A 144,179-nucleotide genomic window follows, 5' to 3' on the forward strand; every position below is an offset into this window, starting at 1 on the left:
CAAATCACCAAATTTCATGACTTGTTCATGACAAAAAAATTTGATTCTGAGAATAACAATACAATTCAAAGAAAAAAAGGACTTAGCAATTTATGCACCCTTTTTTAAGATGTTCCAAGTGCCTTACTGCCTGTTGCATACTATTAAACTTCAGTCAATAGCCTCTTTTAAACTGCAGCACCTGAGTAGCCCTCCTGGGACCTAGGTGTGATTACTGGGGCAAAAGTGCTGGAAGCACCTTCTAAATTGCAGGGGGATCTACCCATTAAATCAACAACATGGCAATTTAAGGGGACCCCACCCCCACAACGACACATCACGTACTCACCGAACATACTGGCTGCCTGGTGACGCACACACGCAAGCGCCGACATCACCGGAATAAGTGGGCCCGCCCTTTTCATTTTCAAACCACCTGTGGACGTGACCTCCTTAAGTTTAACTGGGTTCCCTGACTACCTTTGAGGTAGGTCAGGGGACCCGGTTGGATTCCAGTGGGGTTGACCAGGTCAGACCCTTTCCAACTGCCCCATAATTGGGACGCTAAGTGGGCAAATTTCCCGGTTAACCCATCTTACACAGCAGTTTTTCCCATACTGCAATAAGGGAACCACATGTCTGTTTTGTGTTCTGCAACCAGAAAGGTGAAGTGACCACTCCTCGTTGGGGCCTCGTTTCTGTGAGGGGTGCTGGACAAAGTGAGGACTCTGTGTCTTCCTCAAGGGGGACAAAGTATGTTACATTCTAAATGTAGTATGACGTGACAATACTGGAACCTTTACTTTTAATATATATTTGCAATGTTGATTAAGGGATAAAGAGTGAGAGTGACATCCAGATAGTTCCTATCTGAAATAAATGGGAGGAATCTTTAAGTTCCACCCAAGAGGGGCCCATCAAGGTTACTTTTCTCTCCGTGAATTGCGCTGCACAGGGGAAGACGAGGTTCAGGTTCTGCTGCCGCTGGATAATGAGGGGCTGCGCCCTGTGTAACAGCCTCTCATCATCATTGTTCAGAGGCCAGAGAAGGCTGACATTGGTGCTTTGTCAAGAGAATGGATTAAATGACACTATTCATGTGTTCACTTGATTCCACTCTAAATGTAAAGAAAGACTTGTACTGTTTCCATTCTATATACATTTTTATGAATGTTTTATTTATGTATTCTAATAAATCTGAACTTGGAACTTTTTCTAAATAAAATATCTTGCGTTCTCCGGTTGAATTTCTCACTCGAGTCTGTGAATCTGGAAGTTTTGCCAAGTTAATAAATTGAAACAACGAACTCTGCCTGATGAACAACTTGGAGATCCCGCCACGTTTGCCGTCCCCAAGATCCCGCTATTGGACCTCCAGGCTGGATACACTAATATTTACTTCGCCAACGCAATCGGTGGAAATGGTTTTAGCTTCGGCTGCCAACGAAAGTTCTCGAAAACCTTTCGTGACCCGCGGACTGACGAAATAGGGAGCCAGCTGGAGTGAAATGTCAGGGTGACTTGGCTCGGGCACAAGCTGCTGCGACGTGAAGCCACAGAAGCTCGCAGGTCCCATAAATACCTTGGCAGAGCGCAGCGCTGGGCTGAGCACATAGATCGCAGGCTCGGAAACACTGCTGGATTATTACTGGCGGCTGCACGCTGGGCACTTTCTCCCAAGATCCAGGGACACTCTCCTGCAAGGCAAGAAGCTTGTTACACTCGGGTCGGCACCATGTCTGACGGCAGAAACCTGGAATGTGAAGCGGGAGCAGGCACCGGCGGGGAGCTGGATGACGACGAGATCCTCGCCACGTTGTCTGCCGAAGAACTGAAGCAACTCCAAAGCGAGATGGAAGATTTGGACCCTGACCCGCATGTCCCCTTGGGGCACAGACAGAAAGATCACACGGAGAGAGCCCCCACCGGCTCCTTTGATCACAGATCCCTAATTGAATACTTGTACTGGGAGAAGGAATCGAGTCGCCTCCTGGAGGAAGAGAGGATCCCGGCCGCGCTGCTGGAGAGCGAGGTGAGTGTGTGTCTGAACCCGGCACGTCGCCCTGATGGATCTCCACTGTGAATACAGCCTGTGAAAGTCAGCGCAACTCTGTCGAAACGATATATCCATGGCAGTAACGATACATTCTATGCCATTGCAATTTGAGGTACCGTGGACCTTTCAAAAGATTAAATGGGCCTTTTCTCGCTTCTATAATGATAACGAATTTATTGTCAAAGATAATTGAACAAAGCACTGATATTACATGCTGCAGCCAAACAGGTACCTTCATAATATACATTAAAAGATAGACAATAAATAATCACAGTTGCCACTGTGCAAGAAAATAAAACAAGGGCAATCTTTTTGTGGTGTCTGGGGTCCTGTAACAAGGGGAGGTTCAAGCATCAGATAACATTTGGAAATAAACTGTTCTTGAACCTATTGGCCTTCTGCTCTTCCTGTCTGGGGTCCTGTAACAAAGGGAGGTTCAAGCATCAGATAACATTTGGAAATAAACTGTTCTTGAACCTATTGGCCTTCTGCTCTTCCTGTCTGGGGTCCTGTAACAAGGGGAGGTTCAAGCATCTGATAACATTTGGAAATAAACTGTTCTTGAACCTATTGGCCTTCTGCTCTTCCTGTCTGGGGTCCTGTAACAAGGGGAGGTTCAAGCATCTGATAACATTTGGAAATAAACTGTTCTTGAACCTATTGGCCTTCTGCTCTTTCTGTCTGGGGTCCTGTAACAAGGGGAGGTTCAAGCATCTGATAACATTTGGAAATAAACTGTTCTTGAACCTATTGGCCTTCTGCTCTTCCTGTCTGGGGTCCTGTAACAAGGGGAGGTTCAAGCATCTGATAACATTTGGAAATAAACTGTTCTTAAACCTATTGGCCTTCTGAACTTTCTACCTGAAGGTAGCAGTGAGAAGAGGGGATCAAGGTGCTTGGGGATTCTTTATGATGTTGGCTGCCTTCTTGAGGCAGTGCCTCACATCCATGTCTTCAATGGATGGGAGGTTGGAACCTGTGATGGACCCTGCTATATTTGCTATCCTCTACAACCTTCTGCATTGCCAGCCATACAAATGACCAAACCAGCTGTGATGCAACCAGTCAGTTTACTTTTCCACAGTACACCTGTAGAAGTTTGATAGAGTATTTGATGACATGCCAAATCTCCTCAGACCTCTTAGAAAGTCGTTGGTCCACGCTCTTCATAGTTAACTTGTTGATCTTACATTTTGGTATCTCTATTGCCATGTTCAGTTGAACCCTTCACTATTTAGATATATGGTGAGCTATATAAATAGAAACTCAGCAAGTTTGCAATAGGTACGAGCTTCACCCTAGGCATGTACAGTTATATAAATTAATTTCACTCCATCTCAAAGCAGCTGAGCTTGTGATGCTTTGAAATGGAAAAGTTTGGTATATTAATAAGGATTCAAAATTATTCCATTTGCGTCTTAATGCAAGGGTTGCATTCAGTTGGAACTGAGATGTTTGTTAGCTGTAGGAGCTGTGCTTTATTGGATTTAGAAAATCTACATGACTGAAAGCAACAAGATGTAAAAAACTTAAACCTCTCTTTCCAAACAGCAAAATGCAGTGAAAAGTGACAATGAAACACAAGTTGAAAAGGACTGCAAGGGAGGAAATAATAAAAGTGAGGCAAAAAACAGTGGCACAGGAGAACCGAATGCTGTACATCTGAATGAAAATAGCCAGCAGAATCAGGAATCGGAAGATAGTGAGACGGAGAGGAAAAAGTTCACGTACAAATCAGAGAAAGAGGAGCTAGTGGAGATGATGAAGGCACAGCAAATCAAAGAACCGCCACTGACTGAACCCAATCCAAAATGTGAAGGTAATAGGAATAACCCACTGAAGGTTTTAGAGGAGAACAGCCCCGACCAACCACATGATCAGCAGAAGATTGAAGACGGCACTCCCTTATGCAACAAGCCAGATCCAGGCTCCTCCATTGAAGATGAAGGTGACAGCAAAGGAGAGGCCAAAGATGCACCTTCCATGCCGCTCAAAGAAAATCAAGAAAATACTGAATCCACGAAGGGAAAATTAAAAGCAGGAAAGAAGCTAGAAATGGACAGTAGTTTCCTCAAACTTACTGCTAGGCCTTCAGGAAACCCAGCACATTTGGATGAAGTACTGGCAGATATTCGCAAAAACAAACCTGATGTTAAAGAGGTAAACTTGAACAATGTGGAAAACATCCCAAAAGATATGCTGCGAAGCTTCGTGGAAGCCATAAAGAAGAATAAACACGTGACCTCTTTCAGCGTCACAAACACAGGTGCTGATGATAACATTGCCTTTGCAATCGCCAATATGCTGAGAGAAAACAAGAAAATAATTACCCTTAATGTCGAGTCCAACTTCATCACAGGTAAAGGCATTGTGGCTATCATGAGGTGCTTGCAGTTCAATGAGGTCCTCACTGAGCTGAGGTTTCACAATCAGAGGCACATGTTGGGGCACCATGCTGAGATGGAAATCGCCAGACTGCTCAAAGCCAATACAACCCTGCTGAAGCTGGGTTATCATTTTGAGCTGCCAGGGCCCAGGATGGTGGTCACCAACTTACTGAGTCGCAATCTGGATCAACAAAGGCAGAAGAGACTAGAGCTGCAGAGAAACCAGTTTGCACAGGAACAAGAAATGGTGATGAAGGCCTGTCAAAAGATTTCTCCTGACACACTGGCAATGCTGGATGCATACATGCCAAGTTTCTCCAACCTCTGTGAAGATCATTCCCTCCCACCAGTAGTCTTTCACAATCACTCGCCCAGTACTGCTCCAAGAGTACAACTCAGAAAAAAAAGCAAAAAGCAGAGTAAAAAAAAAGTTAATCAAGATAGAACAGATGTGAACGAAATGCCAAATTTAAAGGCAATGATAAGGTCACTAAAGCCAGTTCCCAGGATTCGGCAGGCACCAACGGTTGAACGGACCCCTCGAGATCAGTTGCTAAATGATATTCGTCAGAGCAATGTGGCCTATTTAAAATCTGTGAGTAATTTTTCCGTAATAGTGCATGCGTTTATGAAATAAATTATGCTAGACTAATCAACTAGAGATCTTTGAAAATGAATGTAGTCGAGTAGGTGAGAGGGAACCTGTGTGTTTTATGTACAATAGAAGTCTATTGGTTCTGTCCAGATTTTCGCATTTTCCATATTCTCGGACAGTACTTCTAAAATTCAAATTTAAGGAAGAATAAAGAAGAGGTGAACAGGTAAATTCATCAGCTTATACTGCATGCTTCATTTATCAAAACAAGCAGCTTTAAAGAAAAAGAAAAATGCCGCTGAGCATCTGTTGTGCACGCACATACACAAAAGTCGCAAAGTTTTAAAAAGTTTGAGAGTTTTCAGAAAGTCTGGATTCCCAGGTGTTTTGGATTTCTGGCATCCAGATTTTTGCGTTTCTACTGTACTTGGATTTTCAGAAAGCTTTTGATCCGGTTATCCCGAGGAGGTTGGTTAACATGAATACAGAGAATTGTGGTAATAAATTAGTGCAGATTGTTGGAGAACTGAGTTGGAATTCATGGGTCCTTCTCAGGAAGGCAGGCTATGACTCCAGGTGTTTGTGCTTGGATCTTAACTAAACACATCAATCATTTGCCTAAGGAGATCAAATGTAAAGTTTGCAAGTTCATTGATGACAAGAAATGTGAGTACCTGTAGTAATAATGATGAAAAAGGTTTGCAAGGGGAAATAGACAAGCTGAGTGAGTGTGCAACAAAAAGGCACATGGAACAATGTGGTAAAATGTAAGGTTATCTACTTTGGTGGAACAGAACAGAAATGCTGAGTCTTTTTTTAAATGATGGAGATACGGAACTGTTACTTAAAGCAAACATGTAAATTTAGCAGGCAATAAGGAAGCCAAGTGGTGTGCTGGTCCTTACTGTGAGAAATTAGAATACAAGAGTAAAGATGTCCTGTTACAATTACACAAAGCCTTGATGAGATCAAGTCTGGATGACTGAGTACAGTTTTGGTCACCAAAATTTTTTTAAAAAAGATACACTTGCTGCATAAATTTTCCTGGGATAAGGAATTTTAGAGGAGACATTTAGTTGGGGAAGTCTCTGTTTTCTAGAGTTCAACAGAATAAAAAATTCTGACCACAGGTATTATATGTCCATGTCTTTGACACAGTGTTCCTTAGCTTTTAATTTGAATGAGTTTCTTTGAAGTGATGTAGAAAATGACTGATGAGAAAAGATCAGTGGATGTTGTCGACATGGACTTTAGTAAAGTATTTGACAAGGCTGATCAAGAAGACAAATATGGAATCATGGTGACTTTTGTGGATTGGATTCAAGACAGCCTTGGTTTAAGAATCAGAAGGTAATGTGGAGGTTACTTCTTTGGAGAGTGCTGGGACTTCGATTGTTTGAGATATTCATAAATTATTGTCTGGAAATGTAGAAGGGATGTTAAGTACATCTGCAGTTAAGAAAAAAATTGGTGTAGTTATCAAAGAATACAACAAATCAGTTAGAGATATGGACAGAGAAATTTCAGATGGAATTTAATTCAGACAAGTGTAAGATGTCCTTCAGGAAGTCAAATGAAAGAGGAAAATATACAATGAATTGCAGGACACTTTGGAGCATTGATATGAGGAGGAATTGAAGGGTGCAGGTCCAGGTAGGTACAGTGATGAATGCTCTTCTTTATTGGTGGGGCATTGAATATAAAAGTCAGAAAGTTATTGTAACTGTACCAAATTCTGTTTAGTTGGAGTCTTGTATTCAATTCTGGTTGTGTATTATTGAAGGATGTAAGGGGGGGAAAAAATAGTACATCTTTCCTCAAATAAAGAGTTCAAAGGAATAAACAGAGTATCTGAGGTAAATAGTTTAGATCCTTGAAAGTGGAAGTTAGAGAAATACATGAGGAGACGAGCGGGAACTACAAATAGATTTATATTTAGAAAGAGGAGGCTTGAACCGAGCAAAAATGGCTTCATGCACAAGTTGGTCCAAATGATTAATTTTGATGTAATTTTATCTGGTATTTTCCCTTCTCCATTTCTTCCCTGCAAGATAGTATTCATAGGTTTGAACTTAATTACCATGGATACTTGCAATCCTATAATATATATTCTTTACATCGTTAATATCTGGCTAAAACAAATGCCAGCAACTGAATTTCCTTTACTTCAACACAATTTGAATCTCCACGTAGGTAACCAAGTAATGATTGATGCAGGAACCAAAGGCAATATTTCCTTCCGTTGCCCAGAGGTACAATGGTTAACAGTTAAGCCCGAGAAAAACCAAATCAAAAGAACAAGCATCATACCTGGAACATTCATAGCCCAGCCACTCAGGATCACAGCAGGTTTTCAATAAGTGACCAGAGACTTGAATGAGTGACTTCCTAAAATCATTGCATACAACAGCAGGAAAATAATGGCTCATTGAATCTACATAATTTATTTACAAGAACAATCAAACCAATTGCTTTTTTCCTCTGTTTGTTTACAATATTTCTATTTCATGTATTTATTCAATTCTTTATGGAAAACTATATTTAATACATTTCCATAAGGCAACAAGTCCAAACCACTCTTTGGAAAGAAATGTTTCAGCTCATTTTTTTTTTCATTTATTACTTTGCTAATCTCCTTTAAATGTACATTTATAGCTTGGTAACAGGCCCTTCTGGACCTTGAGCCCGTGCCACCCAATTACACCCAATGACCAGTTAACCTACCAACCCCGTACATTTTTAAAACATGGGTAGAGACCAGTGCACCCCGAGGAAAACCACACAGATGGGTTTTTAATTTTAATTAATTTTTTTAAGTTTTAAGAAAATACAGAATATAGGACTCAATTAATAGAAATAATACATTGAATATAAAATCATAGAAAAACATTCATAAGGTCTGAAAAATAAATCAAAAGGAAAGGAGAGTCCTTCTTCTCCCAGTGCCCCCTCCCCAGATTTGAAAGGGGATAAACAGCAAGGAATAGAGGGAGATAAAAAGAAAGAAAATAGAAAAGAAAAAGCAACCAGAGCAAGGTTCAACATCTCAGAGTGACATCATTTTAAAAGTATTAAATTTCAAATAAGGATTCTACTAATTGACAAATATCAAAATAAATTATACAATCTGGGCATTAAAATAATCTAAATAAGGTTGCCAAATTTTGACAAACATACCATATCTATTCCTAAGACTATAAGTAATCATCTCAAGGGGAATACAACTTTGCACTTCCGTGTTCCAACAATCAATGTGAAGTAGGGAATCAGATTTCCTGTTACCGCTGTACAATTCCTGGCTATTGACAACACAATTTTAATAAATTTTGATTTACTTCTGGAGAAGTTAACTTTTATAACTGCTAAATACCCCAGAAGGAACAATTCTGGGTCTAGAGAGAAGTTCACTCCCACAAATTTTGTCAATACTTCCCCCAATTCTATCCAAAAGGGTCTTAATTTTGTGCATAGCCAGATGGAATCGAAAAAGGTACCAAAATCCATATCACACCTAAAACACCCATCAGAAAATTCTGCTTTATTTTTATGCAACTTTTGAGGTGTGAGATATAATTGGTGTAGAAAATGAAGGTGAATCAGTCTATATCTGGAATTAATTAAAGTAGTCATACTATCTACACATAGATCTGACCAGCACTGTGGATTGATTTCAATGCCCAAATCCAATTCCCATCGTTCCCTCAACCTATGTAGTCCAGATTTTGGGTTTTGATCTTGGATCAGAGTATAGATATTAGAAATAAATTTAGTTGCATTCTCCTTTCAAATTAGGATTTCCATGTCTGAGCACATTGGTAGGATCATTAATGATCCCCATTTTTCCTCCAAAAATGTTCCCAATTGGAGATAGCAGAAGAATGTGTTGTTAGGTAAATTATATTTATTAAAAGACATAGATTTCCCCTGTTGATCATAACAATCTTCAATGTTCCTGATACCATGTTGGTACCAGGTAGCCAAGATTCTATGACCCAAAGTCATGGGTATTAAACTGTTTTAAGATAGAGGCGTCTTTTAGAATAATCCCTCTTTTAATCCTACAAATTGTTTAATTTTATCCCAAATATAAATTGCATGTTTCAATAATGGATTATTTGTTTTCCTTTTAATTAATTTAAAAATCCATTTATAAATAAATTCCTTTTTGATTTTTAACTCTCCAGTTATTGGCAATATATTATTTTTATTTATTCTAAATTCTTTGTCTTTTTCTTAGCTTTTCCAGCATGAAGGAGAAGAATTCAAGCTTCTCTTGTCTATCCATATGAAAATAACTTTTCATCCAAAAAAACATTCCTCTAAACTGTCATCATTCTGTGTCATAAGCCCTTTTTGTTTTTCCTTCAGTTTAGAGCAAGTATTTTGCATCCCCTTTGCACAATTTCTTGAATTTGCATCGTAGAAACATAGACAATAGGAGCAGGAGTAGGTCATTCGACCCTTCGAGCCTGCTCCGCCATTCAACGAGATCATGGCTGATCTTAAAGTTCAGTACCCCGTCCCCGCCTTCTCTCCGTAACCTTTAATACCGTTATACTGAAGAAATATATCTAATTCCCTCTTAAATATATTTAATGAACCTGCCTCTACTGCCCTGTGTGGCAATGAATTCCACAGATTCACCACCCTCTGGGTAAAGAAATTCCTCCTCATCTCGGTCCTAAATGGTTTGCCTATTATCCTCAAACCATGGCCCCGGGTTCTGGATTTTCCCATCATTGGAAACATCCCATCTGCATCCATTCTGTCCAGTCCTGCCAGAATTTTATATGTCTCTATGAGATCCCCTCTCAATCTTCTAAACTCCAGCGAGTACAATCCCAATTTGTGCAATCTTTCCTCATAAGTCATTCCTGCCATTCCAGGTATCAGCCTGGTGAATCGCCTCTGCACTCCCTCCATTGCAAGAACATCCTTCCTTAGATAAGGTGACCTTTCGAAATGTCACGATTTCACATGCTTTATACAATTTCCTGCCAGACAAAGATTAATGAACTAATATCTCAAGTATCTCTTTTCTTTCACCCCCTTTAATAATGTTCAATTTACCATGTACTGCTTCTCCTCATTCTTTGCCCCAATATTGCGGTTGCAGCATTAATTTCACAACCGCTGTGCATTGCATCATTCCACTATCTTGCTTCTGCACTGCTGAATTCATTCATTGGCTTTAATATTTATTGCACTTCCAATTTCTCTACTATTTGCACAATTCAGTCTTAGACCCTTTACTCCCAAGACAAAGACATGGGTATCTATTTTGGGCCTCTGTTCTAGGAAGAGGCAAACACCCTCAGGCTTTACTGGTAGTATGTAAATTGAAATGTAAAGGGACTACATACTCTTGACAAAGAAGAACCAGTTGGGACCATGGACCATTTTCAACTGTTCCTGGTGTTAACATACTAATTGCAAATCCTGAAACTTCACAGTCATTTTCAGAGTTATTTTCAATTATTTTTATGGCAGCTGCATTAACCCATTTTTAAATTAACTGCCTCATCAGAACCAGAAATATGTTGTATTCCCCCAAAAAAATGTTTGTGTTCCACTGATACCAGTGACTGGTGGTTCAAAGCAAAAAAAAAATCATGATTGAAATGTCTGAGATTATATTAGAAGCTGCATCTGTTTCCAGAATCAAATTTACTTCTACCGTCAATGTACAAAATTAATGGTTAAGCACATTCCATTCCCAATACAGAAGAACATAAGGAACAGGAGCAGGAACTTGTCAGTCTCCTGAGCCTGTGTCACCTTTCAGTAAGATCATGGCTGATCCAAGTTAGACCAAAATACAACTTGCCCACTCTCACCCCCAACCCTCAACTCCCTTGTAGTTGAAATATTGTCAATCTTTGCCTTGAATATATTTAATAATCCCACTTCTACAGGTTCCTGGAATAGAGAAATTATCATCCTGAGAAAAGAAATTCTCATCTTCATCTGAAATGTGTGACTCCTTGTTCTGGAATTACGTCTCCTAGTTCTAACCCCCACCCCCAATACGGGGAAACGTCCTCTCAGAATCCCCCTGTCTATCCCCTTCAGAGTCTATAATGATAGACTAAAATCACTTCTCATTCCCCTATGCTCTAAATGAGAAAAGAGCCAGCCTGATCCACTATTTTTCATGGATCAACCCTTTCCTCCTGGGACAGCAGCCTAGTTAATCTTCTCTGCTCTGCTTCCAATACAAGCACTTTCATCCCTCAATATGGAGACCAAAAGTGCCTAAAGTACTTCAGGGTCAGGTTCACTACTATCTTTTAGTACTGCATCAAAACTTTATTTTTGTAATCAATAATCCTTGCAATAGAAGTCAACGTTCAAGTAACCTTACTAATTACTTGCTGCAACTGCATGTTAACTTTGTGCTTTTTGTACAGAAAGTACCATATTCTTTTGCATGTAACATAGTCTCACCTTCATTTACATAATTTGAATTTTCAATCCTCTTTTCAAAATGTAGATAAACTCAATTTTCTATATTTGCTATGCTAAATGACAATTTCTTGAGACTCACTCTTTTTTAAAAAAAACTAATACTAATCTAATCCCTCCCTCTAATCAAGATTACAAGAAAAATTCAAAGGTGGATCAAGTCGCAACCTCCAGAAGACAGATGGATCAGCACTGGAGCACCTATATCACTTAATACTCCCAATTATGATAATATTCTATAAATGGGCCCAATACCTTTTCAAACTGAAACTTTTCATCTTTAATACTATACCCAATTTTCTCTAAACTGAAATATGCCATTACATCATGTAGCCACTGTGCATGAGTTGGTAAGAGTTCATCATTAAGATTGCAACACTCACTCTATACAGTATCTTTGCTTGTTCAGTATCCTTCTCACAGTTTGCTAACCTCCCAATCATTATATCATCAACAAATGTGATTAAAATATCCTTCTTCCCTTCAACCAAGTCATGAAATAGTTAAAGCCTTACCACTGATTCATATGGCACCTCATTAATTACAGGTTTTTTTTAAGCACCATTTCTGCTAAATACCTTTAAATTACAGAACAAAAATTAATTATTGTATGCCTAATTCTCTTCACACAGGGATGATGCCATATCATGTTTGGGGACCACAAGTATGAGTTGTAAAACACAGGATTCTGTTGACACCATGGTTAAGTGAAAAAACCCACAAATGCTGGAGAAACTCAACAGGTCAAACAGTGCCTTTATGTAGCAAAGGTAAGATACATCATCAACGTTTCAGGCTTTACTTTTGCTACATAAAGGCTCTGTTTGACCTGCTGAGTTTCTCCAGCATTTGTGGGTTTTTTCACACAAGTTTGAGTTTGTTCTTTAAAATGTAAAATAACCTTTGGTTTCTGATATCCTTGCACTATTTGTTGCATTTCAACTGAATGATTAAATGCATTATTTTCATTTTATCTCATCAACAGGTTCCACTTCCAAAGCTGTTGAGTTAGTCACGTTAATGTGAAGAGCCAGTAAGCCAAATATTGGGCTAAAATTTCAAATTCGTGCAACAATGGAGAAGGAGTGTCACAATAAACCTTTGACAGATCCCTACTGTTTGCATATCTGTGTGGGAACAATTAACAAGAACAGGTTGGCGGTGTTTATCTTTTGCATAAACTGAAAGCATAAAAAGACTATTGTCTTACGAAGTTACTTATTCATTTTGATTTGTATCTTGGAATCTGGAATGTCCTATAAAATGAAATTATAAAACATTTGCTTCATGTTTATCATTTTAATGCACTTTAGCTTTTGTTTTACATTACTAAATTCATTGCAAAGGTCACCAGTCAACATGAAAGCTTTGATAAAAACCTCTGTTTGTTGCAATTGTCAATGACTCCTTTCATACCGCCAAACCTCCTAGGAAGTGAGTAAACTAAGCGGGTATGCTGCACTCGGGAACCATGATTTACCTGGATCAATGGGAACCTGGGATTTTAAGGGGGGTGATGTATTACGTTCAGCTCTCTGACAGCCCCACCGACTGCACAGTTATATTTCACAGTGCAGCCAGACACGCTGTGAAATATAACCGTGCTATCGACTGGGCTGTCAGAACGTGGCCACCAGGGCTGTCAGAGCGCAGCCAGCTGTATTGTGAAATATAACTGTGTTTTAAATTGCAAGACTAAGAATAAGTAATACGCCAATACTTGAACACTTCATCAGGACCAAGAAAGGATGAGAGCATGAGCTAGGGGTCTGCGAGAGGCAGTGCAGTGAAATGTCCAGGCCCTAGTACTGGCATGGACCAGTGAGGATGCATCTGCCTCCATGCTGTGCCAGCACCAGGCCTTGTGTCACCTAGCCGAGCATTAACTTCACCTTATTCCTTCCAATTGCTTTGGCAGATATCTGCCTGCTCTGCTGAGAGAATTAGTAGGGTGCAGAGAACCAGGCAGACTGAAAAGATACTAAATAATTAAATTTAATTGCTCTAATATCATTGTGCAGCAGCCTGACATTACATAGCACCATGAATAACCCCTTTATTAGTGGGATTGATGGACTCATTCATCCCAGACGAGAGATCATCTCAGATTGTAGGGTCTTGCGTCGGCTACGTCTGGCCGGATGTTCCCGTGATTTGAGCACAGACAGCAGGGAGAGTGCGGACAGCAGGTCACCATCCCGCTATTGCCTGGCCCAACCCCAAGAAGTTCCTGTGTCAGGGGAGCGCAAGCATCACAAGGCAAGAGGGAGGGTGATTCTGGTCATGGTGACAGGCAGAGCCTTCATTCACCATGGAAGAGATGAGAGACATTGTTCATCTCCTAAACCACGCCATTTAGGAAATGCTGGGAATGCTCAGTAGTTCAGGCTGTCTCTAGACGGAGAGGGTGGGGGAGGAGGGGAAAGAGCAAGAGAAGTGTGAGTGTTTCAGCTCAATGAACTGGGGTTCTATCTCCACATGTGCTGCCTGACCTGCTGAATGGTTCCATCACAATTCCACTCCATGCCTTTCCCTTCCTTTAGTGTCAGCAGGACTGAAGCTCAGGGGAAGATGGTCTAAATTGTGAGGTTTGGGTGTTGTGTGAGCAGGACAGGAGCAGGTCAAATATGGCTCCAGTGTGAGGTGTGACATGTCACATAGGGCAGAGCTCTCCCCTGGTGTCATGTCCATTCTGCTCTGACCACCCAATGGGGCTGGATGTGTGAAGGGGGGAGAGAGGGTGTTCCCCAAACCTATCTCCAGTCAAGACACGATCGGGTGTCTGTCGTCTTACACCACGGGCCTGTGGAGAACAACCCCCCCCCCGCCAAGAGTAATTGGAAGGAATCAGATGGATTTGATGTTAGGCAAGGTGTGGTGGCCTGGAGGCAGACACATCCTCACCAGTGCGTGCCAGTACTAGGGGCCCAGACACTTCACTGCTTCTCGCAGATCCCCAGCTCATGCTCTCATCCACTCTCAGTTCTGATGAAGGGTTCCAGTATTGGCGCATTACTTATTCTTTCAATTTAAAACACACATATTTCTTAGCGCGGCCAGTCACTCCGACAGCCCCGGCAGCCACACTCTGACAGCCCAGCCGACCCCGCAGTTATATTTCACAGTGCAGCAGGCCGCACTCTGACATTACTACCGGCTGCACTCTGACAGCCCCACCAACTGTACAGTTATGTTTCACAGCATGGCCCGGCTAGGTGTAGTTGGCGGGGCTGTTAGAGCACTGCCAACACTCTGTGAAATATAACTGCCAGACTGATGTAAGCATACAGACACTAATGTCACTAACGGTACCCGGTAAGTCCAGTAGACCATTCACACCACCAGAGGGATAAACGAGTTAACTTGGTCAGGCTCTGATACTTGCCCCACCAAGAGTCCGAGCCCATTTGATTTTTACTCGCCCCTCTCAGTTGGGACCTTTCACACTGCCAGATTACCCGCTGAGAACCCGCTAAATTGGCTAGTTCGACCCACATGTACTTGGCGGTGTGAAAGGGGATAGAACACTCACTCTGCTACAAATTACCAGCGAAACATCAAGAGGGAAGTTTTCCCACATTCTGATTCCAGGTGCTTATATTCTTGCCTATACTTTTTAGTTTTAACATGGATCATCTTTTGTGGAAAATTTACCACAAATATCTCAAGTTTATAGACAGACGATATTTTGTTTTGCAATTAAAGTGATAGTTGTATTGCTAATGGAAGCATTACAGAACATTCGTCTTGAGCCCTTCTTACACAGGGATCACACAATACTGCTGTAAAGAAGACCTGTAATTAAGCCGGCTTTTCTGGTTTACACTGAACTAAATAACACCGCCATGATGCTGTCCCGCTGTCTCATTTTACACAAGCCAGCATTCCAGGAGCAAAAGAGGCAGGACGTGTAACACAGCAGCATCAGCATCTAGTGTGATGTATAACATATCGTATTTGACAGTATATAAGATCCACTTTAAAATATCCCGAGTTGAAATTAGGGTGATAATGGCGAGTAACTCCAACAGTGATCATTATCACCGTGTGGCTCACCGGCATCACCACTATTATTGGAGGCTGGTAGCAGGCTGTCGGGAGGGACTGGGGTGGTGGGATCAGTGTGGCGACTGGTGTTGGTCCCTCCACTGGTCCCACGGCCCCACTCCCCCATCCCCCCCCCCCCCGGGAGAGAGAAGGGCAGCAAGACTAGCGCAGGGACTGACAGTGGGCTGCCTGGAGAGAGCCGCCGGAAGAGAGCAGGAAGTGGGACCAGCACGGGGACTGACAGCAGGCTGCCTGGAGAAAGCAGCGCAGCAGGCCGCTGGGAGAGAGTGGGGAACAGGACCCGCACAGTGACCAACAGCTGCAGTTTTTTATACAATGTTTTCTGCTACAGTGAAGCTGCTTTAGTTTTCTCTCGTAAGTTACAGCAGTATTATTATTATTAAAATGATTTTTCCTGTTGTCCTAGTTGCATGTTTTGTCCTTACATGTAAATAAAGTTTTAAAATGTCAATATTTGCTGCTGAAATTGGGGGTGGGGGGGGGGTCTTTTATGCCTGTTGGTCTTATATGTTTCAAATACATTAAACATACATACCCTCTCTCGTCCTGCAGGCTCGCCCTTTTTACACAGATGTTTATTCGATGCTATGACTACCTCCACTGCCATCTTAAAGGAGGAACTACAATGACCCCCCCCTTCCCCCCCATTCTGTGTTCATATCTTTTACACAGAAGGCGTTGCACAATAAAGACACAATATTCCTGCCTTGAAGTGGCTGTGTAAAAGAGGCTTTGATTTCTGCAAATTGCACTATCAAACCCAATACTCCACTCAATGTCAAAAGATCATTAACAATTACTTTTGTTATTTGGGGTGCAGGTGTGCTGGTAGTGTGCACAAGTAACTCTCTCCCAATAAAGGTTTATTATCTCAGTTTCAGTCCATTCTAGTCAAGTCAAACTTTTCTGGTTCAGGTTGGAGCTGTGGGGTGCATGAATATTGTAAGCCTAAAGGTCGAATCAAGCTTCTGCTATCTGAATCAAACTGCTAATACTTGCCATAAACATAGTAAGTGTTTCCAAATTGGGTCAGTTGACATTTTGCACAATCAGCTTTAAAATTAGCCTTAAAACAATTCTTAGTAAACTTCAAAAATTACAATAAGTTGCAAGCTGTATTTAAGGGAAAATTTCAACCAAATCTTTCTGAAGTCTGAATTTCAGTTCCTTTATTCATTGAAACAATAGAGAATAAACTTGCAAAATAATACTGTTTGCTGCAAAACTAGATTAATAAGGGGCAGTTAAATTGAAGAGCTTTTATAGCTCTGTTTGGAAACACAAACAAAATTCTAAAAGAATTGCTGTAGCACAAAATCAGCAACAAAATCTGTATTGATTACTACAAAATGTAGTAATTCATTGTGCCCAGGAGAATTTATTGTTCACCCCTATGGCCTTAATGGCATTGAATTAGCCAAAAAAGTTTTAAATTGGAGTTGTTGCCTAATTGGACTGGTTGCTTCTTTGAAGTCTTATAGTTTATGGTTAATCTTCAAATTGCAGTATTTAGTTTCAAGTAGCACCAATGCTCATTGGCAAATTAATAATTAGCAAAGAGCAAAAAACTGATAATAGTCACAACGTTTGTGTTTTTTTTTATAAAAACAAGATGACCCAAAATTTGGACCACTTAAAGGACTCCACTCCACTGCAATTGCAAGGTAATCAATGCAAAAGGAAAATTCACACAAACCTCTGGAGCTGGTCACATTGGCCTTTTGGCTAAGAACAAATGTTGTATCTGTTCTTATCAGAGCAGACAAACAGAGCAGAGAAGTGAGAGCTATACCAGCAGCGACGAAGACGACGGAGAAGGACGTCTGAGGGGATGAGATCATCTGGAGCGAACCGGCTTGCTGACGTGATGGTGAATCTATGCAGATTGGAAAGCCAATCTAACACTCTCCCCAGCTGTAAACCCACCTCCTCCAGTTCGATGAAGATGGCTGCGGCAGGAAACCCTTCCTCAGCAGCACTCAGGATCCGCAGCACTGTCAGGGTCACAGTAAAGGATCTTAGTGAAGAGTTGCCCTTCTCCCGGGTCCTTTTAACGTGCAAGGTCCTGATGGAGTGCCTCAAATTTGAGACAAAAGGTATCTTCTGCCTCAAGGATGTCGTGGACAACAGTCTCTTCAATGTGACTTTCAGGGCCTTGTCAGGATGACAGAAGCTGCTTCAGGAATTCCAGGAGAAGGGTAACATGGCTTCACTCTTGCTGTTCAGAGAGTAGCCACTCTTCACCCTTCCGACACAGAATGGTACACATGTTCAACCCGCATGCCAGCTGGGCATGTGCTCTCCTTCCTTGGGCCAGGGACCTGCATAGTCATCAAGGAAGCATTGGGATCTGGACCTGGACCAACAAGTACCAAATAAAGGTTAAACTGAGGAAGGACAGCCAAGGTGTCATCATCCACCCCCCCCCCCAACCCCAGTCTCCATGTTTGCCATTGGAGGAAACTGTAGGTACCTGATCTATGCTGAACAGCCCAGAGTTTGCAGAAAATGCAACAGAGAGGAGACGGCCCAATACAGTGTGGTTATCTGTAAAAACTGTAAGGAGGAGGTCCCCAGACCAAAAACTGTGGAGAAAGCAAGTGCTGCAACCTGTGTGGCAAGGCAGGCTACCTCCACTATGCCTGCCCAAAATGTATCACCACTTATGCATAGGCAGCAAGGGGGAAAGTGGCCAACACCACCCCCTCCCCAACAAAGCCATCACCCCGCAATCACAACAGTGAACAAGACTCAAGAGGTTATGGTGCCAGAGACTGAGAGCAGGGAGGAGATGAAACCCCAGGCGCACCAAACCACAGTTACAAGTTTGGAGGCCCCTACGGAGGGGACAGAAAAGATGGAGGAGGGAGCAGTGGAGGGGGAATAGCAGGTGGTGGGGAAAAGGAAAAAAGGGAAAGGGTGCAAGCAGAAGCCAGCAGCCTCTCTTCTTCATCGGAGGAGGAAGCCGACACAAGTACTGGATGCTGACAAAGGAAACGGAAGGAGAGAGAAGAAAAGGTGAATTATGACCAAGCATTGACCCCAGGCCCAGGAGACCATAAGCAAGGTGGAGGTTGATGCTCCTCTGCCCTGGGAGACTGGAAACAGCAGAGGTTGCAACCACCGCCCCCCCCCCAGCTCCAAGAGATTAGGAGCAGCACCAAGGCAGTGCCCCCCCCCCCCCAGCTCCAGGAGATCTGGAGCAGCGCAGATGCCATGGTCCCCCCCGCCCCAGCCAATGGAAAACATCGACAATCCAAGAAGCCGCGCAGATACCATGGCCTCCCCACCCCCAGCCAGATCTGTCCCGGTGGCAACACTAGCGGTGCCCAAGGAGACTCCACTCCCAGAAGAGGAGAATCAGAACTCGTTCCTGAGACCACAGTCAGTATGGAAGTTCACCCAAGCAGCGGGCATGTGGGCTCATGGACACTAACTGTACAAAAAAGATTAAGTACTGTCAACTCCAAAGAACTTAAAACGTACTTTAAATTTGGTACTCAATGTGTGTAGTGTTAAATGAACTATGCAATGTGTAAATGTTTTGCAGTTTTTGAGTAAAATGAAAGTTGATGTCATGTTCCTCTCTGCCACACCTCCAAAACTTTCAGAGGAGGTTGCAATGGTTTTCAGAGTGGTCAGGGGGAATGATTGCCGTGCTTCCGGGCTGGGCATTTTACTGCGGAGTGGCAACTTCACAATCACGGAGGTGGTTGGGGGCAGCGTCTCCTCGTGGTGGACCTTAGGTACGGCATCACTCCAATCCAACTGAGCGCTGTGTATGCCTCACCTGTACAGAATGAGAGACTGACAATTTTCCAGCAACTCCCACCTAGTCGCTGGTGACATCCAGACTGGTTGTCCTGGCCGGATACTTCAACTGCATCATAGATGCAGATGAATGATCTGGCGGTGCTGACAGCAGACCAGACAGCTCCTTCAGACTCCTGATGGAGATGGTAAAGGACACACAGCTGTGCAATGCCTTCAGCAACCCTGCAGGTGGAGCATAGCTGCAGCCCACCTAGTCAAGTTCAGGTGGCTCGAGCCGGTCCCAGATAGACTTCGTCTTTGTGTCGAAGGCCATCACAGTCAGAAACACTGACATCACACCAGTGTTCTTCTGACCACTGCCTCCTTCATGTCTCCTGTTATCTGCAGGAGGACCAGAAGATAGGCAGGGGGATGTGGAAGCGGAAGCTGAACATGAAGTTGCTGACCCCAGAGAATATAGAGGAGCTAAAGGAGGAATACACCGGTTGGAGATCCACGAAACCCTTCTTTGACTCCCCAGAGCCCTGGTGGGAAGCGACCAAGGGGAACATCAAAAGGTTCTTCATCTTCAAAGGTGTTCAGAGGGAGCTGAGTCAACTCCAGACTGAGTTTTAAAAAAAACTCCTTCTGTAGTCAAGAGGGGTAAATGTGAGGGAGGAACTCCAAAGAGTGAAGAGCCAGCAAGCCTTGCAATACACCTCAGAGTCCTCCAAGGTCATCTTCAGATCCAGGATGAAACGTGCTCCATTTCTTCTTCCAGAAGGTTTACAACCTTAAGGAAGGGGATGGCTCAGTCACATCCTTACACACAGGCATTCAGAAGATCTGTAGATGCTTTTATGCCAGCCAGTATGACGCTTAGACTACAAAAACAATGACCTCCCAAAACTTCCTGTCCTCTATCATGGAGGTCTTAGACAGCAACACAAGGGAATGTCTGGACTATGGGAGAGCTGACAGACTCCATCAGTCCTTGGAGATTGGTAAGATTCCCAGAAGTGATGGCCTTTTGGCTGAATTGTACATGGCTTTGTGGCCCAGACCTGCTGAAAGTATACAATGCTATGCTCTTGGCAGGAAGCATGTCAGACGCCAAGAAGGGCATCATCACCCTCCTCCACAAAAAGGGGAAGAAGGATGTCAGAAATTGGAGACCTATTTCGCTGCTAAATGTGGACTACCAAATCCTGTCCAAGGCCATCACCAATCAAGTCGTCTGCTCTGGGAAAGGTGATCCACCCTGACCAGACCTGGGCTGTTCAGAGCAGCAAGCTCTCAACCTCATGCTGCTCAGGGATAGCATCGCCTCTGTGGAGATCAGCCAAGACCAGGAGAAGGCTTTCAACTGGGTTTCACAAATGTACGTGATGGATGGGTTTTGGGGAGGGAATTTGGAATTGGATTAAACTGCTCTACGGAGATATTTGTAGTGCAGTCCAAGTCAACAGATGGGAGACAGATAACTTCTCCATTAAGTCTGGAGTTAGTCAAGGCTGCCTTCTGACTCCAGTTTTATTTGTGTGCTGTGTAGACCCTTTTGCCGAAGACATCAGGAAGGACAAGGGCAGCCCTAGCTGTAGCAAAAAAATGTATTATGTCAGCCTGGAAATTAGAAGATAACTTGAGAATACAACAATGGTATATAGAAATGAATAAATGTATTCCATTAGAAAAAATAACATTTAATTTAAGAAATAATATTACAATATTTGAACAAATATGGGAGCCATACATGAAACATAATAGAGAAAACCTACAGGGGACATCTACCACCTAAAATGACAGAAGGAGAAGAGAATGAAAAGAACTGTCTCAGTGGAATTTCTCGTTTGTTCTTATTGAGTGACAACATTGTTTGACGGGTTTAATGTATCCTATTTTCTGAACTTTAAATGAATGGGAGGGGAGGTAGGGAGGGAGGGAGGGGAGGAGGGGGGGGGAGAAAATGACACTGTATATGTTCAAGAGGGAAAATGTATGTATCTTGATCAATGTGGTTTATAGTGTGAAAAATAAAAAAAAATTTAAAAAAAAGGAAGGACAAGGGCATAAGAGGAGTGATGTTGCTAGGCAGTGGAGATGTCCAGGTCAAGGTCTCCCTGTACATGAATGATGTCAGTCTTCTGTTTGGATATACAATCGGTCTGGAGCTTGACCAGTGTATGCAGGTAATTTGAGTCCACATCAGGCACTAGGGTAAACCAGAAGAGTGAGGCAATGCTCGAAAACTGGCCCAACTGGTCCGCCATCCCCTTCACAGTCACAACCAACTACCTGAAGGTGCTGGGGATCTGGTTTGTAAGGGTTGAGGCGTGCACTAAGAATTGATTGGAGAAGATCGCTAAGGTCCGCCAAAGATTGGGACTGTGGGTGCAGTGCTCCCTCTCAATAACAGGGAAAAACTTGATCTGGTGTGAGGTGCACTCGGTGGTGTTGTATGTGGCACCTATGACGTCACCAGAGCAGTGTTCTGAATAATTTGGGGCTCCAAAATGGACAGGTGAGAGGGAATGCCATGTACAAGTCACCAGAAAATGGGGGCAAGGGTGTTCCCAACATGGTACTCACCTTAGTATGTGACTGCATTAAGCTGTGCATGGAACCAAGGTACAAGGGCACCAAATGTCACTACGTGCTGAGGTTCTACCTGTCCCAGGTGTTGCAAAGGATAGGCCTAGGCCCATTGCCGCATAATATCCCAGCTAGTTGGACTGTGTCACACTACCTATCCTCAGTGGAAAAGTTCTTTCAAGACAACACCTTTGATCACAAGGCTATTAGTCAGTGCCAGCATGGAACATCCTGCAGAAACAGAGAGGACTCAATGGATCCAGTGGGATGGTTCCCAGAGCAGGTCATCTAGTGGAATGCTTCATTGCCAGGGCTCACCAACAAGTACCAGTAACTGGTCTGGCTGGTGGTGAAAGGTACCCTCCCAGAGAGATCCTCCATGTAGTACCGGAACATCACGCTCAATGCAGTGTCCTCAGGACAGCTGTGGTGGAGACCATTGCCTATCCCTTTGCCAAATGCAGATTCACTAGGAGGGTGTGAAGAGGGAAGCAGGAGGCTCCATCACAGTTCATCCTCAGCGGCAATGCAACAGAGGACTCCCTTATTTACTGACTGTTGCTGAGGACACACACACAATCTGATATCCAGAACTGCAGGAAGACCATCAACTCGGTGAAGGTCTCCCTTTGGTCAGACAACACCTGTTGGTCTTTCAGCACATCGAGAGGTCAGCCCTGGAATGCTGGTGCTTTGCATATTCCAGGCTGCAGGACTACATGCTGAAGGACTCACTGAGGCTTGGTTTAGCCAAGGGGAGGGCACGGTAGGAAAGAGTAATGTTTAGAGTCCCTCCCACCCCAATTACAGGGCTGTGAGGGGCTGACACTGAGGGGAAGCTCCTTAAACCAACATAGGGGGTGGGGGGGTGGAAGTAACAAGGTGCCACAGGGGTGGTGACCGAGTATTAAAGCATCAATGTTAAACATGAAATGTACATGAGATAATTGACACAATGTAAAAAAGATTCTGAACAGTTTTTCCTGTACTGTAAATAACCTACTACAGGTACACAATCCTTTACCTGGACATCTAGAATCTGGAAAGCTCCAAAATCCGCCAAGTGGAGGGGAAGAGAATGGCAGCGCGAGTTGGGCAAGGGGGGGAAGAGACCGGCAGCGCGAGACGGGTGAGGGGGGAGGAGAGTGGATACCGCAGAACAATTCGGGTGGGCTTAAATCTGGCTTTCCGAAATCCAGAACACACTGTTCCCCAAGGGTACTGGATAAAGGATTGTGTACCTGTAGATACGAGATGACTGACAGTACATTAAAGTTTGAGCAGGTTTTGTAAATATTGCACTCAAAGGTATTGAAATTATGAATGTAAAGTCTGGATCAGTTTTTGGTCTTGTTTATAATTTATTGCAAATAAAGTTTATTTTTAGAAAAATGGAATCCCAATGGCAAAGTGCACAGATGCAGAGCCAAAATTATATTCACAGGGTCTCAAGCTGTGTGATGTTATTGTCTGGCAGAATTCATTTGCTTCGTAGCCTGTTGCAAATTTATTGCAAGAATACAAGAAAATATGATGAGCAAGATATTCAAGCAGAAGATCTTTTAAAAATAGATTTTGCAATGAAATCAAAAATCATTTAATATAGGTCACCAAATAATTTCCATTCATCAAGAAAATATTCCAAAACGTAGAGGGGTAAAGTGAGAATGAGATTAAATAAAAGCAGACCAATAAACTTCCAGGTATTGAAATGTCATTTTAATTTGTGAAATGTGGAGATTATTTGGGATTTATAAACTTCCATTCATTACTTAAATGAAAATCTCAATAAGGTGAATCAGAGAATGGGGATCAATATTATCAATATAATTAAAATTAATAAACCAGTAAATTGCATTTTAAGCAAGAATTTAACTGGGCAATATTTTTGCAGGACAAATTTGTGCCTCTTTTCATTAGCTCATGTTCTTATTAAACATTTGAACAATTAATGAAGTACTTTGAAGCAGAGTCATGGGTGCAAATGCAAGCAACGTGGTCATTAAATTGCATACAGAGAATATTTGATCAAGTCATGAAGCTGGAGAGGTACCAAGGAGACTAGCAGCTCTTCTAAATTATCTTTTCATTTTTAAGATTGCTTTGAGGAAGCAAACAAACCTCATGCTGCCTTAGTAGTGAGGATAAATGTATCTAAAGAGGGTTTTGTAAATTTAAATAAATTAATGTTAACAAAATATTTTGCATTTACTGTGGAGAGAATGGAACCAGAACCAGGAATAGGCAAGAAAAAACAAAGAATTGCTGGTTCCAAGGTGGAAACAAATGGCCAGGTCAGTTGAATTAAAGTACTGTAGCTAGTGGAATTCATACAGAAGGCAAATGAGTTAGCAGTTGTCTGAAAATAACACGATTCAGAGAATATCAACATCTGGGATAGTGGCCTGGGTACAGATCACAAAATCAGGGAGGTAATGCCAAAACCAAGGCCACAATTAGTGTGCTGTGTGGATGGAGTCCAGAGTTTAAAATGAAAACCCATTGTTAAGAGTGAAATTAGGAGATACTTTTCAAGTGGTACAAGTTGGAACCATTTTCTGCAAAACAAATGATACTAGGCTTGATTAAGTATTGGAGTTGGGTCGCTAAGTTTTCAGCCTATACTCTTATCATCACTGAGAAGCTGCTGTTGTTCCTCCAAGTGCTGCACTTTAGTGGAACTGGATTATGTGAAACCTTGATGCAATTTGAATTCATTTACCTCTAAATCAGAGGCAAGTTGCTACTGCCAAGGTAGAATTTGAACGATGAACCTTAATATCAGGAGAATCCACATGGTTATGGATAAACACAGCTGCAGTTCTGGAAAGCCATATAGTCTGTTAAGTCTCAGATTCAAGAACTGGAGAATGCAATAGAATGACAAAATCTATCACCAGTACATCAACAGGAGTTGAAAGAAACAGTCCAAAACAAACAAATAGATTGACTTCAGCATTTACTAAGAATACTTTGCCAACAATTACATAAAAATGTACAGCACAGTGACAGGCCATTTTGGCCCACAAGTCCATGCCACCCAATTCAACTACACCCCTGGTATGTTTAGAACAGTGGGAGGAAACCAGAGCCACCAGGGAAAACCCACCTAGACAGGATTCAAACCCCAGTCCTGATTGCTGGCACTATAAAGGCACTGCACTAATCACCAAACCAACTGTGCCAATCCTGTATTGTAACTATAATCCCCTTGTACCCAAATATGACTTTACAGGGGTTAGGCTTGCTCTCATGGTGCTATTGTAAATTGGCATAATCCAAACATGTCATGAAGCATCTACATGCAAATTGTTTCCAATCAGTAATTGTACCATACACTATTCCTTGCTTATAGCACCATTGCAACTGTTCTTGCATTTCTTCAGTAACTTCAATATCGGTTCATAAGACAAACTTGTCACTGAGGTCATTAAGACAGGTTGATCCATGCGCAGTTTGAGAGCAGAGCATCGGAAGGTATTTAATTTTTTTTTAATCTTTCAACTGTACAAGGGGTGATCAAAATCCAGAAGATAATTCCTGTTTTTGGCCCTCCCAAGCATCTTCCCTCCCATTTCAATGACTGCAGCCACCAATAACAAAATTCTCAGACCAAAAAAAAAACCACATTATTCTGAAACTGCATTTCGAGCAACATTTACAACACTAAGAAATGCATGGAGTAGATACATCACTTATTTTTAAAAAAAGCTTCTGACTTGATATGAAAAGATGCAAAAAGAGTCTTGAATTAATCGGAGTCATGCCACACAACTATGCCACATTTGCATCTCGTACAACAGTGCCAAAGCTGCCCGAATTCTTGTGCGGCAAAGTATTGACCCCTTTGGGTTAAAGTCGGAGGCATTTTATGAATGAGTAAAGATGCTGCCAGATGGTGCCAATTAGTTAACCCTTTAAAGTCTTCATGAAATTAGATTTAAGAATCATTCAAGTACAAGTAGTAATTTGAAGTAGCGTTTATTGCCCCTGCACAAGATACTGCACATCTTTTCGACCTGAAAAGAGTTACATTTTATATACAATTCCTTGTCACAGGTTCATACTCTAGATTTAACAGTAGTTTTAAACAATTGAAGCATAATTGCAGTTTTATCAAAAAGCCAAAATCTTCAAGGATGCTATTTTGTTTTTAATAGTCATAAAAATTAAAGCTTTTTAATTTTTGGATGTTAAGAGCGAACGATGGTGATACATCTACTTCATCTTCTGAGTGCACGACCTCAGTTGTGCTCATTGAATAAAGTGACATTTATTTAATAATGATAGCTTAGGTTTTCTTCATGCTTTACTTAATGCTAAACTCAACTTCAGTACTCATCTTGATCACTGGAATTCTCTCACCATATTAAGTGGAACTACAAAGATGAATTTATCATTGGTTTCCGATTAATACAAGAGGTGATGCATATACAGTTGTGAGCACGATCATAGAACTGAAAGGAAAAGCAACTTGATACACGAAACCAGGACTGACAACTTGTTTAAAATGGTGACGTCAAAATAGTGCTACTACAGGACTTGATACGTTGATTATTTTACCTATGAGAGTCAAACCACGAAGATAAATTTCCTTCAATCTTAAACAAGACTTTAAATCAACAGAAATAAGTACAAATACCCTAACAGAAAGTGCAAGTTTACGCACCCAGATAAATTGTGTTTGCTTCCAGATAAGAAACAATCCATCGGGTATACAAAGACAAACTGTCACTATCAAGCAGCTAATTTTTCCACAATACATTTAATTTTGCAAAAAATATTTCCAGTTGTACTTTGGAATAATTGAAGCATTAATGTTAGCTTGTTAAAGCCTGGAATACTTGAAAATGAACATCAATACCAGCTGAAGGTTCTTAGGATCGCAAAATATTATTCCAGGAATACTGCACAACATACTCTTAATTGAAAGGTGCTAAATTAATCAGAACCTTGTTAGTTTTTCCTTTGTGCTGCCAATAGATCAGCAATTTTAGAGATGGTTTCCTGCTCCTGACCAAGTGCATCCAGTAAGATACCCATGGGGGTCTTCTTGATTCCAATCTCTTCCATCTTGTTCTCAAACTTATTCTGAAGGTTACGTAGGCGCAAAGAAGCATGCACAAATATTACTGAAAAAGTGAAAATTTTTAAGATTAGACAGGAATTTTTATTATTATTTTTAAGACTGCTTTTGGCTAACTTAAGCAAGACATCCACAGCTCAGCACACAAAACCATGACAACTTGTGGGTTTGGAAATTGATTTCCTCTAATATACATTTCAAGTAACAAAATAACCACACAAATTCAGAATATTCATTTTTGTAGGATCCATTCATTGTGGCCTTGTCTCCACATAACAAAAGATCCAACTCATTTCAACATTCTGTGGATTATTCACATCAGCGTTGTCTCCGCTCCATCCTCAACATCCATTGGAGCGCTTACACCCCTAACGTCGAAGTACTCGAGATGGCAGAGGTCGACAGCATCGAGTCCACGCTGCTGAAGATCCAGCTGCGCTGGATGGGTCACGTCTCCAGAATGGAGGACCATCGCCTTCCCAAGATCGTGTTCTATGGCGAGCTCTCCACTGGCCACCGTGACAGAGGTGCACCAAAGAAAAGGTACAAGGACTGCCTAAAGAAATCTCTTGGTGCCTGCCACATTGACCACCGCCAGTGGGCTGATAACGCCTCAAACCGTGCATCTTGGCGCCTCACAGTTTGGCAGGCTGCAACCTCCTTTGAAGAAGACCGCAGAGCCCACCTCACTGACAAAAGGCAAAGGAGGAAAAACCCAACACCCAACCCCAACCAACCAATTTTCCCTTGCAACCGCTGCAACCGTGTCTGCCTGTCCCGCATCGGACTTGTCAGCCACAAACGAGCCTGCAGCTGACGTGGACTTTTTACCCCCTCCATAAATCTTCGTCCGCGAAGCCAAGCCAAAGAGAAGAGAAGAAGGTTCATGCAAGTTTCCAAATCCTAATTCACAGTGATTGCAAGCCACTGGGTTGCACAAGGACAAAGTTACAATATAAATAAATGGAAATTCTACTCCATCCAGCTAAGAAATACATAATCAATTTAGATTTCAAGCAACATTTGAGAGAGAAGAGAACAAATCCCACCTTTTCCACATTGATCAGTATATTTAGAACCCTAACTAATTTTGTGCAAGAGCTCAAGATGGAATTAACTCTTCATTTCACCATTTCAAATGGGGCACCATATCAATAATCATGCCCTGATTCATTGTATTCATGGAATTTATTTTCTAGAATTCATAAAAAAAAAAGTGACAGAAAATACTTACAAAATAATGGCAATGTGATTCCAAGCAAAAAAACCATCACACCTCCAATTATAGAAATCAAAAAGTAGCTCATCATTAAGATGGCCAAAACAAAGAAAGTTGGGTGCTGGCGCTTGAAGTGACCAATTGCTGCCTTGTTTTCTGAGGCCCACACAGAGCCAGTGAATATTACTGTTACCACCGCACCTCCAAGGAGGATTTCCAATGGACTCATCAACCTGTTAATGACAAAAAAGTTCATCAGTAACGTAAAACATCATTTGGCAGCATGTTTTGGATAGCACTAGACATCTTGTGTACTTGAAATAACAGTGAAAAAAGTAATTACCAGTCTGAATTCTTCTCCCAGAGGTCAACAAGCTTAAAGTTCATGAATGTAAGTGACATTTCATTCACTCCAGCCTGCTTTTGATTATTTCATCATCACAGAATTTAACTGTGAAACGTGAAGTGTTGCATTTTGACAAGTCAAATCAGTAAAGACCCGGGCCCTGGAGTGTGTTGTGGCATGTAATTTCATGTAAGTGATAATTCAGGATGGACAGGGTGAAGGAGGCATTTACCTCCGTTGGGTGGTATATTGAATTCAAAAACTAGAACCTTAATACAGCTGCTGCAAAGGTAGAATTGGAGCACTGTGTGCTATAGAAAGGACAGATATGCTGGAAGAGGCTGTAATGAAAACTCACCAAGACATTGCTGGGACTGGAAGGAATGAGTTTCAGCCAAAGGTTGTAGGCTGGGTTTTTATTCTGAAGAACAGAGTCTCTGCAGATGGTTTACAAAATCATGAATGGCATGGATAATATAAATACTTACTATTTTCCTCCCTCACCACACGCTCCTCTTCTTCCACTCCCTCCCCCTTTATAGATAGTATACTATTACAGGACTGGAGAACAAAGGTTTAAGCTGAGAGGGGGAAGAGAATCAAGAGGAGCCTGAGAGACAACTTTTCATTCTCAGGGTAGCTCATACAGAAGCAGGTATAATTATAATGTTCAGATGTAAAAGCTTCAATTGAGATCATCTAGTTAAAGTCTTTTGTTGAATTTCCCAACAATACACCTCCTCTGGATTACAACCAGCTTCAACTTCAGTGTCTGGAATGGGATTGGAACCCTCACTGCTCTCTTTCTCTAGAGAAAGTGCTGCTAATGCTCAGCTTCCCAGCAGATGCTGTGGTCTGCAGATTGATGCTAAGTACCTGGCTTGTCCAAGTTGTTCCCTCATTTTCTGGAAATTGTAAATTTTGCCCTTTATATTTTTAGATTAATCTGTATGCCGTTCTGAGTGCTCATCTTCCACACAGACTGGTACAACAATTGGGCAATACCATAATTTATCTGGCTGAATGCAATTATGAAATTTTCAAAGTTCCTCATAACTTCTAACTGAAATTGATACTTCTGCATTTTACACTAGTTATTGTTAATAGATCAATGAAGGTGTGATGTACACTTCCATAACAATAAATTCTGATTGGTTCAGATTTCTCTTTACATCACTTATGTCATTAATAGAATTCATTGTTAATGACATAAGTGATGTAAAGAGAAATCTGAACCAATCAGAATTTATTGTAATGAACATGTCACAAAACAAGGAGTTAAGGGTTATGGGGATAAGGCTGGAAAGGGGTACTGATAGTATTGATCAGCCATGATCTGTAAAATGGCGGTGCTGGCTCGAGAGGCCGAAGGGCCTACTCCAGCTCCTATTGTCTATTGTCTAATCATCATTAGTTTCACTGCACATTTTAAAGGCAAGCTGGGATTAGGTATTGAAGACAATGTTTCACAAAGTAGGTTTATGTTCATGGTTAACACTTAAAGACCATAAAACTATACAGTAAAGGACTATTCTGCACTGACCATAAAGCCAATTTAAACAAATCATAACTACCTGCATCCCTCCATTCTGGATGTTCATGTGTCTAAATTATATTATATTAGGGTTCCACCATCTCATTAGCAGCTCATTCGAGGCACCTTTATGGAGTTTGATATATATATATTTTTTTAATGTAACTTTTTCCCCTCTCTCTCCCCTAGCATTTGAGATTTGCACCCCAGGAAAGGGCCCACTTGTCTGCCCTCTCTATGTCCATCTTCAGTATTATAAACTTATTAGGTCTCCCCTCAGCAACAAATGTTTCAGTGAACACAACCCACATTGCCTCCTTCGTAGGCAAAATCCTTGTGAAGTGCTTCTGCACCCTCTCCAATATTCTGTCAATGAAGTGACTACAACAACATACAGTTGAAATTTGTATTTAAATGTTGATCAGAATCTCAAAGAACATTTGCAGCCAAACTATGCAGAATCAGTACAGTCCAGGTGCCAGCGTGTTTGCTGATCAACTGAGCATCAATGTTCATTTCTTTCCAACGTGGAGTAAGAAGAGTGTAGTGTTGAATCCCCAGATTCTACATTTCCCTCTCCACAATTTGTATGTTTTTTTTTTAAAAAGCAGGATCCTTAAACACTCTTTTGACTGAGCTTTTTTTCTTTGCCTCTACATCCAAAGTACCATAAAATCTTTGTAATACTTCCAAGGATCCAACCTACTCATTTATCTCCTTTCCCTTTCCCCACCTTCACCATCACAAACTCTATTTTATCCCAAAAGTACAACTTCTCAAAACAGAATTCCACAGCAATTAAAACTGTTGGGGCAATTTCACATTCCAACATGCAGCTGGAAATGCCACAGGAATACTCTTGATTCATATACCCCAAAGTGGAAATGATGGAAATTAGATATCTACTCCTAAACAAGTTTCCATCCTGCAATCCTCCATATTTGTAATGCAGCACTAAATTATATGGCTATATTATTACACTTCAATAAAAACATGTCTGCAAAACTGAATGACTAAAACTGCACCATTAGGGTCAATCAATGAGGTATACAAATCTGCAGATTTTCATGTTTGACTGATTTGTGCAGGAGAAACTCAGGTCACTCAGCATTCAAAGGAAAAGTAACCAATGTTTCATGCCTGGACCGTTCATCAAGGCCTAGGCCCAAAACATTGGTTACCTGCAACTCAAATCAGTCAATAAGTCAAGTAGCATCTGTACAAGTTAGATTTCAGGTTCAGATTTATTGTCAAGAGTACATCACATACAACACTGATTTTTTTTTTCCCTGAAGGCAAGGCAGAATTTCCACTTATTGGTAGTGCCAAAAATGTACACAACGTACATTTTGGAACCAAAACAAATTTAAACAAACTGACTGTTCAACACAAAAAAATTAATAAAGTGGGCAAGTACGAGTCCTTAAATGAATCCCTGATTGAGTTTATTGTTGAGGAGTTTTATGGTGGAGAGGTTACAGCTCTTCCTGAACCTGGTGGTCTGAGTCTTGTGGCACCTATACCTCTTTCCTGATGGCAGCAGTGGCAACAGAGAGTACGCTGGGTGGTGTGGATTCTTGATGATTGCTGCTACTCTCCAACAGCAGCGTTCCTTGTAAATGTTCTCGATAATGTGGAGAGTTTAGCCTGTGATGTCCTGGGCTGTGTCCACTACCTTTTGGAGGGCTTTACACTCGGGGGTTTTGGTCTCCCTAAACCAAACTGGGATGCAGCCAGTCTGCACACTTTCCACCACACATACACCAAAATTTGCCAGGGTTTCTGGTGTCATATCAAACCTCTGCAAAAGTGGAGGTGCTGGCATGTTTTCTTCACAATCATCCCCTTAGTTTTGGTGACATTGACTGCAAGGCTGTTGTCTGTGCATCATTCAGCCATGTTTTCAATTTCCCTCCTGTATGCTGACTCATCACCTTTCTTTTTCCAATCCAGTACCGTGATATCATAAACAAATTTGTATAGATGGTGTAATTGCAGTACTGAGCCACACAATCATGTGTAAAGTGAGTAGAGCAGGGGGCTAAGAACTCTGGTTGAGACCCTGCATCAGGACTGAGAGGCAGGGGCAAAAGATTGCTGGTGTCCACACTTACTGGAAGAGGGTGGTGAAAGGAAGCTGTTGGGTGATGGTGTTATAAAATGGGAAAGGATAGATGAAACCCAGAGGGGGTAGGAGATGGAAAAGGTTAACAAGCAAAGAACTGGTTGGACAGATTAAGTGTGTGTGAGAGCAAGGTAACCCACACAATTTTCTTCCTTTTTTAACTTTTACCATCCCTTCTCCCTCACTCCACTGGATTCTCTCTGCACATCATCTATCTAGTTCCACCTTCTACCAACAAGCCTCCATCCACTTACAAACTCCCCCCACCCCCCAAAAAAATACAACATACTGAAAAAAGTTTCCTCTTCCTCAGTCCTGATGCAGGGTCTCAGCACCAAGTGTCAACTTAAACCTTCTGCCTCCACAGATGCTGCTTGACCCACCAAATTCTTCCAGTACACTTTTTTTTAAAAATTCTACATCCCAGTATCTGCAGTCATTCCTCCTCAATGCCAGCAGAATAATATAAAACAGCAAAAGAAAGTGGTTTCCAAGTCAAACCCATTGCATACAAGCAACATTTTCTATTTTGTCATCTAAGGCACAAAATAAACCAGGCCCCCTCTACAGCTGGAAAATTAAACAGACTGGATGATCACTTTGGGGGCATACCTGCATTCAATCCATAGTTATGACCTCAAGCTTCCAGTTTCCTTCCACTTCAATTCATCATCCTACTCCTTCCCTCACCTCTGGCAAGTTTGTTGGGCCTTGTTGTAACATTAAGGATCATCCAATCTTTCAACATTTTTGCCTAAAAATCCCCCCTTTTCCTTCATTTGTATACAAAGTCTGTTGGGCATATAATAGTGAGCCAGACTGCATGTACTTCATTATATTACACGGACAAAAGGAGTTTCATGCCCCATTCAATGGCTACATTATTTCACAAATCACAGGGATTTCTTTTGTTCTACCAATTGCCCTCTTCATCTCTGACACCTGGACAAAATGTTTCCCAGTTTTGAGGAAGGATCAATTTAAATAGCTAGATTTCTCTTTCCACAGATGCTGCCCATCCTGGCAAGTGTTTGCAAAATTTTCTGGTTTTAATTTCAGACTGCCATTACCTGCATTCCCCTCCCTCCCCCTCTCTCACTCTCCCCCTCTCTCCCTCTCCAACCCTTTTTAATTTAAATTACTCAGGAGTAACCATATTGGGCAGCCGAAAGTGGCCAGGTATTTTCTTTACAAATGATAACCGGGGGCGAAGAGAAAGAGAGAAATACATCCAAGTATCAGTCTAGCTTTGTCAGGGTACATCCAAGCTCAAAATTAATAATCAGGACTTAGGAAAACACCAAACTCCTTCCAGGTCTTATTAATTCAAAACAGTGCAAACCATTACCCAGCCCAAGCATGCTCAAGGGACATTTAACCCAGATTTTTTATATATAAATTAAAACATTGATGCCATAAAAGGTTTAAAAGTAAAACATCAGATTAGCCGTCTTCTACTATCCCTCCTCCCACCACCCAAGTGTAAACTTGACAATTTTTGCAAGGGGCTGTGATGTAGGCAGGGCTTGGAGGACATATTGGACATCTTGTCCAAGTCAAAGTCAACATACCACAATCATTTGTGGGACATTTAGCTTGCATCATGATGACACATTTCAGTGCAAATGTAGAAAACATTCCAGCCACATTTCCACTTTTTCCTCAAGCCATTTGGCACATTCCAAAGATCAAAAAGAGTGAAGGAAAAAATGAGTACTGTAGCAGATTATAGATATGTTTTTGGGAGATAAATTGGGGCAGTTTTTTTTTAAGTGTAGGTCACATACAAACACTTTAAAACAGATCGTATTTAAAATACTGGAGTTCTGCTTATGCTAGACAGGCCGGCGCTACGAGCCTTTGTAAAAGTTTTGGAGAGTGCCCAAGAGACTTCATTAATGTTTACAAAAAGGCAACAGATGAAAGAAATGAAAGCTGCAGACTGTCTGGAGTGGAATTTGCCGTTCTAGGGTGATCATGTGGTTTTGCAAGCAGAGAGAGAGAGAGAATTCAGTTCTACAGCTTCACAGTCAGCAGCAGAGACTAGGTCAGGATAAGATGGAAAACTTGTGGAGAAAAAACCCATTTGGAAGTCTGGTTGTGAATGCTTAGTTCAGCCTGGTCAAAGCCCTTGTGGTTCATTAAAGAGAGGACTGGCTGGCTAATGTTTCACTTGAAATAAGGGAAACGAAAAGGAAGTCTGTAGTGACCTAAAAGAGGTTATTATCTGGAAAACCCTGAAGTGGCTGGTTGCAAGGAATCAGTTGTGGGTGTCCAGCGAACAACAAATCTCTCTGAAAACCATCAAGAAACTTCCTGAGTGGTAGCCATTTACCTTTCAAGCACCAAAGCCTGGTGAATTTCATAAATGTTAAATTCTGTGCACAGTATAAGAATTGCCTGCAACCAGTAAACTTGAAGAAATGAGAAGTGAGATTGAACTGTGAAATCAAAGAACTTTTCTGAACTTGCACACACATTACATACACGTGCGCTTAGAATTAGAAGGGGGTTAAATTAGGTTAAAGTCAATAGTGATAAGGTAACATGTGATTCTGTTTTCATGTTCAAAAATAATTAAAAGCAACTTTTCCTTGAATAACCATTTGTCTTGGTGAATATCTATTGCTGCTGGGTTTATGGGTCCTCTGGGCTCGTAACAGTAACTTTAACACAAGGTTAAAGTGAAAGAATTCCACTAAAAATGCCTGCTTTCTATTTGGAGCATTGTCAGTAATCATTTGCTTAAATACAGCCAGCATCTGTCATTCCACAGCTCTGAACTCATCATCCACTTTCTCCTGCCAAATTCATCGGAAACTATGAGTGCCTGTAGTGCCCAGTTTCCACTCAATCCTTCCATCAAATGTTAACAATATATATATTTTTTTTAAAAACACAAATCCCATTTTTCAGGCCAGAAACTACAGTGTAGTCACAATATCACATTTTCCATCTGTCTGGTGCCACACAATGCAATGAAACAGATTTTTTTTAGGCCGCCACACCACCACCCACATACCCAGTGTTATCCTTTGTGGCCAAATTGAACTGGGCCAGGTCTGAAGGCAATAGAATACATTTCATCTTGAGCTATATTGGACAGACCACTCATCATTTTTCACCTCATATACATACTCTGCTTCACTGACAAGTTCAATTTAAGATTTAAAGACAAGTAATATTTTTCATACTTCACTTAATCAGGTATTAAAACAGCATACAAAGGAAAATAGACTTATCATTCACAACAGCACCAGAACTTTAACGAATGAATCACAAATTCTAGAAGTTATTCTGCAGGCACTGTTTACCCCATACATTAGAGAAGGCATTAAGCAAATGCCGCTGATCTAGATATCCAAAAATCATTCATTCTACCTATATATCCAACTGAAAATAATTTATTATTTTGTATGGAAGATAACCTAAGCTTTCCTCACGACCAAGTGAGAGTTAGAATAACTCCACCTCCCTTTAAATCTTCACCCATTCTCAGAATATTCCCATCTTCTTCACTTCCTGACTTTCATCTCACAATATTAATTAGTTATTAAAATTTATCACAATCCAGCATCTTTTTTCAGTATCATCTCCTCATTTGCTTCCGACAAGAAAGCTATTTCATTCACTCAGGCTGCATCATATTTGTTCCAATGATATTTTCTATCATTTGATAGCTCTCAACCATATCTTTTTCATCTTATTCTCACAGTCTCAAACTCCTGCCTTTTTCCTCAAACGGAAAGAGAAGATAAACAAAATATAAAATGGCTACGCTGAACTATATGAAAGCTATGGAGAGGGTGCAGAGGAGATTTATCAGGATTGGGAAAAAATGTCTTATGAGGCAAGATTAGCAGAGCTGGGACTTTTCTCTTTGGAGCACAGAAGGATGAGAGGAGACTTGACACAGGTCTACAGAGCCATAGATATGGTGGACATCCAGCACCTGTTTCCCAGGACAGGATCAGCAAACAACAGAGGACAGGTGTATAAAGTTAAGGAAGTGAAGTTTAGGGGTGACATTATGGGTACATTTTATTTTATATTTACACAGTTGTGGGTGCCAGGAATGCCTTGCTGGGGATGATGGTGGAGGCTGAACATTGGGCGCATTTAAGAGACTCAGACACATGAATGAAAAAAATTAAAGGGTTTCAGGGTAGGGAGGGTCTACTTTTTTTGGGAAGGAATATGTGGGTCAGCACAACATCGAGGGCCAAAGGGCCTGTACTGTGTTGTATTCCATGTTCCTCCCACCCTGAGCAAGGCCAAGATCATCTTCCTCAGTCTCATTCAACAGATAATTTCTAGTGTTTTTAAATAAGATGCCACTATAGACATTCTTCAACATTCCCCTTTCAGATAAAGGACAACTCAGGAGGGGAAGGGGAGATTGGGGATAAAGAAGATAGAAATAGGAGAATAAGGAAAATGTTGGATGTTGTAGGAATGTTGTCTTATAAAGAGTTGAAAATAAGAAAACAGAAATGGAAAAGGAGGAAAGGTAATGATGGAAAAATGGAAAGAGAAGATAAACAAAATATAAAATGGCTACGCTGAACTATATGACTTTAAATATTAATGGAATACCTAACCAAATTAAAAGGAAGAAACTACTAAATTTAAATGAATAAATGTATTCCATTAGAAAAAATAACATATAGGTTAAGAAATAATATTGAAATATTCGAACAAGTATGGGAGCCTTACATTAAATACAATAGCGAAAACCTACCGGGGACAAACATTACCTAAGTTGATGGAAGGAGAAGGAAAGAAAAGAATGGACTCAGTAGAATTTCTGGTGTATTTTTGTTGAATGACAACATTGTCTGACTGGCTTAATGCAACCTAGATTGTATACCTAAAATGGATGAGAGGGGGGGGTGGGGGGGTGGCTTGGGAGGAGGGAGGGGGGGGAGAAAAAGTCACTGTATATGTGTGAAAAAGAAATAGTGTATATCATGGCTAATGTGATTTATGGTGTGGAAAAAAACACATTCCCCTTTCAGCATTCCACAAGTACATGCCTCTCTGCATCTCTAACAACATCTACCTCCCTTCTGACTAAAGAAGATGTTCTTTAATTTCTCAGCTTCCTACCACCCAGAGGCACCAACAGGCTTTCTGGGTGAAGCAACAATTCACATCCATTTCCTGCTGCACAACATTCAGTGATTACAATGAAGTCTCAACACTGGAGAAATCAAATGGAGACCAAGTAAAAAGTTTTATAGGTCCCTGCTTCAGTCTGGAAGGAAGAATCTTCCAGATGCTCAGTCCTAATTACACCCTAACTGCTTAGTCCTTAGCATGAGAAAGTCTAAGACAAGTTCAATAACACCTCAGTTTGTCAAGGCATATTATTGCCTTTAAGATTCCACGTTAAAATTCAACAGCTAGATAACTATCTTTTTGTATCAAAATTACTCGGTAGTGAGGACATAACTGAAATATTGCTTCTACAATGCCTAACCCTATGAGTACTTCCTTCATTTTAGGATTTCCAATATATGCAATTGTCTTTTTCACAGTCCTGGAGAGTTCAAGTTAATCTGTGTATATGGAATTTGCTGAGCTCTGATGGAGCAACACCAACAGTGGAACAAATGGTCTAATAGGCCTCAATTAGTGCTAATTAAAGCAACAAAAACAATCCTGATTGCTGTTTGCAAATCTCAAATCCATGTGATCAAGTGATAACAAGAAATCAAGTTACAGCTGCAAAATATTCCAGCATTTAAAATATGGTATCTCTCCCCTCCTGTCCAGCAATTTGCCAAACAACAATGGTTTTATTTGATACAAATGGGTAGGGTCTTTTTTTTAAAAAAAATCAATAATCATGCAATGTAGCCAAGAAATCTGATACAAGATAGGGGAGGAATTATCAATTCAGGCTGGGCCAGTTACTAAGCATGGGAGGGGGAGGAGAGAGAAGAGCCAAGAGGATACAGGACAAATGAAGGTGAGAAAAGCAAGAGTGGGGAGACAGGCTGGGAAATCGGGGTGGAAACAACTTGGAGGGAGAGGAGAAGAAGTGTGAAATTAGAGTACAGGAATGGGCTAGGAAGACAACAAATGGGACAAATCTTATCCACAAGATTTCCAGGCAATGATATAATCATTGATCTTGGGGGGAGGGGTTGTCCAATAATTTAAAAAAAAACTGGAACCCAGGGTTCAAAACCAACATGCTTCAGTTCCACTGATGGAACACGATGAGCTCCATCTTTCAAAGCTACAAATCAATTTCAGCGTTCCCTTAAATGGAACACACCAGCAGTCATCACCAGGAAGTGAACTGTAGCAATTCGTTTAAGATTTGCGTTTGAAACAAGCTGTCGGGAGACGTAGTCCCACCGTCCAAAGGGGTAATGAATGGATACTTCACGATTCCTCCCGTGCTGTTGGGTCTATTTTGTATCGAACTCGAATTTGTTCAGACAGTCATTATGCAGGATATTGCAACAATGGGGAGGTGGGGCAAGAAATAACAAAGGGACACTGAAGCAAGCGAATATATCATCTCTGCACAATGGTTCATGCAAAGCTGCAGGCCCACGCAGCAAATTCGTTTACCCGATCAGGAGGAAGAGACAGATTGCCACGACCAAGTAGTTACTCTGATAAAACAGCAAATTGCTGACCACTCGATTGTTCCATTTCGCCAAATCCCGAAAATCTGGCTGCGCGAAACGCGCAGCCCCCAAAATAAAATCGTCCCAAGGTCTTAAGGGAGCGAACTTCACTTCCATGTTAGACAGCGACCGCACTGGAGTGGAGCGCCCACCGCCCAGATCAGCTCTCGAGTGAGTCCCCGTCACTGCGACCGAACTCGCAAATCACGCGGAAGCTTCTATTTGTCCCTCTCGATCTGACGCGCAAAATTGCAGCCGTGGGAGGAAACGGGGCAGGGCCACCTTTTCCTCCACGGACGAGCCACGAAGATCAGCTGGAAATCAAGCAAGGCGCCCCTGTCCAGGAGAGAGGTCATTCATCAAGCCGTGGTTTACAAGATCCAATGCAAGTCCAGTGACATTCACCAGCAGTAGAAATACAATCATCTGCGGTGGAGATTGGAACATAAGCATCCATCAATGGAAACCAAAATGTTTATCCTGGATTCTCTTTCACCTTCCATCATTTTTAGGGAAACACATCAGACATTCAGGCTGAGTGGTCATTGACCATTGCAGCTTCGTGCGTCGTCAAAGACAGACATCCAGAAGTCGCTATCAGAAGTTGAAAACATGATGGAAACGTTCCATCTTTTGCACTAACCGCAGCCGTGAATATTTAGCTTGTGTATTGATTTACCTGATTTTTCTCTCATGGCATTTAATTGCTATTGCTCTTGGTGTACCTTCAGTACCTGTGTGGCTGCAGCATGTAAGAATTTCAGTGCATCTGTCCATTGTGTTGATGGATATGACAATAAACTTTCAGACACGGTGCCACACCACTGCTCTGACTGGGTGCGATGCTGTGGTCTTCAAAGGCACGATGAATGATTTGATGTGAACTTCAAGTTTTTATTCACAATTCTTGCTGCAACAGCATTGAAAAGTGGGAGGATGGCAGAAGAACATAAAAACTCGACCCCAGACAACATTGAGGGACTTTAAAGGGATTACATAAATTGGGAATATGTGAAAGTCCCTTTTGCCTCTGGATGGGAACCATTCAAGGCAAGGAGATTCTGTTTGATTTCAGATGCTGCTCGGCTGCTGAGCACTTATGACATTTTTTTTAAATTTTGACATCCAACATCTGCACAACTTTATGATTTTCATCAAAAAGTTCTCAAAGATATTCAAAAAGTAAAAGTATGTCAGAGGGAACTGCATCCACACCCAGGAAGCATGTCAAATCTGCCCTTGCTGCAGAATGGAGGTGAATCTGGTGGAGAAAATGTGAGAGGTGGAGCTAGTGAGTCTCACTCTTTGACTGAGAATCCACAAAGACTATTTTCTGATCCATAGTCCACTTCTTGGATAGGTTGAGGCCTCTTTATGCTTCTTCCAAGAAGTGTATCGAGGCAGCCTTAAGTAAAAGGATGGCGGGGGCGTGGCAAGATGGCATGGAGGGCACCTCTCCCCAGTTAGACTATTACATACCCATTTTTTAAAAGTTGTAAAAGTGGTTAAAAATAGTATTTACAGACTTTGGAATAGTGGAGGATTAATATGGCTACAAACGTGAAGAAATCAAAAACTCAATTACAAAAGAAATTGCCTCATAAAAGTGTTGAAGAATTGAGGCCTACCTACCAAGTTGAAGCCATAGAGTCGTTGACTGGAGTTCCCAAGACTCAAAGGACCCCTGCTTGGATGAGTATTGCGCCGGTCGCGCATCCGCAAGATGGCGCCGGTTCTGTGATGAGCTCGGCCAGCCCTGACTCATGCCCTCATGAATCCGGGCGCTCGAGTGGATAGGCCGAGTGGGGACAGACACCAAACGAGTGGTGCCTAGTGGTCTAGGGACGTGGGGTGTAGTGTCAGAGGACACACCTGTGCAGTCAGTGACTCTTCCAGGCATGCGTGGTGCATCACAAGCTCGGGAGCTACTAGAAAAGGTGTGGGCTGTGGGGGAGCCCGAACGGCGGAGGGCTGGCGAGCTCGGCACACTGTCGACAGGTGTCCAGACCTGCAGCTGCACTGGAAGAGGACTTACTCTTTCAGAATAGGAAGAGAGTTCAGCGTTACTGGAATTAACACAGGAAGAATCTAAGGGGGCTGGAACCAGAGAAGGTAGGCCTCAAGGGGAAGTGATGGAACCTGGACTGGACTCTGCATTTACAATCTTGGAAGGGATTACTCATCAGATGGAAAACATGTCAATGCAAATGTCTAATCAGATAAACTAAGTATTTATGGAAGTGAAAACTAAAATGAATAATATGTGTGAAGAGATGACCTTTATGAAACAAGATATTAGTCGTTAAAAGTGATGTTAGTAGGTATATAAAATCAGTGGACACTGTACAGGATAATTTTAAAAAGATTGAAGAAGCCTTTTAATGTAAAAATCAAGTGGAGCATAATAGAGGAAAAAATGGAAAAAGTGGAGGATTCTTTTGTGGATTGGGGGTTTCAGAAGAAGGAATTATTGAAGAAGATTGATTCATTAGAAAATCAAAATCGAAGAAATAATGTAAAAATAATAGGTTTTCCAGAAGATATGGAAGGTTCTGATCCAGTAAAGTTTTTTAAGAAATGGATTCCTAAGATATTGGGCAAGGAATTTTTTCCATATGGTCTGGAGTTAGATCGGGCACACAGAGCATTGAGGAAAAAAACGTTTCCAGGCCAACCACCATGAGCAGTCCTGATTCGTTGTTTGAAATATCAGGAGCGAGAAATTATATTGCGAATGGCGGTGCAGAAAGCACGGCAAAATTAGACTCCAGTGATGGTTCAGAATAATAGTGTTTTTCTGTGCTGATCTGAGTCAAGAAATTATTAGAAGGCGCCGAGAATTTAATTCAGCCAAAGAAGTATTGTGGCGAAAGGGATATAAATTTGCTTTTTGTTATCCAGCTGTATTGAAAGTTTTTTTTTAATGGGAACTTTCAATCTCAATTCTTTGAAAATGATCACGATGCATTAATTTTTGCTAATTCATTGCCAGATTTACGAGGAAATGGATGGTTGTCATCTTGTCACCTAAGAGGAGGGGAAATGGAAATTGGAAGAATGGGAAACATGGAAAGAATGGAAAGAAAGTTGAATTGACGCAAAGTCTTCTTGATATTAAGGATCCTGAACAATCACTGTGACTGGAATCATTGGGGTGAATATATTTGTTTAAGTACTTTGTGAAAGTCTGACTGGGGGAGTGGATGACACTGAGACCTTTAGTCACCTGCCACTAGTGGGTTTTACCACACCCAGATTTTTAGGCAGCTACTACTTTTTAGTAGTTTGTTTGGGGACTGTTTTTTTAATATATATTTTTTTTTTGGAATTTTTATATGGGGAAGGTTTAGAATATTAAGGGAACTAGAAACGGGAGCACTATTTTATAGTAGCATGATATATTATTAGATTAAGATATGTCTAATTTGAATTTTGCAACTTTTAATGTCCAGGGTTTGAATAAGAAATTAAATGCAAACGAGTTTTGGCTTATATAAGAAAAATAAAAGTTGATATTGCTTTTTTGCAAGAAACACACTTGACCGAAAAAGAGCATTTGAAATTGAAGAGAGAGTGGGTTGATCATGTGTTCTCTTCTTCTTTTAATTCTAAGGCGAGGGGTGTAGCAATTTTAATTCATAAGAAATTACCGTTTGAATTGGAATCGTTTGAGGGAAATGCTGGGAGGGTTTTGATGCTTAACTGTAAAATTTTTGCTGAATCATGGACTTTGTTAAATATTTATGCACCTAATGTAGATGATGAACGGTTCATGTCGGAGGCTTTTTTATTGTTAAATCAGGCCGATAATAATATCCTGGTTGGGGGAGAGCTTAACTGCGTTTTGGATCCTTTATTGGATAGATTTCCGAAAAGTATAAGGAAACCAAAGGTGGCAGTACAAATAGGAGCTTTGATGAAAGATTTAAATTTAGTTGATGTTTGGAGGAGAGTAAACCCTACAGAGACATGATTCATTTTCGTGAATAGATTTTTTCTTGGTTTTGGCGCATTTGCAAGGTAGAGTACTACAGGTTGAATATAAAAGTCGGGTTATATCAGTTATTTTTCTCCTGTGTAAGTCCAGAGGTGGTGCAATCATCTTATAAATGGAGGTTTAATACAATGCTACTGAAGAAACCAGAGTTTATTACTTTTGTTATTGCGCATGTGGTTCCGTTATTTAAAAAGGGTTCAAGGAGGAAGCCTGGCAACTATCGGCCTGTAAGTTTGACGTCTGTGGTAGGTAAATTAATGGAGAAAATTCTTAGAGATAGTACTTATAAACATCTGGATAGACAGGGTCTGATCAGGAGCACTCAACATGGATTTGTGGGAGGAAGGTCATGTTTGACCAATCTGATTGAATTTTTTGAAGAGGTGACTAGGAATGTGGATGAGGGTAGCGCAGTGGATGTTGTCTATATGGACTTCAGTAAGGCCTTCGATAAGGTACCACATGGAAGGTTAGTTAGGAAGGTGCAGTCTTTAGGTATAAATTTTAAGATAGTCAAATGGATTGAACATTGGCTGAAAGGGAGAGGCCAGAGAGTGGTAGTGGATAATTGTCTGTCAGGTTGGAGGCCGGTGACCAGTGGTGTGCCTCAAGGATCTGTATTGGGCCCATTGTTGTTCGTTATATACATTAATGATCTAGATGATGGGGTGGTGAATTGGATTAGTAAATATGCAGACGATACTAAGATAGGTGGAATAGTGGATAATGAAGAAGGTTTTCAAGGATTGCAGAGGGATTTGGGCTGCTTAGAAAAGTGGGCTGAAAAATGGCAGATGGAATTTAATGCTGATAAGTGTGAGGTGCTTCATTTTGGTAAGAAGAATCAGAATAGGACATATGTGGTAAATGGGAGAGCATTGAGGAATACAGAAGAGCAGAAAGATTTAGGAGTAACGGTACATCGTTCCCTGAAGGTAGAAACTCACGTGAATAGGGTGGTGAAGAAGGCTTTTAGTCTGCTGGCCTTTATCAATCATTGCATGGAATATAGGAGTTGGGAGGTAATGTTGAGATTGTATAAGACGTTGGTGCGGCCTAATTTGGAGTTCTGTGTGCAGTTCTGGTCGCCTAATTATAGGAAGGATATAAACAGAGTGGAGAGAGTGCAGAGAAGGTTTACCAGAATGTTGCCTGGGTTTAAGCATCTGGAGTATGGGGAGAGATTGGACAGATTGGGTCTTTATTCTTTGGAGCGTAGAAGGTTGAGAGGGGATTTGATAGAAGTATTTAAGATTATGAAAGGGATAGACAGAATGGATGTGGATAGACTATTTCCGTTAAGAGGAGGAAAGATTAAAACAAGAGGACATGAGTTAAGAATTAAGGGGCAGAGGTTTAGAGGTAACATGAGGGGGAACTTCTTTACTCAGAGAGTGGTAGCTGTGTGGAATCATCTTCCGGGAGAAATAGTGGCGGCGGAGTCAATTGTATTATTTAAGAAAAGGTTGGACAGGTATATGGATGAGAAGAAGATGGAGGGTTATGGGCATTGTGCAGGGAGGTGGGACTAGAAAGGGGTGTTTGGTTCGGTGCGGACTAGAAGGGCCTAATGGCCTGTTTCCGTGCTGTAATTGTTATGTTATGTTAGATTACTTTGTTTTTGGCTGAGAATGCCAATTCAGTATGTAGCAATTTTGTACTGTGGGATGCTTTGAAAGCATATTTATGAGGGCAAATTATTAGCTATACCACGAAAGTTAAAATGCAATATGTGGCGGAAAGTTTAACATTGGAGAAACAAATTACTGAGTTGGAAAAGGAATTTCAGAAAGATGTTACAGAAGATAAAAACGTTGCTTTTACGAAGTTGAAATTACGTTATAATACATTACAAACTTATCAGTATGAGCATTTACTTTATCGATCTAAGCAAGTTATTATGAATTGGGTGAGAGCTCATAAGCATGGCAGTTAAAAACAGAATAGACATTACAAACTATTAATGCTGTGAAAAAGAACTCAGCAGTTACCTATAAACCTCAGGAAATTAATGACCAGTTTTATTCATTTTACCAGAAATTATATACTTCTGAGGACGCTGGTTTTTATTGAATCTTATTTATCTAAATTAAATTTACCTGTTTTAGGGGAGGAGGCGGTTAAAGAATTGGAAGCTCCATTCACGGATTTTGAGATTAAAGGATATACATCTCCTATACAGGAGATGCCAAATGGAAAGTCGCCAGGAGATTATAGATTTTCAGTTGAATTCTGTAAGGTATTTTATGAAGATTTATCCTCTGTATTTGGGGATGTATTGCAGCAAGTAACTGAGGAGCAGTTGTTACCGGAATCTTGTTCGAGTGATATAATAACTTTGTTTCCTAAGAAAGATAGGGATCCGTTGAAAGTATCTTCATATAGGCCTATTTCTTTATTAAATGTAGACTATAGAATTATAGCAAAGGTGTTAGCGAATAGACTTGCCAAATATTTACCTCAGTTGATACATATAGATCAAACAGGTTTTATTAAAAATAGAAACGCATCTGATAATATCCTCAGATTGATAACATTGGTCAATGCATTTAGACAGCAACCCAACCTGGATGCAGAAAAAGCCTTTGATAGGGTTGAGTGGAATTTTTTTATTAAAGGTGTGAGAGAAGTTTAAGTTTGGCCCTTATTTTATTGGTTGGGTTAAGGCTTTATATACAAACCCAATTGCTAGGGTGGTGACAAATGGACAAATTTCTTTACCATTTAAATTAATGCGATCGACTTGACAAGGTTGTCCATTGTCACCAGCCTTATTTGCATTGGCTATCGAACCATTAGCTCAGACAATACGACGGAACAATAAGATTAAAGGAATGAAAATTGTGGATGATGAATATAAGATTAATTTATTTGCAGATGATGTGTTGGTATATTTGACAGAACTGGAACAATCTTTGAAATATTTACAAGATTGTTTGTTAAAATTTGGGGAGATGACTGGATATAAAGTAAATTGGGATAAGAGTGAAATATTGCCAGTTGGGGATGGAGATAATTCAGAATATATAAGTATTATAAAATTAAAGTGGTCAGATAGAATTAAATATTGAGGAGTTGTAGTAAAGGCAGATTATCAATCTTTATATAAATTAAATTATGTTCCTTTATTAAAAAGGATTATAATGGATTTGACTAAATAGAAAGATCTGCTGTTAACATTAATTGATCGAGTAAATTGCATTAAAATGAATATTTTCCCTCAAATCCAATATTTCTTTCAGTCAATACCATGTTTACTTTCAAAGGGTTTTTTTCAGGATCTGAATAGAGCAATGGAGGAGTTTTTATGGAAGGGAAGATTAGCACGAGTAGCTTTGCATAAACTTACATGGAAATATGCATTAGGTGGATTGCAGTTACCTCATTTTCAAAATTATTATGAAGCAGCTCAGTTGAAATTTGTCAGTAGATTGATGGATATGGACCAACCTCTGAGTTGGGCAAAGGTGGAAATGGCTCTGAAGTTGAGATACACCAGTTTATATTTAAGTGGAATGAGAATTTATTGCGGGCATGTAATATGCCAGTACTAAAACATTTGTTAAGGATATGGGTTAAATGAAATATGGTTTTAGGATCAAAGGGTAAATTATCAATCTAAACCCCATTATATCATAGTCAGCTTATTCCTTTTTTGATGTTTAATAATCATTTAAAGAGATGGAATTCTAAGGGTATAAAGGTAGTTCAGGACTGTTTTGAAGAAGGCCAGTTTCTTTCCTTTAGCTAATTGAGGGAGAAATTTGATATATCTGTAAACTCTTTATTTGTGTATTATCAACTCAGAGCTTTGATAAAAGATAATTATGGTAAAGAGATGAATTTACCCATGTTGATGAAATTTGAGTCTTTGATTTTCTCTATACCTAAGAAAGGTTATATTTTGGATATGTATCAATTATTAAAAGATAGTATGGATAAACCAGACTGGGAGAAATCTAGGCTTAAATGGGAAAGTGATTTAACCTATATTTTTCTGGAAGATAATTGGGAGGTTATGTGTCATGATAGTGTAACTAAGTTGACGAATGTCAGATATGGAATGGTTAATTATAATTTTTTACATCAGTTATATTTAACTCTAGAGAAATTTTTAAAATATGGGTTTAGCAATTTGGATTCTTGTTTTCGATGTGGACTATGTATTGGAACTTTTTTACATGCTGTTTGGTCTTGTGTTAAAATACAACCATTTTGGGAAGGAATTAGATTGGTTTTGGAAAAAAATATTAAGATTAAATTATTATTAGACCTGTCGATCTTCTTGTTGGGGTGTATGGTCTCTTTGAAAGGATTAGGGTTGGATAAATTTCAAATTGCATTTGTACGTCTAGTGTTATTTGTAGCACAAAAATGTGTAGCTAGTACTTGGAAAGATAATGTGGAGGTTAAAATAATACGCTAGTATAATGAATTGAGAATTTGTATGATTATGGAAAAAAATTACATGTAATTTGCATGATAATTATTCTTTCTTTGTTAAAATGTAGTCTCCTTATTTGGAGTACATGAATTTAGAAATACTTTGAAACATTGTTTATATTCTATGCTTTATTTTTAAATTTGGCTCCCCTTAAGGGAGCTGGCTGAAGGGGGGGGGGGGGTGTGGTGGGTGTTTTAAAAAAAAATATATACATAAATGTTTTTTTTTCTTTCTTCTGTTATGTTTGATTTTAAGTTGTTTAAACTCTTTAAATAAAGTTTTCAGAAAAAAAGTAAAAGGATGGCTCAGTAACTTGCTCGCATCCACATCGTTTTGGAGAACCCTATCAATTGATATGCAGGTCATTGCAAATTTTGTTTGCAGTCAACAAGTTGAAAGAGGATGAGTTAAACTTTCAACAAGCTTCACATCACAATCATTTCATGACATGCCATTGTCACCATTTGGACAATTTTTCCATAGATGCTGCTTGACTAGTTTTCCTAGAACTTTCAAGTTTATTTCAGAATCATGTTCAGAATTCTGCAGTCTTTGAATTATTTGTAGCGGCACTTTGGCAGCACTACAACTCCCAGAAGGCTTTGAACTGACTATGTGACATCAGTGTGTGATGACATCAGTGTGTGTCGAGCGCGTGATTCTGGCTTTTAAAAGGTTGCACGGGTGATTCACTCTAAAAATGCCTTTTGTGGTTATTTCGACGTGTTAAATGGTCACATTTGGTGTCAAATATGGAGTGGTCACATTTGGTGTCAAATATGGAGTCTGCAGCCGTTGCTGTGAAACTACCACCTTTCTGGATAGCTGAGCCTGAATTGTAGTTCCAACAGGCTGAAGCACAATTCCACTTTTGCAAAGTCAAATTGAAGACCAGTCATTATTATCATCTTGTCAGTGTTCTGGACCATGCCGTTACTAAGAGGGTCAGCGACTTCCTACGGGATCCACCACATACCAGCAAGTATGAAACTTTAAAAGCACTTTTATTACATGTATATGGCATGTCCCTGAGGGAAAGGGCAGCCATACTACTACATTTTGATGAGTTTGGAGACTGCACCCCTTCAGAACTAATGGATGAAATGCTGTTCTTGGCAGCTGGCGAAAGGCCCAATATGTTATTAAAGCAGCTCTTTTTAGAGAGAATGCCAGATGATGTTAGGCTCTTGTTATCCAAGTGCTCATTTGAAGACCCAAGGGCTTTAGCGGTGGAGGCAGGCAAGTCTGCACAACCAACCCCTCCGATATTGACCCTGTGACACACTCCAGCGCTCATAGCACATCACTCCCTACAAGCAGGTCATGCCCCAAGACAAGTAAGAAGGCCGTGCCCTCAGACAGCTCCAACAAAAGTGCAGATAAAAATACAAAGGACTCTACATCACCTTTATTGACCTCACCAAAGCCTTTGACACCGTGAGCAGGAAAGGGCTTTGGGAAATACTAGAGTGCCTCGGATGCCCCCCCCCAAGTTCCTCAACATGGTTATCCAACTGCACGAAAACCAACAAGGTCTACTTCCTCAGGAGTTTGCGGAGGAGCTAGTGGAGTTGTTCAAGTGAACCGGTACGGACTTGAAGGGCCGACATGGCCTGTTTCCGTGCTGAAAACAGTAATATGGTTATATAATATGGTGGACATCTCGTCTTGGTGTTATTACCACAAGCATTGGGGAGTAAATGCCCACAAGTGCCTTCCACCCTGCCCATTTGCAGGTAACGCCCAGACCAACCGCCAGTAAGTGTTGTGGCAGTTGGCAAGAAACTTGCAAGCTTACTGTATGTATGGGACCAATTGTCTCAGTGAAAATTTCTGGTGGACACAGGTTCAGAAGTTAGTGTATTTCCAACCACTGGTTTTGACACATGCCATCCTACTCTGGACCTGCAACTATGAGCAGTTAACTCTTCCAACATTCCGACCTTTGGCACCAGGAAGATGAATGTCAAGTTTGAGAATCATCTACACTTGGCCATTTATTATGGTAGCAGTATCCTGACCTTTGCTTGGAGCAGATTTTCTTTGGGCTCGTTCATTCCTCGTCGACTTAAAAGGGCGTCAGCTAATAGATGGAACTACCTTTCAGACTATTCCTCTGACAGACGCCTATACCCCTGCTCTGTGCCTTCAAACATTAAGTAAACCAGTAGATGAATTCTCCAAACTGTTGGAAGATTTCCCTGAGATTACTACTCTACAATTTTCTGCCTCCATTGCAAAGCACAATGTTACTCATCACATTTGTACTAAGGGCCCTCCTATCCATGCTAAAGCATGCTGCTTGCCTCCAGCGAAGATGCGCTTAGCTAAGGAAGATAAGAAACTAGGCATAATTTATAGGTCCGACAGTCCCTGGACATCTCCGTTACATATGTTCCTGAAATAACAATGGAGCTTGTGGAGATTACAGGCTGCTTAACGACGCCACTATCCCAGATCATTATCCGATACCTCATATTCAGGATTTCTCAGCGACAATCTTCTCCAAAATATGCGGTGCGAGGCTATCACCAAGTACCGGTAGAGCCAGAAGACACTCCAAAAACAACAATAATTACCCAATTTGGGTCGTTTGAATTTTTACAAATGCCATTTGGATTAACGAATGCCACTCAGTCATTTCGATGGATGATGAATGCTTTAGGACGTGCTATGACCAATGTCTTCATTTACCTCAACGACATTTTATTGGCTAGTGGGACTAAGAAAGAATATTTGGAACATCTTCATACACTTTTTATTTGTCTTGGACTGACCATCAATCTGGATAAATGCATTTTTGGACAAGAAATTATAGATTCCTTGGGCCATAGGATACTCCAACAAACTAGGTTGACCTGTATTTTGGACATTGGAGGGAAGCCACAGTCTTTCACTATTGACAGACTTAAACCAGCTCATGTGGATGTCTTCCCCATTGCAGCAACCAACAATCCATCACCGAGGTTGACAACCTAAAAGATAGACAAACCTTTCTGCCAGTTCTGGTGGGGGGGGGGGGGGGGAGCCATGTAGTGGCGCTATGGCGGCACTACAACTCCCAGGAGGAGGCATCAAACTGGCCATGTGATGTCAGTGCATGATGATGTCAGCATGTGTTGAGTGCGTGATTCTAGTTTTTAAAAAGTTGTGCAGGATGAAGAGTAAATCCATTTGATTCACTCTAAAAACATCTTGTGTGGTTATTTCATCGTTAAATTTAATATGAGAGGGGCAACCTTTTCATTGAGTGGTGGGTGATGGCATAAGCTGCCAAATTAGGTAATAGAGGCAGGTTCAATTACAATGTTTAAATACATTTAGTCAGGTACATGGATAGGAAAGGTTTAGAACAGGGGTGCCCAAACCATATTTGGCTCTTTGACGTAAAAAGTGTGTGGTTCACAGAAATATGCTGGGTGAGACAAGAATCGTACGAACCATTGCTCACGATGGTAGTTTTAGTGGGCATGGCTTGTGATTGAAAATATCTGGTATGTAATCGTGTACTTATTGATTATTAAAATTAATACAAATTTGCAGTTTAAAAACTACATAAATGAATAAATATTATTATGTACATGTATTCTTACAAAGTATTTTGTAACAATATGTGCAAGTAAGAGTAAAAACATGTATGTACTATTTTTTCATGCCTTGCAGGTTTTAAACATCTTACATTAAGGAAGTTTGGCCACTCCTGGTTTAGAAGGATATTGGCCAAACACAGGCAAATAGGTCAGGCTCAGGTAGGAACTTGGTCAGCGTAGACAGGTCTGTTGAACCAAACGCCTGTTTCTGTGTTGTAAAATTCTATCACTCAATGCCTCCCTATATGTGCACAATATTAAATGTGAATCATAATATCCTGTCCAAGGCCATCAGTAATTGTGTTAAACCTAATCTGGGGAAGATTTCTGACAGCCTTTCATTACCTATGAACACAATTTTAGCTACCTAATTTCTCTGTCCTGTTTGTATGTTATATCTAAACATTTACCAAGTCCACCAGAAACAAATGGCACAGTAGCTCAGCAAGAGCTTTTGCCTCGAGTTGCAGTGACCTGTCTTCAATCCTTGGAGAGTCTGCATGTTCCACTCTAGCAACATAGGTTTCCTCTGAGCTCTCCAGTTTCTTCCTTTATCCCAAAGATGCTGCATCTGATTCAAATGCAAGGTGCTCTCAGTGTTGTCGCATGTTGTGTAGGTGTGGTCCACAAACTTGCTCATGAAGTCACTGAGTTGTTTTCCATATCATCTGGAGTTCAAGAGTGGACTATATCTGCAGCGATGTATAACTCACCAGAGAATGAGGGAAGAAACACGGCTCTCATCACAAAGGCTATGAGGCCCAGGATGCATATTTAGTAGACAGATCTAAATTCCACCATGGGGCCCAGGATGCAGTTTAATAGGAAGATTATCCTTATCTAATTTACACTTATGAGGCCCAGAGATGCTGTTTTCTTTTGTTGGTTGCAGACTCTCAGGAGACTTTGAAGATAATTAAACCATTTGTTCAAAGAGATAAGATCTGAAGTAAACAACTTTTGGATAATATAAGCCATGGTCCCAGTGCTGAAGAGAGAGACTCTCCAAGAGGTGGAAACATCTCTCAGCAAGAAGAAGAACTTCAAGAGTCCAGCTAACGTCCCGGTCGAGGGAGGTAGAGAAGCTGCTACCGGCGCCCCAACAACCTATTACAAGTGTGCAGTCGTTACCTCGCTTCAGCAGTTGGGACCAGTCCAGGTGTTGATAAGTATAATTGGGAAGGGCTTGCATATTGTAGTGTGAATTCAGCTTTAGATTTAGTAATAAAGACTTGTATAAACTGAACTGCTCTCGGAGTGTGTGTCTATTTTCTTTCGGTAGTTCGAACACTGTGACCAATCTAAAACGAACAAAGTGAGAGGTACAAGTTTACCCAAGACAGATGGGGTGAAAGTTACTTTGATTTCTTAGCAGACAATTGTATTAGAAGGACAGTGTCTTACCACTACTTCTAACCGGCCCATGGTACTTGTTCTACCTCTAGATTGTGGGGGCATAGTTCCCATTCAACTGCATCTGATTCAGATGCAAGGTGCTCTCAGTGTTGTTGCATGTTGTGCAGGTGTGGTCCACAAACTTGCTCATGAAGTCACTGAGTTGTTTTCCATATCACCTGGAGTTCAAAAGTGGACTATATCTGCAGTGATGTATAACTCACCAGAGAATGAGGGAAGAAACATGGCTCTTATCACAAAGGCTATGTTTGTATGTGGCTGCATCAAAATATGCAGACATCCAATTGGTCAAAATCTGAGTTATAACCATTTGCTGAGGATCTATTTGCACCTAGTATGGCAAATAATGGGTCTGGCTTTGTTGCTGCAGAAGTGTCCATTCAGTTAGACTGTGTCAGAGCATCTGTCCTTTGATGAAGTGTTTGCTCAGAAGAGTGTCTCTGACCAAAAGTCAATCAGATAATGATCAGCAAGAAATGACCTCAAGGCCATGTAGGATTTTTATTAGGGAATATGCAATCATTAATTGACTTAGGCTTAAATGATTATCAGATTTCTTTTATCTATTTAGCCTTAGCGGTGGCCAAGAAATGTATAGCGCTTACTTGGAAAGATAGAAATATATTAACCTTTGATAGGTGGTATTTAGAGATGAAGTCTTGTTTAATTATGGAAAAGATATCTTTTTCAATTCACGATAAGATGTCTTTTTATAAACTGAAGTGGACTCCATTTGTTAAGTACATGCAATTAAGTTTGACTTAAATATGTTTTATGTGTGATATTTTAGATTTGATAACTTTTATTAGTATTTTACCTGTTTTTTTTTGTTTGTGAGTGTTTTTTTTATATATATAATATTATTAACTTTATTAATTCTTCACTTTTTATTTTAGGGGGGGGAAGGGTGGTTTTTTTTTATATATATAGATTTTTTGTTTAGTGGCCGTATGGGGGGGGGGGTTAGACTAATTTAAGTTAGGTCATTAATGCTGTGATGTAACAATTACTTTATTTTTATTTTTCTTTAAATGTAATTTTTTTGTTTTATTCATGTGATAAAATCTTTAAATAAAGTTTTAAAAAAAAAGGCCATGTAGGATAAAAATATTTTTATCAGTTGGACTACTGAGCAGACGATGAAGATCATTTGGCAGTATTTGACAGAAACTAAAAGATGCACCAAGCCTCCGTGCAGTAGTTGACAAGAAAGTTCACCCTGTTAGATCCTTCTGATAGAGCCAGAGGCCCAGAATCACAGCATCCTGCCAGTGAGACAGCAGTAGTGGGGATGTACACTACTTGAAAAGTTGGTTTTCTAACAATGTTTGGAAAAAGATAGAGCAGCTTTTTTTGATGTTTATCTGTACACCTGTGTAATAAAGGCTCTACGCTCTACAGACAGCTCCCAAGGACATACACAGTGTCATTTGCTGCTTGACATTTATCAGTTCTGCAAGAGAAGCACTTTTGTCTGCCAATAAATCTTGAATGCAAATATAATGATATGCCTTATATTTTGAATATTGATTTAAACATTTGAAAACTCTTCAAAGTGTACATTTGGTCAAAGAAACTCCGTTTCTATGTATCGATTACTATTACTCAATTTTAAAAAAATAGTATTTGACTTTTTAAAGTTTGATATTCCAGATTCAAGAATAAACCCATGTCTATATAGCACTCTTTATTTTACTTCCTGTCACATTTTTTTTGTAATTTGCTGCATGTGGGAATTCTTCAGATTGATTGGCTGCTTAAATAGCTTGATGATGTCACTGTTGCTGGAAGCAAATAATCCTGACAGATGGCGTCTGACTGCAAAAGCCATTACAAAAATGGAAATCCATGCCAGCAAGCACTCTTGATGTTTGTGGGCAGGTTTTACATGGTCAGCAGCAAGCATTATATCTTTGCCATGGACCAGAATATCCAAGCAATTATTTTTATTAAGTTGCTGCACTTTTTAAACATACAGCAGAATTTATTTTTTAAATGTATTTTCCTATCAGATTTTTTGGAATTGTATTGTACTGTAAGATGTTTTTTTTTTAATAGCTCGTTGCCACTGTAAATGTAACTTATGTTAAAACCTGGTTATAAAGATATACATTGTAAATATTCAAATATTCAACACATTTGTTAAATTCATTGAACGCCATGAATGTTTTGTCTTATCTTTGTCATTGACGTACATATTTCTGTCCATTGAATAGGATGACAAAAGATGGAACTTTTCTAATTATCAATATCTCAAGAGTTCAGATATGAATCATAGCGTGAACAAATAAATTATGAAAATTATAACATTGGCATTTATTCCCATTCAATACTTGTTTTGTTTTCTTAAAAATTTGCATCTGGCTATTGGCAATCCTATCTCTGTGATTTAAGTGCAAAATGTGTCCTGGTGCATCAGTAGAGTATTATTGGAGATGCTCACTTTTGGATGAAATGTCAAAGCAAGGTTGCGTGTGCCTTCTCAAATGAAGGTAATGGATCCCAAGAGACTATTCTTGACAGATGATTGGCCATTTACCACAATATTCTGGGAAATATTTATTTCTAAGACAACATCTAAACACATTATCTCATCATTATCACATTGCTCTTTAAGAAACTTGGCCGGTGCATAAATCAGCTACTGTTTTCTCAACATTACAATCTTTAAAAAAAGTACTGTACACAGTTAACTGTAAAACTCTGATATATCCTGAGGTCATAAAGTATACTGTTTCTTTTTTTTAAATACGGAAAAAAGCAAGCAAATTGACTACATGACTTGCCAGTAGTACTTTGTATTATCTTAAAACTAGTCGTCCAGTGTAGGGAGATATCACCAAGCAAATGCTGCTTACTAGCATGTTCCAAAGTACTGAGCACTTAAGTCACTGTAAAGGTTCTATGAGAAGGATCATAGAATAGTCCTGTAATCACTGGACTGAGGATTTATGCCTTGTGCAACAGCATCTCAAACATTTTCTGTGTATGTTATTAAGGAAGAAAACATGAATAGCACTGACACCATGAGATTAAATGTATTGAATTGATGGTACAAATAATGTTGAAAAAAAATCTGAGGTGCTTGAATGCAGATGAAGCAAAAAAATTTTAATGTTCAAATTTGCAGAAGCCTAATAGCCTGAATACACCTGAGATTGTCTGAACTTGGAAGCTAAGTAGGCTCAGGCCTGGTCAGTACTTGGAGGGGGGTCCGCCTTGGAACAGGTTTCTTGAGGGGCGGTAGACAAAATGATGACTCTGTCTGCCTTATGGTAGACGAAAGTTAATGAATTTCATGTATGTTACATTCTAAATGTAGCATTACATGACAATAATGAAACCTCTACCTTTAACTTTTACCTTCAAGATGCATGTATTATCTCCACAAACATTCAGGTTTATTCCCAAAATGAATGAGGTAGGACATTTTCTTACAACTCCTAAATATAAAATTCTAGATGGAATGAGTTTGGTCTTGAACATCACCGCTCGACTAATTCTGTTGGTTGCTTAGCTTCTGCCTAGATTCCAGTTGGATGTCTGCTGTTTGGCCCACTTCTTGGAGTTAAATAGACTGCTCAACTTTCCTTCCATCATCTCCTTCTGCAGAGCAAAACAGATTCATTTTAACTACTAATCCAATTTATTGAAATACAATTGAGATCACAATCAAATTAATCAAACATTATCATCTCATTGTATGTATTGTTGGTCAGGAAAGCTCAGCATCTTCTCATTCTTCTTCCTAAAGGTTCAAAGGATCTCTATGATCTAGTCTTTGGGATGAGGAGAGCTCAGTAATACTCTTTCAAACATGATCTGCAAATCCTTCTATGTTGTTGTGTATATAGAAAAGCCACAGACAGCACAGCCTCCCAAACCTCCTATTTTGTATCATGGAGGTCTTACAAAAGTGAAGAGAATCTGGACTCAGCACTGATCCTGGAGAAGCTAACAGGCTCCACCTGTACCCTTGAGTTGAATGAAACTTCCAGAGGCAATAGCTGAATTGTACTCAACTCTGAGTGACTGATTAATCAGAATCTGACACCAGTCACCAGAATAAACTGCAAAGAGTGATACCATGCTCTTTGGCAACTGGCCTAAACAATAATCTCTTCCCTTCTCAAGACTGATTATCTGAAGATTTTGGGGAGCTGGGACATTAGCAAAATTACCCAAGGACAATTTATCCTGAGAGGCTGTTCCCAAGAGAAGTATGCTGAGAAAAGCATTAAGGGCTGCCAGAAGATCTTCAGCTCAGTGAAAGATGCACTTTGATTAGCCTGAAACATGTTGATCTTCCAGGCTTCAGGAGTGGGTGCAGCCATGCAAATAAAAAGTGGCAATCTAATGCTCTACCTTCACTGCTACGTACTGAGGAACCAGGATCTGTGTAATAACCCTACGAATACTTGAAGGTTCAAAGTGTCATTGGTGCTATGCACAGAGAATGTGTTGATTTGTTGACATGATGAATGTGGGCTGGATGACATGATGAATGTAAAGAGAGCCATGTTCTGCTTTGTATTTCTTGAACATGTTTTTAATGAATAAAGGTTATTATGTAGAAAAATTCAAAAAAAGCAGAACTGCAGTGAAGATTGAACAGGTTCAACTCCTGATTTATTTTCTTGGCATCTGACATCAGTTGATGAAGATCATTAATGGAGTAGAAGGGTTACATCACCGTCCTAGTTTATGTAGACTTTGTCCTCTTGTAAGTTCAGCTGAATTTTTGTTAGAAATATAACATTAAGAAAGACCATAAATGAATGATAATTGAAAATATACCATTGTTAAGTAATAAGAATAATATATGGCTTGGAATTAAATTTTTAACAGATTTTTATAATCATACATTTGAACTTTTATGAATAATTTACATTTTGAAATAAAAATACCGAATAACATATTTGCCCAGATCAGCAGGATGTTACTTGTAGCTTTTTTTTTCTTTTTTTTTGTGCTGTAACATACGCTAATGTGTGCAGTGCGATCAGATGAGCAACAAAAGCAACATCAACACTTAGTTTACTTATAAATAGAAAATGTCTTTCACAGCAGCTGTCTTTTAATCCAAAAATTCCATTGGGACAGTTTATAGGTTCCTAAACCACATAGTGAATTATGGTTTCAGGAAAACCATGTGAGAGAACAGATGACACTTGTTGCGCCACAAGCAACTTGCTCAGAAAACCAACTGTCCTGCTAATAAGAACTGTTCATTAGGGCAGAAATTGCCAAGCAAAAGTCAGAGGTATGTTCCAAAAAGGTGAATGGGCTAAATCTCATAACTACAGGTTAATTAATCAAATGTTTGGCACAGTTAGCACAGTGGTTAGCACAATGCTGTTATAGTGCATGGAGGACCATCGCCTTCCCAAGATCGTGTTATATGGCGAGCTCTCCACTGGCCACCGAGACAGAGGAGCACCAAAGAAGAGGTACAAGGACTGCCTAAAGAAATCTCTTGGTGCCTGCCACATTGACCACCGCCAGTGGGCTGGTCTCGCCTCCAACCGTGCATCTTGGCGCCTCACAGTTCGGCGGGCAGCAACCTCCTTTGAAGAAGACCGCAGAGCCCACCTCACTGACAAAAGACAAAGGAGGAAAAACCCAACACCCAACCCCAATCCACCAATTTTCCTTTGCAACCGCTGAAACCGTGTCTGCCTGTCCCGCATCGGACTTGTCAGCCACAAACGAGCCTGCAGCTGACGTGGATATTACCCCTCCATAAATCTTCGTCCATGAAGCCAAGCCATAGAAAGAAGAATCCAGGTTCAAATCCACCAATAATCCAGGTTTGATTCCACCCCTGTCTGTACAGAATTTGTGTGTTCCCATGGGCTTCCTCCGGGTGCTCCAGCTTCTTCCCAAGTTGCAAAGATGTGTGGGATAAGTCAGTCACATGGTTGTATTTGGGCAGATTGGGATTGGGGGTTGGAAGGGCCTATTGACATGCTATATCTCTGCAGCAGGGCTTCTGTGCTCTCGTGATTACAGAAACATGGCTCCAGGACACCATTCCAGAATCAGCAACTCAGCTTGATGGCCTTATCTCTCAGGGCAGAGAGAGATACTGCTGGTTCTGGCAAGACTCGAGGAGGAGGACTGTGCATTTACATCAGTGAGAAGGGGTGGACAAATTGTCTCTGTCGTGAAGACCTTCTGCTCAACAGAGATAGAGTACTTTCTGGTGAAATGCAGACACTTCTAACTGCCCGGGGAATTCTCGGACTAATTATCTGTTGGATGCAATAAGAAATAAATGGACTGTCTGGAGGACAGAATTGTGACAATTGGGGTCCTGTATAGTGAAATGTTTGCTGAATCATATCAGAAGGGGAAAAAATTGGTAGGAATTCGAGAAATGTAGAACAGAGGGGCCAACATGTCCATAGATCTTTGAAAGTGACAAGATAGGTAAATAATATGTTTTAAAGATGTTGGAAACTTTCCTTTATTGGTTGCGATACAGAAAATATGAGAAGGAAAAACACTATATGCAAGTGACAGGGAGAGGGGAAACAGCATTTGTAGACTCTTGTATCATTTATTTTTTTTTACTCCATGTTCCATCATCTTCAGTCTCTTATGTTGTTCCACCTATCACCTTCCACCTTGTCTTCACTTTTTTAACTTCTACATACTGACCAATCTTCCTTTACATCTCAGTCCTGATACAGTCTTAACCTGTTATATCAGCCATCCCTTTGCCTTCACTGATGTTGCTTTACCTGCTGAGTTCTTCCAGCAATTTATTTTTTTATTGTGCCTCAGAAGGAACCAGGAATGGGACTTTCTTAGGGTGGCAAGTGGTTACTGATGGGGTTCCAGAGAGATCAGTATTTTGGCCCCATCTATTCATATAAATTGAATGTGGGATCTGAATGGAGATTTCTGATAACATAAAACTGAATGGGATTCTGAATTGTGAGGATGATGCAATAATACTTCAACCCAATTTGGACAAGTTCAATGAAAGGGCAAATATATGGCAAGTACAATGTAATATGGCTAAATGTTAAGACACCCACTTCAGGAGAAACAAGGAGGCAAGAGTATTACGTGAATGATAAAAGATAGATGTACTAAGGAGCTGGATTTTCTTGCACATTAGTTACTCAAAGTAAGCACTCAAGTGCACCAAGAGTAAGTTTGTGATATGTTGCTCTTTATTGGAAGAGGTTTTGAGTACAAGACCACGGAACTCTTGCTGCAATTATCAGGGGCTTTGATAAGACCGCACATGGAAGATTGTGCACAGTTTTAATTTGTTTAACCAAGAAATGATATACAGATGTACTTGCCATAGAAGAAACATAGCAAAGGTTCACCGGACTGATTCTTGCAGGACCAATGCAGGAGATTGGGATGACGAGGTTTGCATTTACTAGAGTTCAGAAAAATGAGCGTGAATTAGATCCATCTTGATAAAGGGTCCTGATCTGAAATCTACCCATCAAGCTGCCTAACCCACTGAGTTCCTCCAGCTTCTCACTTTGAGCAGAGATGGACTGGAACGCCCAAGTTAAGTTTCTTTTTTTAATCAAAGACTTGCTCTGATGAGTCAAGTTCATGTTCAACGCCGGCTGTGTATTTTTGCCATTGCTATATGCTTGACCTGCTGAGTTTCTCCAGCATTGTGTGTTTTTACTTCAGTTATAGTTTTGTTGGTGAACAGTTGAGTTACATAACTCAAGCACAGTATGAGCAGTCGCAGTACTGAAATATGGAGTTAGAGTGATCAAATGGGGGAAGGGAAAAAAAAGCAATGTCATAATTTCAGTTTTGAGGTTCATTCAGGAGTCTGTTAATGGTAGGAAAGAAACCGTCCTTGAATCTGGCTGTGATTGATCTCATACTGTGAATCTTCTTGCTGATGGGAGGGAAGTGAAGAGAGCTTGGCTAGGATGAGATGAGTCTTAATATTGTATACTGGCGGTGCACCGTTCCACTTTCTAGTGCAACTTGCTGGAGTGAACTCTGCACCTTCTTCAGAAGTTGAAATAAAGGGAGAGTGATGAACAATTCACGTACCCCGCAGCCTGGCCCGCGTTCGGGGCTGCACGGCATTATGGGAAGTTCCAATTGACTGGAAACGGGCAGTCTTCAAGCTCCCTGCGCGGAGGATTGTGGGAGGTTCCAATTGGCTGGAAACGGGCAGTCTTCAAGCTCCCTGCGCGGAGGATTGTGGGAGGTTCCAATTGGCTGGAAACGGGCAGTCTTCAAGCTCCCTGCGCGGAGGATTGTGGGAAGTTCCAATTGGCTGGAAACGGGCAGTCTTCAAGCTCCCTGCGCGGAGGATTGTGGGAGGTTCCAATTGGCTGGAAACGGGCAGTCTTCAAGCTCCCTGCGCGGAGGATTGTGGGAGGTTCCAATTGGTTCGAAACGGGCAGTCTTCAAGCTCCCTGCGCGGAGGATTGTGGGAGGGAAAAATATGGCGGATGTAGCGGAGCCGTGAGTATCTCTGCGTGAGCTGCAGCTGCTCAGGCCCCCCTTTGACATTGACCTGCCCGTTCTCCTCTTGGGTGAGCATGTCTGAACCTTCTTTTATTCTCTCTTTATTGTAGGGAGAAGAAAAGAAGGAAAGTAGAAGAGCACACTGACAAGTTAGTGTTGAATGAACGTAGTTGCCCTGCTTTCTGCTTGTACGAGGTGAGGCTGCGAGCTTGGTCGGGCTGGGAACTCGCTGTGAGTTGCAGCTCGATCAAACCAGCCGGCCGGCCGCAACCTGCATCCCTATTCGTCCCAAACTCGGGGATAACAGCTTGGAGGAATAGAAATATGTATTTAAAATGAAAAAAAAATGCATTTTCATGCAAGAGTTATTTATTTTATTTTAATGAAAAGGTAAAACGGTGGAGTTATTAAATCCAGATATTTTGATTATTGGCACAAAACAAATTTTAATTTAAACCCCCACTTAAGTTTATGCCATTGCTGCAAGAGCAGTTATTGTGTACATTTAATCAGAGCAAATCTCTATTTCCAAGTTCGTGCAGTAAAGAAAATGATCATGGCTTTAAATTTATAATTGCATTTAATTTTGTTTCAATCAATTTTGTGGGTTAGTTTTTAATTGAATGTCCAATACTTAATTCTCACTCAAAAAAATATCTGGAGACACACAGACTGTGGATGATAAAATCTAAATCTCAACAAACTGCTGCAGGAACAAAGGTAGTCAAGTAGCATGAATGGGAGGAAAAGAATGGTTGACATTTTGAGCTGAAAACTTTTCAAAAAGTTGTCTATTTATCTCCCACTGATGTGTCTTGACCAGCTGAATTCCTCCAGCAAAGTTTGTTATCCTCAGTTGAACTTTCCTGATTTGGGGAAGATGAGCCCTCATAGACCCACTCAACTCTGGGTGGGGGTGGGGATTAGGTGAATGATCCAGAATGTTTATGTCTGAGAATCTGTTTAGACTAACATGCCAGAGATATATAGAGTATCAAGTCTGAAATGGAGAAAAAAGTTAAATGCTCAGCAGACCAGGCAGCATCATGAAACATTAACACTCATTCTCTTTATGAAGTCCTTCCAGACCTACTTGTACTTAAATATCCAGTTTGTGCAGTTTTTTTTGTTTTATGTGTTTGCTTCATCATCTTTTTCTCCCTCTTCCTAATCCCATATCTTGTATTACTTGTTTGCTAATGCAGTAGAATCCCCTTTATCTGGCACATAAGGGAATTTAAAAAAAAAAAAAAAAGTTTTGGCCCATAAATTCATGCCTCATTTACACACAATTATCCTACAACCCCCAGTACGTTTCGAAGGGTGGGAGAAATGTGGAGCTCCTGGGGAAAATCCACGCCGATGTGGGAAGAACATACATACTCCTTCCAGACAGCGCAGGATCCAAACCCCAGTCTCGATTACTGGCACTGTAAAGGCATTACGCTAACCATTATGTCAATTGAGCTGCCAATTGCGGATGCTGCATATGCAAATTTACCAGTTGACTGAGACACACTATTACAATGCCTAATTAATATATCTGCATAAAAATACACTGTTTAAAAGACAATGCAAAAAAATTAATTATGTAAAGTTTAATTAGGTAGTCACTGTAACTTAAAAATTTAAATTTAAACTCTGGTTGCTGGCCCTGTGTTGGTGTGCTAACCGTGCTACTGTCATAATTTACTCACCCTCCCCCAAGTTTACAGAAAAAGCATTACTAATATACCTAATATGAATAAGTATAAAGATTCTTACTGGGCAGGGATAAGGAGGCATCGGCCAGCTCCTCATTTGGGCACCACCATTTTATTCAAACGCAGCTTTATTCAAACACCTGCTGCAAGCGGGGCCCGTCTGGACACTCCGCTGGCTGAATGTTTGCTCCCTTCTTCACCAAGTGGATGTGTGTTGCTTTGGAGAACATTTACATACAATTTTAAACTTTTATTAAAAATGTTATTTATTCTTATTTATTTAAATTTTATTTCCTCAAATTGTTTTTTTGCTGGATGTTTGGGTTTCTGGTTCATTGAATTCCGAATAATGAGAGTTTCATAGTATTCTAGCACCATTGTTCCTTTTTTTCTTAATTTCTTTTGTTTCCCTCCCTGTTTTACAAACAATGCCAATTATAAGGGCAATTTGAAATGGAGAATTGATCATTTCAGTACTTTTAACCCTGTAATTGGTGTCGGGAGTGTTTGCTTCCATTCTATGCAAAAACTCTTGGGTCAGCTTTCATTTTGGACAATAAAAGCAAAATCCTGGAAATACGTGGCAGGATAGATTAATCATGGGAAGAGGAACACTTCACGTTTCAGATTGAAGGCCCTTAATTTTAGACGCATGATATGTTGAACAGTGTAACCCTCTATTCCTGCTTTTGTGACTGGTTTAAACTGGTGTTATTTAAATAAATTCATATAATTTTATTGTATTTCAGTTTTGATATGTTTAATTTGTGTGTCTCTTTGAAATTATCCTCAAGATTTGAATTTTTTAAATGTTTCTCATGATTGTATTGTGAAAACTAAATTTCTAGTTATTTGTGTTCTGTGCAGAATGGCTGTTGATGGTGGGTATAGGGACACTGGAGACTGGGAAGGTCGCTGGAATCATGTGAAGAAGTTCCTTGAGCGTTCAGGACCTTTCACGCACCCTGACTTTGAACCAAGTACTGAAGTGAGAAAAAGTTGTTATAAATTAAAGTTTGTTGGTGCTGGATTGCAGCTCTGCTTTTTTAAAATTGTTTTACTGCATGTTATTGCTACCTTCTAATGAGATGCAAGTAATTTATGCAGAAGCTAACTTGGAATTGAAGTACTGTTGGCTTGCCTCTCTTTTGGTTTAATTGGTCAAATTGTGTGAATTTAATTTAAACTTTTGAAGTAATTCCTTCCTGTAATTTGTTCTTTTGTTTTTGTATAGTTGGATATGAGTGTGTCGAGTTTGATTTGGTTAATTTCTTGTACTGTTATTTTAAATTATCAGTTGGATTTTTACATACATTTTTTTTATCTGCAAAATCTTATTTAATTATGTTTTAGTCAGATTTTTTTCCATTATATATGTGAACATGTGAATTTAATTGAGGGAGGAATCTGCATAAGTGAAATTGTATACTTGCATGTAAAAGCTGATTTCAAATGGAACCATTGTCCTTTGAAAGGAGATTACCAAACTAGATATGTGTTTGTCTCATTCTTTGAAGAATAAGGTGTGCTCTCATTGATCTGCAAATTTCTTTTGGGATTTGGTAAAATGGATTCATGAATAATATTTCTACTGCCTAGTGTCTAGAACTTGGAAACACACCTTCAAAATAAGGATTGGCCATTCTGGATGGAAATCAAATAAAATTTCTTTATCTAATGGATAGTGAGTCCTTAGAAACAAGAGGGCTGCAGGTGCTTAATCATAGAGTATATTCAAAACAAAGTTAGATTTTTGGAAATTAAGGCATTAGTACTGGAAAGTTGTGCTGACGTGACAGATTAGCCATGATCATATTGTATGCTAGGGCATGGGTGAGGGATGGTACAGTTTAATCATGTTTCTGTATCTTGAGAAGAAAATGGATGAACACAAAGTGAAAATGAATAGTAGCTTTTGTTGATACCTGAGGTGAGGTAAAGCCGGGTGAGTGTTGGGTGGAGAATGAACCACTCGAGCTAAATGATGCACATGCAGGGCAATTACTGTGTGACTGAATAAGACGGTCCATGTTAAATTGTCCTGCTACATTTGCTGGGTTTTGTTTGCCTTTTGTAACCTTCTGGACTTCAGTTTTATATCTTAGCTCTTCATCTGTTAGAAATATGTGAGCTCTAATATACTTGTTGGGACTTCGAATTTCTGATGTTCTCTGTTTAATTATAAATACATTAACAAAAGTATGCAAGTATAATTTTAATATTATATATTCAAAATAACATCTATTTTTCAGAATGTCTTAATGTTAACTGTATCAAGTAAAGACTGCACTTGGTCTTCCATTGTATGGTGACATGTATTAATGCTTTAGATATATATATATTGTGTTTGAACTATTCTGTAAATACAACATACCTCATTTGTCCTACTTCCTACGCACGCTACCATGTACAGTTCCAAAAACATGCTTTCCTTTCATCATTAATATTTGAGGCAAAAATGTTTATGACCACATGCTTTTTTCAGTCTTTTAAGCCTTGATTACAATAGTTTGTAATTTGCTGTCGGAAGATGGAGATTTATTTATTAAGTGTTAAAATTTTACACAATTTTCCCCACCATTAGTAATTAAAACAAGACCATCTAAATTTAAACCTTTTGAGTTTTTGACACATGCTGAGCGAATGATAATAATGGGATGAAAATCCTGTTTGTTGGCTTTGTAAATTAAGTTAACTGTGGTGTTCTGGCTGGAGTTTACATTGAATCAATTGCCATTTGACCAGAAAATATTGCAATGAGAATGTAGTGCACTTTGATTACTGCATCAAAAATTAGATGCCTGGGGAGAATAACTTGTTGATAATCAGTGTGCAATCAATGCTAACATCAGGTAAGTACTCTGATTTGTAAATGTGAGATATTTGGTTGAGTTATCCAGATTTAATATTGATAATCATTTTCAAAATTTTCAGTTTAGATTGCACAATGATTTAGTCGTGATAGTTTCTATAGCACCTCCCATCATTACTGTTCCACCTTTATGTAGAAAATCCAACATTTTGAGGAGAGTAAAACTTTTCTCTTGTGTTTATGAAGTTATTGGATGGATTGAAAAATCAAAATTATTCCTTGATGACTCATTTGAACAATTTGCATTCTTTCTGTATTATAGATTTAGATTTGAATCCAAGCCTCTTTATCAAAATTGTGCGTGTGATGCAGTATATAGAGTGTACTATGTAATATGTTTTTTTTGGTATGATGTGCACTGAATTGTGGTATTTCTCTTTTCAGTCACTCCAATTTCTGCTTGAGACCTGCAAAGTTCTAGTTATTGGTGCAGGAGGTTTAGGATGTGAGCTCCTTAAAAATCTGGTAATGTATTTCTTTTTTTAATTACTATGCTTTCATTTTTTTTTAATTACTATGCTTTCATTTTGAAATTGTATTTCTCTTCCACACTGTCCTGAATGGTTCCAGCTCACAATGTTGACTATTCTTTTTCCGCACTGATGCTGCTTGACCTGATGAGTTTGTCCACCAGATTGAGTTCAGCTTTCGAAACAGTGAGCATGAAAATGAGTTATTCCAAAGTTACATTGATAATGATGTCCAAAAGAACATTATAGAATCCATTGCGTGCCCGCGTTTGGTTGATTGTGAAAATGTCCGAAGTTTAGAATTGGAATTTATTGTCATGGACAAGTCATAAAATTCAATGTTTTGCACCAGCATCATAGGGAAAGCATTCATATTATAGCCATCTTACAACATAAAGTAGTGCATAAAAGTAAGGCAGAGTCTTTGGTTCATTGATTATTCAGGAATCTGATGGCAGCAGGGAAGAAGCTGTCCTTGTGTCGTTGAGTGCTTGTTCATAGGCTCCTGTACTTTTTCCTGATGGTAACAGAGTGAAGAAGGCATGAACTTGGGATCTTTGAACATAGAGGCTGCTTTTGTAAGATACCGCTCATGTAGATGTCCTCGATGGGAGTAAAGTCGGGTGCCTGTGATGTCACAGGCTGAGTTAACAACACTCTGGAGTTTATTCTTGTCCTGAGAGTTGGCACCTCCATACCAGGTAGTGATGCAACCAGCCAGAATGCTCCCCACAATACACCTGTGGTTGTTTTTGGTGACATTCCAAATCTCCTCAGGCACCTCAAAGTTTAGCCATTGGTGAGCTTTCTTTGTGATTGCATCAACATGGAAACTCCAGGACAGATCCTTGGAGATGTTGACGCTCAGGAATTTGAAGCTCTTGACCCTCTCCGTTACTGAGCCCTTGATGAGGACTGGGTTGATGGAAATGTATCGTTTCAATATCCCATGAAAGTATTACAAAAAATTGTATCGACAGGTAGACCCCGACTTACAATGGGCTTTGGTTCTGGGACTTGTATCATAAGTTAGAGTCTATCCGTACTTGCCTTTCCCTGCTGGGAGGCCGACTTCCTTGCTGCTGCTGATGGGCTGATGTCCCCACTGCATGCCGGGAAGATGATGTGGCATCTGGTGACTAGGGGCAGCAGCATCACCTCACAACTTACTTTGTGATTTGGAATGCATGTGCAGATTGCCATTTCCCTCTTTAATCTCTCTCTCTCTCTCTCCCCCCAGCGACGGCAATCTGCACATGCATTTCAAATCACTTTTTTCTTTTAAAAAAGGTGTTGGGTCTGTCAAAGCATGTTTCTTTGATGTCACTACAAGAGGAACACCGAAATGATGACATTGAAGGGGTGGGTGGTGGTGATGGGAAGTGGCCTGCGTGCCCTGATTGGATGGAAGCATGTCCTTCAGAGAAGGAAAAGCAACCATTTTGATACAGGTCGTACCCGACTTATTTTTATTCAGAATGGATTTTGATCGTCATAACTTTGAAATATTGTAAGTCAGAACATTGTAAATTGGGATCTATGTATTGCAGAAAATTCATTACACTGAAGAAAACTACTTCACAAATGCAAAGAATTTAAAAAAAAATATTTATGCAATTGTGCCAGGAAAAAATGAACAATTTTCAATCTATATAAAAAAAAACATACTTGGATCAATTTTGCATTTTTGCTAAACTAATCCTTGCACACCGCATGCCCTTTGAATTGCCACATGCTGTTTGTATAAAAGTTTTTGGAACTTTAGACATTTTGTTGTTGATTTTCAACATCCAAATCTGAATTCTAACAGCAATTGTGTTTCTATACCTTGAGTCTGCAGCATCATATTAAAGCCATGTTTTGCTGGGTAAATATTAAAAAAAAATCACTGTCAACAATACATGATTGAAGTGTTTATTTGTAAGAAATGTCAAGTTCATCAGCCTTTCTCAACAGAGGCCACAGCACATTCAAGGGGGCCACAGAATTAAATAATAAAATATTTTTAATATAGTTGTTAATTTTGTTATTATTAATATAGTTGTTAGAAGTGAAGTACAGAGGAAACCAACTAAACGAAGCAGTAGTTTAGGGGGTGGGGGAGGCCATAGCCAAAAGAGTTGAGAATTGCTGATAAAGCTGATTCAAGCTGGGCTAGACCTTGCATATTTTAAGCTCAGAAAGGTTCCTATAAGTTGTTAAATGAATATATTTCACTGGCCTCTGCAAAAGGATAGATTTCAGCACTAAGAATTTTTTTAAAAATATATTTAAAAAGTTAAAGAATAAATGAAGCAGTCTTGTTTGTTTTCAGTTGCTATCCAGCAGTTTTTCTGAACAAATCAACAATTCAAATTGGTATACAAAGATCATTTGTTACGTGCTTCCATTGAATCTATATATTCTTTCTGCAGGCTCTAATGGGCTTCAGACAAATTGATGTCATTGATATGGATACAATAGATGTTTCTAATCTGAACAGACAATTTTTATTCAGGTGAGTAATTACATAAGGTTGGATTTTAAATCTTGAACATTTATGATAGTCAGATCCAGATCTCTCTGCATTTTAAAATGCTGCAGTTTGTTGTCATTTAGATAATGGTGCTTTTTTTGATTTTTTTTTAAAATTCCTGCCAGAAGTGACAATTTTACATTTTCCTTCCTGACTTTTGCCTAATCATCACATAGTTTCATATTTATGTTTTCTTCACATCTTGCTTTCCTATTTGTCCTTTTGTCATCAGCAAATGAAATAACCATTATTTCATTCAAGTCTCATGGCCCACCACACCCACACCTGCCATCAATTGCCAATCTGCACTAATCCCATTTACCAGCACTTGGTCTGAAGACTCCAGGCCATAATGGTTGAAGTGCTCATTCAGATATGAATAAGAGCCCTACCATTCATGGTGTATCTTCTATCCCTATTAAATCTCCTTAAATGTGAATTTAATAGAATAATAAATACTTATCTACTCTGGCTCACAAAGTCCCTACTCGAGGAGCCACTGTTTAAATTGTAGAAAGTTGAGGCCCCAAAACTGATCCCTGTGGCACTTAACACATGATGTATTGCCATCTAGAAAAAAAATTGACCTGCTTATGTCTGCTTTGTGTGAGGTCCTGCTGTTTTGCCCACACCAATATGTTACCTCCTATACTAAACTTTTACATAATAAAATGCTTGTGGCAAGTGTGTGCTAATCTTTTACAATAATAACATTTGAAGTTGACTTCAGTTTTGAACTTAAAAGTGTAATTCATTTATTAGATGGCTGATGTTTTTACAAAAAAATTAACTTAACTTTCCTAACTATTTTTTGCTTAACAGACCGAAAGATGTAGGAAGACCAAAAGCAGAAGTCGCCGCTGAATTCATTAATGGCCGAATACCTGATTGCCATGTAGTTCCGTATCCTTTTATTGAATAAGTAATTTTATTGTGGCAGTAAATAACAAAAACTTACTTGCCTTTGAGTCCTTATTTGCAGAATCACATAATTGATCATTTTATCTTGCTTCATGTTATGGATTTTTTTTTCCCTCATTGAAGATTCCAAAAACTTTGCGCATTTTTGTATGGTGCCTCGATTGTCACACCTGAATTAAGGCCATTTATGGGGCCCCTAAAAATTAATTTCGGGCTCATAATTTGCTCACTTTTACATTGGTGTGTCAGTAATTTTAGATTTGTTCTGAAATTGATTTTTATTTTCATTTGAATTGTTACAAGCCCATAAACCCAGCAGCAATAGATATTCACCAAGACAAATGGTTACTTAGAGCTTTTAATTATCTTTAAACATGAAAACAGGATCAAACTTTAACTTATTACTATTAACTAACCTAACTTAACCCCCTTCTAATTCTAAGCGCATGTGTATGTAATGTGTGTAAGTTCAGAAAAGTTCTTTGGTTCACAGTCCAATCTCACTTCTCATTCCTCCAAGTTTACTGGTTGCAGGCAATTCTTGTACTGTGCACAGAATTTTACATTTATGAAGTTCACCAGGCTTTGGTGCTAGAAAGATAAATGGTTATTGTTCAGGAAGGTTCTTGTTGGTTTTCAGAGAGAGATTTGTTGTTCGCTGGACATCCACAACTGATTACTTGTAATGTTTCATGTGAAACATTAGGCAGCCAGTCCTCTTGTATGAACCACAAGGGCTTTGACCAGGCTGAACTAAGCAGTCACAACCCGTCTTCCAAAAAGGGTATTTCCACAAGTTTGCCAGCTTGTCCTGTTCCAGTCCTAGTTGCTGCTGCTGACTGTAACACTGCAGAACTGATCTTTCTCTCCCTCTGAGAGAGAAAACCACATGACACGCCTAGAACAAGTTCCTCTCCAGTCAGCCTGCAGCTCTGACAAAGAACATAGGAAGTAGGAACAGGAGTAGGCCAAAAATAGCCCATCGAGCCTTCAATAAGATCATAGCTGATCTAATTTATGACCTAACTCCACCTACCTGCCTTTTCTCCATATCCCCTAATTTCTCTATCATGTAACAATTTATCTAACCAAATTTTAAATATGTTTAATGAAACAGCCTCAACCACTTCCCTGGTTAGAGAATTCCAAACATTCACTACTCTCTGGGAAAAACTATTTTTCCTCATCTCCCCCGAATCTTGAGACTGTGTCCTCTCGTTTTAGTTTCCCCAGCCAGCTCAAAAAACCTTCCTACATCTATCCTATCCATACCCTTCATAATCCTATATGTTTCTATAAGATCTCCTCTCATTTTTCTGAACTCGAGCGAATACAATCCTAGATGATTTAATCCCTTCATGAAGGGATGAAGTCAACCCCTTCATCCTAGGGATCAACCTAGTAAACCTCCTCTGGACCGTCTCCAAAGCCAGTATATCCTTCCTCAAATATCGAGACCAGAACTGGACACAGTACTCCAGGTGCAGTCTCACCAGTACCTTGTACAGTTGCAACATTACCTCCCTACTCCTGAATTCAATTCCTCTAGCGATGAAGGGCAACATTCCATTTGCCTTCTTAATAACCTGCTGCACCTGCAACCTAACTTTTTGCGATTCATACACAAGCACTCCCAAGTCCCTCTGCACAACAGCATGCTGTAGTTTTTCACCCTTTAAATAATATTCAGCTCTTTAATTTTCTTGTCAAAGTGGATTACCTCACACTTACTAACATTGTAATCCATCTGCCAGACCTTTGCCCACTCATTCAGCTTAACTATATCCCTCTGCAGACTCTCCACATCCTCATTACAATTTGCTCTTCCACTCAATTTGGTGTCATCCGCAAACTTGGCTACACCACATTTTGTTCCCTCCTCCAAGTCATCAATGTAAATGATGAACAGTTGTGGGCCTAGCACCGACCCCTGCGGCAGCCCACTTACCACTCTCTGCCAACCTGAAAAACTCCCACTTATCCTGACTCTCTGCCTCCTGTCAGACAACCAATTTTCAATCCATGCCAATATACTTCCCTGGACTCCACTTTCCTGTAACTTACTGATAAGTCTCTTGTGCGGCACCTTATCGAACGCTTTCTGGAAATCCAAATATATAACATCAACCTGTTCCCTCTATCCACTGCACCCATTATATCCTCAAAGAATCCTAACAAGTTTGTCAAACAAGATCTTCCCTTTCTAAAACCATGCTGCATCTGCCTGATTGAACCCTTATGTTCCAAAAGTTTCACTATTTCATCTTTAATGACGACTTCAAGCATTTTTCTTTCATCTGTTGCCTTTCTGTAAACAGCAAACCATTAGTCTCTTGGGCACTCTCCAAAGCTTTTGCAAAGGCTCTTAGCGCTCACCTGTCTAGCATGAGCAGAGCTCCAGTATTTTAAATGAGATCTATTTTGAAGTGTTTATATGTGACCTACACTAAAAAGCCTGCCCCAATTTATCTTCCAAAAACATATCTATGTACAATTCAAACACAACATAATCTGTCATTGAATGTATATTTTCAAGTCTTATTTGTTGGTTGGTGAAAGATCATTACTGTGTATTGCTGGTGGATGGTAGGTCTATTTTGTTGTAATGAGGACATTCATAGGATTCCAATGAAAAAGATGGCTTATATTTTCAGAATCATGGAAAACCACAGCAAGTCATTTTGCAAGTAATACATTGAGTAAAAGGCGATTGTATTTTAAAAAGATTTATTGTGTCAAAAAGAGAATAATAGATGTCAGTTGCAAGTTCTGACAGGGTCACCCTTAATTTATATAGAGGTTCTTGTACATCTATACTTAAACCAAAATCACACCTTTGAGCTAGACTATTCATAATCTTGATGTTGTATTTGATCATGGGATGTACTTCCAATCAGATGCACACTGTCACTAAGGGTAGTATTTCCATTCCTACAGCATTTGCCTTCTTTCATTTTCATTTTGCCACTTGCCCCATATCATTAACCATTCCTAGACTTGACTATTTAAGTACCCATTTGGCACTGCTACCTAGTTTCATTTGTTTGTCATCACTGTGCTAGCTGGCCTACACCACCTCTTAATTCAAGAGCATTTTAACCTTCAGGTTTTTTTTTAATTATATCACATTTTTATCAAGTTATCTATTTCCAAACATTTTTTTTCAAAAAAGAACACCCTCTCAAACTTTCAAGGGCCAGACAATCCACTGACAAAGTCTGGTACAACTTTATACAAATATTTCTATCAGAAATATTTGTCAGTGTTTATCCTTCAGCCAAATGAGATGATCTGGTTATCAGTTTTTTTTGTTCTCTTTTTTTTGTAATTCTTTATTTATTGCACTGTGAACCATATCAACCAATATATTTACAGATGTATCTCTTTAAATATTCAGTGACATTTTCTCTTTATTTCCCCATCCCTCCCTTCCCACACCCCTCCAAAAACGTTAAATATTGAACATATAAAATACAATAAAACAATATCTTTATACAAAAGGAATACAAACAAAAAAGCCGTATCATCTACTTATTCACATTAAATCTGATCGTGTTTATCTTCTTATCATTTTAGGTGGTGGTGGTCTGAGGCCTGCTCTTTCTGTTATGTTCCATATTTGGTTCCCAGGTTTTTTCAAACATTGTAACTTTGTCTTTTAAATTATGTGATTTTTTTTTCCAATGGGATACACTTAAACTTGGTTATATATTCCGTTAATGTTTATAGTCATATAATCCAACATGGCCATCTTGTATCTTTATTTTCACTTCTTTTCTGCCTCTTCACCACCTCCATCCCCTTTTTTTACATTACTGTTTTAAAAGTTTTCCCTTTTAATTTCAATATATGACAACGCACTTAAGACATGAAATTCCCCAACAATCCCCACAAGCAATAACACTTTAACCCCAAATGAACCTCCCCTCCTTGGATTGCCCCTTGTCCCTTGACGGCAACCACAACTCCCCTTTCCATTTTGTTTGCGAACTTACTCGCAAGTGTCAACCGATTTCGCAGTGACCATTATTCTTCCCCCCCCCCACCCACCAGAGAACACTATTTTCCTATACTTATAACAAAGCTCTCTTTTTTTTCCTTCTTCCCCTTCTCTTATCCATCTTTAAATCTTTATATATACATTATCTTTACTTTATATTTTTGTATATTTTCTTGCCGGTCATCCTTCTTGACACTCCTCCTATCCTCCTGTCCTACGAATGTTCAGCAAATTCTTGGGCTTTCTTTGGGGCCGAGATCTGGTTATCAGTTTGATGTAATTTGTGTTGGGATGATGACTCTGACAGAATACTTAACTGGATATGCCTTTTAAGTCTTTGTGGGTTGTAACAGACACTTTATAAACATGAGCTAATTTTGTAGGTGAGGGGAAAGATGATTGTTGACACCCAGCATGCTCTCGAAATGCACCATAAGGATGGAGCAGTCAGTTATGAGGTTACAGTAAGTATGAATTACAAGAGAGGATGTTCTCTGATCCAGAGATTGCTTGGGTGTAGGATGAAAACCCACTATGCCAGTCTGCACCATAGATACATCTAAGGACCTGTAAGATTTTTTTTTGCATAGCTGAACAAAGCTTGTCCTAAAGGGCTGTTGGAGAGAGAATCTTGTGTGGGGCATGCAGGACTTGCCTGCTTCACACAGTGTTTTGGGCAGGAAAAACACTGTTGCCAAATATTGTTTGTGCAGCCCAGCAGGCAGGAGTCCCGTGTCAATTCAGGACTTGAAATCAGCATAACAGCATTCCATCAGGCACAAGTTGTATAGGCATGATGTTCAGTGATGCACCTTTACTGTCAAGGATTTTTGGCAGAGACCTTGCGATTCATACGTCCATTATGAAATTAGAAAGCATTGTCACTATGAACTTATTGTGTAAAATGAATTAAAACTTTGAATTGCAACAATCCTTATCTTTGTTCTCAGCCATTTTAAAAGGATACAAGACTTCAATGAATCCTTTTACAGGCGTAAGTAATGCTCTTTGCTAAGATGCAACTTTTTTGGTGTTGATAGGAAGTGTGCAATTTATTAACAAAACAAAAATTCCTACAAACTCGAACCCTGTTGAAATTAGTAATCAAGTCAGATTTAAAAATTCTGACATAGAATTATTTTCTCCTGGATAAATACTTCCCTGACTAATTTTGTTCCATTTGGTTAGCTCAACGCTATTACAGCAACTGCTGTCTCGGTTCAAATCTACCGCTGTCGGTAAGGAGTTTGTTCTCCCTGTGACCACGTAGGTTTCCTCCAAGAGTCCTTGTTTCTTCCCATAATTCCAAAAACGTGCAGGTTAATAGTTGAACTGGTCATATGTGCTTGGGGGGTGTGTGCTTGTGGGCTAGAAGGGCCTGTTATTTAAAAGAAACTGAAGATCAAGCCTTCTCCAGTCCGTTTAAATTTAAAATTGTTTTGACTTTGCCACAAATTATTTGCTCAATGTTCAAAGACATAGTAATTGAATCTTTTTCTTCCCTCTCATTACTGACCTTCTCTTGCCCACCTGCTGGAACGTTATAAATGTTGTGAACCCTTTGTTGTCACACTTCAGTGACCACTTTTTCATTTTTGTGCATGGACGACAGAAGTCAATTACCTGTAAATGGGGTTAGTAAATTATAGTCATGGCTACTTCAGATGAAAATCATTATTGGTGCTACTCTATTTCAGAACAAAGATTAGAAAGGGAACATAGAGTACTTAGTTATAGGAACAATGGAGCAGACAATGAATGCATAGTATACTTGGGGGCAAATTACGGAGACTCTATCCTTATTAAGTCCTTTGTATCTACAAAAGTGCCAGAGGATTCAAGAACATTTAAACACTTCTATTGTTTAAATGGGGAAGAATAATTACAGTTAGTTTAACTTGGGGTGGGGGGGGGGGGTCGAGGAGTCCCGCTGTGAGTTGAAGGTGTGTGGCTGTGAATGGAGAGCAGCGCGGTAGCAGAGTCGGGTTAGACCATATGGTGGTGTGCATTTATTTAGAAATGATACCAAGAAATACTGCATGTGTAGATCAATAATGAATAGCATGGATTTATTAAGGGCAAATCCTGTCTGTTGATTGGCCCTCTTCACTACTGCCTTGAAAGTGGTCTGAAACTAAGGGGAGAAAAATGGGCAAGCAGAAGTTATCCAATCCAGTATAAAAATTGCATTTGACATGTGCAACATTGCAAGAATGTACACATTAAATTGGAAGATATTAATTTGGTGTGGAGGAACAAATGCCTGCTGTTGAATGCCATGATATTCCTAAAGGAAGTAAAACAGATCATTAAAATAGTTTGAAACATATGGAGTGCTTTTCTTAGTAGCTGAGTTGGAACAGAAAAAAGAGCAGTAATGTTATGTTAGACCTGTAAACAATGCTGGTTGAGTACTGCATTAATGTGACTTTGCAAGAGAAGTTGCAGAGTAAGTTTAAGAGGATACAGTCACCAATAGAAACAAGGAATAAGCCAAGAATGGATTCTTTGACAGGAAACTAAGTGAGAAACCTGAGTGGAGCAAAAGTTGAACATTTTCCTCTTTGTTCCTGGTTATCTCCACACGGTGCTTTAGACCCGCTCCCCTTCGGGTCTGCTCGACCTGCAGCCTGTGCCCGCTCCCCTTCGGGTCTGCTCAACCTGCAGCCTGTGCCCGCTCCCCTTCGGGTCTGCTCGACCTGCAGCCTGTGCCCGCTCTCCTTCGGGTCCGCTCAACCTACAGCCTGTGCCCGCTCCCCTTCGGGTCCGCTCGACCTGCAGCCTGTGCCCGCTTCCCTTCGGGTCCGCTCGACCTGCAGCCTGTGCCCGCTCTCCTTCGGGTCCGCTCAACCTACAGCCTGTGCCCGCTCCCCTTCGGGTCAGTGTGCTGCAGCTGCTCTTTTGTGCACTTTTTGCCAAATCCATTCTGTATTATCATAGTGCCTCTCTGCCTCCTGCTCTCCCTGAGCCCAACAAGTTTTTCCTCTTGCTTTGTTCCTCCTCTCTGCCTTCAGTCTATTGATGCTTTATTCTCTCTGATGTGCACATCGACATATTTTGGGGTCCACTCCAATCTCCTGTCTCTCTGTGTCCAATTAGATACCAGAATGGACAGCGTGAAGGAGCAACTAACCAACAAAAGTTGAGCATTCATTGGTTAGTTGCCACGCATCCCTGATTAATCCTGCATGGTCTGGATCTACTCCATTTCAAAGTGCAGCCTCTTGCTTCTCTCCAATCTGCTACCTTTGAGCCCATGTGGTTTACTCTCGTTTTGATGATTATTATTAATTTGGTTTTTAGTTTATAATTCCAAAACACTTGATGGTCAGTTAGGTTTCCTTGCATCATACAGCTTCCTTTGCTAAATTTATAGTTCTGTTTAAGTACAGCATGGGCCTGGACTGGCATATAACAAGGTGTAGAACGATTGGTGAAGCTACTGCAAAGCCTCTAGAGAAGGACAACAGCCTCTGGACTTGCTTCCACTGGACACTGAGGATTGATCTTTGTAACAACCTCTCAAACACTTCATGGTGCATTGTTGAAGGAGGAAACATGAGTGCCAGTAATGCATACTAGGCAAAAGTTTTCAATTGATATATCAGTGAATTAGAAAAAGGTGAATCAATTGTATTAACTGTATATATTATGAATTAATGTTTTGAAATAAAATATCATGTGGAGAGGATAGATCTTGATGCTTCAAAGAATAGAAATGGAATTCTCTCAGTAAGTTGTTAAATTGTCACCTTTGGTGGTTGAATGACAGAAGGCAGTGGTTTTTGATTTTTTTTTCACCAACATACCATTTTAAGTACTGTATTCCTTTACTTACAGCAGTGGAGGGAGCTGGTGAGCCTGAGCCCCTTCCCAGGCCACTTATAAATTGCAGCATGCAGGTAGCCCTCCTGGGACCCGGGTGAGATTACTAGGTAGTGTGTGCCTCCTGCACCTTTCAAACAGCAGCCTAACCTACCTGTTAAATTGCTAACCTGGCAATTTAAGAGGGATTCCGCCCCTGCAATGCTGTGGTGAGTGACACGTCATGCAGCCTCAGGGAATCCCCTGTTCCCTGTGTGCTTTCTTTTTAAATGGGGTAACCAGGTGCGGCATTTCCACTTTCAAATAGGCAGAGAAGGACACCTGGGTAAGTTTTACTGGGTTCCGTGACCACTTCCGATGTAGGTCTGAGACCCAGGTAGATTTTGACCGGACTTGCCCACTTCAGCCCTTTCAAATAGGCCTGTACCTGGGTCTTCAACCTATTAAATGTCCAGTTAACCCCATTTTACAAGGCAATTTGAAAGGGCCCAGAATTTGTTTTGATGTGAAAAATTTTATTGATAATTTATTTATTTTGTCAATTTACAACCTTGTTTTACATATTATTTATCAATAATGTCCTTGCCATATTTCACACACAACAAACCCACAGACCACAAGCTGAGAAATTGGCATAAAGAAACTAAGCAACTGTGCTAATTTCTCAGTTTTGATCAAAGCTTGCATTGTTAGAAATGTCATATTCAGGAGTTTAAATTGAACTTTTCAGTTTGAATTCATTTTTAAGATCTCCATATTATTTGAAAAGTTTTTTTTAGCCCTTTGCAGTGTACATGATGGTCGTTATGTTTACCAATATATTGACAGCCTTGGGTTCCAATCATCGAATATATTTCAACATTTGAGATTTCAATGGGACGTGCACAAATGCAAATTTTATTGTGAAGGAAGAAAGTGGAAGTGAATGTCAAAGTTGGAAAATAAGGACCACGCTTAAATTGAAACAGAATTGTCAATATTGATTATTTTTGCATTTCAGAATTTCACATCATTATTAGTGGATTAGATTCTATCATTGCACGACGATGGATCAATGGGATGTTGGTATGTGTAACACAAGCATATTTAGTCGTGGATAGCAATTCTTGAAAGTTGAGAATGATGAAGCTATATTAAAAACAAGAGTTTAAATTTGAATTAAAAAATCCACATAAATTAAAAATAGCGTAGCTTGAGAGAGCAAAGTTGAGCTGTGGGAAGCAATTCATTATTTGTGACAAATTTACATACTTTTAAAAAATGTAAAATTAGGCAAGTGGTCCAAAAGTGGTCGAGGAGAAAGTTAAAGTTGGCGTTAGAACATGAAACAGTACATTGCAGGAACAGATCCTTCAGCCAAACATGCCCCAAGTTAAACTAAAACTCTGCTGCTTGAACATAATACATATCCCTCTAATCCCTGCATACTTACACGTGTATCTAAATACGATTGTATTTTTTGCCATCGTTACTCCTGACAACACCTTCCAGGCACCTTTATCCTGGAATAAAGATTCTAATGGTCAACCCTGTCAATGCCTCACAATTTTATAAATTTCTATCAAGCCACCTCTCAGTCTCCAATACTCCAAAGAAAGCAGCCCAAATTTGCCCAATTTCCACTTGTAGCTCCCCCTTCCCCACCCACCCCCAAAACATTGAGGCAGTATCCTGGTAAATCTCCTGATATTTTCCAAAAGTTCCACTTCCTTTATCAATGGGATGACCAGAATTGCATATATTATTCTAAGTGTTGCCAAAACAAAGTTTTGTATAGCTAGAATGTGATTTCCGAATTTTAAAATTCAATGCTCTGCCGAATGAAGGCAAGCATACACTGTGACTTCATTACCACCTTATCTACTTGTGTGGCTATTTCCAAGTAGCTACGTGTCTGAAATCCAAGATTCTACTGTAGGTCAAAACCTTTTAGCGTCCTGCCATTAGCTATATACATTTGTAAACAAGAAAATTTGCAGATGCTGGCATCTAGCACAGTACACTAAAGTGCTGTAGAAACTTGCATCACTCAGTATGCACAGAAACCTAAAGCCAATTGTCATTTCAGGCCTGACCCTTCGTAAAGAACTATAAATGTTCCCTTTACATTTGACCTCCCAAATGCAACACCGCACACTTGTCCAGATTAAACTCCATCTATCATTTCTCTGCCCATATCTGTAACATCTATATCCTTTGGTGTTCTTTGATAGGTTGGTAAACTGTCTACAGCTCCACCAATCTTTGTGCGATTTGCAAATGCACTCATCTACCCATCAACTTGTTCATCCATGTCATCGATGTATATTACAAATAAAAGGAGTCCCAATGCTCATCCTTGCAGAACACCTCATTGGTCACACACCTGCAACCAGATTCATACTCTTCCACCACAACTGTGTATAGTAGTGATTCCCAAAGTGGGCGCTGTGCACCCCCCCCCCCACCAAGGGGGAGGTGAGGAAAAAGGGGGTGTACTGAATCTTAAGTCTTATTATTCACTTTGCTACAAAGTTTCATGAAGAAGCCAGTGCAATAATTTACTGGCCAGGCACAGGGTTATAGTAGTGAGCAAAATAAACAGCAACTAGGTGTTCTCGAGAGAGAGAGAGAGAGAGAGCTGGGCTCTATGGCATCACTAACCCCCCCCCCCCACCAAGCACCACCATGCCCCCTCCCACCCAAAAGCTGTTGTACTTGGGGGGGGGGGGGGGGTAGGGGGGTGGAAGACTCGGTGCTCAGAATGTGGCCAGGTGGCCAAGGGGGAGCCTGATTAAAGTTTAAGAACTACTGGTGTATGACCCAGCCAATTCTGCATCCAAACCACCATGAATCCCATGCATCTGTACCTTTTAGATCAGCCTACCATGAGGAATCTCATCACATGCATTACAAAAGTCCAATAGATTAAAGAGATAGATGACTTAAGAGTTGAGAAGATTTTTTGAAATTCAGGAAATAATAACCAAGTTGTTGATGAAAGACTAATAACAGAAGCAAGCTGTTATGAAGTATAAAATCAAATTATAAAAACTTTTTTTTTGCATTTTGAAAGATCAACAAAAATAACAACCATCTGCAAGAGAATTATAATATCAGATGCAATTAATTGTCATGTAATTAAAAAAATGCAATATTAAATTAAAATGCCTTTTAGTCTGCCAAAAGGCAGACAAAGATTTGCCATTAGCATTACAAAGGAAAAGAAGCAAAAGCGAGTCCCTCAGAGCCACTGAGCATCTGTGGATTCACCTCAAGCGCTCCTGTAGCCACACAAGACTCCAGTTCAAATCATCGAGTGAAACACAAAATTGCACGAAGACTGGGAGATCACTTTGTTGAGCACATCGGCTCTGCCGCAATAGCGTGGATCTCCCAGTGGCCACCCCTTTCAATTCCCCATCCCATTCCCTTGCTTGCATGTCTGTCCATGGTCTCATGTACTGCTACACTGAGACCACATGCAAATTGGAGGAACCACACCTCATTTTTAGACTGGGCACCCTCCAACTGGATGGCATTAATAGTGAATTCTTTGGCTTTCGTTTAAACCCCCACCACCCACACACACTTCTTCCCCCAACTCTCTCTCTCTCTCTTTCTTCCTTGTTTCCTTTTGCACAAGCGTGATCAATTCTTACCTCATCCCTTATCATTATCCAATTTACACCTTTTGTTGGTCTGGATTCCTCCCCCAGCAAGCATTGTCTGAATTCTTAGACTTCCTGGATTTCCTGCTTCTGGCTTATTCTGATTATTCCTTGATAGGCTCAGGCCCGAAATGTCGGCAATATATTTTTGCTTTTTATGGGCACATTTCGGTGTCATTTTACTCAGTTCAAACTATCGGCAATCTGAGCCCAGATCCAAATCTCCAACATGAAGAGGAAGCCTTCAGTCCACAGGCCCTTGGGGAGCACTTCTTGCCCTCAGCACCCATTGGTATCCCAGTTCTGATAGCTGGTTCTTATGAGCCAGTCTCCAATAGCCATACCCTGGTGTAAGTCCTTTGACCTCAACCTGCCAACAGCTTGCAGCCTGTGTATGTCCTCCAGCTGTAAAGCCCTTCGCTGGTCTACTGTCCTGGTCACCATCCTTGGGGTCACCTCTGCTTCCCCCTTTATGGAGACTGTTAATCCCTGTTACTGGTGCCCTGCACCAGTCTGCTGCTCCCTCGGAATCTGCAGCACCTCGTGGTCAATGCTGTACAAAGGTGCCGATATCTTGGACACGTTTCATCTTGTTTTTGTATGTTTTTGTAAGTTCTTATGACAACACGTGGATTTTTTTTAATTATAATTTTTTTTTTAAATTTTTGACACTGTGAACCATATCAACCAAAATATATTCAAACGTTTCTCATTAAATATATACAGTGGCATTTTCTCCCTTTTTTCCCCCCACCCCCCTCCAAAACCAATAAATATTCAAATTTACAATACAATAAAACCATAAAACAATGTCTTCACACAATGAAAAATAAACAAGAAAAATGTGTCATCTGTTTTTACACACTGAATCAAATCGTTTTGTCGTCTTATCATTTTAGGGGGTGGAGGTCGGAGGCAAGCTCTCTCTGTTATGTCCCAAATTTGTTCAAGTAATGTGACTTTATTTTTTAAATTGTGTTATTTTTTCCAATGGAATACATTTATTCATTTCCATGTACCATTGCTGTATTCTCAGGCTCTCTTCCATTTTCCAAGTTTACATTATACACTTTTTTGCTACTGATAAGGCTATCATAATGATTTTTTTTGCACTTTATCCAATTTGAGGCCTAATTCATTACATACGTTACTTAGAAGAAAGATCTCTCGATTTTTTGGTATGTTATTTTTTGTGATTTTATTTAATATTATTAGATTTTATTAGATCTTCCCAAAACTTACTCAGTTTCGTACATGCCCAAATTGTATGTATTGTTATTCCCATTTCCTTCTGACAGCAAAAACATTTATCTGATACTGTTGGATCCCATTCTTTTAGTTTTTGAGGAGTTATATTTTAACCAATTATACTGTTTCATGCGTAACCTTGTGTTTATTGTATTCTTCATAGTTCCAGAACATAACTTTTCCCATGCTTCATTTTTTATCTTAATGTTTAAATCCTTTTCCCACTTTTGTTTAGGTTTATAGCTTATTTCATCATTTTCCTTATCTTGCAGCTTAATGTACATGTTAGTTATAAATCTTTTAATTATCATTGTGTCTGTAATCACATATTCAAAGCTGCTTCCTTCTGGTAATCTCAATCTGTTTCCCAATTTATCCTTTAAATCAGCTTTCAGTTGGTGATATGCAAATGAGTTATTCCATATTTGTACTTCAACTGTTCAAATGTTAATAAATTATTTCCCAAAAAACAATTTTCTATTCTTTTGATTCCTTTTCTCTCCCATTCTCTAAAGGAAAGGTTATTGTAAAAGGAATTAATGGGTTTTGTGTCAATAACAATTTTGGTATTTGGTAATTCGTTTTTTTTCCTTTCTAAGTGGATCTTCTTCCATATATTAAGTAAATGATGCAATACTGGTGAGCTTTTATATTGCATCAGCTTTTCATCCCACTTATAAAGAATGTTTTGGTACCTTCTCCCCTATTTTATCTAGTTCTATCTTAGTCCAGTCTGGTTTTTCCCTTGTCTGGTAAAAGTTTGATAAATACCTTAATTGTACAGCTCTATAATAATTTTTAAAGTTTGGTAACTGCAAACCACCTTGGTTATAGCTCTCTGTTAATTTATCTAACGCTATTCTCGGTTTCCCCCCCTTTCCACAAGAATTTCCTTATTATTCTCTTTAGTTCATTAAAGAATTTCTCTGTTAAGGGAATTGGTAACGATTGAAATAAGTATTGTATTCTTGGGAACACATTCATTTTAATGCAATTTACCCTCCCTATCAATGTTAGCAGTAATTCTTTCCAATGTTCTAAGTCTTCCTGCAATTTCTTTATTAGTGGCTGATAATTTAGTTTGTACAAGTGGCTTAAATTATTATCTAACCTGATCCCTAGGTATCGGATTGCTTGTGCTTGCCATTTAAATGGTGATTCTTTTTAAAATGCTGTATAATCTGCATTACTCATTGGCTTCACTTCACTTTTATTTGCATTGATCTTGTACTCCGATATTTCTCTGAATTCTTTCAATTTCTTATGTAATTCTTTTATTGATATTTCTGGTTCTGTTAAGTATACTATGATGTCATCTGCAAATAAGCTGATTTATACTCCTCCTTTATTTTTATCCCTTTTATTTTATTTTCCGTTCTTATCAATTCTGCCAATGGTTCTATTGCTAAGGCGAACAATGACGGGGATAATGGACATCCCTGTCTACTTGACCTACTTAATTTAAATTGGCTTGATACATATCCATTTACTGTTACCTTCACCAACGGTCCATTATACAATGCTTTAATCCAATTAATATATTTTTCTGGTAGATTGAACCTCTGTAATACTTTAAATAAGTAGTTCCACTCTACTCTGTCAAAGGCTTTTATTGCATCTAAAGCAACAGCCATTGTTGGTTTCTTATTTCCTTGAACTGCATGAATTAGAAAAATAAGTTTACAGACATTATCCACTGTTCGTCTTTTCTTGTAATTATTGCTGTCTTACATGAATCTGGCAAATTTTGTGTTTCTTCTCTCTGATTCATTACTTCCAGGAGAGGAGGAATTAATAACTCTTTAAATGTTTTATAGAATTCTATTGGGAATCCATCCTCTCCTGGTGTTTTATTGTTCAGCAGCTTTTTTAATATATCCTGTACTTCCTCTATTTCAAATGGTTTTATCAGTTTGTTTTGTTCTTCTTGCAATTTCGGCAGTTCAATTTTAGCTAAAAACTCTTCTATTTTATCATCTTTCCTCTCGTTCTCAGTTTGATATAATTGTTCATAAAATTCCTTAAAGTTTTCATTAATCTCTATTGTGCTATATGTAATTTGTTTGTCCTTTTTTCTTGATGCCACGACAGTTCTTTTAGCTTGTTCTGTTTTAAGTTGCCAGGCTAATATTTTATGTGGTTTTTTTTCTCACAGTTCGTAATACTTTTGCTTTGTTTTCATTATGTTCTTCTCCACCTTGTATGTTTGTAATGTTTCATATTTTATTTTTTGTCTGCCAATTCTCTCTTTTTCGTTACATTATCCCTTTTTACTAGTTCTTTTTCTGTACTTACTATCTCCCTTTCCAACTGCTCTATTTTCCGATTCTAGTCCTTTTTCATCTTAGTTACATAACTTATTATCTGCCCTCTACTGAAGGCTTTCATTGCGTCCCATAATATAAATTTGTCTTTCACTGATTCCGTGTTTATTTCAAAATATGTTTTAATTTGGCGTTCAATAAGCTCACTAAATTCCTGCCTTTTAAGTAGCATGGAGTTTAACCTCCATCTATATGTTCTTGGTGGGATGCCTTCCAGTTCTATTGCTAATAACAGGGGTGAATGATCAGATAGTAGTCTAGCTTTATACTCAGTTTTCCTAACTCTCCCTTGAATATGGGCTGGACAACAAAAACATATCAATCTTTGAATATGTTTTATGCCTTCTTGAATAATATGCATATTCCTTCTCTCTTGGGTGTTGCCTCCTCCATATATCCATAAGTTTCATTTTCTGCATTGATTTAACCATAAATTTGACTACTTTATTCTTTTTGCTAGTCTTTTGTCCAGTTTTATCCAACATTGGATCCAAATTAAGGTTAAAATCCCCTCCTATCAATATATTTCCTTGTGTATCTGCAATCTTCAAAAAAAATCCTGCATAAACTTTTGGTCCTCCTCATTAGGTGCATTTATATTGAGCAAATTCCAAGATTTTGAGTATATCTGACACTTTATCATTACATACCTCCCTGCTGGATCTATTATTTCCTTATCTATTTTGATTGGTACAATTTGTTAACTAATATGGCTACACCTCTAGCTTTTGAATTATATGATGCTGCCGCTACGTATCCTACCCACTCTCTCTTTAATTTGAAATGTTGCACTTCAGTTAGGTGCGTTTCCTGCACAAATGCTATATCTATTTTTTTTTTCTTTTTTCATTAAATTTAATAGCCTCTTCCTTTTAATTTGGTTATCTATTCCATTAATGTTTATAGTCATAGTTCAATGTGGCCATCTTATATCTTGTTTACACCTCTTTTCCACTTTCTCACCACCTTCATCCCCCTTTTTCCCATTTTCATCTCTCAGTTTTCCCTTTTTAAACTCAATGTATGACAACACATTTAAAACATAAAATACTCCAACAATTCCCACACCTAATATTACCTTAAACCCCAAATGCCCCCCTTTCTGTTGCCCCTTATCCCTTGCCAAGCAACCACAACTCCCCTTTCCATTTGGATTGCGATCTTGCTCGCAAGCGTCAACTGATTTCACAGTGACGGTTATTCTCTCCCTTCCCCCAACCCCCCCCCGAAAACACTTTTTTTACACGTATAACAAAGCTCTCCCTTTTCCCCCCTTATTTCCTTCCTTCCCCTCTCTTTTCCCTCTTTAGTTCTTTACATATACATTGTTTTTACATCTTTATATATACTTTATCACCTTTCTTCATTCTTATTACTTCTCTCCTTCTATCCTGCAAACGCTCTTCGAATTCTTGTGCTTCCTCCGGATCTGAGAACAGTCTGTTTTGCTCCCTGGGTATAAATATTTTAAGCACGGCTGGATATCTTAACATGAATTTATAACTTTTTTTTCCATTGAATCGATTTTGCTATATTAAACTCTTTCCTCCTCTTTAAGAGTTCAAAACTTATATCTTGTATTCCAATGGTTTATTATCTTCTCTAACTTTATTCCTTGCCCGCTCCAGTATATTTTCTCTTGTCGTATATCTCAAACATTTTATTAAGATGGATCTTGGTTTTTGATGTGTCTGCGGTTTCAGAGCTAGTGCTCTGTGTGCCCTTTCTATTTCCATTTCTTCCTGCATTTCTGTAATTCCCAGGACATTCAGGATCCATACTTTTATAAATTCCTTCATGTCTGTGCCTTCTTCACCCTCCTTAAGGCCCACTATTTTTATGTTGTTTCGCCTACTATAATTTTCCAAGATATCAGTTTTCTGAGATAACAACTCTTGTGTCTCTTTAATTTTTTTTGTCACTTTCTTCCAATTTTCCTCTTGTCATTTACTTTCATTTCTACAGCTGTTTCTCATTCTTCCACATTTTCTACTCTTTTCCCTTATTTCTGTCATGACCCATTCTAAACTTTGCATTTTATCTTCTGTTCTTTTCATTTTTCTTTTAATTGCACTAAATTCTAATGACAACCATTCTTTTAATGCTCTCATTTGTTCTTCAATAAAGGCTTTATCTATATTCTGTCCACCTGTTTTACCTTCTATTTTTCTGTGAAGATCTTGGTCTTCTTCTTCCTCTTCTTCTGTGTCTGTACCTGTGTTTGTGTCTTCTTCTCTTCTTTGTATCTGTGTCTCTTCTGATTCTCCTGATGAATTGCTTTTATCATTTTGTCGGGCCTCTTCTTGCTGGACCTCTTGTTGTTGATCCTCCCCTCCTTGGTTGCTCATCCGTCGGGCCTCCTGTAGCTGCTCCTCTTGCTGTTCACCCCGTCGACTTTCTTCCTCGCCTGGTTCCTCACTCCCTCTCCTGCCGCCTTCCTCATCTTCCAGCTGAGAGTCCTGGTGTTGGGTGTCCCTCAGCTGGTCGCGCCGTGGTTGCCCGCTCCTTGGCTGAGCCCCCCCACCCTGTCGGTGTTTTGTTTTACCTTTGATTGCACACCGCGCACTTTTGTTTGGCTCAGAGAGCCATTTTTGCAGTCCACTGGTCGGGGGGTCGTGACTTCGCGGGGCCGACATCAACCTCGGAGATCGGGCACTCTTCGCCACCACAGCTCCCTGTTCATTTGTGCAGGTAAGGCCTTCTTTCTTTTCCGGTGACTTTTTCTTTTTTCCCGTTTCCTTCTTGGGTGCCATCTTCTTTCTCTTCTCTGCAACTTTATCTTCTATTTCTTAATACTTTATATTTGTTATGCTCAAGTCTTTTCTTGACTTTTTTTCTGGAGAGGGCTGGTTTTACCCTACCGGCCACTACTCCATGACAACATGTGGATGAAGGAAAAGGTTCTTTACTTTAAAGTTGGTGTAAATAGCTCAAGGCATGCCATGAGGCTGCAAACCTCCATTACAGATAACATAGTGTGTGTCAGCCCCTTGCTGGCAGCCAAGTCTAATCAAACAGTAACCATAATCATGCCCATGCAAACATGACCAGTATCATTACATCTCCCTTTCTTAAAACAAAAGTAGCTTACTTTTAACTAACATGTTTTCTTTGTATAACTGCAATTTTAACTTTAAGGTTAGGAATTTACATTTTCATTATTATCAACATTGTTAACATTTTTTAAACTTGTGTGTTCACATTTACACCCACTAAAACTTGAAGAGCGAATAAGATAGCACTACTTTATTCTATAACAGGAGTCTTTAAAGTTGCTCAATGAGCCTCTTAGGGAGGATTTGCGTGTCTTGACAATCTCCTGATTGATTGATCTTGAATCTGAGTTGTTGCCACAGACGATGTCTTCTCAGATGTGCATTCAGGTTGTTCAACAGTATCGGTCTTTTCATCTATTGTGGCTGGTTCCATTTGAAGGTCTCGACGAGTTCTTCACACAATAGCACCTTCATCTGTCTGAACGGTGTACCATCTTGGTTGGACTTCACTAGGGACAGTTCCCTTCTGAGTCCATAAGTCCATAGATCCTTTTTAGCATCTCTTCTCAGACTCTTTGGGATTAGGATTTAAATTCCTTTGTAGATGATGCCTTCAACCACTGATAGTTCTGCCTTACAGTTCCAGTGCTCTGAAACATCAGGTGAGCAGTCCTGCTTCATGTTGGGCTATCCATCCAAGATATTTTTTTCTCAGTTGTCTCAGTGTTTCATGCTTATTTGTGTCTGACTTTTTGAGTTCCATTTTTTGCATCTGATATGGGCAGTGCACTTGTGATCATGTCCACGAAGGCATTCATGTCTTCATCCATGTCATCTCATGTCATCAGCTCTAGACAACGTGTTGGCTGTGTATGTTAGCTTTCCCGGTGTGTATGCCACATTCAGCCTAATCATCATTCTTTGTATTCAAAGTGGACATTCATCTAATGACTTTTGGAACAATGCAACCAAGGGCTTATGGTCAGTCTCTACACTAATTGCTTGTCCTGACACAAACTGGTGAAATCTTTCACAGGTGTATGTGATGCTGAGCAGCTCCTTTTCAATTTGAGTGTATCACATATCTGCATCTGTAATTGAGTGTGATGCATATGCAATGGGTTGCCAGTCATCATATTTTTGCAGAAGAACTGCACCGAGCCCACTATGTGATGATATCTTGATGGGTCTCACTGGGTCGTAAAACCTCGGAACTGCTGCCTCTGTGACCAGTTTCTTTAGTTCCCTCCATGAGTTTTCATGGTCATGATTCCACTCCCATTTAATGTTCTTTTCTGTTCGTCTTCTCAATGGAGCCATTTTTTCTGAGAGGTTGGATATGAATTCACCCATTTAGTTGACCATTCCATTAAACTTCTGTACATCTTTGTTGCATTGTAGCCATGGCATGTTCCCAATGGCAGACACCTTTCTGGGATCTGGTCTGATGCCCTCACTACCAATGATATCTCCTGCAAATGTTAATTCTGTCACCCCGAGCAGACATTTCTCTCTATTCAGCTTCAGGATTGCTCTCCTCGTTGCTTCCAGCACTTTCCTTAGTCTCTCATCATGCTCCATTCTCGTGGTTCCCCATTCATTGAGGTATCAAATCTGTCCAGGTGCTCATAGACCATATGGATAGTTTTGTGATACATTTCAGGAGTTGAGGCAATTCTGAATAGTAAACTTAGGAATTTGTATCTGCCAAATGGACTACTGAATGTCCACGGTCTTGAACTTGCTTAATCCAATTTTAACTGCCAAAATCCTGCTGATGCATCTAACTTGCTGAAAAACTTTGCATTTGCAAATTGTGACATGATTTCTTCATGTGTCACAAGTTTAAAGTGTTCTCTTTATTGCTCTGTTTAGATCTCTTGGATCCAGTCAAATTCTAAGCTTTCCATTCTTTTAGTCCACAATGACGTGAACTCACCCATTCCATTGGCTATCTTCTGAATCACGTTCAGGCTTTCCATCCTGTCCAACTCTGCCTTTAGTTGTTTTTGATGCACAAATGGAACTTTTCTGCATGTATGTATTATCGGTGGCACACGTTTATCCACTCTGATCGCATGTTCTGGAAGGCAGCTGTTACGGAGTCCAGAGGACCCCAAAAACCAACAGCAATAGATATGCACTACAACACAGGGTTATTTAAACAAAAGTAGTTTTTAATTATATTTGAGCAAGAAAATAGAATTAAACTTTAACTTATTACTTAACCTACCTAACCCACTTAATCCTTCCCCCTCTAATACTAAGCGCAGGTGTGTGTAATGTATATTTAAGATAAGTTATTTGTATCGCAGTCCAATTTCACTGGTTGCAGGCAATTCTTGTACTGTGCAAAGAAGTTAGCATTAATCAAGTTCACCAGTCTTTGGTGCTTAACAGGCAAATGGTTTCCACTCAGGAGGGTTCTTGCTCTCGCTCAGAGAAAGATTCCTTTTCCAGGACATTCAGACCACCACTCTTCTCCTTTGACCAGGCAGGCTTCCAAAGTTTGCCAGCTTGTCCCTCTAGAACTCATTTCTGTAACTCTTTCTCTCTAACCGCTTTCAGGTGGCCACAAAGCCCGACTGTAAAGCCACACAGAATACTCCTGTGAGGCTGTTGGGTGGCCATCAGAAACTGGAAAAACCAGCCAGGAGAGTTACTCACCTAACCCTTCACTAAGAGGTATAACTAGCCTGCTCGGAGTATCGATTGTGGCAACTGAAAGCGGCCGGGCTGCCAGGGGGCGGGGTGATGACATCGCGGTGACATCGTCGGCCATCGACTCCCTGGACAAGGAAGCCAGACTAATGTAGACTTGAAATTTTATTTTGCACCCTCTCCCACTGCCGGTCTACCACCCCCCCCCCCCCCCACCCGCCTGACTCCTGCAGCTGGTTTATCTCCCCCCCACCCCCCGCCTGCCCGACTTCTGCCCGATTTTCTCCCCACTCTCACCCACCCGACTGCTGCTGCTGGTTCCCAACCCTCTCCCGCCCGACTCCCATTGCTACTGCTGGTCTTTCCACCCCCCCCCCACCCCCCCCGCCCGTCTCCCTCTACCAGTTTCTCCCCCACCCACCCTTGCCCGCCTGTTTGCCGCTGCCGGTTTCTCCACCCCCACCCTCACCCACCTGACTCCCACAGCCAGTTTATCTCCCACCCCACCTCCTCAGCCCGCACGACTCCTGCAGTTGGTTTATCTCCCCCCCCCACCCGCCTGCCCAACTCCCATTGCCCGATTTTTAATTTTTTTTAATAAAATTTCCCCCCCACCCCACCCCCTTGCCTGCCCGACTGCCGCTGCCGGTTCCCCACCCTCTCTACCCGACTCCTTTTGCTGCTGCCGGTTTCTCCACCCCCACCCTCGCCTGCCCCGACTCCCGCTGCTGCTTCAGGGTGGGGGGGAGACTGGCAGTGGGAGTCAGGTGGGTGGGGGTGGGGGGTAACTGGTAGCGGGAGTCGGGTGGACGAGTGGGGGTTAACCGGCAGCAGGATGGGCGAGGGTGAGGGGGGGGGGAAAACCGGCACCGGGAATCGGGTGGGCGAGGGTGAGGGGGATATCAGCAGTGGGAGTCGGGCGGGTGAGGGGGGCTACCGGCAGCGGGAGTCAGGCGGGCGAGGGTGAGGGGGATATCGGCAGTGGGATTCGGGCGGGCGAGGCTGAGGGGGGGCTACCAGCAGCGGGAATCGGGAGGGTAAGTGGGGGTACTGGCAGCGGGAGTCGGGCGGGCGAGGGTGGGAGTGGGAAACTGGCAGCAGCAACATGAGTCGGGCGGGCGAGCTGTTTGTCAGGCATCCCTTGATGAACTACTATGACGTGAGGTCAGCGTGAGCAGGACTAGGCACCTGTCCGGAGTAGCCGGCTTTCGTTGCTAGACAGCTAGCAGTCAGCTGGCACGTTTAGGTACCAGAAAGCCGTCCATTCCATGGATCAGGACACCTGAAAGCGGCTTCTGTTTTCACACCCTCCCTCTCTGAGAGCAAAACTGTTCTTCCTCTGCCTGCAAAGATCACGTGCTCTCCCAGGCCAGCTGTATTCTGCAAAAAGTGCTCTGCAAAAGTCCTGCAAAAATTCTGTTTTAAAATGTGTGTGTGCAAGCTACTCTAGCAATTCCTCCCAAGCCACTTCTAACTACATTGTCACACAGCCTAGACCCTGAAATAGGTCATTGTACTCCTTCATGAGTTCATCATGGACTGTCCCTCCTTCGCTTTCCACAACAAGGACTCTTTTTATCAGTTTCAGTTCCTCACAGGCTGTTAAACTTAGTATGGCCTGTACATCCTTTGGTACAATGATCAATGCTAGCATGTGCTCTTTGTCCTTGTGTTTCACTTTGACCATGCATTCTCCTTGCACTTGTATATTGATACCTGAATATCCTGTCACCTTCAGTTTTGTTCCATACATCTTTGGTTTGGGTCTAATTTTCTTAAAATCAGTCTCTGATATTACATTATTTTGTGTTCCAGTATCCATTTTAATTGAAATGTATATGTCATTCATTTCAAATCTCAACATCCAGTCTGTTTTATTTCTTGCTTTCAGTCACAACATCTACATAGAATTCCTCTACCTCCCTTTCATCTACTGCATGAACCTTGCTTTGTGGCATTTGGTTCCTACAGCAACAGGCATAATGTTTGCTTTTGTTGCACATATAGCATGTTTTACCATAAGCTGGAGACTTTTTTAGTAGGTGTTGTATACCGCATCGACAACATGGCTTTCAATTGTCTCTTTCATTTTTGTTCGCTGGTCACGCCTCTTTCCATTTTGGTGAGCTTTTTGTTAAACGGTTTATGTCTGTTGTTCTCTGCATCCATATTGCAGCTAGTTTTACTGAACAGCTCTTTTGCCTGCAATTTTACAGTTTCTGTAGCCCTACAAAGTGCTATGGCTTTTTCCAGGTCTAGATTTTGCTCTCTTAGCAGTCTTTCCCTTAGACTATTATCTGAAATTCCACACATGTCTGTCTTTTATCAGCAGGTTAGTCAGTCCACCAAATTGACATGTTTTGCTTCAGTTTATCAATTCAGTCACATACTGATTAATACTTTCTTCCATTTTCTATACACGTGAAAAATCTGTGCCTCTCAAACATCACTTTACGTTTAGGTATGCAGTATGCCTCAAACTGTTCCATTATTTTTTCCAGTTTTATTTTGTCTCCTTCAGTAGCAAATGTTAAGTTATTATACACCTCCAGGGCTTCATCACTCACAACATGTAAGAAAACTGATGCTTTAACTTTATCATTTTTCTCCTCAACTCCAACTAAATACAATCCAAAATGGTGTTTAAATCTGTTCCAATTTTCAGCCACTTTACCTGTCTGCTTAAGTTTTGCTGGTGGATGTAATCCTTCCATTTTTCACTTTGTTAGTTCTTTTTCACTGATCAGTTGCTGACTTTAGATTTTACCTTAAGAAGTATTTCATTTTAATTTCCTTCATCTCACATCTGACATCATGTTTCACCTTGTATTCGTATGTGTGAGTTCTTTAGACAACATATGGATGAAAGAAAAAAATTATTTACTTTAAAGTTGATGTAAACCGCACATGAGGCTGCAAGCCTCCATAACAGATCAAACATACTGTGTGTCACTCACCTTCTGGAAGCTAAGTGTAATCAAACACTAACTATAATCAAGGCTTTGCTAGTGGCCATGCAAACATGATCACTATCATTACAACACAGATGCTGCGGTTGAAGAATTTGAAATAAAACACCATTGCCTCCTTTAACTGGCCACTTACAACTTGTATGGAGCAATACGACCCCTCTGGGATGTGCTGTGCCTCTCTCCCTGCTCTCCCCAGGTCCGCACCATTGGCAGCGCTGCCATTACACAGCAGCTTTGGAACCACTGACGTTTTTGAACTGGAAAATGGGAGATTTTTTTTTAAACTACATAATTTGTGTTCCTACAAGACATAGCACAAAAGACTTCCCAGAAATGATCATTAATGCTTAACCAAGGATCTAATGAACAAGAGAACTCCAAGATACTAGTAAAGAAACAACCTGAGTGAACTGGAACCAAACTGACAAGCCAACTAGACATAGTGTTGGATTTAAAGGGTGATTGCAGTCTTTTTAGATGTACTGGATTAGATCTTCCAGAAGTCCTTAGATTTTGAACTGACTGGATTGAAAAAGTGGCAAATCTATTCCCATCATTTGAAAATTAAGGAAAGAAAAAACCCAGAATATGCTAATAAGTTTGGCATCTGCAGTAGGAAAATGCTGAGCTTTGATAATAGGACCTTGGAAAATCTTGATTGTAATTGCTAGACAACAGATGAAAAAAAAACATTCTGTTGGATGAATTTGATGAAAGATCCATTGGTGGATTGTATGGTTATGTAATACTGCTTTTTTTTCAATGTTTCAGATATCTCTGTTAAACTTTGAAGATGGAACTCTGGACCCAAGCTCCATTATTCCATTGATTGATGGTGGGACTGAAGGGTTTAAGGGTAATGCTCGTGTGATACTTCCAGGAATGACAGCATGTATAGAATGTACATTGGAACTATACCCTCCTCAGGTAACTCAGCATAGCAAATATGTTTCTGATTCACTCTTTTGAACTCATTCATTTAGATAATAAAGTTAATCATTCAGTAAAAAGTTTTCTTAGGTAAACTTATGTTAAGGTTCTGTGTTTCAGCTCATTCGTATCTCTTATTTACATCATCCAATTTTACTCTTCATTTTTTATCTTATTTTAAGTTGTGTCCACATTAATATTGCTATTTATTAATATTCTTGGATCAGCCTGTGTTGACCGCCTTATGTTTAAGGTAATTTATTCACTCTTGAACCATGGTTTCAATAGTGAGTAAGATAACTTTGCCTTCTATATTAATATGGGTAATATAGAATCAATGGGTAATGTGTGTGAAACTTTCAACTGATTTTGTTTATTCTCAGTATTTTCCTCACTGTATTCAAAATGTTATGGGAATTTCCATGTATTTCTATTTGTTCTGTGTTTTAAGTATGATTATTATTGTAGCTGCCTAGAGTTTTTATGTATGTGTGGGGGAAAAAAATGATAACACACGTAATGAGAGTACACAATGCATTCCCTTAAGCCTATTTGCCATTCAATAAGGTAATGGTTGATCTGATCTTCGCCCTAATTTCCCTTTCAGAATTTTCTGTGGCAAGATTCTAGGAGCAATGGTAGTAATTGAGGATAATATTGCAATCTTGTGTTGTTTTTCCAGATAAACTTCCCTATGTGTACCATTGCTTCTATGCCCAGACTTCCAGAGCATTGCATTGAATACGTAAGAATCTTGCAGTGGCCCAAAGAAAACCCTTTTGGAGGTAACATTTTTTTCTTTTTACTAAAAATATTTTAGAATGGGAACAATTTGTACTTAATTATTGCACTGTTTACTGTGTGTTAAATATTACTATATATCAAACCCATTTTTTTAAACTGTAAACCCTTTGTGCACTGACAACAAATTCTGCTGTAAATAAAGTAGGAAGTATGAATATATTGAATGGGGAGATTCTCTGGTAAGTTGGTGAGAGTCTGTCTGAAATTTTGACTAACCATTGAAATCTTAAATTTGATAGATTAGTTAACTATGAACTTGTATTTTATCCTTGTCAGCTATTAACTCTGATTGTTTGGTCAGAGGCTGCAATATTTATTGAGTGAGTACTCCTACATGTCCACTGAAGAGTGGAAAGTGGGACCCCTGGTTAAACTATTTCCATTTGAAATTGATTAACTGAATTACAGTCATGTAATAATACATTAAAATGCAAGTTCATGATTTACTTTAACTTTTGTGTGCCATAAGGCAAACAAAGAGTCGCTATGTGCCTGGTGCCCCTAACAATAAGATAAAGAGAAGCAAAAGAGAGACCCTCAGGCTCGCTGAGTGTCTGTGGATTTGTTTCCAGCACTTCTGCTGTAACAGACTCCTGTTTAATTCATTGGGAACCCAAGCTCCAGATCCAAATCATCAGGAAGCCATCAGCACGTGAGGCCTGTCGAAAGAACTTCTTGTCCTCAGCACCCTCTCAAATACTAGCCTCAATATCTGGTTCCCATTAAAATGTATTTTGAAATAAATACGAAATCAGTGAAAGATAAGTTTATACTATGGGATGCAATGAAAGCATTCATTAGAGGGCAAATAATAAGTTATGTAACCAAGATGAAGAAGGACTATAATCAGGAAACAGAGCAGTTGGAAAGGGAAATAGTAAATATAGAAAAAGAATTAGCAATGAAGGAAGATGCAACTAAAAGAAGAGAATTGGTGGATAAAAAAATAAAATATGAAACACTACAAACATATAAGGTGGAGAAGAATATAATGAAGACAAAACAGAAATATTATGAACTAGGTGAAAAAACGCACAAAATCCTAGCATGGCAGCTTAAGACAGAACAAGCTAAGAAAATGGTATTGGCATCAAGGAAAAAAGACAAACAAATTACATATAATCCAAAAGAAATTAAGGAAAACTTTAGAGAATTCTATGAACAATTATACCGAACTGAAAACGAAGGGAAAGAAGGGAAAATAGATGAATTTCCAACTAAAATTGAACTACCAAAACTACAAATAGAGGAACAAAATAAATTAACAGAGCCATTTGGAATAGTAGAAATACAAGAGATAATAAAAAAAATTACCAAATAATAAGACACCAGGAGAGGATGGATTCCCAATAGAATTCTATAAAACATTTAAGGACTTATTAATTCCGCCCCTCCTGGAAGTAATCAACCAGATTGATAAAACACAAAGCTTAGCAGATTCATGTAAAACAGCAATAATTACAGTAATACTAAAGCAAGGGAAAGATCCACTCACACCAGCGTCATATAGACCAATATCTTTACTTAACACAGATTATAAGATAATAGCTAAACTATTAGCGAACAGATTAGCAGAGTATGTACCGAAAATGGTAAATCTAGACCAAACTGGATTTATCAAAAAAAGATGCACAACAGACAATATTTGTAAATTTATTAACTTAATTCATGCAGTAGAAGGGAATAAAGCACCAACAGTAACAGTTGCTTTAGACGCAGAGAAGGCCTTTGACAGAGTAGAATGGAATTATTTGTTCAAAGTATTGCAAAAATTCAGTTTACCGGAGAAGTATATTAATTGGATTAAAGCATTATATAAGGGACCATTAGCGAAAGTGACAGTAAATGGACATGTATCAAAGCAATTTAACTTAAGCAGGTCAACACGGCAGGGATGCCCACTATCACCTTTATTGTTTGCGTTAGCTATAGAACCACTAGCAGAATTGATAAGAACAGAAAATAATATAAAAGGGATAAAAATAAAAGACAAGGAATATAAAATCAGTTTATTTGCGGATGATGTTATAGTATACTTAACAGAACCAGAACTATCAATAAAAGAATTATATAAGAAATTGAAGGAATATGGAGAAGTGTCGGGTTACAAGATTAACGTAAATAAAAGTGAAGCAATGCCTATGAATAATGCGGATTTCTCAAAATTTAAGAAGGAATCACCATTTAGATGGCAAATGCAAGCAATAAGATACCTAGGTGTACAAATAAACAAAAATCTCGGCCAACTATATAAACTCAATTATTATCCACTAATGAAAAAATTACAGGACGATTTAGAGCATTGGAAAGATTTACCACTAACACTAATAGGAAGGATAAACTGTATTAAAATGAACATTTTTCCAAGGATATTATACCTATTTCAGGCATTGCCAATACAACTGACAGAAAAATTCTTCAAGGAGTTAAAGAAAATAATAAGGAATTTTTTATGGAAAGGGGGGAAACCGAGGATAGCACTAGATAAATTAACAGAATGGTATAAACAAGGAGGCTTACAACTGCCAAACTTTAAAAATTATTATAGAGCTGCACAATTAAGATACCTATCAGATTTTTATCAAACAAGGGAAAAGCAAAAAAAAACAAGGGAAAAGCCAGATTGGACTAGATTAGAATTAGATAAAATAGGGGAAAAGATACCTGAACACATATAATATAAATGGGATGAAAAATTGGTACAACATAGAAGTTCTCTAGTATTACATCATCTACTCAATATTTGGAAGAAGATTCATGTAGAAAGAAATAAAACAAATTATCAATGACCAAAACTAATATTGACGCAAATCAAGTTACTCCCTTTTACAATAGATAACCTTTCCTTTAGAGAATGGGAGAAAAAAAGGGATTAAAAGAATAGAAAATTGTTTTTCAGGAAATAGATTCTTATCCTTTGAACAAATGAAAGATAAATACAATATAACTCAAGATACAGTGCTGGCATATTACCAATTGAGATCCTACTTGAAGGATAAATTAGGAAGCAGTTTGAGTTTGCCAGAGGGAAGTAACTTTGAATATGTGATTACAGATACAATGATAATCAAAAGATTTATAACAAATATGTATATTAAACTGCAAGAAAAGGAGAATGAGGAAACAAATGGTAAAACTAAACAAAAATGGGAACAAGATTTAAATATAAAGATAAAAAAGGAAACATGGGAGAAGTTATGCTCTGGAACGATGAGAAATACAATAAATACGAGGTTACGTATGATACAATATAACTGGATACACAGGCTATACATTACACCTCAAAAGTTAAATAAATGGGACCCAACAGTATCTGATAGATGTTTTCGATGTTAAAAAAAAAAAGAAATGGGAACAACAATTCATGCAATCTGGACATGTGAGAAAGTAGAAAAATTTTGGGAAGATCTAAATCAGATATTAAATAAAATAACAGAAAACAATATACCAAAGAATCCAGAGATCTTCCTCCTAAGTAACATAAAAAACAAAGAATTTGGAATTGATTTGGAGGATGCACAAAAAAGATTTGTTAAGATAGCTCTAGCCGTAGCAAAAAAATGTATTATGTCAACCTGGAAATTGGAAGATAATTTGAAAATACAACAATGGTATATAGAAATGAATAAATGTATTCCATTAGAAAAAAATAACATATAGTTTAAGAAATAATATTGAAATATTCGAACAAATATGGGAGCCTTACATTAAACACAATAGCGAAAACCTACCGGGGACAATCACTACCTAAGTTAACGGAAGGAAAAGGAAATAAAAAGAATGGACTCAGTGGAATTTCTGGTGTATTTTTATTGAATGACAACATTGTCTGACTGGTTTAATGTATCCTAGATTTTATACCTTAAATGGACGGGAGGGGGGAGGTAGGGAGGGTGGGATGGGAGGGGGGGGGAGAAAATGGCACTGTGTATGTGTGAAAAGGAAAAAGTGTGTACCATGGTTAATGTGATTTATGGTGTGAAAAATAAAAAAATTAAAAAATTTAAAAAAAAAAAAAATATATATATATATCTGGTTCCCATGAGCCATCTTCAGCGTCACGCAGTCACCTGAAGCCTACGTGGGTCCCTCAGCTGCTGAGGCACTCGCTGGTCCTTTGCCATGGTCACTGTCCTGTAGGGTCAGCTCCCATGCTTCTCAATGGTGGGTGTGATATCCATTTCTGGTAACCTGTTTTATTCCGCTGCTCTCCTGGTGCCTACAGATCTCTGGGCCACAACTGAAGATAGGTGCTACCATCTTGGGCATAGACCTGTGGTTGCAGGATTTTTACTTGCAAACATCTTTTTCTCCTAAGCCTGTATGGAACTGCTGGCATTAGGACCGGGCAGTTGCACCCTTCAGGCGGTGCTGTGTCTCCGCTATCCTGGGTCTGCCCTCTAGTACATTAAAACTCTAGCAATCCAACACCTTCGAGAATTTGTTGCGAGAATAGCAGATTTTACAGACTGTTAGATATTGGTTTTATTCCCAACATACTTATAATTTTTTTTAATTGTCAAGTATCTGTTCAGCTGCAGCAAGTGAGAATTCTGGTGCATATGTACATTGTATAATGTATATGACAATAAAAATAAACTCGTATCATTAGACAGTGCACAGTTTTATATATTTTCCTGTGAACTGAGTTGAAAGGGAGAGCAGGAAACTAGGCCCTAATGAGTTTAAAAGGAGAATGGGAACAAGGACCTGGAAATGGGAAACCCAGACCAAGTGAGTAGTATGTGGAAGTCCTAGGTTTCTAAAGAGCTGAATTATTGTTACTTTTCAGTTTGTGTGTTATACAGCAAAGTTGGCACTGCTTTGTGCTCACTTGCAGCCATGGCTACGAAAAGCATCTGATGTTCAAATCAGTTAACAGGCTTGTTACAATTTTGTGTTGGATTGTAAAGGGAAATGCTGACATTTATTGGAACTGGACCCATCATTACAATAAAAATAAGGTTGACAAGTGTTACGGAGCCCAGAGGATCCCAAAAACTAGCAGCAATGGATATGCATCACAACACAGGGTTACTTAAACAAAAGGAGTTTTTAATTATAATTGAACAAAAAAACAGAATTAAACTTTAGCTTATTACTTAACCTACTTATTTAACCTACTTAATACCCCCCCAATACTAAGCGCAGGTGTGTGTGATGTATAATTAAGGTAAGTTCTTTGGATCACAGTCCATTCTCACTGGTTGCAGACAATTCTTGTACTAAGCACAGAAGTTAGGATTAACAAAGTTCACCAGTCTTTGGTGCTTAACAGGCAAATGGTTACCACTCAGGAGGGTTCTTTCTGGTTTTCAGAGAGAGATTCCTTTTGTTCCAGGACATCCACACCTGATTCCTTTCCAATCATTTTTTCTGACGAAACTTGCCCCCTTCAGGGTTCTCAGGATGATCCTCTTTCTTTCGGATAACCTTAGACAGCTAGTCTTCTCCTTTGACCAGACAGCCTTCCAAAGGTTGGCCAGCTTTGTCCTTCTGGAAATGATTTCTATGTCTCTCCTCTCTGTTTCACTCTCTCTCTGAGAGCAAAACTGTTCTCCCTGCCTGCAAAGATCACATGCTCTCCCAGGACAGCTGTATTCTGCAACTTTGTTGCTCTTTCTGCAAGAAGCACCCTGCAAAAGTCCTGCAAAAATTCTGTGTTTTAAAATGTGTGTGTGCAAGCTGCTCTAGCAATTCCCCCCAAGCTACCTCAAAATACTCTGTCACACAAGTTAAAGGCAGAGCTTGTTCTTCTAAAGGCAAAACACTCAACAACTTCCAAATAATTACAGATTTCCTTTGCTTGTAAGGAAGCTATAAGACTGCAGATGCTGGAATCTGGAGCAAAGAATGAGCTGGAAGAACTCAATGAGTCAGGCAGCTTCTGTGGAATGGGATGGTGGATGTTAGAGTCAAATCTGCAGTAAGATGATCCCAGGATATAGTAAATGAATCCCTCTGTCACAGTCAGATTCCTAACCGTAAGCTTCTAATCTTGAGCCACAGCACACATTGATAGTAATCATCAACTTTTAAAAAAATGCAGTAAATGTTCTCCAACATACTGTTAGACTTCCCATGTAAGGTTGTAGATAAATAAAGTTTTGGTTTATACTCCTGAACCTTGAAGTGTACATTCAACTGTAAGAGATGTTCTTTGAAGGTCCTGGCATTTTATCCCACCCCAGCCAAGCACAATGTGTCTCTGTGGGCTGGCAAGTGTCGTTGTTTGAATTGGCATAAAGGACTTGACTTCATGAATATTTGCTTATTGTGCAGAGAAAATTCACAGCTTCATTGTCACCTTATTCGACAGAATTCCACATTCACCCATGAATTTCAATCCATGACTTTTTAAAGAATTTTGTTTCTTCCAGAATACGACAGTTATAGAAGAATTATATCAGCTATTTCATGTATTCCCCTGATGGCGAGGAATATGTTTGCTTTTACAGGTTAACAATCCTCCCATTGCTTGAATCAAGATGTGATGTTCCCTCTCCGCTGATAATTTTCTTCTTTTCCCAGCAACCCAGTTATGATAGTATTTTTACACCTTAGAATCAGCATAGAATGATATAACTTGCAGTTAATTACTCTATACTGTATATCTACTTTAAGCAATGTTTTATAAATAACAATATTGATTGCAGTAACATTTTATTGGTAGTATTCATTGTCTACTGAGCTATGCATTTGTGTACATAAAATATGTAGTTAAGCTTGCATTAATAGGAAAATTCACCTCATTGCATCATTTCTAGCTGGATTATGTATTGTCAAAATGCTGCTTAGGTTATGTGCCAATACCATTGTAAACATCATTTAAAGGCAAAGGAGGAAAAACCCAACACCCAACCCCAACCAACCAATTTTCCCTTGCAACCGCTGCAATCGTGTCTGCCTGTCCCGCATCGGACTGGTCAGCCACAAACGAGCCTGCAGCTGACGTGGACTTTTTACCCCCTCCATAAATCTTCGTCCGCGAAGCCAAGCCAAAGAAGAAAAAAAATATGTTGAATGTATATGTTTTTATTTCTAACTCTTCCTTGGACTATATTTTGCTGTTTTTTTTCATACATCTGTGTTTTCATATTTGATTGCCTCATAGATGTGTGTGACTCTTGCTTCATTTTGTTTATACTCGATGTGCTGATCTTGATCTTCGAATGACTCATCCTTGTTTCTTTCACAGAGCTCTATGGCTTAATTCTGCTTTATGGTGAATGAAGTGACTACCTTTGATTATGGCATGCTTGAGCCCAGATTTATTGGCAGACTATAACATACCTTACAAAGTTGCAGTTGTTCTGTAGTTGGGAAGAAGAATCAGTAATATCCTCTTTTCCACTTAGAGCACATCCCTAAACAAATGACATCAGAAAAAAATAATTGCTCTATTTCCCTTTGTCACCAATCCAAGAATTAGAAAGGAAAATATTTTTTTTTAAGTGGTAGTACCTTCTCTTTTTTTTCCTGTTGACTCATATTAGTTCCTTGTCTTCCAACCTGAGTTCAGCTGCGTACCATCGACTTTGATATCTCGTATGCAATGCCACAATCCCAGTCTAAAATATGCCTGTATTAGCCTGTTTCTTAAAAACAAGTGAGTGGTAATTTGAAGTAGGATCTTTGTAATTCATCCTTGATTGCAATTAGATTATGGACTTGAATCAGTTCAACTCAAAGCAGTTTATGTAAGGCAATAATTTTCATAATTAAGCAAAAATTGCAGTGAAATTGGGAACTTTACCAGAGCATTAGGTTGGCTAGTTTTGGAGAGAGAAGAATTCAGGAAAAAACAACAGAAGAAACCCCTTCTTGAAGTTTGTGTTGGAACAGACTTCAAGGACTATCAATGCTATTAAAAGAAATTCAAAATTACTTATAAACCTCAAGATGTAAATGATTCCTTTAAAGACGTTCATTGCAATTTATATACATCTCAGTCCAATAATGATGTTGAGATTAATAGTTTTTTTTTAAATCTGACATTCATCTTTCTTCTTTAAATTGTCAAGATTGGAAAGATTTAGATTTCCTGTTTACAGTTAAAGACATTATTAATGCTCTTAATTCTATACAAAGTGGTAAATCTCCAGGGAGGATGGTTTTCCATTGGAATTTTATAAGACATTTAAGGATTTGGTAACACTTCCTTTAATGGAGGTATTGAAACAAGCAGAGTGGAAACCTATTCTTTGCTGGGGTCTTTATCAAATGGAATTATAACTGTTATACCCAAGAAAGATAGAGATTTATTAAAAATTGAATCTTATAGACCAATTTCATTATTAAATGTTGAATATCTTTTTCTTTGGCTTGGCTTCGTGGACGAAGATTTATGGAGGGGGTAAAAAGTCCACGTCAGCTGCAGGCTCGTTTGTGGCTGACAAGTCCGATGCGGGACAGGCAGACACGATTGCAGCGGTTGCAAGGGAAAATTGGTTGGTTGGGGTTGGGTGTTGGGTTTTTCCTCCTTTGCCTTTTGTCAATGAGGTGGGCTCTGCGGTCTTCTTCAAAGGAGGTTGCTGCCCGCCAAACTGTGAGGCGCCAAGATGCACGGTTTGAGGCGTTATCAGCCCACTGGCGGTGGTCAATGTGGCAGGCACCAAGAGATTTCTTTAGGCAGTCCTTGTACCTTTTCTTTGGTGCACCTCTGTCACGGTGGCCAGTGGAGAGCTCGCCATATAACACGATCTTGGGAAGGCGATGGTCCTCCATTCTGGAGACGTGACCCATCCAGCGCAGCTGGATCTTCAGCAGCGTGGACTCGATGCTGTCGACCTCTGCCATCTCGAGTACTTCGACGTTAGGAGTGTAAGCGCTCCAATGGATGTTGAGGATGGAGCGTAGACGACGCTGGTGGAAGCGTTCTAGGAGCCGTAGGTGGTGCCGGTAGAGGACCCATGATTCGGAGCCGAACAGGAGTGTGGGTATGACAACGGCTCTGTATACGCTTATCTTTGTGAGGTTTTTCAGTTGGTTGTTTTTCCAGACTCTTTTGTGTAGTCTTCCAAAGGCGCTATTTGCCTTGGCGAGTCTGTTGTCTATCTCATTGTCGATCCTTGCATCTGATGAAATGGTGCAGCCGAGATAGGTAAACTGTTATATGTTGAATATAAAATTATAGCTAAAGTTGTAGCGACTAGATTGACTAAATATTTACTGAATTTAATTCATATTTTGTGGATAATGTTGATAAATTAATTAGTTTAATTCTTATATCTCAGAAGAAATAAGATTTGGCATTGGTTTTATCATTAGATGCTGAAAAGGCTTTCAATAGATTCGAATGGAGTTACTTATTTAAGGTGTTAGAAAAATTTGGATTTGGATCAGCATTTATTAATTGGATTAAAATTTTATATAAAAATCCCTCTGCTAAAGTTCGACTAATGGACAAATTTCTTTCGCTTTTCCGTTAACTAGATCGACTAAACAAGGATCTCCAGCTTTATTTAGTTTAGCAATTGAACGTTTAGCACAATTAATAAGACCAGATATTAATATTAAAGGAATTAAAGTTAATAATGAGGAATTTAAGATTAATCTGTTAAGGAATTATTTATGTTCATTGTGTATGAAAATGAAAGAATATGGTGAAATATCAGGTTATAAAATTAATTGGAATAAGAGTGAAATTATGTTATACCCATTATAACTTTAATGGCTAGAGTAAATTGTATTAAAATGAATATTTTTCAAAGGATTCAATATCTTTTTCAATCCATTCCTTGTGGTATACCTCAGAATTTTTTTTAAATTCAATTATTAGGAAGCTTTTGTGGAAATGGAAAATGGTTAGGGTTTGGGGGGAAAAAAATAACTTGGAAGTTTAAATTAGGATGTTTACAACTTACACATATTCAAAATTATTATAAAGCTGCTCAATTGAAATTTATAATTGGAATGTTTGATTTAGATAAATCTTTTGCATGGGCTAAAATATAATTAGGTAAAATAGATGAAAAATTTTAAGAAGAATTTATAAGGGGAATTCAAAATTATTAATTGGTAGTAAGGATCTACCTATATTGAAACATTTAATTGAATTATGGAATAAAATAGATTGAGATAGGTGGGAAAGATTTGATTTTACATAAAATGCCTTTATATCAAAATAAATTTCCCTTTTACTATTAATAATTTTTGAAGATTTAGAATCAAATGGGTATTAAAGCAATAGAAGACTGTTTTGAAGCTGGTAACTTTATTTCTTTTCAACGAATGAAGGAAAAATGTAATGTCCCAATAATACTTTTCTGTTATTATCAGGTTAAAGCAGTGGTTCTCGTCCTTTTTCTTTCTACTCACATTCCACTTTAGGTAATCTTTATGCCGTAAATGCTCTGAGATTAGTAAGGGATTGCTTAAGGTGGTATGTGAATAGAAAGAAAAAGGTTGAGAACCATTGGGTCAAAGCTTTTTTTTAAATTGATAAACTAGTTCAAAATTTAAGATTACCTAGACAGACTGAATTAGAAATATTGATTACTGAAGGAGAAATATTGATTATTAAAGGAGATACAAATAAATTTATTTCAGAAATGTATAAATTACTTCAAAGAAAAGCACCTAAATTAAATATTCATAAATTAAGATTGAGATGGGAAATTGATTTAGATAGGAAGATAGACAAAAATGATTGAAAAATGTTATGTGAAGATAATGTGAGCAAAATTATTAATGTAAGATATAGATTGGTACAATATAATTTTTTACATCAATTATATTTAGCTCTTCAAAAATTAAAAAAAATATTTAATTCAATGTTATCAGACTCTTGTTTTAGACGTGTAGAGAGATAAGTTCATTTCTTCATTCTACTTGGCAATGATCTAAGAAACCTTTTTGAATACAAGTCAAAGTATTTTTTTTTGAGAAAATATTAAATATAAAACTCCCACTGGATCCGATGTTATTTTTATTGGGGAATATTAAAATGGTTAGTTTCAAATTAAGATTAGGGTTTTTACAATTGACTTTAGCTATCTCTAGGAAGTGTGTAGCTATTACTTGGAAATTGGATATGGATTTAGGAATGCAAAGATGGCATACAGAGTTGAGATCTTGTATTCTATTTGAAAAAATAACCTATAGTTTATATGATAAATATTTATTTTTGAAAATATGGAGCCCATAATTACAGTATTTTGGTCTGAAGATTTAGAACTCTCAATAACTCAACCTGGTGGTGATTTTTGGCTCGACAGTAGTTGATTTGAAGTCGTGTATGTATTTTTGATAATTTCCTTCTTTCTTTCCTTGGGGTTGGGGTAGTATGGGAGGGAGGGAACACCACATGTATTGTTTTTCTATATAATTCATTATTAATTGTAATTGTGGTTTAAAATTTTTAAATAAAATATTCAAGAAAGGTTGGGACCTTTAGACTGAGTGTAAACTGTGTTGTATTTGACGCTGAAACTACTTACTGTGATAATGTTAAATACCAAATCACTGTGTTGAGTGGTGCTGCACATGTATTTTAGAATCAGTGATATATTTTTAACAATTTTAGAATATTTTGGTTTTATTGTACATGGTTTATTGTGTGTTTTTATCGTATTCTATTTTATATTCCAGTCAATGCCAATCATGTTTTTTTGGCTGGTATACCAGCATTATGTCAATAGTTTATCAAAAAAAAGTTGACGGGTGTATGTCCACCCCACCCCCTTTTTCAGCCTAATATTAAGGGTTTTATGGTGTATTGGGCATATAAGTTGACCCCAATTTTCTGGCTGCCTGAGGTGCCCTGTTGACTGGCTTATAAGTTGACCCACCCCCAAAAGCTCACGATGCCTGAGATGGGCCGTTGACCGGTGTATACATCGACCCCCATGGATTGCTCAGATTGATCTGCTGGACATTGGCTGGAGGTTATTGCTATCATGGCGGGTCCGTCGACACAACGCAGCACGTGATGAAAATATGAAGCGAGCTTTAAGTCAACAGTGATAGAAATGGTAAAGAAAACTAACACCTGTGCTGCTGCAAGAAAATGTGATGTGCCTGAGAAGTTGGTAAGAGGTTGGAGGAAGAAAGAAGAGACGTTATGAAACATACCAAAAAGGCAATGTTCTTTGAGAAAAGGAATCACTCGTTAGCCAGAGTTGGAAAATCACGTTGCAAAATGGGTACGTGAACAGAAGCAAGATTGTTACATAGTCACCCAAAATTAAATAAGAATATTTGCACTGCAGTGAGCCAAGATACACCCAGACCTCAGTCATGATTTTGAGACTACAGTCGGCTGGTGCAATCATTTCATGAGCAGGAAAAATCTGGTATTATGCCAAAAAAACAAACATTGCACAGAAACTATCAAAAGATCTTGATCATCAAGCTGTAAGTTTTCACCAGTTTATTATATGGGACCGGCAGAAACACCAGTTTGTATTGGCAAATATTGGAAACATGGACGAAACCCCCCATGAATTTCGACAAGATAGGCAATAGAACAGTGGAATGGAAAGGGGTTAAAACTGTGCAAACCAAAAGTACAGGCCACGAATGAACCAGGTTTACCGTGGTGTTATCGTGCATGGCCAATGGGAAAAGTTAAGAGTCATGATAATCTTCAAAAGCAAAATTAAACAGAAAATGAAATTCCCTGCAGGTATTTTTGTACATTTTCATGAAAAAGGATGGATGGATGAAAATGGTGTAGAGCTATGGATAGACAATGTGAGGAACAGACAGCCAGGCGGTTTACGGAAAGAATGGAGTTTGCTGGTCTGGGATATGTTTCATGGCCACTTAACTGACTGAGAACACTCAAAGTAAATTAGCACTACATAATACTTACATGGTGATTCTGGGTAGTTTGACATCTATTTTGCAACCTTCAAAGACCATGTGCATGAGGAATGGAATACATGGATGTCGAGTGCTGAAAAGTACTTTACAAAAGGCAGGGCAATGCATGCTGCTTCACTTGATGTGCTGTGTAACTTTGTGCTCAAGGCATGGGACAAAGATGCTGATAAAATCATTTTTAAAAGTGCAGTATCTTGTGCAATTGATGGCATGGAAGATGATTTGTGGGACACTAGTTATGAAGCTGAAACTGCTTCATCAAATATAGACTTGAACCCATATGATGATTGTTTAAACAGTGAGAGTATGGATGTGCTTGCCACCATCTTTGCTTCAGACGGTAATAGCGAGGTTTTGAAAGGTTATAAATGTTGTTTTCAGACAATGATAGGGATTTTGAAAGGTGCTAATTTCATTGTTTTCAATAAAAATCTCAATGAAATTCTTTTACAGTCAGATTTTTTGATTTTTCAAGGGTCGACTTGTACGCTGAATCGTTTTTTTATGGGTTGACTTACACAGGATAAATGTGGATTGGATTTTGTGCCGAATTTAAGTCGACCCCTTTTTTTTTTAGATATTTTTTGGGATTTGTGGCTCTACTTGTACGCCAAAATATATAGTAAATAGAAGTATTTCTGTCCCCACATTTGATCTAATTGGACAAATAAAGAAAAAAAAAATTAAATCAGCACAGAAATACATCAGGTCTTCACTTAATATTGTTGATATGTTCTTGGAAAGTGCTACTTTAAGTGAAATAATGTTAAATGATATCAATTTTATATTGCAGTAAAACACTGTGGCATTTATTTATTCTTATTGACTTTGTATCGAAATGACATTGAACAAAATGACGTTATTCAAGGATTTACTGTTATGGATTCATTCTTGCCAGCACTGGAAATTGTACTGCATGCTTTATTATCTTATGAAGTTCCTTGTTATTCCTACAGAGGGCAATGCTCTAGATGGCGACGATCCAGAACACATTCAGTGGGTTTTTCTGAAGTCACTTGAAAGAGCTACTCAGTTCAACATTACTGGAATCACGTACAGACTTACACAAGGTGAATCCCATAAAATATACATATTGTGTTTTGCAGTTTGTGTTGGAGTAAATTAAATGCAAGTTTCGTTCTTTTATTCCAGGTGTTGTGAAGAGAATAATCCCTGCAGTAGCTTCTACTAATGCTGTAATTGCAGGTATTGTTAAGTAACATTTCAAGCTAATATTTTCTGAATGTCAATAAATATGATTGCACCAACTTTGTAAATAATAGGTTTCAAATTTGGGATAATTGGTCAATGAAACCATTGATGCAGGGAAAATGCAGAGTCTCACCAGTTAAATGTTTTAGTTGCGATGCTTTTTAAAGCCAAATAATAATTTTGCAATAATCAGGAATATGAAGATTCTATATTTATAATATTCAGAACATTTTAATTGTTTTATGGATTTAAATGGAATTATTTAACAATTGTTTTATTCTTAGTCCAGACCATTGCTTTAGAGTGAACCAGAGTGGATCCAGCTACATTTTAAGTAATGAAAATAAGTGTAGATAGTGAATTCTCCTTTTCTTTTATGACTAGAATAATTATTTTGTGGCCTTGTGTGGATAATTTATCCTGATGTGTAACTTATCATTTTCCTATTCAATTTCAATTTGGTCACCAACTTTCAAAATGGATCCAATGTATTATAATTAACTGAGGTTGTTCATTTTTTTTTTAAATCAAACTGGGTTAGATTTAAACCTGGAATGCAGGATTTAAGAGGTGCTGTTGAAATCAACAGCACCGATCTTTAGCTATGCTTCATATTTTCAAAGTCCCTGTGTACTAGATTTCCAACATAAAGCAATTCCCTTCAGACAAAGTAAAAAGCAAAAAAAGACTGCAGATACTGAAAATGTTAAACAGAGATAAAATGCTAGCAGAATTTGTGGAATGGGAGAGAAACAAAGGTTCTCAATGCATTACTTTAGTTGTGTATTCTCAATATTCATTTCCACAACAAATGTTCAGAAACATCCATTTAAAATCTAAATTTATAACGTGATTGTGGTTTAAATTAGTAGTGAAGGGTTTTTAATTTCTCTTTAGCTTTTAAATCCAACCTACTGCACATTATGAATGACTTTCATTCATTCTATTTGTGAAAGTAAAATATATATTTTTTTATTCTATGATGCTTTGGTGCAATATGAAGTACACGTGTTGTGTTCCAAATTGTGTGCTTTATTAGCTGTGGAATTTTGACAACATAGTAGTCATAACTACACAAGTTCAATGTTTCTTGGTGGAAAACTAAATGTTTATTGTAGTGCGTTGGTTACCTATCTCTGCAGAAAATTAATTTGTTTTTCTTTAAAACTATTTTCCTTCAGGTGCAGTTAGCAGTTATCCTTTAATAATTGCATTTTCTTTGAAAAATCATCTGAAATATCAGATTTGTTGTAATACAAGGAGGAAACAACAGATGGCAAGAGTTAACTCTTAATTCTTGGTGAATTAGAACCTTGAATTACATACAATCTTTCTATCAAAACGAATTGTATGTAGGATGAGAAACACTAGATATACTGTTTTCTATTTCCACCATGTGTAGTTTTTAGCACAACTGCCTCTTTGAAATGTATTTGGTGTCCTGAATAAAGTTTTTAAAACACTTGGTTTCTTCCTAATTGTAAAATGGTGAAGCAAAAATTAGTACAGAACAATTTTACAAATTTTCATTGTCCTTGATTATTCAGAAAATGTTAACAGGAATTGATGATGGAGAGCCTTTAACATTATATTTTAATATTGTATGTGGTCACTTAATGATAAAAATATATTGACCATTTTTGATTTTGATTTTTGTTTTGTTTTTAGCTGTATGTGCAACTGAAGTATTCAAGATTGCATCAAGGTGAATTATAGTTTTAAAACAATTGATAAATTACAATCTTTATAAATCATGTCTGCTTTATAATAAGTTTAAATTGTATGGGAATTTCTTTTCAGTGCATATATTCCTCTGAATAACTACTTGGTCTTCAATGATGTTGATGGGCTTTACACATACACTTTTGAAGCAGAGCGCAAGGTGAGTATGACACTTCAATAGTATATGTGTGAAAAAGAAAAAGTGTGTATCATGGCTAATGTGATTTATGGTGTGAAAAATAAAAAAATTAAAAAAAAAGAATAGATGTTTAGCAGTTGATGGTGCAAATTTGTGTTTTCTGTTTCCTGCTTTATAGTTTAATCCGTTTGTGATATCTCCACTGCATAGAATAGTATTTTTAACTTGTGAATTAGGGTGGTACGTTTGGCATAGCGATTAGCACATTGCCTTTACAGCGCCAGCGATTGGGTTTGAATCCCATGCTATCTGTAAGGAGTTTGTATGTTCTCCCCATGTCGACATGGGTTTTTTCCCAGGGGCTCTGGTTTCCTCTCACCCTTAAAAGGTTAATTGAGTGGCATGAACTCGTGGATCGAAATGGCCTTTTAGTTTTTTTTTAATTTAAATAAACACCCAAATAAATGTGATAGATATGGAAATATTCTTGTGCAGCAAATCTGTCAAAACTCGGAGAGTCCTCAATTCATGATTTGGGAAAAGGGGAGGAAGGTGTTTAGTTTCAACTTAATAATATTGTGAAAGAATAAGTTCAATGAATATGCTTAACAAAAGGTTAATGAAATAGATGAGAAAATACAGTTGCTGCCTCTAACATGGTGGGAATATAATTGCCTTCTAACATGACCTGTGCTGTAGTGAGATGGTATCTAACACCACAAGAATGTAAATATACCTTGAGTAAGGACACCCTGACATTTCCGTACAGACACCACAAAGGAACATCTTGTGTAAAAACAAGAAAACGTCAGCTGTGTTGGGTATAAACGCTGTCCAAAGGTGTATAAAAGTGCAAAAACATTCCGAATGCTGTGAGTGGGGCTCAGTGTAGAGAACAAGTTTCCATACTCTTTCTTGATACCCCTGACTCCTGCAAGTGTTATCAAGGTTGTATAAAGAAACAACCTTGGCATAGCGATTAGCACATTGCCTTTACAGCGCCAGCGATTGGGTTTGAATCCCATGCTATCTGTAAGGAGTTTGTATGTTCTCCCCATGTTGACATGGGTTTTTCCCAGGGGCTCTAGTTTCCTCTCACCCTTAAAATGGCAAAATAAAACATTGAAACATGGAAATGACTAAGTTATCACAAGATCACAAGACAAAGGAACAGAATCAGACCACTGGGCCCTTCGAGTCTGTTCTGTAAATCTACACCAAGCTACTCTACACTAGTTCCAATTTCCGGCCTTTTCCCCATATCCCTTGATGCCCCCACTAATGAGATACTTGTCCATTTCTTGTTTAAATACTCCCAGTGATCTGGCTTCCACTGCTGTATGCGGCAGTGAGTTCCACGGATCCACGACCCTCTGGCTAAAGAAGTTCTTCCTAATCTCTGTTTTATATGGATAACTTCTAACTTTCAGACTATGATCCTTTGTCTTCGATTCACCCACCAAGGGAAACGCCTTACCCGCAACCACCCTATCTAAACCTTTCAAAATATGAAATGCCTCTATGAGATCTCTCATTCTCCTATACTCCAATGAATACAGCCCAAGAGCTGCCAAACGCTCCTCGTACATTAGCCCTTGCATTCCAGGAAACATCCTAGTAAATCTCCTCTCCAACAACATCACATCCTCTCTAAGATAAGGGACCCAAAACTGCACACACTACTCCAAATGTGGCCTCACCAGTGGCCCATAGAGCCTCATCGACACCTCTTTACTCTTATACACTATTCTTCTTGAAATGAATGCCAACATACCATTCGCTTTCTTCACTATCAATTTCACCTGTTCATTAACTTTTAGGTTTCCCTGCACAAGGTCACTTAGGTCCCTTTGTACATACGAGGTCTGAATTTTCACCCCATCCAAATAGTATTCTGCCTGTTTATTTCCACTACCAAAATATACAACTGTACACTTCTCTGTGTTAAATCTCATCTGCTATAATTTTGCCCAGTCTCCTAATCTGTCTATATCCTTCTACAACTTTGCGGTTTCTACTACACTTCCTACTCCGCCATCTATCTTGGTGTCATCTGCAAATTTGGCCACAAAACCATTCATTCCACATCATTAATATAAATTATAAACAGCAGCGGCCCCAATACCGAACCCTGCGGAACACCACTCATTACAGGCAGCCATCCAGAATGAGAACCCTTAATTTCAACCCTTTGCTTCCTGCCTATAAACCACTTCTCTATTCAGTTTAATAACTTCCCTGTAATTCCATGGGCCCTCATCTTATTTAGCAGCCTAATATGCGGCACCTTATCGAAAGCCTTTTGAAAATCTAAATAGATAACATCCACAGCCTCTCCTTTGTCTATCCTACTTGAGATTTCTTCAAAAACTCTTTATAGGTTGATCAGACAGGATCTACCCTTTAAAAAATCATGCTGACTTGGACCTATGCTGTCATGCATCTCGAGGTATTTCATAATCTCATCCTTGAAGATCAACTCTAATATCTTCCCAACCACCGACGTCAGACTAATCGGCCTATAGTTATCTTTTTTCTGTCTCCCACTTTTCTTAAACAGCGGAACCACATTTGTGAACTTCCAATCCTCTGGAATCTCTCCAGAGTCTTATCGGTTTCTGGAAGATTATCGCCAATGGGTCTACAATTTCCAAAGCCACCTCTTTCAAAACTCGCGGATGCACCTCATCTGGTCTGGGAGATTTATCAATCTTTAATCCTAATGCCTAGCTAGCACAATTTCTCTAGTAACCCTAACTGAATCTAACTCTATTCCCTGAAGCCTCGGGCTGTCTGGGATATTAATAATGTCTTCCATGGTGAAGACAGATGTAAAATATTGATTTAGTTCCTCTGCCATCTCTTTATAACCCATTATAATTTCCCCAGCATCACTTTCTATCGGTCCTATGTTAACATGTCTCTCTTTTATTTCTTATATATTTGGAAAAAAACTCTTAGTATAATTTTTAATATTGTTAGCTAATCTCCTTTCATAGCTCATCTTTCTGAATGACTTTCTTTGTCTCTTTCTGTAAGTGTCAAAAAGAATCCCAGTCCTCTGATTTCCCACTAATTTTAGCTTCCTTGTATGCCCTTTCCTTTACTTTTATCTTAGCTTTCACCTCTTTTGTTAGCCACAATGGTACCATCTTTTCTTGGACAAATTTATTTTTCCTTGGAATATATACCTCTTTCATCATAGCAGTGTCCTCATGTCAAACAATTTAGAATGCTAAATAACCAAGTGAAAAGCCTGTTCATCAAAAGGTTGGATCAGGGAAAATTAAATGTTAACACATTCTGTAGCAGAATTTTATTTATACTTTTGGATGTTTCCATCAACTGCTGTCTGTTCCTTATTTTCAACAATACCAAATGCAGTAGCTTGATTACATCTGTTTTTCTATGAAGATGATTATTTGCCATTTTTAAATCATGTCTATGCTGAGGAAATTGTTAGATTTGTATATTGGAATCTAATAAAATCAAACTTCCAGTTTCCAACTTGGTATGTATCAATTTCCTTGGAATTTTTGTTTCAATCTCTCAACTATCTGGAAATACAAAAATGTTAACAGAAAACTGAAGCTATTGTTGATTCTTCTCTGGTTGTTTTAATTTGAAGGAAAACTGTCCTGCCTGCAGCCAGGTTCCTCAGGATTTACAGTTTTCACCCTCTGCAAAACTTCAAGAACTCCTAGATTACTTGACACAAAATGCCTCATTGTAAGTTCCCTTGTTCTGTTTAAATACTTACCTGTTAAGTCTGTTGTCACTTTTCATATAGTGACACCTTGATGATTCCAAGCTGCTTGTTTATATGTGAGTTAAAGATGTATGCTATTGAAAGGGATAAAAGTCACAATACCGCAAGAAATACTGAGCTGCAAGAGTATGTCTGACACGTTTAGCTCATGATGGGGAGGGAACGGTGGGCCAAAGAAGTTCGTTTTGATTTACTCGCAGGAAGCTCCTTCCTAATGAGAATGGGTGTTTATTATCATATACCTAGGCACAATGTACAGATACACTGAAATTCTTGCTGCAGCTATGCAGGTAAGTAAAATGCATGAGCCATCAAGAAGATTAAATTAAATTAACACAAGAAAGAAAACCACCACCAGCGTGTCACTTGTTGTACCAGAGGTTTCAGCACACTTGATCCCTGATACACCAAGATAAGGAAGGTCCACCATTCTTTTCCTAGACCACACTTTGGCAAGTCTGATCACCTGGCTGTGCTCCTTCTGCCTTCAGACAGACAAAGCCTAAAAAGAGAGGCTCAAGCGATCAGGACAGCTAGAAAATGGTCACAGGAGGCTGAAGAACGGTTACAGGACTTCCTTGAGTCAGTAGATTGTTCAAAAACTCTGCTAAGAATCTGAATGAGTACACCGAGGCTGTTACACATTTTATCAAAACAGCTGTGGATGAGTGTGTCCCCACCAAATCATTCAGGGTTATCCCCCATCCAGAAGCCCTGGATGAACAATGAAATCCAGATCCTGCTGAGATCCAGATCAGACATTTAAGTCTGAATATCCAGATCAGTACAGCAGGAGCAGGTATGAGCTGCGGAAGGCTATCTCCCAGGCAAAATGGAGATTCCAGATGAAAATGGAAACAAGGGACAACCGACAGATGTGGCAAGGTCTGAACACCATAATCGGTTCCAAACACAAATCTGGTAAAGTAGCTGACAACAAAGATTCTCTCTCGGAGGAACTCAATGCCTGATTTGACTATAGTAACAGTGAAGAACCACCCCTCCACTCCCCCATGTCCCCTGATGATCCCATCCTGTCCATATCTGAGGATGATGTGCAGGCTGCCTTCAGAATTCAAGCAAACCATCCAGCCCAGATGGAGTTCTTGGCTGAGTATTAAAGATCTATGCTGATCAAATACAAAGGTATTCACAGATATCTTCAGTATCTCACTCCAGCAGGCGTGATACCCACCTGTTTCAAACAGGCTTCAGGAAGAGTGTAGTAACCTGCCTTAACAATTACCATCCGGTAGCACTTGCATCAAGAGTGAAGTGTTTTGAGAGGCTAGTAATGAAGCATATCAGCTCCTGTCTGAGCGGTGACATGGATCCATTCCAGTTTGCCTATCGTGTCTATAGAGGATGTCATCTCACTGGCCCTACACAAAGCCCTGGAACATCTGGACAGCAAAGATGCATACATCAGGATGCTGTTTATTGACTACAGTTTGGCATAATTTGTGTAATTTGATCATAGATCTCCTCACCTCCAGACTACAATCAGTGAAGATTGTAAGAACTTCTCCTCCACAATCTCCATCAGTACTGGAGAACCACAGGACTGTGTTCTTAGCCCCTGCTCTACTCACTTTACACCTACAACTGTGTAGCTCAGTACGACAATAACACCGTCTACAAATTTGCCGACGATACCTCGGTTGTGGGTTGTATAAATGATGGGGACGAGTCAGCATAGAGGGTGGAGATTAAAAACTTAGTTGAATCAAGCACCACCAACAACAACCTTGCACATAATGTCACCAAAACAAAGGAGCTTATTGTTGACTTAAGGAAAGGAAAGCCACAGGTATACAATCCAGTGATCGTTGGGGGATCAGAGGGGAGATGGTGAGCACATTTAGGTTCTTGGGAGTCATTATCTTAGAGGACCCAACACACTAATGATATCGTGAAGAAAGTACATCAATGTCTCTACTTCCTCTGGAGTTTGCATCTGAAATCCTGGCAAGTGTGGTGGAAAGTACGCTGACCAACAGCATTGCAGTCTGGTATGAGAACACCAATCCTTGAGCATAAAGCCCTCCAAAAAGTAGTGTACATAGCCCAGGACATTACAAGTAAAACCTTCCACACTACTGAGTACATCTATGGGGAACACTTGCTGTCAAGTGGGCAGCAGCAATCATCAAAGACCCACAAAACCCAGCACATGCTCTGTTCTTGCTGCTGCCATCAGGAAAGAGGTATAGGTGATACAAAACTTGCACCACTAGGTTCAGGAACAGCTGCTACCCCTCAACAACAAACTCAGTCAGGGACTAATATCAGGACTCTTATTTGTGCACTTTATTGATTTTTTTTCTTTGCTCTCCCTGTATTGCACAGTCAATTTGTTTATATTTGTTACCTGTTTACAGTTCTTTCGATTGTTTACATGTTCACGCTGTTTTATTTTCTGCACTACCAATTAGTGGTAATTCTGCCACTCCCACAGGAAAAAGGAATCTCCGGGTTGTATGTGATGTCATGAATGTACTCTGACAATAAATTTGAAATCTGGGTTTTCTCCTCATACTTGTCTGCAATGTTCACATCTGTTTAACAGTGAACATAACCATAGAGGATCATTCTTTAGTAATTTGAAGGCTGATAGTCTTTTAAATTATCTTGCACAGAAATAAATACCAAATTTTCCAGGGCTAAGGGGGTTAAACCAATTAACCACTTTTGGCCTCCATGAAGAGGGTGTAAATGCTTATTGAGTAAATAGTAATTTTTGTCGTCTTCTTAAACAGGCAAATGAAGTCCCCAGCTATCACTGCAACCTTGGATGGAAAAAATAAAACACTTTATTTACAGGTTATGTATTTAATCCCTTTACATAGTAATTAATGTCTAGACCAAAAAAAATGGATGTTGTATAGTATTGAAAGCTAATGTCAAATCTGATTTTTACAGACAGTAGCATCAATCGAAGAAAGAACAAGACCAAATCTATCAAAGACCTTGAAGGGTGAGTGCAAAATGTAAGAATTCTCCCAAGAACATCAAATAGTCCTGTTATTTAGTCCAGTGGTTCTTTTTAAGTTGCAGTGCACACATTTGAACTCTTGAGGTTTTCTGATCTGGCTGTAACTAGTCTTCTGGTTTTCTGAAAGTAAACATCAATTATCTGTTTCTGGAAGCCTGTTAGAAGTTTCATCTAATTGATCAAGTCTGTATGTAAACCCACTTTACACCAAAGGAGAGGATGTCGAGAGCTGAAAGCTAGGAGCCAAAACTTATCAAATGAATCAGTTTGCTCTATCTCATTTGACCAAATAATTTTGTCTTCCATATTTTGCTGCCATGTGGACTTCTTTTGTTTTGGAATTAAGTACTTAATTCTTGGAAAGATTAATGTTTGAGTTTTAGCTGGGTGCTAAGAGTATTCCTGTGGAAAAAAGACATTGTATTTTAGTTACTGCTGGGTTGGAGGGGGCAGGACAACATGCAGATAAAAATGGGATTGGTCCGGGATAGATCTTTGCAGGTGGGATGGGTGAAGCAACAGAGAATAAAAAGTGGAAGGGAAAATATTGGCATTAATTTTTTTTTTGTAATGACTTGAATAATGAAAATGGAACCTGGGAAATGTGGGAAAGTGTTGAAGGCCAACTGTACTGATGTAGTCAACCAAAAGTCAAAGTAAGGATTTCTTCAGGATATAGAAAGTTGTCGTTCGCCTGCAGCATTTGTTTAGTACAGCATTAAGGGAAAATTCAAGATTGGAGGTATTTAAATGTGGTAGTGTAGAAAATTTGAGTATGAATGTGTGGGACAGACTTGAGAACTTCTGGCAGGAAGGAGAGGTTGGAATTATGATGATAGTTTGCAAGAACAGGCTACTCTATTTTAAAGAGTGTTGAGGAGGGATGGTAGGTTTAAGCAGACAATTGTGTACCCGAAGGAAGCATTCGTAATATTATTTCTTCTTTCTCATATTTGCTGGCTTTGTCAATGCTGACTTTCAGAGCATTCCTGTCAGACCCACTCATCCACTTTTCCTCTTGTTCATTGTTTACTCCAATTGTCCTCCCAAGCACCTAAACTAGGGGCAATTAACAGTAGCCAGTGAATCTACCATCTAGGATTTGGGAAGAAACCAGAGAATTTTGGGAAAATCCAATGGTTGCAGAGAATGTGCAAAATCTACATGGCATGGGATAAAACCCAATGGCTGGGGCTGTGCAACAGGACCGCTTATGACTGCCAGGAAGTTGCATGGCCTGCAGATTAGTGTAAATTTGGTCGAGAGAGCTGGCAGTGGGTTTCAGAATTCTACAGTTTGCAAATTCCAACCAATTTTCCCTCCCTGGATGTATTCATTGTTATTTGCAACCACAAAATGCTTGGTTCAATATATGTTCTCATAAACTACTAGTGTTTGCAACCGTTGTACTGTGAGAATAATTTGTGAGTGAATGGGAAGCAGTGTTAAATTCTAATCACTAACGAACACTTGACATTTTTAAGACATTTACATCAGCAGTCAGAATTGCTGGAGGAAGTCATCAGGTTGGACAGCATCCATGAGTAGAAATGGTCAGTCAACATTTCAAGTTGGAAGAACAGTGACCATTTCTACCCACAAATGTTGTCTTTATCTGCTCAAGATTCCAGCATCCATATGTTTTCACTAGACATTTAAAGGTGTGCAGATTATTCTCGTGAAAAATCTAGTATAAACCAAATGAAATTATCTTATTTTCCAGAATTGGGACTTACGAATGGACAAGAACTGGCAGTGGCTGATATAACAACACCTCAAACAGTGCTCTTTAAACTCCATTTTACAACTTGACTTGTTTGTTAATTTTTTTAGGTGTTCAAATGTACAAAAAGTGAGTTTAGGGAAATAATTGAAATCCGTGTCGTTCTCCAATGGAATTGGAATTGTTTAAATATATTGATTATCATCACATCAGAACCATAAATGGAAAGTTTATTTAATGTATTATGGTTTAAAGATGACACGTGCTGAATACCCAATTGAAAGTTTTAGCAATCACATGGTGTACAGGAAACTGGCTGTTCTTTATCACTTTGCAGTGAGTAACCCCAAAGTATCGAGTTTCAAGGATTATTTTATATTAAGAAAGCAAACTGTACAGCTTTTTGTCAATTTTTCAGAAGGTTTTTTTTTTGCAGTTGAGGTTTTATATATTTATTGACATGGATGTGAACTCCAATAAGTAAGCAAGATTATTTTTTTGCCTGAGTTAATGCTCTTAATTCTTGGATATAATTGGCTTAGAAACTAAACTAATCTGAAACTATCATGAAGGAATCGCTATTCGAATTTTTTGGCACCAATTTGTTGTTAAATGTTATCCCAGGAAGAATGTGTTGTAACTGGAGTAAGGCCCAAACCAGTTTTTTTTTCAGTTTTCAAATGTAAATTATTTTTCATCCTGTTACTTATTCTCAAAGTTTGTGAATACTATAATAAAAAAATAATACTCCTTAGGGTAGTAAATTGAAGTCTGTATTAAGTAGAATTCTGTAGAATTTCCTATATTTGTAATATACTTAAATTTGTCTTTTAAAAGGATGAGATTAATTTACCCATAAAATTCTGGTGGCTGGGACACTTTTTCCAACTGGAAGCATCAGATCTTCTGGAATTGGAGAGGAAAAAACTGATATTTTTCTGGAGTTTGTGGTCATGTGATCATGTTGACGGAAACTAATGAAATAGAATAAAATATTTCAAAAGGTACTGGGGATCCGTCATGTGGAGCCAAGAGACTTGCAGTATATATCATTGGGTGTAGATGAATAAAGAGAATTTGAGATGTATTAGATTAGAACTATTGAGTAGGGTGTGGAAGTTATGATGATTACAGCTCTTTTATGGTGAAACTTAAGTGGCAAGTTCTAAATTTGGAAATATTATTTATTGTACAGGTAGTCCCCGATTTGCAACTTAGGGCCATCCATACATGCAACCAATTTTTAAAAAAATGTAAATATATGGAGTGAGAGTAGAGGTCTATCTATGGAAAATAGCATCTATGGCAAGGGTGGCCAACCTCTGGTGAGAGCTGGCCTTGGGTGGCTAACCTCTGGCAAGAGCTGGCCTTGGGTGGCCAGCCTATGTCCAATTCACAATATGACTGGTCATTTGGAACGGAACATGGTTTGAAGTTGTAAATAACTAGTACAGTGGTGAATGTCAAGCTGCTTGAGCCTTCAAAGCATCTTTTTTTAAAAAGTTGTAGTCAATGTTCATGGAATTTTTCCTTCATATCTGATAATTATCAGTTTTCTGCTGTTGCGATTGGCTTTTGCCACCAGATAGCTTCAGACAAGAACAAACTCTGATTCTTATCAGATTCTCTGTTGCCTATGCAAATAATGTGTTGGCCAATTCATTGACCACTGGAAATTGCCCCAAGTGTAGGTGAGTGGTAGAACTCGAGGGACTGTGGAGTGATAGATTATAGGGAACATACTTTGGGGGTAGGGTTGCTCTGTGAGTCAGCCCAGTAGAAGGATTACCTGCAACCAGAGAACTTGGAAGAATGAGAAGTGAGATTGAACTGTGAACCAAAGAACTTTTCTTACATTTACACACATCACATACATGTGCTCTTAGAATTAGAAGGGGGTTAAGTTGAGTTAATTAAGTTAATAGAGATAAGTTAAAGTTTGATTCTGTTTTCATGTTTAAAGATAATTAACTTTTGTTTAAGTAACTACTTGGTGAATGTCTATTGCTGCTGGGTTTTGGGGTCCTTTTGGCTCATAACATTATCTATCCACAACTCCACCAATATTTGTTAGTGAGTTTGCTGATGTTGTCTAGATTTTCATTCAAAATTCTGAATTTCTGAATCCATCCTTGCCATCTGGATCAGCCTACAATGAGGGCTTTGTCAAATGCCTTAAAAAGCCATCCACTGCCCTACCCTCATAAATCATCAGATTGCAAGACATAACTTTCCCTAATCAGCCATGCCTTTCTAAAAGTTCATAAATGCTATCCTAAAGTATCCTATCGACCAGTTTCATTACTACTGATGAGGTTCAACAACTGAGAAGTTCCTGGATGATACCCATTTCTTTTCCACAAAAGAATAACATTGGCTCCTCCAGTCCTCTGGGAGCTTGCTTTTTGCTAATGGGGGTACAAAGATCTCTGTCAAGGCAGTAGCAGTAGCCTCCTGGTTCTTCAAATAATCCATCAGTCCCTGAGGACTTGTCTCTTTCACACTTCAAATGACCCAACAAAATCACCACCTTCTTGATATCAAACTTCCTTAGAGCATACTGCATCACTATCCTCCATGCCCATCTTGGTGAATACTGATGTAAAGCATTCCTTAATGGCTGTCGAAGGATACAGCAGGTTGTAGATCAATATCAGAGATAGGCAGAGAAATAGCAGATGGAATTAAATCAGAGTGAGTGTAAAGCACATATCCTTTCACTCCCTGAGCGATGTTGGGTTGCTCCATGGATTACTTCCCACTCTGTTCCATATTTTTTTTTTCCTTTGGATATTTATTTTTCATCCAACTGTGACCTCTTAACAGCATTTAGAATTTGAATGCCAGAAGCCAGCACCTACCTGCATGATATCCTTCTTGTGCTTTGATGTTGCAGTGTTTTTAATGCAACAGAATTGCAGTTGTCAACTCCATTCCTACTTGTCCTGCATCAAACTTAATGTCTACAACACCATTTCTCTCATCACACTCAATGTCAACCCTCTCCAAGGATGTGTACTCAGCTCCTTACCATATTCCCTATGCCCATGACTAGAGGCAAATACCTTTCCAATTCCATCTTCAAATCTGCTAATCCTGGGCTGGATTTCAAATTTAACAATGAGATGGGATGCAGAAGGGAGATTAACAATCTAGTGGCTTAGTACCAAGATGACAGCCTCTCCATGTCAAAGAGAAATTAACTAAGGACAGGAACTAGAGACAATACCCTAGTCTATCAATGAGGCTGGTGGAGAGAAGGCAGCTTCAAATTCTTGGGAGTTAATATTTCCAACAACCTGATCTGGAATAAACATGTTACCATGACAGTCAAGGAAGTGCGCCACACTCTCTATTGAAACATCAAAGGAAGTTTGGCATGTTCCTCAACAATTTCTACAGGTGTACCTTTGAAAGCATGCGTGCTGGATGCATTACTGTGTGGTATGGAGATTGCCCTAAGATTGGAAGCTGCAGAATGTAGCTCAGAACATCACACAAATTTTCTTCCATTAACTCCATCCACATCACCTACTGCCTCCAAAAGGCAGTTATCATGCCCCTTTAACCAAAACTAGACTTTGGCTTTCCATTCAAAATCTCTTCTCACCCTTTGTTTCGTATCCTACAATTACATCACTGCATTGTTGTATACTTTTCTAGTTACATCATTGCAACCACTGTGGCACCTTGTTGTTAATCCTTGCTCTGTTGTTTGAGAGGCTTTCCCTTGGCCTCAGCCTCTCAGTGGCTGGTAATGGAAGGACTCTAGACTGTGGTTCACCCCCACAGTGCCCTTGCATTGTTGCTGTGTCCATTTGACAGCATTCCCTCACCAACATCTCCATTTGCTGAAAGACCAACAGGTTTTGAGCAGACCAAAGGGTGCCTTTCACTTAGATGATGGTCTTCCAGCAGTTCTGGATGTCTGACTCTGTGTGCATCCCTGGAAACCCCATGTATCAGAGAGCCCTCTATCACAGTGCTGCTGCAGATGAACCATGACAAGGACCCTTGCATCCTTCTTCTCACACTCTTAGTGAATCTGCCTTCCACAAAGAGGTGGATGACTATCACCATTCCATCACAGTAATCTCTGTGACAATGTAGATTGCAGGCGATGTTCTGGTTGTACAGGAAGGATCTGACTGGGAAGGCTCCTCTTGCTGTCAGCCAGGCCAAGTCCTGGTGTTTATTTGTTAGCCCTGGTGATGAGGCATTCTGCCAGATGACCTGAGTAGTCGGCTCCAGGAACCATCCCTCATGTCCACTGAGTCCTAATTTCTGTGACTGCAGGATGTTCATTACTGACCATTAACTGATGGCCCTAGGTGAAAGGGGTTTGACTCAAATATTTTTCATGAAGAATAGATGGTGTTGCCAAGTCCTGCTGACTGGGACATTGCATGGCAATGGGGCCAGTCCCATCCTTCACAACACCCATGTACTGTAGATTGTGGAGGGTCATATGACATCTGTCTGGAACCTTGTCGGAATGTGGATTGCGAAGGGTCATGTGGAACCTTGTCAGAAGTCACCTCACCTGCCAATCAAGGGTTAGATCTTTGAGGCTGATGTTTGATTGGTCTCCCAGGTGCCAATCAACCCACAAGTCAGGCTGAAATGCATTTGATCCTCTCAGGTCACCTGCATTGAAAAAGCCTACCATGTGGAATCTTTCTCTCTCTCTTTTGCTGCTGCCTCAAGACCATCACTTAAATCCAGACTGCTGGCCACGGGCAGGCAACGGATGTCTGACTGCAATGGGCCTGTCCCAGATTCTGAGCCTTAGAAACTAGGTTAATTTGATATACTTGTTAGTTGCAATTAATTTACTGCTCATTAGTGTGCTGTGGGTGAAGTTCCCCTCTGCATAAATAAAGACTACTGTTTGTTGATAACACATGTCCAGCGTGATTCTCTGAATCTGCATGTGTTGTGACAGAGTATATAGAAATGTTTTTGGGAGATAAATTGGGAAAGGTTTGTTAGAGTAAGTTGCATACAAACACTTTAAAACAGATCTTATTTAAAATGCTATAGCTCTGCCCCATGCTAGACATATCAGCTCCACAGCTTTTGCAAGAGCTTTGAAGAGTGCTCAAGAGACTTCACTAATGGATTGTTGTTTACAAAAGGCAACAAATGAAAGATGTGTTGGAGCTGCAGATTGTCTAGAAGAGAACTTGTTCTAAGAGGATCATGTGGTTTTGCAAGCAGAGAGAAAGTCAAACATGGTTTCTCTCAGAGAGAGAGAGTGAAACACAGAGATCACTTGTATAGCATTACAGCCAGCAGAAGCAGCTGGGACTGGAACAGGACAAGCTGGCAAACTTATGGAAAGCCCCATTTGGAAGAAGGCCTGGTCAAAGCCCTTGTGGTTCATGCAAGAGAAGACTGACTGTCTAATGTTTCACAGAATAAGAGAAACAAAAAGGAACTGTGGTGGCCTGAAAGAAAGAGGTTATCATCTGGAGAACCCTGAAGGTGCAAGTTTCACCATCAAGACACTGAAGTGGCTGATTAAAGAGGAACAACAAATCTCTCTCTCTGAAAACTGACAAGAACTTTCTTGAGTGGTAACCATTTACCTTTCAAGCACCAAAGCCTGGTGAACTTTATAAATGTTAAATTCTGTGCACAGTATAAGAATTGCCTGCAAACAGTGAACTTGGAGGAATGAGAAGTGAGATTGGACTGTGAACCAAAAAACTTTTCTGAACTTACACACACACACACACACACATGTGCTTAGAATTAGAAGGGGGTTAAGTTAGGTTAGTTAAATTAATAGTGATAAGTTAAAGTGTGATTCTGTTTTCATGTTTAAAGATAATTAAAGCAACTTTTGTTTAAGGAACCATTTGTCTTCTCTATTGCTGCTGGGTTTTGGGGTCCTCTGGGCTCATAACAGTCTTTGGTGCTCAGTGAGGACACAGGAGGCGAGAGTTACTGGATAACCAAACATTTTATTAAATAAAGGTAAATGGTAAATCATGAGTGGCGAGAAGGGGAAACTGCCACATCTGCTGAGCTCCACTCTCAACTGGCGGGGGGTTTCCATTGCCCCCTTGTGCATGCTCATCGCATCCATCTCGTACAGTGTCCCTTACATTTTTCTTTGGCTTGGCTTCGCGGACGAAGATTTATGGAGGGGGTAAAAAAGTCCACGTCAGCTGCAGGCTCGTTTGTGGCTGACCAGTCCGATGCGGGACAGGCAGACACGATTGCAGCGGTTGCAAGGGAAAATTGGTTGGTTGGGGTTGGGTGTTGGGTTTTTCCTCCTTTGCCTTTTGTCAGTGAGGTGGGCTCTGCGGTCTTCTTCAAAGGAGGCTGCTGCCCGCCAAACTGTGAGGTGCCAAGATGCACGGTTTGAGGCGTTATCAGCCCACTGGCGGTGGTCAATGTGGCAGGCACCAAGAGATTTCTTTAGGCAGTCCTTGTACCTTTTCTTTGGTGCACCTCTGTCACGGTGGCCAGTGGAGAGCTCGCCATATAATACGATCTTGGGAAGGCGATGGTCCTCCATTCTGGAGACGTGACCCATCCAGCGCAGCTGGATCTTCAGCAGCGTGGACTCGATGCTGTTGACCTCTGCCATCTCGAGTACCTCGACGTTAGGGGTGTGAGCGCTCCAATGGATGTTGAGGATGGAGCGGAGACAACGCTGGTGGAAGCGTTCTAGGAGCCGTAGGTGGTGCCGGTAGAGGACCCATGATTCGGAGCCGAACAGGAGTGTGGGTATGACAACGGCTCTGTATACGCTTATCTTTGTGAGGTTTTTCAGTTGGTTGTTTTTCCAGACTCTTTTGTGTAGTCTTCCAAAGGCGCTATTTGCCTTGGCGAGTCTGTTGTCTATCTCATTGTCGATCCTTGCATCTGATGAAATGGTGCAGCCGAGATAGGTAAACTGGTTGACCGTTTTGAGTTTTGTGTGCCCGATGGAGATGTGGGGGGGCTGGTAGTCATGGTGGGGAGCTGGCTGATGGAGGACCTCAGTTTTCTTCAGGCTGACTTCCAGGCCAAACATTTTGGCAGTTTCCGCAAAGCAGGACGTCAAGCGCTGAAGAGCTGGCTCTGAATGGGCAACTAAAGCGGCATCATCTGCAAAGAGTAGTTCACGGACAAGTTTCTCTTGTGTCTTGGTGTGAGCTTGCAGGCGCCTCAGATTGAAGAGACTGCCATCCGTGCGGTACCGGATGTAAACAGCGTCTTCATTGTTGGGGTCTTTCATGGCTTGGTTCAGCATCATGCTGAAGAAGATTGAAAAGAGGGTTGGTGCGAGAACACAGCCTTGCTTCACGCCATTGTTAATGGAGAAGGGTTCAGAGAGCTCATTGCTGTATCTGACCCGACCTTGTTGGTTTTCGTGCAGTTGGATAATCATGTTGAGGAACTTTGGGGGATATCCGATGCGCTCTAGTATTTGCCAAAGCCCTTTCCTGCTCACGGTGTCGAAGGCTTTGGTGAGGTCAACAAAGGTGATGTAGAGTCCTTTGTTTTGTTCTCTGCACTTTTCTTGGAGCTGTCTGAGGGCAAAGACCATGTCAGTGGTTCCTCTGTTTGCGCGAAAGCCGCACTGTGATTCTGAGAGAATATTCTCAGCGACACTAGGTATTATTCTATTTAGTAGAATCCTAGCGAAGATTTTGCCTGCAATGGAGAGCAACGTGATTCCCCTGTAGTTTGAGCAGTCTGATTTCTCGCCTTTGTTTTTGTACAGGGTGATGATGGTGGCATCACGAAGATCCTGAGGCAGTTTACCTTGGTCCCAACAAAGCTTGAAAAACTCATGCAGTTTGGCATGCAGAGTTTTGCCGCCAGCCTTCCAGACTTCTGGGGGGATTCCATCCATACCTGCTGCTTTGCCACTTTTCAGTTGTTCGATTGCCTTATATGTCTCATCCAGGGTGGGAACCTCATCCAGCTCTAGCCTTAGGGGCTGTTGAGGGAGCTGGAGCAGGGCGGAATCTTGGACTGAGCGGTTGGTACTGAAAAGAGATTGGAAGTGTTCTGACCATCGGTTGAGGATGGAGATCTTGTCGCTGAGGAGGACTTTGCCGTCTGAGCTGCGCAGCGGGCTTTGGACTTGGGGTGAGGGGCCGTACACAGCCTTTAGAGCCTCGTAGAAACCCCTGAAGTCGCCAATGTCCGCGCTGAGCTGTGTTCGTTTGGCGAGGCTAGTCCACCACTCATTTTGGATCTCCCGGAGTTTGCGCTGAAGATGGCTGCATGCGCGACGGAAGGCTTGTTTCTTCTCTGGACAGGACGGCTTTGTAAGGTGAGCCTGGTGGGCAGCTCGCTTCTTTGCCAGCAGCTCCTGGATTTCCTGGCTGTTTTCGTCAAACCAGTCCTTGTTTTTCCTGGAGGAGAAGCCCAGTACCTCTTCAGTGGATTGCAGTATGGTAGTCTTCAACTGATCCCAGAGGGTTTCAGGGGACGGGTCCATGAGGCGGGTTGCAACGTCGAGCTTTGCTTTGAGGTTTGCCTGGAAGTTTCCTCTCGCTTTGTCTGACTGCAGTTTTCCAACATTGAACCTCTTTCTGGGGGCTTTATTGTTCCTGGGCTTTGGCTTGAAGTGAAGGTTGAGCTTGCAGCGAACCAGCCAGTGGTCAGTGTGGCATTCCGCGCTAGGCATGACCCTGGTGTGGAGCACATCTTGTTTGTCACTTTCTCGCACCAGGATGTAGTCCAGGAGGTGCCAGTGTTTGGATCTGGGATGCATCCAGGTGGTCTTAAGGCTGTCCCTCTGCTGAAAAAGGGTGTTTGTAATGACAAGCCGCTGTTCTGCGCAGAGCTCCAACAGGAGGCGCCCATTGTCGTTGCACTTGCCGACGCCATGCTTGCCCAGGATTCCTGGCCAGGTTTCTGAGTCTTTGCCGACACGACCCTTACATGCTGTGCATGTAATACGAGGCAGTCTGCAGGCAGCTACCTACAGAACCAATCAAACATATTCTGAACACAACAACCTAGGACAAGTAGAACCTCAGCACATAGCAGCACTTGGTGCTCTTGTATTTTGGTTCAATGCACAGCCTGATGTAGCTACACACAAAGGTGGTCATCAGGATAGGGCCACAATGATTAAGCCTTTGCTATTACATCCCTTTCCATCTTGGATCCCTATGTGAACTGGAAGACTTCTAGGATGATTACCAGGGCAGAGGCACAAGGGATGGGCCACACCAATACTAAGAGCACCTTACAATGATGGCCAGGTTCTTCCTTGTTATTGAGAGGGAGCACTGTGCCCACAGATCCAATTTCTGGTAGAGCTTAGCATTCGCTTTGACCAATTTTTGTTGCCCATCTCAGCCCCTCCAACATTTTCAGGTAGTCAGATCTGACTGTGAAGTGATGGTGGACTAGTCAGACCATTTACTGAAATGCATTGCCTCGCTCATCCCAAAGCAGACTCAAAATAGTCACAGATACTGACCAGACTGTGAATCAATCATGTTTGAACAGAAAAAGCCATCGCTGTCCATGTTCCAGAGGCTTTCACATGAGTGCCTCCACTGCCCAGCAACATCACTCTTCTTATGCCCTCATCTTTCCTGATGGATTCATCAAAGGGCTCGATGCAGCACACAAGACTGACTAGAGAGACCTGGCAAACCTGCTTGATTCCAGCCTTGACAGAGAAGTTTCCCACCTATTGATTTGGACTTGGCTACAGATGTTTGTGTGGAGCAGTTTAATCCAATTTCCTCCCCGAAAGCCCATTTTGGAGAGCATGTCCATCATGTATGTGTGTGGTCTCTGGTCAAGCCTTCTCTGAGTCTCAGCTGACCAGGAAGGTATGTACTTCCTGTCCTGCATTTAGGTGATTATAACCCTGAGCTATGCAAGGCTGTCAGAGATTTGCCTGCCTGGGACTGTGCAAGTTTGATCTGGGTGGATCACGTGTTACGTACCAGACAGCAGCGATTTAAAAATTAGCCCAGTTATATTTTAAAATAATATTTTTAATTAATAAACTAAAATATAACATATCTAATTTAACTAACTTATCTAAACTTAACTAAATTTTTACACTTACCTAACTTAAACCCTTGTTGAGGTGCTTCATCAAAGTGTTCTTTGTCGATAAGTGCCAACTAAAATACCCCTCTTCTTTGGCATTGGGGATATTAAGCAAGTGATGCTCACAAAGTTTCCAGGACCCTTTTTATGGGTCAGCTAAACTCAAGTGACTCTCACTCTGGTCACCATCCAAGCGAGGTATTTCTTCTGCAAGTAGATCCCTTTTTGTGGGTCAGTTGAACAAACAGTGACCTTCATCTTTTGGTTCACGAAGTGGTCTTCTCATTCCTTGGTAACTAACAGGAGGAAATCTGACAGTTTGTCTATAACCACACGAGGCCAAGGGGGTTTCTCATTCCCACAAATGAGGTTGAAGAGCTCTACTCTTGTGATTCCTTCTTAAAATGGATTCCTGAGCAAACTGCACTGTCTTTTCAGTAAGCTGGTCACATGGTCTCTGCCCCTGGTTTCTCCAGAGCTTCTTATCTTCACTCTGCAAATGTATTGTTACAAGCCCAGAGGACCCCAAAACCCAGCAGCAATAGAAATTCACCAAGACCAAAGTTACTTAAAACAAAAGTTGCTTTTAATTTTCTTTAAACATAAAAACCGGATCAAATCAACTTATTACTATTCACTTAACCCCCTTCTAATTATAAGTGCACATATATGTAATGTGTATATGTTTATGAAAGTTCTTTAATAGTCCAATCATTCACTTCTCACTTCTCCCAAGTTCACAGGTATCAGACAATTCTTATACTGTGCACAGAATTTTAAAAAAATCTTTATTTATTCGTTCAAAATACAAATAGTAAATAACATATACAACAATTCACCATAAACATGAATGTTATATTTTATAGAAAAAAAAGAAAAGAAAAGAACCCCCCCCCCCCCCCCCCTTCAGCCAACTCCCCTAAGGAGAGCCATAAAGAAAGAAAAAAAATTAAGGAAAAGTTAAACATACCTATTCAACGTAAATCAAAATGTAAATATTCTGAATATAACAACCACTTATTAATAAAAAAGCTATAGTTATCACGTGAAAATTATGTGATTTTTTCCATTATTAAACAGTATGTCCTCTCATTATGCCATCTATTAATATCAATCATATTTGTATCCTTCCACATACTAGCAATACATTTTTTCACTATAGATAATGCTAAATATACAAAAGCAAGTTGAAATTTATCTAATCCCAAACCTTTCAGAGGTTGCAAACTGCCCAATAAAATACTGTCGGATCTAAAGGTATTTTAATCTTATACAGATATTCTAAAAACAATTGAATTTTCTTCCAAAAAGATTGTTTATATATATACATGACCAAACAGCATGAAAAAAGTTCCAACAGAATTACCACATCGAAAACACAAATCTGATTCATGAAAACCATACTTTTTTAGTTTTTCAGGTGTTAAGTATAATTGATGTAAAAAATTATAATTAATCATTGCATAATGTGCATTTATCAGTCTAGTTACACTATCATAACAGATATCTAACCAATTATCCTCAGAAAGAATAAAACCAATATCCACTTGCCATTTACTTTTGGATTTATCCCAACCCTTTTTATCCATACCATCCTGTACATCGTAGGTTTTAGAGTTCCACTTGTTTCCCTTACTTCAGGAAAAACACTCGAGCCAGCCATTTCCTCTTGTAAGGACTACAAAGATTTTCAACAGGCTGAACTCAGAACTCACAACCCACCTTCAAAATGGAGTTCTCAATGAGCCTGCCAGCTTGCCATGTTGTGGCCTCAAAAACTACTGCATCTCTCTCTCTCTCTCTGTCTCTCTCCCCCCCCCCCCTTGTAAAATCCAGAGCCCCTCCCAAGGCTCCAAACCCAAGGCATGAAACATCTTTATCATCATTTGAGCCTGGACTTTTCCATTTGCACCTGCTTTTTAAATTCTTTCCAAAGCAGTTCCATGGTCTTTGCAAAAATCACTGGTGCCTGAATGTCTGGCTTCAGCAAAACTCTTGTATTTTAAATGAGATGTGTTTTGTTACTCTGTGAAGTGACCCACACTTAACACCCCCTCAATCTATCTCTTTAAAGACATATATATATAATATATATATATATATATATATATATATATATAATATATAACCTGTAACGGTATCAACTTTCGGAACATGCTGTCTTCAAAGCCTGCGGTTAGTTCACAGTCACTTTACAAAACCCGCAAGGTTTCTTAAATCTGTTATCTTAAAGGAACAGTCCCACATATAAAATGAACTGAAAAATGGGAGAATGTCAAGTGTGGAATTGGAAAATGTAGCTTGACAGTCTGAGGTTATCAAATCAAGGCACGAGGCTCACCTAAACTACAGTTCTAATCTATGTTTTGAAGAGAGCCTAGTTAATTACTTGTGTTTCAGAGCTAGACTTGTTGTAGTGTACTTTGAAATTTTAAAACAAGTTAAATAGACGAGATCTACTGGGACCATTGCCTGAAGAGGGTGCACAAAATCAGTGAACTGGTGCGGACTCGAAAGGCCAACGTGGCCTGTTTCCGCTCTGTAAATGGTTATATGGTTATATGGTCCCACCTGTCCCAGGGCAGGCTTGTCCTGATTGGCAATGGCTTTGCTTTGGATTTTGTAGTCAACATTTAACAATGATATGGGTCTCCAATTCCTGATGTATCCCTTCTCTCCCTTCTGTGTGAAGATGAGGGTGATGATGCCCTTCCTCACGGAGTCTAACATGCTGCCTGCAGGAGCATAGCATTGTATACTTCCAACAGGTCTGGGCCCACCCAGTCCCACAGACCTGTGTACAACTCAGCCAGGAAGCCGTCACTTCTGGGAGTTTTGCTCGACCCAAAGGAACAGGTGGAGTTCATCAGCTCCCCCAGGATAATTGGCTGATCCAGACTCTTGCTTGCTATCATCTGAGACCTCCGTAATAATGGACAGGAAGTTTTGAGAGTCTGCTCTGTTTTAGTGTTGTACAGTTCAGCATGAAAATATTTGCTGATCCTCTGTATGCCTGTCTATGAGGACGTGATTGAGCCATCCTCTTAAGGCTGTGGATCACCAAGCTCTCTGTGAACCTTCTGGAAAAAGAAGCATGAGCTCATCTCATTTGTGCAGACTCTGGATCAGAAGATCATCTTGGAGGACTCTGAGGTGAATAGCATGGCTTGTTGGCTCTTCACCTCTTGGAGTTCCTCTCTCACATCCACCCCTTGCAATTGCAGAATGAGGAGTTGCCTCAGTTCCCTCTGCCTCATCTTGTTCTCCAAACACCCTTGAGGACAAGAAACATTTCTATGTTCTCCTTGGTCCCTTCCCACAGGTTCATTGGGGACTTAAAGAAGGGTTTCACAATTCTCCACCAATAATACTCCTTCTTTAGTTCTTCTACATTTCTAGCACCAGCAACTTCACATTCAGTTTTCCTCTTCCCTTGACCACCTTCAGGTCCTCCTGTAGGTGATAGGAGTCTGATAGTACAGATTCTATCACCAATGTGTATAAGTAGGAATGGTAGTGTAGGATGACTGTGATTGGCTGAGAGTGTAGACACACCTACTGGCAGGTCTTAAAGAATTGCTCCTAGCCAGACTAGGTCATTCTGGACTGGTCGACCTACTTGTGATATGCTCCAGTCTTTTAGTTAATAAAAGCCTTGGTTTGGATCAACAAGTCTTTGGTTCTTTCAACGGGCTCTACAAGGAGGTCTGAAGTAGGCAGGGGTTAGAGAAGAACACTGGAGTAACATTGGAGATTTTGAGTGTCACAGCCTTTAACACAAAAGCAAGGTCTATCCAAGACCAGATTGAGCCATCCAGTCTCGACCAGTGGTCTGTGGCTCTATGTGACAGAATATGTTGAATTTATATATACATAGATATGTTTTTTGGAGATAAAGTGTGGCAGGTTTTTTTTAGTGTAGGTCACATACAAACACTTCAAAACAGTTCACATTTAAAATACTGGAGCTCTGCTCAAGCTAGACAGGCTGGCTCTGAAGGTTTTTGCCAAAGTTTTGGGGAGTGCTCAAAGGACTTCACAAGTCGATTGTAGTTTTGAAAAGCAACAGATGAAAGAACTTAGAGGATTAGGTTTGGAGCCGCAGGCTCCCTGGAGTGCAGCTTGCTGTTCTAAGAAGGTCATGTGGTTTTTGCAAGCAGAGAGAGAAAAACAGACTGTTTCTCTGAGAGAGAGAGAATTTAGTTCTGCAGTTTTACAATCAGCAGCAACAGCTGGGACTGGAACAGGACAAGCTGGAAAGCTTGTGGAAAAACCCCATTTGGAAGACGGGTTGTGAGTGCTTAGTTCAGCCTGGTCAAAGCCCTTGTGGTTCATACAAGAGGAGAGGAATGGCTGCCTAATGTTTCACTTGAAATAAAAGAAACAAAAAAGGAACTCTGTGGTGACCTGAAAGAAAGAGGTTATGATCTGGAGAACCCTGATGGGACAAGTTTCTTCAGCAAGACACTGAAGTGGCTGATTAAAAGGAATCAGTTGTTGGTTTCCAGCAATCAACAAATCTCTCTGAAAACCGACAAGAACCTTCCTGAGCAGTAACCATTTACCTTTCAAGCACCAAAGCCTGGTGAACTTCATTACTGTTAAATTCTGTGCACAGTATAAGAATTTCCTGCAATCAGTGAACTTGGAGAAATGAGAAGTGAGATTGGACAGTAAATCAAAGAACTTTTCTGAACTTACATACACATTACATACATGTGCACTTAGAATTAGAAGGGGGTTAAGTTAGATTAGTTAAATTAATAGTGATAAGTTAAAGTGTGATTCTGTTTTCATGTTTAAAGATAATTAAAGCAACTTTTGTTTAAGGAACCATTTGTCTTGGTGAATATCAATTGCTGCTAGGTTTTAGGGTCCTCTTGGCTTGTAACACTCTACTTCTCCCAGAGCTTGGGTGGGTTGGGGGAGGCAACACTGCCTCTGCATTGGAGACACTGGGTGCTGTACATGCCACAGTCCAGCTTACTCCTAACCCATTGTCCTCCATTTTATTTCCTCTCCATCTTGGCACTTTCTCTGCTTTCATCCAGTGCTTGTATTGGCTTCATCCTCTGACGATGAGATGTTGCTGGCTTCTGTTTCCATCAACCCTTTTCTTTCCATTGCTTGCAATGTCGGTTGTCAGCGTCTTCCATAAAACTTTGGGGGTTTTCTTTCTTTCTTCACCTTCCCTCCTCCATTAACTCTGCTCAGAGAATGGACTCTGACATTCAACATACTGAAGGATCCATTCACATCTTGCACACATTCTTCTCATTTTCCCCATGAGGAGAGAATATGAGAGAAGTCACACCAACAGGCTTAAAGCTACAAGAGGAGGTGGCTGGCTGAAGAATGTTATACCTGAGTAAAAGTAAACAGAAAAAGGAACTCTCTGGTGACTTGAAATAAAGAGGGTATCATTTGGAAAACCCTGATGGTGTAAGTTTCTTCGGCAAGTCACTGAAGTGGCTGATCAGCAGGAATCAGTTTGTGTGTGTCCAATGAGCAACAAATCTCTCTCTGAAAACCATCAAGAACCTCCCCGAGGGGTAACCGTTTACCTTTCAAGCCTGGTGAACTTCATAAATGTTAAATTCTGTGCACAGTACAAGAATTGCCTGATACCCGTGAACTTGGAGGAATGAGATGGGACTGTGAATCAAAGAACTTTTCTGAACTCACACAGTTCACACACAGTGTTTCTCAACCAAGGATCCACAAGAGGTCGCTCGGGGTTCCGCGACAAACGTGAGAAGCAGGCGAATACATTTTTTTTGTTTAATTTTACATTTGTAATTTTATTAGACACGGATGGCATCCTGTTGGAAAATCCTTGATTATTATACTAAAGATTTGAACCTCATATTATTTTAAATGAAAACCAAGATCGTGTTCTATGGCGAGCTCTCCACTGGCCACCGTGACAGAGGTGCACCAAAGAAAAGGTACAAGGACTGCCTAAAGAAATCTCTTGGTGCCTGCCACATTGACCACCGCCAGTGGGCTGATATCGCCTCAAACCGTGCATCTTGGCGCCTCACAGTTCGTCGGGCAGCAACCTCCTTTGAAGAAGACCGCAGAGCCCACCTCACTGACAAAAGACAAAGGAGGAAAAACCCAACACCCAACCCCAACCAACCAATTTTCCCCTGCAACCGCTGCAACCGTGTCTGCCTGTCCCGCATCAGACTTGTATGATTTTTTTTTTTGCATTGCCAATAACTTTGACAAAAGGAGTCATTTTTTTTTCCTTAAACAAGTTATCTGGAAAAACAAAAATCTTCGCTGCGTGAACTACGATAAAAATATAAATGAGATAGATATGAATAATGGTATATAATAATTTTTATGCAGGGGTTCCCTGAGACATGAAAACTACTTCAAGGGTAGAAAGACTATTTCAAGGGTTCCCACCAGGGTAAAAAGGTTGAGAAACGCTGCATTACATACACGTGCGCTTAGAATTAAGTTAGTAGCAATAAGTTAAAGTTTGATCCTGTTTTTATGCTTAAAGAAAATGAAAAACGACTTTTGTTGAAGGAACCATTTGTCTTGGTGAATTTCTATTGGCTGCTGGGTTTTGGGGGTCCTCTGGGGGCCCCGTTGCAATACATAACAGAGGCGATGAGTGGATTTCTCAATATAAAAAAGGGAGGTCGTGCGCATTCTTAATAAAGGCTTTGGGGAGCACCCGGTTACTGTTCCAGACTCAATTTTTCTTTCAATGTTGCAATGTTTCAGGAATAGTAGCAACAAATCAAAGGATACAACTGATCTATTCTTCGACGTTTGGCGAAGTCTCCGCAGAGACTGTCAAAAATTGCCAATGCCGACTATATTTCAAGTCGTCATAGCGGGGTATTGGGAAAAGTTTTCAATAAGCAATAATCGCGCCTCGGGTAAACCTCATCGGCTACGATACTGCCACTGCGCAAAGCTGCCGCCTGCCTGTCCGACGGGACCTCCTGTATTCGGGCCCCCCCACTCACACTTGCTGCGACTCGCGATCACCCCCGTTAAAACATCGCCGGTCCTCACTCAGATGATGGCTCACGCCCCAGAGCCGAGAATTGCCTCGGTTTCCTCCAAAGAAAACAACGGCAAAGAGGTCGCCGCAGTGTCGGGAGGAAGGTCAAGAATGATGGGACGGTCCTTCTGCGCTCTCCGTGGCTCCACCTTGGGGTTCGGATTCAGAGTTGCAAGTCGTTCCGTTTCTATCCGGTTGCCTCCGCGCCCATTACAAAATCAGTGTTAAATGAATCCCAAGGGGCTTCAAGCTTCTGCAGCTTCTTTCCCGGAACCCTTGATCGTGCCAGTCTAGCTCATCCGCGTAATATTGGCTCACCACATAGTCCAGGAAATCAAACTGTTATAGAAACATAGGTGGAGCACGAGTAGGCCAGGCCGTTTTCATCTCTTCCAAAAATAGTTTATGCACAATAAATTATTTAGAAAAAAAAGAAAACCGGTCTAAGTCTTTTCACCATAATGTCCGTACATTCCCACTCCTGTTCGGCTCCGAATCATGGGTCCTCTGCCGGCATCACCTACGGCTCCTAGAACGCTTCCCCCAGCGTTGTCTCCGCTCCATCCTCAAGCGACTTCATCACCAACATCGAAGTACTCGAGATGGCAGAGGCCGACAGCATCGAATCCACGTTGCTGAAGATCCAACTGTGCTGGGTGGGTCACGTCTCCAGAATGGAGGACCGTCGCCTTCCCAAGATCGTGTTCTGTGGCGAGCTCTCCACTGGCCACCGAGACAGAGGTGCACCAAAGAAGAGGTACAAGGACTGCCTAAAGAAATCTCTTGGTGCCTGCCCCATTGACCTCCGCCAGTGGGCTGATCTCGCCTCAAACCGTGCGTCTTGGCGCCTCACAGTTCGGCGGGCAGCAACCTCCTTTGAAGAAGACCGCAGAACCCACCTCTCTGACAAAAGACAAAGGAGGAAAATCCCCACACCCAACCCCAATTGCGACCGCTGCAACCGTGTCTGCCTGTCCCGCATCGGACTTGTCAGCCACAAACGAGCCTGCAGCTGACGTGGACATTACCCCTCCATAAATCTTCGTCCGCGAAACCAAGCCAAAGAAGAGAAAGAAAAAGAACATTGTTACCTTTATTCTGTCAATACACCTGTGGCACCTTGTCTTTTCTCCTCCCCCCCCACCTCCGGCAGGTTTTTCTTCTGTCTCAGGAATGGGAGGACTCCAGACTGTGGTCCTTCCCCACAATGCTTGGTTGCACCAAGCCTCGCTGCGTCCCTTAGTGTGGACTCCTGCAGCCTGGAATGTGCCAGTTGGCACCTGTGGGCAAGACATTTTGCTCATCTCAGCCTTGTTCTTGGATTGTAACCCTTGGTTCTGGAAGCAGCCTTCTTGCAACTGACTTGTACATTACTGTTGATTAGATATTGTTAATATATGTATAAAATTTCTGGAACAACATGTATGTAAAAGTTAAAACATGTATGTAATATTTTTTTATGTTTGCAGCTCTCAAACATATGAAGGTGATCCTAAGTGGCTCTTAAGTGAAGCAAGTTTGGCCACCCCTGTTATAGAGATTTATAAAATTATGAAGAGCATGAATAGGATCGTCTTTTTTCACAGGCCAGGGGAGTTGAGAACTAAGGGGGACAGATTTACGGTGAGAGAGAAGGAATTTAACAGAGGATTATATTTTTTTTAGACAGAGGATGGTGGTTATAAGCAATAAACTGCCATAGGAGATGGAGGAGCCAGATACAATTGTCACATTTAAAAGCAGGGGGGATATATGTCTAATGCAGAGAAATTAGAAAAGGTAGTGTCAGCCCTGCAAACAGCAGAAGGGGAGTACCCCTGTGGACCTACAAGTGGAAATAGTGCTATAAATGGCCAATGCTACAATATCAAATAACTGAATGTACAAATGAGTATGATGCTATGAATGTGAGAAGACTTTGCACTGTCTATATGTTTATGTATGTGTGGGAATAAAGTTTATTTTGGAGTGTGCACACCACTGCAAAGTATGGAATGGATGACACACTCCCAAGAAGTCAAAGTCTGGTTTATTGCACTGGCAGCTCTGCTTATATTCTCTCCCTACTACTGTCGACAGGAGTGACATCACAGCAGCACCGACCTCGGATTGGACTGCGTTCCTGCCATTACTTGTTGTCTCACACCATGCGGTTGTCACCTGGGACAAAGGTCGTTGGCCCCCATAGGGTCTGTGAGGTCACCGCATTTGTCTGCCGTCTTGTGCTCTGGGTCGCGTCCCAGTTAGCGGGTCACTACAATTTTTAAATGTTAAAAATTCACTGTCTTCCCACTACTTCTTTTAAAAAATAAACATTGTTCATAACAGATGTGTATTTATGCATACTTATATGTTGTGTCTATACAGTAATGGAAGGACCCTTGTCTGTGCTCCTTTCCCACAAAACCTTTGCATTGACTGCAGCGAGCTGTAATGCATCTGTTAGGCTTTTCCCCATCTTTTAAGTGGGAGCATTATAAGTTTAGAATGATACTTAAGCATCTTTAGGTTTTGTACAACTTGTCTAAGAGTGCAAGGAGAAGGATCCAAGGGCCCTCGTCACGCTTCACCCCCTCCAGAAGCGTGACAAAGGACTCTATGGGTTGTTCTCAGGATGTATGCAGAGGCAGACATCCAGAACTGCTGAACGATCATCAACTCTGTGAAGGCTTTAGTCTGCCCGAAACCTGTTGGTCTTTCAGCACATGGAGATGTCAGTGAAGGGATACTGCCGCCTGGTGCATTTTCTGGATACAGGATTACTTGCTGAGGGACACACTGAGGCTCGGCTCAGCCAATGTGAGGATGCTGTGGGGAAGAACCATTGTCTAGAGCCCTTCCATTTCTGGGCATGGAAAGGCTGAGACCAAAGGAAAGTCCCTCAAACAACCAAGGGGGGAAAAAACAAGATGTTAAATAGAGAACAAATTTAACAATATTCAGTGATAGAAATGTATGGATATGCCACCAAGGACATGAAAAGACTGAATGGTTTCATTTTCATTATAAATAAATTATTGTAAATAATTTATTGTTGTTAAAGATTATTTTTGGAAAAGAAAAACCATTTGTCTTCAGCAAATGCAGTCAACTCATCCTAGCTCTTGCCACAGATGATCCTTCGCCCTTAGTGAGCCAATGAAACATTTCCACCTCCTGAATGAAAATCAACAGAATGGAGTCCAGGCTGGATCCAGCCACACAAAGGGTCCTTGGGGAAGAACCACAGTGAGTGGTTCGTGGAGCTGTTACCTTACAGCTCCAATGACCTGGGGTCAAACCTGACCATCTGGATGGAGTTTGTACCTTCTCCTTGTGACTGGGATTGGTTTACTTAGGATGCTTCCATTTCCTTCCACATCCCAAACGTGTGCGGGTTCATAGGTCACTATAAACTTTTATTGTGCAAAAGAATCTCAGAGTTGTATGTGATGCCATGTATGTGCTCTGACAATAAATTTGACCTTTTTCTTTCAGTGGTAGCATCTATGGGAGTAAACTATGAAAGTCTGCATTCGCCGTGATTGAAGTAAAAACACCATGCTGGAGAAAGTCAGCTGGTCAAACAGTGTACTTTATGTAGCAATGATAAAGATACATAACCAACTTTTCAGGCTTGAGCCCTTCACAGGGTATGAGCAAAATGTCAGCAGGCACCCAACAAGATGGTGGTTTGTGGTGGGGGAATCAAAGTCCTAAAGGCAGGAGGTAATAGGTGGATGAGGGAGGGAGGGCACACCAGCAAGCAGGAACGAGGGATGGTTCTGTGAATGGAGAGGGCATGGAGAACTGGAGGAAAGAAGACAAAGGGAAAAGGAAGGGTGGGAGAATGGAGACTAGGTTAGTAGAAACCAGAGAACTCGGTTAATGACATCCAGTTGGAGAATGCCCAGATGGAAAATGACGTGTTGCTCCTCCAATTTAGGGTTTCTCCAGCATTTTGTTTTTACTTCAATCACGGTGTCTGCAGACTTACATTTTTTACTACATAACCAACATTTCGGGCTTGAGCGCTTCACAAAGTCTGAACAAAATGTAGACAGGTACCTGAACAAAATGGTGGGAGGGAAAGGCAGGGGGAGGAGCACAGTCCCATGGATATAAGGTAATACAACATGTTTAGGGAAGGGTAGGGCACAGCAGTAAACATGGGGAAGGGGAGACAGACTTGTGAATGGAGAGGGAAGGGGATGGAGAGCTGGAGAAAAGAAAATAGAGGGTTGGGGAAGTGAGGGAGAACACAGAACAAGTTAATAGAAACTGGAGAAGTCTATGTTAATGTCATCAGGTTGGAGAGTGCCCAGATGGAACATTAGGTGTTGCTCCTCCAATTTATGGGCAGTCTTGATTTGACAGTATGTGAGGCCATGAACAGACATGTCAGCATGCAAGTGGGGAACAGAATTTAAATGGTTGACCCCTGGAAGGTTGAGAATCACTGCTATATTGTTACTGAAATATTTTGCTTGAGAAAAAATTTCATTGATCCATTTCCTTTGGAGTTATGAAACCCCACACATAATGAATCAATTAAAACAGTGGCTTTCAAACCTTTTCCTTTCCACTGACATATCACCTTAAGCAATCCTTTACTAACCACAGAGAGAATACTTAAAGTGGCATGTGAGTGGAAAGAAAAAGGTTGAGAACCAATAGGTTAGGACTTTATTCACTAGAACGTAGATCTTCATGGAAGTTTAGAAGATTGACTTTAAGCACTGAATTACAGAGAAAGGTTAAAGAGGTTAGGATTTTCTTCCCATGGACCAGAGAAGAAAAAAAATTACAACTGATCTATTTTTTGACGTTTGGCGAAGTCTCCGCAGAGACTGTCAAAAATTGCCAATGCCGACTATATTTCAAGTCGTCATAGCGGGGTATTGGGAAAAGTTTTCAATAAGCAATAATCGCGCCTCGGGTAAACCTCATCGGCTACGATACTGCCACTGCGCAAAGCTAAAGAAGATGATTGTGGGAAACCCATGTCCAGCGAATGTATGCACTTTAGAGTAGCAGCAACCAAAATACAGCTTTCAATACATAATATACAATTAGCCAAAATAGAACATATCTCATTGATTTTACGTTAACATTTCGATATCAGGGGTCTTAAATCAGATTTTGACTGTAAACTGAACAAAATGTAAAACAATGGATTGTGGGAGGTCTGTATGCTAATCAGGTGTGTACGTGACGTCAAGCCGCACGTTCGTCTTTCTCGGCGCTTGTTTGCAGAATGAAACTGCCTCTATTTGGTCGACGTCACTGGGAACGTCAGTGAACTTGTTACAGTTGCTTTCGGGTATCAAGGAGGTGGGTCACTGTTCATGAGAACTTTGTGTGCGCTCATCCAGTCACTTTTTTTTTAAATTTCAAAATTAAGGTTTGTTCATAACAGTAATATATAAAAAAATAACCAGGAAGCGCAGAAAATTCTTCAAGAAGTAAAGCTTTTATTTGCAAACAAAAGTTGAGATGGTCAAAGAACGAGTCGCTGATCACCCCCGAACGCAGCGTTCGTTCACTTTTAATATCATTCTCATAATCTAATTATATTGGTATAACCCACCACATCAGTCTTGTATTCCTGTTGCTCGGCTAAGCGCGCACATCCGATCCTATCTTGCCACCCTGATTGGGCGGGCATATTCAACTATGTTTTGCCACCATTATCTTTCTATTGCTGGACGTCCTGCAACAATTATCTTTTTGTTGTGGGTAATGAGCTTTCACGGTCTTCTAAAGATTGCTATACGAAGATCGTTACACAAGACAAACTAAAGCAAACAATGTATAAACTGCAGCAAACACTGTTGCAAAGTTGTGGGTATAAACAATCTGTACTTCAGCAGACTCCATCAAACAATGTGTGACACGATATATAAGCCAAACGTTATTAATATTTTCCATAAAAAGTTCTTACATTTTAAGTCATTCATTCAAGCAGATGATACACAATGCATTGGAAGAAGTGGAGGGATGGGACGACGCGATGGTGCTGTGGGGAAGGACCAATCTAGAGGCCTTTCATTACCGGGCATTGAGGGGCTGAGACCCAGAGGAAGCCCTTCAATCAACAGAGGGGAGTAATGTCACAGTGGTTGCAACAGTGTAAATAGAAATGAATCTAACAAGGTACAGTGATGGAAATGTATGGATATGAAATGAAGGATGGGAAGAAACTATGAATGGTTTTCCCTTTGTAAATAATTTCTTGTTAATAAAGTCCACCTTTGCAAAAAAAAACAAGGATATAGACAGGATGCAGAGTTGGTTGGAGAGATGGGAGATAGAGTTTAATCTGGATGGCTTTTGAAGCAAGGTTGACTGAGCTAGGGTTTTATTTCCTTTGGAACAACAAAGGATGAGAGGTGATTTAATAGAGGCACATAAGATTATGAGAGGTTTAGATAGTGTGGACAAGGTAGTATCTTTTTCTTGGGGCTACAATAGCAAATACTAGAAGACAACTGTCTATAGTGAGTGAAGAAAAGTTTAGGGGTGATGTCAGAAGTACATTTTTTAACTCAGAGATGGATGGGAGCCTGGAATACATTGCTGGGGCAGGTGAGATTGAGGCTGCTGCAACAGGGACATTTGAAAGACTCTTTAATGGGCACATGGATGTAAGGAGGGTTATGGGTCTGAGGTGGGGAAGGATGAGATTGTTGACTGTTGAGTACCTTGATGTTTACCATCTATATCAATAATCCACATGATAATGTGGTAATTTGGATCAGCATGTTTGTATATTATACAAAGATTGGAGGTGTTGTGGACAGCAAGGAAGGCTTTCAAAGCTTGCAGAGGAATCTGGATTAACAGCAAAATGGGCTGCAAAATGGCAGATGGAATTTAATGCAGCAAATATGAGATGTTGCATTTAGGAAGGTCAAACCAAGTTAGGACATACACGATTAATGGCAGGGCACTGAGGAATGCTGGTAGAACAGAAGGATCAGGGAATACAGATATATAATTCCCTGAAAATTATATCACAGGTGGAGAGGGTGGTAAAGAGAGGTTTTGGGCATATTGTCCTTCATAAATCAGTATTCAGTATAGGCACTGGAATGTTACACTAAATTAACTTTTGACATTGGTGAGGCCAGATTTGGAATATTGTATGCAGTTTTGGACACCTAACTATAGGAAAGATATCAATTAAACTGAAAAAGTGCAGAGAAGATTTACTAGGATGTTGCAGAGACCCGAGGAGCCAAGTTACAGGGAAAGGTAAAACAGGTTAGGAATTTATTCCGTAGAGCATAGATGAATGAGAGGAGTTTTGATAGAGGTACACAAAATTATGATGGATATAGATAATGCAAGTAGGCTTTTACCACTGAGGGTAGGTAAGTTATGGGTTAAGGGTGAAAGGGGAGAAGTTTAGGGGAACATTAGGGGGAATTTCTTCACACAGAGAGTGATGGGAGTGTGGAATGATCTGCCAGCTGAATTGGTGAATACTGGCTCAATTTTCACATTTAAAAATAATTTGGACAGATACATGGATAAGAATGGTATGGAGGGCTATGGACTGGGTGTAGGTCAATGGGACTAGGCAGAATAATAGTTTGGCACAAACTAGAAGATACAAAGGGCTTCTTTTCTGTGCTGTAATGTTCTATGTTTCTAGGTTTATATAGGTTGGCAGAACATCATGGGCTGAAGGGCCTATAGTGTGCTGTATTATGTTCTATACATTACCTTCCCATTACTGTGGCCACCTGGGGTTTACACCCTTCAGTTGTTCCCATTTCAAGCTACTTTGAATTTCAACTCATTATTAAAAAAACTATTGTTGAAAGCCATGCAATCAATTCACATCTTATTTGACATTGATTTCTTTGGTCTTTATTTCACAAAATTCATATATTGATAACTTTATAAAATAAATTAGTAGATGAAAATCAATTTCCTTTCTAATTTAACTTTATAGCTTCCATACAATAATTGGCCAACCATAGTCATTGAAAATTTCAAGTATATTCAAGTGAACATTTTCATCACAGATCACTATTTCTTGTTATTTAACATTACTCTGCCATCTGTTCTCATTCACCTTCT

At 39.9% G+C, this 144,179-nt stretch overlaps 3 protein-coding genes and 2 non-coding genes across 13 annotated transcripts; 2 read left to right on the forward strand and 3 right to left on the reverse strand.

Annotated features, from left to right (window-relative positions):
- The first annotated feature begins 1,502 nt into the window (after nt 1-1,502).
- Nucleotides 1,503-20,362, forward strand: lmod3 (leiomodin 3 (fetal)). Of its 3 annotated transcripts, none has more exons than XR_011357440.1 (4): nt 1,503-2,011; nt 3,587-5,017; nt 12,468-12,636; nt 19,712-20,362. XR_011357440.1 is itself a non-coding variant. In XM_069937085.1 (3 exons), exons 1-3 carry the CDS (start codon nt 1,715-1,717, stop codon nt 12,492-12,494), a joined length of 1,755 nt encoding a protein of 584 aa, XP_069793186.1. In that variant the 5' UTR covers nt 1,503-1,714; the 3' UTR covers nt 12,495-12,759. The 3 variants fall into 3 exon arrangements, 1 of the variants encoding a protein (XP_069793186.1); XR_011357439.1 differs by lacking the exon at nt 19,712-20,362 and adding an exon at nt 16,103-16,262; XM_069937085.1 differs by lacking the exon at nt 19,712-20,362 and having other exon boundaries at nt 12,468-12,759.
- A 5,498-nt stretch (nt 20,363-25,860) lies between these two features.
- On the reverse strand, nt 25,861-39,088 carry LOC138763244 (PRA1 family protein 3-like). The gene is made up of 3 exons (XM_069937094.1): nt 38,794-39,088; nt 28,216-28,433; nt 25,861-27,027 (listed from the first exon to the last, which is right to left on the reverse strand). Exons 1-3 carry the CDS (start codon nt 38,967-38,969, stop codon nt 26,852-26,854), a joined length of 570 nt encoding a protein of 189 aa, XP_069793195.1. The 5' UTR covers nt 38,970-39,088; the 3' UTR covers nt 25,861-26,851.
- Nucleotides 39,089-40,048: 960 nt separating this feature from the next.
- Nucleotides 40,049-119,800, forward strand: uba3 (ubiquitin-like modifier activating enzyme 3). Of its 7 annotated transcripts, XM_069937091.1 has the most exons (19): nt 40,050-40,964; nt 41,845-42,006; nt 60,882-60,920; nt 63,342-63,462; nt 65,731-65,811; nt 68,231-68,313; nt 69,154-69,234; nt 74,203-74,246; nt 78,078-78,142; nt 93,700-93,855; nt 94,541-94,643; nt 108,447-108,560; nt 108,643-108,696; nt 110,371-110,407; nt 110,503-110,584; nt 114,192-114,292; nt 117,092-117,155; nt 117,255-117,309; nt 119,051-119,800. In XM_069937091.1, the coding sequence occupies exons 4-19, from the start codon at nt 63,343-63,345 to the stop codon at nt 119,137-119,139; spliced, it is 1,329 nt and encodes a 442-aa protein (XP_069793192.1). In that variant the 5' UTR covers nt 40,050-40,964; nt 41,845-42,006; nt 60,882-60,920; nt 63,342; the 3' UTR covers nt 119,140-119,800. The 7 variants fall into 7 exon arrangements, with proteins under 7 accessions (XP_069793194.1, XP_069793192.1, XP_069793191.1 ...); XM_069937093.1 differs by lacking the exon at nt 60,882-60,920 and having other exon boundaries at nt 40,049-40,964; XM_069937089.1 differs by lacking the exons at nt 40,050-40,964; nt 41,845-42,006 and adding an exon at nt 60,708-60,768 and having other exon boundaries at nt 117,255-117,322.
- Nucleotides 119,801-135,880: 16,080 nt separating this feature from the next.
- Nucleotides 135,881-136,021, reverse strand: LOC138765571 (U4 spliceosomal RNA). Its single transcript, XR_011358567.1, has one exon. It is a non-coding gene; the product is annotated as a U4 spliceosomal RNA (small nuclear RNA).
- A 4,905-nt stretch (nt 136,022-140,926) lies between these two features.
- LOC138765572 (U4 spliceosomal RNA) lies at nt 140,927-141,067 on the reverse strand. Its single transcript, XR_011358568.1, has one exon. It is a non-coding gene; the product is annotated as a U4 spliceosomal RNA (small nuclear RNA).
- Between the last annotated feature and the right edge of the window lie 3,112 nt (nt 141,068-144,179).

Source organism: Narcine bancroftii, chromosome 5 (genome assembly GCF_036971445.1).
Source record: "Narcine bancroftii isolate sNarBan1 chromosome 5, sNarBan1.hap1, whole genome shotgun sequence".
Classification (NCBI taxonomy): Eukaryota; Metazoa; Chordata; class Chondrichthyes; order Torpediniformes; family Narcinidae; genus Narcine; species Narcine bancroftii.

What these genes read in the sequence shown, in the direction of transcription:
- uba3 (XM_069937087.1), top strand. Translation starts at nt 60,749, where the DNA reads ATGGCGGATGTAGCGGAGCC. An exon ending in GATGGATCAATGGGATGTTG is followed by an intron (nt 78,143 to 93,699) that starts GTATGTGTAACA and finishes TCAATGTTTCAG; the next exon opens with ATATCTCTGTTAAACTTTGA. An exon ending in TCTATCAAAGACCTTGAAGG is followed by an intron (nt 117,310 to 119,050) that starts GTGAGTGCAAAA and finishes CTTATTTTCCAG; the next exon opens with AATTGGGACTTACGAATGGA.
- lmod3 (XM_069937085.1), top strand. Translation starts at nt 1,715, where the DNA reads ATGTCTGACGGCAGAAACCTGGAATGTGAAGCGGGAGCAGGCACCGGC. An exon ending in CCGCGCTGCTGGAGAGCGAG is followed by an intron (nt 2,012 to 3,586) that starts GTGAGTGTGTGT and finishes CTTTCCAAACAG; the next exon opens with CAAAATGCAGTGAAAAGTGA. An exon ending in ATGTGGCCTATTTAAAATCT is followed by an intron (nt 5,018 to 12,467) that starts GTGAGTAATTTT and finishes TCTCATCAACAG; the next exon opens with GTTCCACTTCCAAAGCTGTT.
- LOC138763244 (XM_069937094.1), bottom strand. Translation starts at nt 38,969, where the DNA reads ATGGAAGTGAAGTTCGCTCCCTTAAGACCTTGGGACGATTTTATTTTG. An exon ending in TGTCTCTTCCTCCTGATCGG is followed by an intron (nt 28,434 to 38,793) that starts GTAAACGAATTT and finishes TGTCATTAACAG; the next exon opens with GTTGATGAGTCCATTGGAAA. An exon ending in AATCACATTGCCATTATTTT is followed by an intron (nt 27,028 to 28,215) that starts GTAAGTATTTTC and finishes TCACTTTTTCAG; the next exon opens with TAATATTTGTGCATGCTTCT.